The sequence below is a fragment of the Tasmannia lanceolata genome, unplaced genomic scaffold (genome assembly GCF_043159265.1).
Source record: "Tasmannia lanceolata isolate RefF3 unplaced genomic scaffold, GAP_Taslan_0.1 ptg000019l, whole genome shotgun sequence".
NCBI lineage: Eukaryota > Viridiplantae > Streptophyta > Magnoliopsida > Canellales > Winteraceae > Tasmannia > Tasmannia lanceolata.
In genome coordinates, this window is record NW_027518696.1 from 21,971,706 (window position 1) to 22,098,968 (window position 127,263).

The following is a 127,263-nucleotide window of genomic DNA, read 5'->3' on the forward strand; positions in this document are numbered from 1 at the left end:
AACCCTATTCTCTTTTATATTAGCAGATGAAAATAGAAAACACTTATACACCAGATGATAAAAGCAGTTGTGAAATGTGAAACAAATTTCTGAATATTCAGGTGCACCAAATATGCAATATGTAATCCAAGATTATATGAAAGGATATGAATGTAGACAAGATGCTCAAACAAAGTAGCATTCAAAACAATAATATTTTCAGACCATGTTGTAGCAAGGCACAACAATTTTACATAAGGCATGGATGATTATGACAATTTAAATGTGTGACAACATATTATTAGGCAAAGTGTTAGCCTCGGTTTAGACATGGACCACACATGAGTTGGTTAAAAAATTTTTATGTAAGTTGATGATTTATCCTAAAAAAAATAAAAATATGTAAAATATGGATATGGATATGGGGCAGTTGTACCACAGGCAATAAGAAACAGAACAAGCAAATGCAGAGAAGAAAGTAATTATGTGTTCAAACATCATCATTTTTTTTTATAGAAAATAGAAGATGGTCCATTCTCTTTCAAGCCATGGCATTAACTCTATCATGTTTTATTAACTGTACCCTACTAATCACATTCCTCTTTTGCATGACAAAAATGTACAATCACTTCAGCCTAAAAATGATGTAAGTTGTACAAGTTGAGCCTGTTCAACTATTAATCATGGTTATATTGATTTCATTTTCAGCTGCTGTAAGGAGGATAGAGACCTTTTCTAAACCATCCCAACCATATCTCAATGATCACAATACCTTTTAACAAAGACCCATTTAAAAACAAGGTAATCTAATTCAATCATTCAAGTTCTCACATTACCTCCATTAACTACCACTGACCTATTCCAACTTGTACCATTATTGTGATCCAATCATATGCACAAGTAAAATTTAATTAAAATGAAAAAAGACAATAGTAGGGGAATGATCATTCAATTCAACATGAATTAAAGAGGAAGGATAGCAATTACCTGAGAAATAATAAAAAATCAACCGAAAATATGATGGCACTGAATATGAAAAATGCGATCAATTTGAGCTCTAGTGACATCTAAAATGAAATTGAACTCTTATTTGGTTTATTTCTTTGCTCTCTGTGCTCTATCTATACAATCATCTTAACTCATCCCAACTTTTCGCATTCAAATGACACACCAAATGACATAGAATATGACCATAGCTTAAACATGCCGTTCAACAGGAAAACAAAAATGATTAATTTCAAACAATTATCCAGTCATGACTAAATAAAACAATAATGTGTGGGCATCCTGTGACAACAACACTTGAACCAAATGATCAGCATATTATCATGAAACAAATGATAAATGCTTTTAAATTTGAATTGCAAAAGACTGAAGCGATATAATTTCTCGATCAGGCACTGTGACAGTAATGAATGGGCTATAATTATTCCCACAACACATTTGAATGAATGGACACAATCTGTACTTAAAACAAAAATTTCTTAGATACACTGCTACCATAACCAAGAATTATGATATGAAGAAAATCAAGGGTATTCTTCCCATAGCAATGATTCAGGCCCTGGGAAGTTCAATTCAAAGATCAACAGTTTACAGCTAAGTCAACAAACAAATTTTGACACACAAGGGAGGCTTCTTTTTTAATAAAAATAAATTTGAGGACAAAATAATACTAAAGGACTCTAATATGAACACTCAAGTTAAAACAAAGCTCAAAATAAACTACTACATGCAGATTTCAAATTTAAGCCCAAACATTCAAGATAAAATGAAAATTTTATACTTTAAAACAAAAGAAAATTACACTCTTATATTCTAAATACACGTATTCAAACCAGAAAAGAGCTTAAAACGAACACAGCATACATATTTTAGATTCAAACTCGATCATTCAAACAATCAGTAAAAAAAAAATGAATCAAAGATGAAATTGAACTGAAATATTCTGGAATTTCCAAATCTAATCTATTAATTAGGACAAAATAAAGAGTTTAATTAATCAAAAGAATAATTAAATAAAGACTTACCTCGAATTGTATTCTTCTTCGCTCTCTTAACGATGATGAAAATTAGGGATTCACTTTTTCTTCCGAGATTGCTTCAAAATGATTTTTTAGAAGAACAAAAGACCTTGTTGAATTCCAAAAGCCCTTGCTAGTTGAATACAAATGCCCGAATTTAGACTAAACAGTAGATCTGAAACTTAATTGTTCACTCGACAATAGAACTATTAGATCTTGCTTCTTTGGCCTTAGTTTTGAACTAGGGTTAAAGGAAAACAGATCTTGAACTTTTGGATCTTAAAGAAAGCTTGATTGAGTAAAAAACAAACGAAGAACGAAGGTAGCAGCAAAGAAATTAGCAAAAGAAGAAAGAAATAAGGAGAGATGAGTCAATCGGAGTATTGCCGGAGAAAAAAGGTTTGGAAAATTAGGGATCAACGGCTGGATTTAATAAAAAAAAAAAAAAATGTAGATCTAAAATGTACAGAGGAGGTAGATGAGTACAAGATTATCAGAGATTTTCCGGAGAATAAGAGATTTAGGGAGGAGATCAGCCGGAGCTTGAATCCGCCGGTGGATTCACCGGAGAAGAATAATTGCAGAGGATTTAGGATTTTGAAGGAATTAGGTTCAAAAGAACACAGATCTAACAGAGGAGGAAGGAGAAAAGCTTATTGTGAATAAAGTTTGGTCGGAACTTAACCGGAATCCGGCAAGGACTTACCGGAGAAGAGGATCGGAGCCTTGCCGAAGAAGGAGGAGATGAAACCCTAGCTATCTCTCCCTCTCTGCAATTGTTCGGAAAGAATAGAGGAAAGAAATAGATCTGATGAAAGAGCTGATCAAGAGAAGGCTTTTGTTGATGCAGGAGATGAAAAAGACGTTGGAAGATGCCACCGGAATCCGGCAAAGCTTGCCGGAGAAGACAATCAAAGCGTAGAAAAAACCTAACCTTGCTCTCTCTCTCTCTTTTCTCTCTGATTTGTTAATTTTTTTCTTAAAAGAAACCTAGATCTGAAAATCCACCTCTCAAACGAATTTTGATTTTCCTTTTTATAAGGAAATAATGGGTGGTGATATCGACACTACCATCTAATAAGCGCACACATGCGCGACCCCAGCTGGCTAATGCACCCTCCCCACACTTGATAACTGCACTAACTCCACTTGTCTTTTTCTAATTTTTTTGGTGGATTTTTCTGAAATTTTGCCGAGACAATTCTGAGATCCTAAGGCTTCTGAAAATGTATTCATGGGTATTTGGGGTCTTTGGATAACTTGAATTTTTCCTAAAATACAAGGTTTTTAGGGTAAAAATGAAAAACCTAATGGGCCACCCCTATTTACACTACACACACCCTCTCAGCCTGATTGCTGGGCAAACGAGTCCCGATCTCGATGAAATTCTGCAAGGAGTTAGAAGAGACCTTCATCCAGCCTAGGGTGAAGTTTGGGACCCTAATGCTGAGATTCGGATGGATTTGGTATGAGCCGGGAGGGTTTAGGGCTTAGTCAAAATGGGGTGTCTACAGATGCCCCTCTTTGGCAGAGTGTGCTTGTCGCGCGAATGTCAAAGCTGAACAGACAACACATTTTGACTGGCCCTAAATTGATTGGAGAGAAAGAAGAATGAAGGAGGTGATTTTGCGAATATTGGACTTTTGGAAGGATCAGATACCTCAGGGATTGAGATATCGAATGGATTTTTCAGGGGTTTTAGATGGAAAAGATGCCTCACGGGTCTTCAATGGAATGGGTTTTCGGTTGCTTGCTTGATGTTTTTTTTTAAAGAGACTTTGGCTTTTTCTACGCTCGGGGCGAACACTATCAAGGAGAAGTTAGATTTTACGTTCAGGACGAAAACTCTCAAGAGAAACTGGGTTCTACACTTGGAGCGAACTGCTTTTCAAAAAGAATTTTGGTTCTACGCTTCGAGCGAATGGTTTCAAAGAGACAAAATTAATCTTACACTTGGAGCAAATGCTTTTCAAAGAGACAAATTGATTCTATGCTTGGAGCGAATGCTTTCAAGAAAAATTTGGGTTCTACGCTTGGAGCGAACTGCTTTTCAAAGAGATGAATTGATTTTATGCTTGGAGCGAAAACTTTTCAAAGAAACAAATTGATTTTGATTTTACGCTTGGAGCGAATGCTTTTCAAAGAGACAAATTGATTTTACGCTTGGAGCGAAAACTTTTCAAAGAAACAAAATGATTTTTATTTTACGCTTGGAGCGAATGCTTTTCAAAGAGACAAATTGATTTTACGCTTGGAGCGAAAACTTTTCAAAGAAACAAAATGATTTTTACGCTTAGAGCGAAATGCTTTCAGGAAGAGACAAATTGATTTTACGCTTGGAGCGAAAACTTTTCAAAGAAACAAAATGATTTTTACGCTTAGAGCGAAATGCTTTCAGGAAGAATTAGGATTTTACGCTTGGAGCGAATACTTTCAGGAAGAATTTTGGTTCTACGCTTGGAGCGAATGATTTCAGGAAGAATTCGGCTTCTTCACTCGGGGTGAATGCTCTCAGGGAGAAAATTTGGTATTTTCACTCGGGGTGGATGCTCTCAGGGAGAAAATGGTTTCTTCACTCGGGGTGGATGCTCTCAGGGAGAATTTGATTTCTTCGAATGCTTGATTTTTTTATATATTTTTTTTTTACAAACTTCAATTGCGAGTAGAAACTCTGCCGAGGATAATGAGGTAAATTCTCAATGAAATGATGAGAAAGATTCTCAGCTGAATGATGAGACAAACCTTTAAAGGAATTGTCGAGACAGACTCTCAAAGGAATTTGATTGAGGAGCTGTATTCAAAGACCGTGTTCAAACTCCTCTTATCTTCATTTGTTGAGAATAATCATCTCAATCAATACTCATTTGATATCTTTTATGACCTGGTTGCTCAGGGCATAAAAAGATGCCCCTAGTATTATTATACTTCCATGACAAATTCATAAGAGAGCAAAACATAGGGAAAAAGGCTGAAATGCTTTCACTTCTTGAATATTTGAGGTTACAAAGCTTTCAGGTTTACAACAGACTGCATCTGCATAATAACCGCCTTGCATTTCTGATGATCTCTGCCATTCATATGGGCTTGAAAGCCTGCCAGATGGACTTGAGAATCTACCATCTTCTGAACTTAACTCTGCTGCGCATCACTCTTGAGGGGATACAAATTCATCATTTTTTTCATCACCCCAGCCTTGGGAGGAATATTAACCACACAGGACTCTGGAATTTGAACTTGACTCGACATAGAAAAAAGACTTGGACAACCAGCCAATGAGGACTTAAACTCTAAGAGAGACTGGGTCTGCTTCTTAGTCTGATAAGTATTTTTAAAATGGTACAGTCTACCACTCTTAAAATCTTTTGAAAACCGTATTTAAAGGTGTTTCATTCCTTTTTCCGGTATTTCCATCATGGTTATTATTCCCTTAGATTGCTTAGTCTTAACCCCCTTAGCCTTGAGAGTGTCAGAAGGATTTTCGTCGGTGCTTACTCAGACTTTGAAGTAGTGCCGCCGAAGAAATGAAAGTCTTGCTGGCTTTCAGAGGTTCTGTCCTTTATGAAGTCACTGCCATGACCAAATTACCTTTTCAGGTTTTCGATTTGGCGGACCGCATGCCTTAATTTTTGCCTAAGCCGCCCTTTCAGGTTTTCAGCTTAGCGGGCGAATAACCCTAACTTTTGCCTAGACCGCCCTTGCGGGTTTTCAGTCTAGCGGGTCTAAGACTCCATTATTTTTTATTTTCTTTCTGTTTCTCTACAAACCTGGGCCTAAGTACACCAGAAGGACTTTTAGGTAGGCTTGGGTTCAAACAGGTTAACATTTGATAAGTTTTCATGTATTTGACCGAATCTGGCCTTCCAGACTGCCTACGTATCCCCAAAGAAATGGAAATCAGGTCCGCGTAGTTCAGGCTCAATATCTTTTATGACGCAAGTCATAAAAGATGCCCCTGGTTTGAGTTTATCAAAGCAAGAATGTTTTCGTTTATAGGCTCAAAAGTGTTTGCAAAGGATTTTTGACTTTGAGGTAATTGGCTTTTAAGCTCTGATCGATCAAAGACGGCCTCCTGGTGTATTTAAGCATAGTACTTTTTTAGTTGGTCCAGGTTTGTAGGTTCTGTTAATTTTTCTCCATTTTCATTGAGGAGTCTCACGGCTTTTCCAGGCAGGACTTCATCAACAATGTAAGGACCAGACCAATTTGGCCTGAACTTCCCTCTGGGATCAAACACCGGTGCCCTGTAAGACTTCAAGACGAGATCTCCTGGTTTCAGGTCTCGGACCTTGACTTTCTTGTTAAAGGCTCTTTCAATTCTTCTCTGATACCCTTGGATGTGATACAAGGCTCTCAACCTCTTTTCATCAATCATCTGCAATTCCTGATGTCTGGCTTTGGCCCACTCAGACTCTGGCAGATTCGCTTCCATCATAACTCTTAGAGACGGGATTCTCATTTCAACAGGGAGGACTGCTTCCATTCCATACACCAGAGAGTACGGAGTTACACCTGTAGAGGATCTGATCGATGTCCTGTAAGCCCATAAAGCAAAAGGAAGCTTGTTTGACCAGTCCTTATAAGTCTCGGTCATCTTACTGATTATGACCTTGATGTTCTTATTCGCTGCTTCTACAGCCCCGTTCGTCTGCGGTCTGTAAGGAGATGACTTATGATGCTTGATTTTAAACTCTTCGCACAGGTGCACTACTTCTTTCTTGAAATGAGATCCATTGTCAGAAATCAACTCATGAGGTACTCCATATCTGCAAATGATGTTTGCACGGATGAACTTCGCAACTGTATTGGAAGTTATGGAAGCATATGAAGCAGCTTCTATCCACTTTGTGAAATAATCAATGGCCACCAAGATGTACTCGTGTCCACTTGACGATTTGGGATAGACTTTGCCAATGATATCAATTCCCCATACTGAGAATGGCCATGGCGAGGTCATAGAATGCAGCTCTGACGGAGGCACATGAATAAGATTCGCATAGACTTGGCATTTATGACATTTCTTCACGAATGCGAAACAATCTGTCTCCATTGAGGGCCAATAGAAACCAAGTCTAAGGATTTTCCTTGATAGCATCTTACCATTCATGTGAGGACCACAAACACCTTCATGTGTTTGCTCTATGAGCTCTGCAGCCTGATCTTCATCAACACACAGAAGCTGAATACCGTCAAATGACCTTCTGTACAACTCTTCACCACAAATGATGAAGTTGGCAGCGAACTTCTGAAGAGTCTTCCTCTCTTTGCTGGAAGCTTCAGGCGGATGCCCCTTGCCTGAAATGAAATTTCTGATATCTGTATACCATGGTTTACCATCTGGACACCTGGCAGATATTTCTATGGCATTCACATGTGCTGGAGCCCATTGCAATCTTACAGCTAAAGGTTGAACCTCCATTGTAGCAGAAATGTCCAACATTGATGCCAGAGTAGCCAGAGCATCAGCAAAGTGATTTCTTGTCCTTGACAGATGGGTAAAAGTGACATTCCTGAACTTACTAACCAGAGATGCCAGATAAGTATGATACGAGATCAACCTCGCCTCTTTTGTCTTCCAATCCCCATTTATTTGACAAATGATCAGGATTGAATCTCCAAATACATCGATGTCTTGAATTCGCAAAGCTAAAGCTGCCTCAAGTCCTGCGATGCATGCTTCATATTCTGCCATGTTATTGGTGCACTCAAATTGCAACTTGATGGATAATGGAATGTACTCCTTCTTTGGAGATACCAAAACAGCCCCTATTCCTTGACCATGATTATTGACAGCTCCGTCAAAGTACATAAGCCATTTGGAACTCGGAATCTCTTCTTCAATGTCCATAATCTCCTCATCAGGAAAATCAGCCTTCAGAAAAGCATTCTCTTCAACAGGAGCATCAGCCAGCTGCTCAGCGATGACCCGTCCCTTAATTGATTTCTGAGTGACATAAGTGATGTCAAACTCAGACAATAATAACAACCATCTAGCTGTTCTTCCGGTAAGAGCGGGTTTTTCGAATAAATATTTCAACGGATCCATTCGTGAGAGTAGAAATATTTTATTCGACAAAAGGTAATGTCTAAGCCTTTGAGTCGCCCAAACCAATGCTAAACACGTCTTTTCCAAGACAGTGTATTTGATTTCATACTCTAGCATTTTCTTGCTAATGTAGTAAATGGGCTTTTCTTTCTTAGACCTTGTATCCTGCTGAGCAAGCATACAACCCATTGCTGTATCCGTGATGGACAGATACATCAACAACGGTTGACCAGGAATGACTGGGGATAAGACAGGAGGCATAGACAAACACTGCTTGACCTTTTCAAACGCTTCCTGACATTCTTCATTCCATTTCTTGGAAGAATTCTTTTTCAATAATTTGAAGATGGGTTCACACGTCATAGTTAAATGAGATATGAATCTCCTCAAGTATTGCACTTTACCAAGAAATCCACGAATCTGCTTTTCTGTTTTTGGTGGTTGCATTTCTTGGATTGCCTTGATCTTCTAAGGGTCCACTTCGATTCCCCTTTCACTGACCATGAATCCAAGCAACTTTCCTGACGTGACCCCAAATACACATTTATTTGGGTTCAAGCGAAGTTGAAACTTTCGGATTCGCTCAAAGAACTTTCTCAAAGCGACTGTATGCTCTGGCCGAGTCTTGCCTTTGACAATCATGTCATCTACATAGACCTCGACCTCCTTATGAATCATGTCATGAAGAAGAGTAGTCGCAGCCCTCTGATAGGTGGCACCAGCATTCTTGAGACCGAACGGCATCACTCTGTAGCAATATGTCCCCCATTGAGTAATAAATGCCGTCTTCATCATATCCTCAGGCGCCATTTTGATTTGGTTATACCCTGAGAATCCATCCATAAAGGATAAGAGTGCATGTCCAGCGGTATTGTCAACCAAGAGATCAATGTTCGGAAGCGGAAAATCATCTTTCGGACTTGCCTTGTTCAAATCTCTGAAATCGACACACATCCTGACTTTTCCATCTTTCTTGGGCACCGGTACAATATTTGCAAGCCATTCAGGGTATTCAACTACTTCGATGAATTTCACTTCGAGTAGTTTCTTAACCTCGTCATGAACTTTCAACTCCCATTCTGTTTTAAGCTTCCGGAGTTTTTGCTTCTTAGGCTTGATGCCCGGGATTAGAGGTAATTTGTGTTGGACAATGTCCTCGCTCAATCCCGGCATGTCATCGTAAGACCAAGCAAAAACCTCCTTAAACTCTTTTAGCAAGGTGATTAATTCTTCACGCTCCTCAGGAGATAAAATTTTGCCAATCCGTATCTCCCGAATTAAGGTTTCATCACCTATATTTACAGTTTCAATTTCCTCTTCAAGTGGTTTAGCTCGTCGATTCTCTTCTTGTTGAATCATATATTTGATTTCAAGGGGAGTTTCGTCGGCTACCTCATTGGATGGGGAGTCTTGATTCTTATTATTAGTTATTTGATCAGGTTTAGAAGCAGAATCAGTAGAAGAGACAAGTACAGGAATGTAAGCAAAGGAGTCTTTTATTTCATTAGAATCAATGATTACATCAGTAAAATAACCCACAGCAGGCTTTACAGACTCTGAAACAGAATGAAAAAATAAGTCGACATCAGTATCGACACAATGGGAAACATGTACAGACAAAGAATCAACGAGGACGTCCTCAAATTCGGACTCGACGCCACCAAGAATAGACTCGTCACCCACTTCAGAAGTAGACCCGACTTCTATAGTACCTGCATCAAAAGAAAAGTTAGAAATGACAGACTCTGGGACGGACTCAGGAACTGACACAAATTTTGAAACGACTGACTCTTTTGAAAGGACCGGACTATACTGAAAGAATACTTGGGGTATAACCTGTGAGGTCCAGTTATCCAAAGGTCCCTCAGCTGGGGTAATGGAGCTTCTTGGGTTTATGAAGGGTGTGTCCCTTCCAATCATTGCCACAACCGATGCCTCAACCTGAAACAAAGAGTCTAGGGATTCTGATTCAAAATTTTCAACCCAATCCGAGTCTTGCTTTTCTGATTCAGCTGTCTCTGCAATCTGCTCAAAGAAAAAGTTCTTCGGCAATTCATCGGTAAAGAAAATCTCTAGACCTGGCAGCTTCTTCCCAGTCTCATCATACCAAGGCTCAGAAAAACCATAAAACGGACAATCAGCCCCTTCCCTTCTGAATCTACCATTCATGACCATGCTGAACGGTCCCATTGGAAACTCAACACCCCGGCGGCGGCATGTAGCCCATCTCAACATGTAAGCCTTCATTTCTTGGACTTCCTTTCGAGTAGGCTGATACCCTAACCCGAATAATCCATTTATTGCTTTCATTAATGGCCATTCAGTCAGGCCTTGCAGGTTTCTTCCCAGGCCAGCTCCCGGAACATAACCAAATCGTCGCATCATCCTTGCGACACTGACGTTGGTACTTGATAAAAACATGATTCCCTCTTTCATGGCTTCCGCCATAGTTATAGTAGAGACCTCTAGGGAGAATCCTGTCAAGCTAACATCTTTGACATTCTCATCAACTGATTCAGCGGTTATCTGCCCGACTTCAGGTTCTGGATCTCCTCGCACTGTGATTACTCTGTTATTCCAGATGAATCTTAATTTCTGATGTAACGTTGAAGGAATAACTCCGACCTTATGCAGCCAAGGTCGGCCCAGGAGAAGAAAGAAAGAGGTTTTGATGTCAAGCACTTGGAATTCGACTTCAAAAGTCTCTCCCCCAATCTCGACTTCTGTCGCTAGAGTCCCAATCACGCCTCTTCTAGTACCGTCATATGCTAGTATACCCTGCTCAGATGGTATGAAATCTTCTGGTCCAAACCCCAGGGTAGTGGCAGTACTCAACGGGCAAACGTTCAAAGCTGACCCATTGTCAATCAAGACTTCCGGCACTCTCTTTTTATTGCAGATTATGGTTATTCGAAGAGGGCGAACATGGTCTCTTCCTTCTGGAGGCAGGTCCTCATCAGTAAAAGACAAATCCTGTGAAACTCTCGTTACGGCCACTAAACTGACCAGTTCATCAGGAGTAATCTCAACTGATACTTGGGATGAATTCAGCTCATGGAGCACAACCTGTCTGTGCTTCGGCGACGCCATCAGTAAACCCCAAATTGAAACATTAGCTTGGGTTTTCTTAAGCTGATTCAGCAAGTTATTATCTTCCTCTTCAACAAGTTTCTGCTTTTGCTTCTGATGGTCAACCCCTCTTGCAACCTCAGCGGGATTTTCGACTCTGAGCTCAGCTGGTTTGAAGACTCGTCCACCACGTGTGACATGGCGGAGCTCATCACATTGATCATCCAGCAGTGATAAATCTTCATCTTCTAGCCTTAAAACATAGGGGATTCTTTCGTTGTTCTCTTCTTCATGTCTGAGGACATATGAACATTCAGCTGGTTCTGCAAATCCCTCAGCCCGAGCAGACAATACATAAGGCTTCTCATTTTCTGTATCACTGTCTCCCTCTTCCCATCTCAGCACGTACGGCTCCTCGGAGATTACTGAGCAAATACGGGAGTAGTCTAAAACAACTTCCTCTGTAAGGATTGCATAAACATTTGGTGGAGGGGTTGCATGTGTCGGCAAAGGATTGCGAGTGACATTAGGAGTTTCAACAGAAATTTTCTTTGCCTCAATCATATCTTGGATCTTATGCTTTAAGGCCATACATCTATCAGTCAGATGTCCGACACCCTGATGATATTCGCAGTAGTAATCCTTCCTCCAATACCTCGGGAGAGGATTCGGAGCTTCCCTAGGCTCTAACAGCTCAATCTTCTTGTCTCTCAACAGCTTCTTCAATGCTACTGACAAGGAATACGGCAAATGATCAAATCGTCTTGGCTCTTTCCTCTCTGGGCGACCTTCGCCAAAATTTACTCTCCGTGCTGGCGGGGCAGTATTCATATTGTGAACCTCTTTAGGTGCAACTATAGGTCTTTTTCCTTCTCTTGAATCAGAAGGAACTCTCGATCTCAAACCCTTAGACAGTGCATCTTCTATTTGGGTTCCCGTCTTAATGAGATGATTGAAATCAAGAAAGTACTGGATGGCCATGTGGTGATAGTATTGTGGAGACAGATTCTTCACAACAATTTTGATTTGCTCCTCATCTGGCAGACGATGAGTCATCTGCACGGCTTTCCTTCTCCATCTGCGGATGAAGGAAGTGAAGGTTTCATTGTGGCCCTGCTTCAAAGCTTTCAGATCTCTTTTGGTTACGTCAATCCCCTCCTCCATTGAGAACTGCTCGACGAACCTATTGGCGATGTCTTCTAGAGTTCTGATTTCTTCGGTCTTTAGACTCAAAAACCACTTCTTGGCGGTTCCAACAAGTGATCGAGGAAATAAAAGAGCAACCTGCTCCGGAGACAAGCCATGCTGCTGAAGAAGCGGAATGACAGACATTAAATGGCTTCTAGGACAACCTGTCCCATCATACTTATCCATATCTGGCACTTTGAATCTAGGAGGCAGTGTGACTCCTGGATATATCATAAAATCGGCCATGTTCAACTTTTTCGGGCCCTGGAATTTTATGTTTTCCATCTCTTTAGTCAGCTTGTCTATTCTGTCTGCCATCGCTCTGCCCTCATTGTCTCTCTCCAGATGAGGGAGACAATTATGTTCTGTATACTGCTCATCCTCGATATCATCCTCAACATTCAAAACCGCAGGCCTGGCCATTGCAGGAGGTGGAGGAGGTAAAACAGAAGGGTGCTGAGCTACATGCTCTTTAGAAGTAGAACTTCTATCAGTTTTCAAACGAGCAATCTCTTCATTGATGGTGCCCAATTGTGCCAGGATAATTTTCATCATCTCATTGGTGTCAAGGGCATTATTTCCATTTTCCGCCATGGGTTCAGGTGTAAATTGGATGGGTGAAGGAATTTCCTGAAGATTAGAGAAAGGTAATGCAGGGGAAGTAAAAGAAATTGGTGAGGAAGAAAATCGACTCAGCCTGGAATCAGCGGACTGACGGGACCAGGTTGATTTTGAAACGAGGATTTTCTTAGGAGCAATGGTTGCTCAATCAAGAATCCTGTTATGGAAATATAAACACTAGATTAAAATTTTGATAATCAAGATAAACGATTCTGATCAAACAGGGATAAGAGAAACAGAAACACATTTTCATTAATAAAAATCAAATTGCTATTACAATAGATGGAAATACTAATCTCTGATCACAACTGGATAAGCAGACTAACAAAACTGGGAAATGCAGAAATCAGAATAACAAAACATGATATGGATCTTCAAGGTTCCTCAATCCGAGCTCGCCGGCTTGCGGGCTCTTCCGATATTTCTTCACGTCGGAATTTGCGAGATAAACCTAACCTCCTTTCTATATTTTTGTTTCCCCAAGCAGCCACAATGGATCGGACGAGATCAGGAGTAAGATCTTCACAAAGAGGAGGGACTATGATTCCGGGAGGACATGGAATTCCCGTAATCTGATGGAGAATTCGTATGGGTGCATAAAAAGAAGATTTCTCGATACCCATGAGGTAAACAAATGAATGTGGGTAAGTGCTAGTAAAAACATGAAAACATGAATGACTTACCCAGCGAAACTGGCTCTCCTCTACATGTTGTAACCAATTGTGCCATTCATCAATGGACTGAGGTTGGTTGGCTATTGGTTTCCATGTATGGAAATTTTTCAGGGTATACGGATTTTGTTTTTGTCGCTGAAGAATTTGAAATTTTTCACTAAGCCAGACATACAACAACTTCACACACCCACAGAAATTGTCTTTGATATTTTGGGAAGCAATAAGATCTAGTCCCAAAAAGGTCTCTGCTAACATGGTAGGAATGGGATTCCTCCCTTTGTTAATTTGGTCTACCACAGTTAACAAAGTTAACGGAGCAACACGAGGGTTTTTCCGAATGACATATCGCGCAAAGACACTAAAAATCAAAGCATTGCGTCGACAACTCTGAAAACGAGAGCTAGTAGGATCGACGTTTTCAGAAAAAAGGGTGATGAGTTTTTGAACTTGCACACACGTATCTGTTAAGCATGAAAGTGCATCAACGGTTTGATTTTTGAATAGCTTGCAAAAAATGGAATGAGAGGAATCTATGTTCGAAGATTGTATCCAAAGTCCATCTGTTGGGAGCTCTAATAAAGCACACCAATCTTCGAATATAGGACAAAGCTCGAATGATCCAAATCGAAAAACATGAAGATTAGGATCCCAGGATCTAGCGGCTGCTTGGAGAAACTTCCAATTTATATCGGAAACACTCAAATGACTGAAGGCACAGATGAACCGATCAGCCATACTCCTATCCGAGGATTCTAGCGGAAGAGCCCCAATAGTCTCGCTTATCCAGCCTTTCAACAAATTATTCGCCATGATTTAACCTAAACACAAAGAATAGGATGGGATAATTAGGGAATGGAGAATAACTTGGAATAAACAAAGAATAAAGATGGACTTAACCAATAATCACAAGAAGGATACAATTGGCGACATCAAATGTTCCATTGATGATCAAAGATGATCAGAAACTCAGGGAAGAGACCACGGTCATAAAATGACAAAAGTAGATCATAGACCGGATCTAAATCTGAAAGGTGGACGACAAAAATGTACGATCAAGAAGATCAATAATGATAGACTATGGTCATAGAGACAGCAGACAGGCTATCAACCATATCTAAGACAGGACGAACAATAATCTGAGTAATACAACAAAAGAATGGATAAATGAGGCTTGAATTTAAAGGATGAAAACAGGTAATACTTATCATCATTAGGTCAAGGAATAAACCATAGCTATGAGTGTGACAGGTAGAAGCCACTAGCTAGGCTTAGATCTGAGAGATGAATATACACGACTGATTGATTCAAGCTAGGAATCTCTACTAGAAAGTAGGTCCTAATCTTATAATCAAAAGATATATGGACAAAATCTTCATGACCAGAGCAAAAGATAGGCCACGACCATGAGAGGGCAAGTAAAAGCCACTGGTCGGGTCTAGATCCGAAGAACAGACTGATATGACTAATTTGATTAGATAAGGAAGCCTCACTAATGAGTAGGCTCTAATCTGATAATCAAAATATAGATATATACATATATATCCTAACCAGGGGCACCAGCCCTAAAAGATGATCCCATAGAGTCAAGAAGCTTGACTCAAGACAGACATGTGAGTGTATTAGGACTGCGTCTGTAGCCACATAAGGTGAACTGCAATAATGTATGGATAGGACATGGCTCCTAAATCTAAGCTCCAACATGTGTAAGCAACACATGTTCGTCCTTATATGAATGTAATATATATATATGCACATGCATATCCTAATTGGGTTTTACTAAATCAACAAATATATCCATGTACATAATATATGTAAAATGAAAGTAGAGCTCCGGACTCTATCAGGTACTATGCATATGATCCATACTTTAAGTATATAACACAAGTACACCGAGTGTTATATACAGTATGCTTCATTGCTCACTGGCTGCTGTAAACACAAGTACACCGAGTGTTTACGACTGCAGCACTGGCGCATAGCTTGGTAATAGATACAACAGCACCATCTGGATAGTGATATCCCATGAGGTACGCATTATATCTATCCCGTGGAGCCAATAATAAGAAAATCAATAAAAGAAAATAAAGAACAAAATGATGTATGCTGTGCAATGTGTGAATCCCTTGTTTTAAACACCTATCTGGTGCCCCTGGATTCTAAGCGATTAAATTCCCATTTATAATGATTTTAGCTCAAAATTATTCAAAATTAGCAACAAATGGCATTTTAACAGAGTTAGGCAATGTTCCAAGAATTTCCCCAGCAGAGTCGCCAGCCTGTGGACCCCGATCCGAGAGAGAGGCGGCGGTGGAGGACGTGTGCCCCCACGCGAGTCAGTCTCAGGATCATCCACGTGAATGGAGAGCTCTACCAAGGAACTCTCGAAAGAAGTGCCCCTCACAGCATGAGTGGCGATACAAAGGTGAGATACCTCTCGATTCGGGGACTAGCCCAGATTCGAGGCGTACCTTAAACAAAGAAGAGTCGCCATCCAAGGAAAAAGGCAAATGGGCCCTGGATCCCATACTATGCTCTGTTGCCACGGATAACCAGAGATATAAAATAAGGTTCGTGCCTGGTTACGAATTCGGAAGGTCTAAAGAGCACCTCATCCGCCCAAGTGCAAACACCTGGTCTCTTATGCCATTTACTTAATAATTTTGAAGAGCTTTGGGCGAAAATCATATGGAATGGGAATGAATATCTCCGAGAAGACGTCTATCTAATCATGCATGTCTCGGAGATGAAATCAAAGGCACACAAGATAAAATAAAAGAAACATGTGTCACATAAGCATAGCTAGGTTATAAGTGACATGCCTAATGGGTATCTAAGTTCTGATGAACAAACACATGCACGACATACCAAAAAAGTATAAGGTCTGCGCAATAAAGTAAGAAAACATTGCAAGACATAAAAAAATGACTCGATACTATACAACCCTAAGACTCTAATCTATACCTAGGCCCGAGTTTTTAGATGATCTGATGTTCATCCAAAGAAGCCTACGTATCCCCGCCTCCACGAGAATCAAGGCAACGTAGTTCTTCGCATCTATTCTAAGCTATGATGCCTAAGACATCTAGCCCTCTATCCTAGACTCGATCTAAAAGACCGAACTAGTTCTTAAAGCTTCTTGTGTGATTATTTAAATTCCAATGGATTGTAGATTTTAGGACACCCTATATGCCTTAACTAAATGCAGGTTAGCCCTAAGCTAATGCAGGTGGTTCCTATAATCTATGTGTAGCTAAGCTATATATCCTAAGAAAAACAGTAGGATCTATCGCATCTTAGACCTAGTCATCAATTGGCAATGTGGATCGCCAACTGACCGGACGGAGGCGTAAAAACTCCTAGCTAGGACTCACTCCTAACTCTAACACAAACACAAACAAACCACACAACACATCAAAGACAAACTCCTAACTCTAAAACTCTTTAACTAGGACAAACTCCTAACTCTAGAGGAAGATCTTGTTGAAAACAAGGTTTTGAAGATTTTTGGTATTTTAGATGTTTTTGATGTTTTTAAGTGTTTTTGACTCAAGGGAGACAAATCCTATCATCATAAGGGGAAGACAGACTCCTGATATCCCGCAAAGGTTGGACAGCATCCTATGCTTTGCGGAGGGAAAATGAACAGAATAACAACTCTGTAAGGGTTGGACAGCATCCTATACCTTACAAGAGCGGATAGAAAAAACACAAGATTTGATGAGAGGTTGGATAAAATCCTAACCCCTATGATGATAGGACTGACTCCTGAAAGAAAAAAACAGACTCTCTAGCTAAGGACAGACTCCTAGGCTAAGGACTGACTCTGAAAATAGGATTCTTAAAAAGGAGGTGCTAATGAGACAAAGCCTGTCTCCTAAAAGAAAAAGAGATAAAGAAGGGTGCTAGTGAGACTATCAAGCTGAGATAAAACTCACAAGTAATAAGGGAAGACCTTGTGCATATTTAGCAAAGGTAAAACATCCAGCCGGGCCGGACAGCTACCTAGCCCTAGGGTGCAACAAATGTGCAACCAGATACCCATATAGGATAGGGGTATGAAGCCAAGCCGAGTAGGGTGTTCTCCCAAAACCAAATGATACACAAAGAGGAGGTTTAGCAAGAAAATGAGACTAGGTAAGTCTCTTAGACACAGAGGTAGGATAGAGAAAATACTAACAAGGAAAAAGAGACCTTGTGCATATTTGGCAAAGGTAAAACACCCAGCCGGGCCGGACAGCTACCTAGCCCTAGGGTGCAACAAATGTGCAACCAGATACCCATATAGGATAGGGGTATGAAGCCAAGCCGAGTAGGGTGTTCTCCCAAAACCAAACGACGCACAAAGAGGAGGGTTAGTAAGAGAATGAGACTAGGCAAGTCTCCTATATACAAAGGAGAGGTATGCAACTTGGACTGAGCAAGTCCCCTAAGGATGGGCTTGGGCTAGCGCCTTCATCGCCCATGCAACGAGAGGGGATTCTAATATTTAAAGAATTTAACAAAAATCTAAAAGACTGTGTTAGTCTATCAAAGAGAGAAGAAAAAACTACCAGATAATTGCAAATTTCACTCTAAAAATAAATCAAGTGTTAAGCAAAGAAGAATTTTCAAAAAAAAAACAATACACAATCTAAAGCAATCATAAAATGATAAACATCATTAATTAGTCCAGACCAGCCGCTGGATAGCCTAATAAAGTAAAAAACAAGCAATATCAAACACTTCTAAACCAACCACAAACCCCAATACGGGGACTCCAATGAAATCAGATGATGCCAAAGTAATCATCTGATATCATATACACATGATAATATTTCTAATCCCGCCTTGAGATCAGACAGTACCCATGTCGATAATATCGAATAGAGTAGTCATCTGATCTCCTTCTTCCTATTAACAATTTATTTAAATAAAAATGAATGAGTATAATGAACTTTGATATAATCTCACCTGAACAATCCATTTATCTTCAGAATCTAACTCAAAATTAAATAAGAGGAAAGAAGAGGCGAGAGGATATTATCATAATCCAATAAATCTCTCTAAAGGTGGGCTTGGGCTATCGCCTTCATCGCCCTATTATTTATTCTAAAAGTAAGATCAAAATCTTTTAAAGCGAATAGAATAATGCGAGCATATTTCTTTTATCCTATTGATAATTGCACAATCTCTCAACCCTATTCTCTTTTATATTAGCAGATGAAAATAGAAAACACTTATACACCAGATGATAAAAGCAGTTGTGAAATGTGAAACAAATTTCTGAATATTCAGGTGCACCAAATATGCAATATGTAATCCAAGATTATATGAAAGGATATGAATGTAGACAAGATGCTCAAACAAAGTAGCATTCAAAACAATAATATTTTCAGACCATGTTGTAGCAAGGCACAACAATTTTACATAAGGCATGGATGATTATGACAATTTAAATGTGTGACAACATATTATTAGGCAAAGTGTTAGCCTCGGTTTAGACATGGACCACACATGAGTTGGTTAAAAAAATTTTATGTAAGTTGATGATTTATCCTAAAAAAAATAAAAATATGTAAAATATGGATATGGATATGGGGCAGTTGTACCACAGGCAATAAGAAACAGAACAAGCAAATGCAGAGAAGAAAGTAATTATGTGTTCAAACATCATCATTTTTTTTTATAGAAAATAGAAGATGGTCCATTCTCTTTCAAGCCATGGCATTAACTCTATCATGTTTTATTAACTGTACCCTACTAATCACATTCCTCTTTTGCATGACAAAAATGTACAATCACTTCAGCCTAAAAATGATGTAAGTTGTACAAGTTGAGCCTGTTCAACTATTAATCATGGTTATATTGATTTCATTTTCAGCTGCTGTAAGGAGGATAGAGACCTTTTCTAAACCATCCCAACCATATCTCAATGATCACAATACCTTTTAACAAAGACCCATTTAAAAACAAGGTAATCTAATTCAATCATTCAAGTTCTCACATTACCTCCATTAACTACCACTGACCTATTCCAACTTGTACCATTATTGTGATCCAATCATATGCACAAGTAAAATTTAATTAAAATGAAAAAAGACAATAGTAGGGGAATGATCATTCAATTCAACATGAATTAAAGAGGAAGGATAGCAATTACCTGAGAAATAATAAAAAATCAACCGAAAATATGATGGCACTGAATATGAAAAATGCGATCAATTTGAGCTCTAGTGACATCTAAAATGAAATTGAACTCTTATTTGGTTTATTTCTTTGCTCTCTGTGCTCTATCTATACAATCATCTTAACTCATCCCAACTTTTCGCATTCAAATGACACACCAAATGACATAGAATATGACCATAGCTTAAACATGCCGTTCAACAGGAAAACAAAAATGATTAATTTCAAACAATTATCCAGTCATGACTAAATAAAACAATAATGTGTGGGCATCCTGTGACAACAACACTTGAACCAAATGATCAGCATATTATCATGAAACAAATGATAAATGCTTTTAAATTTGAATTGCAAAAGACTGAAGCGATATAATTTCTCGATCAGGCACTGTGACAGTAATGAATGGGCTATAATTATTCCCACAACACATTTGAATGAATGGACACAATCTGTACTTAAAACAAAAATTTCTTAGATACACTGCTACCATAACCAAGAATTATGATATGAAGAAAATCAAGGGTATTCTTCCCATAGCAATGATTCAGGCCCTGGGAAGTTCAATTCAAAGATCAACAGTTTACAGCTAAGTCAACAAACAAATTTTGACACACAAGGGAGGCTTCTTTTTTAATAAAAATAAATTTGAGGACAAAATAATACTAAAGGACTCTAATATGAACACTCAAGTTAAAACAAAGCTCAAAATAAACTACTACATGCAGATTTCAAATTTAAGCCCAAACATTCAAGATAAAATGAAAATTTTATACTTTAAAACAAAAGAAAATTACACTCTTATATTCTAAATACACGTATTCAAACCAGAAAAGAGCTTAAAACGAACACAGCATACATATTTTAGATTCAAACTCGATCATTCAAACAATCAGTAAAAAAAAAATGAATCAAAGATGAAATTGAACTGAAATATTCTGGAATTTCCAAATCTAATCTATTAATTAGGACAAAATAAAGAGTTTAATTAATCAAAAGAATAATTAAATAAAGACTTACCTCGAATTGTATTCTTCTTCGCTCTCTTAACGATGATGAAAATTAGGGATTCACTTTTTCTTCCGAGATTGCTTCAAAATGATTTTTTAGAAGAACAAAAGACCTTGTTGAATTCCAAAAGCCCTTGCTAGTTGAATACAAATGCCCGAATTTAGACTAAACAGTAGATCTGAAACTTAATTGTTCACTCGACAATAGAACTATTAGATCTTGCTTCTTTGGCCTTAGTTTTGAACTAGGGTTAAAGGAAAACAGATCTTGAACTTTTGGATCTTAAAGAAAGCTTGATTGAGTAAAAAACAAACGAAGAACGAAGGTAGCAGCAAAGAAATTAGCAAAAGAAGAAAGAAATAAGGAGAGATGAGTCAATCGGAGTATTGCCGGAGAAAAAAGGTTTGGAAAATTAGGGATCAACGGCTGGATTTAATAAATAAATAAAAAATGTAGATCTAAAATGTACAGAGGAGGTAGATGAGTACAAGATTATCAGAGATTTTCCGGAGAATAAGAGATTTAGGGAGGAGATCAGCCGGAGCTTGAATCCGCCGGTGGATTCACCGGAGAAGAATAATTGCAGAGGATTTAGGATTTTGAAGGAATTAGGTTCAAAAGAACACAGATCTAACAGAGGAGGAAGGAGAAAAGCTTATTGTGAATAAAGTTTGGTCGGAACTTAACCGGAATCCGGCAAGGACTTACCGGAGAAGAGGATCGGAGCCTTGCCGAAGAAGGAGGAGATGAAACCCTAGCTATCTCTCCCTCTCTGCAATTGTTCGGAAAGAATAGAGGAAAGAAATAGATCTGATGAAAGAGCTGATCAAGAGAAGGCTTTTGTTGATGCAGGAGATGAAAAAGACGTTGGAAGATGCCACCGGAATCCGGCAAAGCTTGCCGGAGAAGACAATCAAAGCGTAGAAAAAACCTAACCTTGCTCTCTCTCTCTCTTTTCTCTCTGATTTGTTAATTTTTTTCTTAAAAGAAACCTAGATCTGAAAATCCACCTCTCAAACGAATTTTGATTTTCCTTTTTATAAGGAAATAATGGGTGGTGATATCGACACTACCATCTAATAAGCGCACACATGCGCGACCCCAGCTGGCTAATGCACCCTCCCCACACTTGATAACTGCACTAACTCCACTTGTCTTTTTCTAATTTTTTTGGTGGATTTTTCTGAAATTTTGCCGAGACAATTCTGAGATCCTAAGGCTTCTGAAAATGTATTCATGGGTATTTGGGGTCTTTGGATAACTTGAATTTTTCCTAAAATACAAGGTTTTTAGGGTAAAAATGAAAAACCTAATGGGCCACCCCTATTTACACTACACACACCCTCTCAGCCTGATTGCTGGGCAAACGAGTCCCGATCTCGATGAAATTCTGCAAGGAGTTAGAAGAGACCTTCATCCAGCCTAGGGTGAAGTTTGGGACCCTAATGCTGAGATTCGGATGGATTTGGTATGAGCCGGGAGGGTTTAGGGCTTAGTCAAAATGGGGTGTCTACAATGGCTTCACTATATGATCTTCTTAACTTCAGCGAAGATCAATGCCGATTACAATTCCGACCGCCTTTAACCTTGGTGGCAATCTTCACCACGGAGAGTGGGCTCTGCCTCTCCAAACACTCGCCCAATACAAGTTTCTTGAATAAGAAAGAAGGAAATAAAAATCCCTCACAAGGGTTTACACACTTTGTAGAAGATGTACAAATTGAGCCTATGATCCAAATTATAATCTTAGAAGATGAGAGGCATAAACAAGTTTGATTCACTCTTAAGATGTTCAAGTAGAGTTTTTGAGTGTTAGGATTAATGATTGGGAAGTTTGGAATGCCCATATATATAGAAAAACCAAATATGACTGTTTAAGGGGCATAGTGGTAAATCTGGCAAAGTTACCAACGGATATATTTCTTCTCGTTATAGTGGTCTCGGAGTTCCGAGAAATTTTCTCGGAGTTCTGAGAATTGATCTCGGAGTTCCGGGAATACAAACAGAAGTTGGAAAATTTCTACTGGACCAATTCTCGGAGCTCCGAGGAATCTCTCGGAGCTCCGAGAATTCTCTCGGAGTTCCGAGAAGCCTATCAGCAGCAGATTTTCAATTCTTTTTCTTTGGGCTTCCAACTCTCAACCAAGTTGGGATTGTTATGAGGGTTCCACATTGTTGGAACACCACAAGGACAGTCTCTTAAACATTTTTGGGGGTGTGTGAGATTACTTTATTTATGCCTTTTAAAATCTAAATTAAGATTGGATCTTATACAATCTAAATTGACTTCGATCTTCAATGCGATTCTTCAAGTCTTCATTCGTCTTGGATCTTCGATTTCTTTGGCCTTCATAATGTGGTCCAATGAGATCTTCTTGGCCTCAATCCAAGCAATCTTGTCTTAGCACAATTAAGATCTACAACTTAGACACAAAAACACATTAGTGATATAAAATCACTTGTGTATTGGAATCATCAAAATAAGATGGGAATGCCAAGGTGGGAACCATTGGGCTTACAAAGGAGTTATTAAAGAAGTATGGTATGGATAGCAGTAAGACATCAAGAATTCTCATGAGTACAACTGCTAAGTTAGAAAATGATGAATTTGGCAAATCTGTGGACTAAATGATGTATAGGGGTATGATAGGTAGCCTACTCTATTTGACAGCCAGCAGACCAGACATTATATTTACTGTCTATCTCTGTGCTCGATTTCAATCGGATCCAAAGGAGTCTCACCTATCTGCAGTCAAGAAGATCTTCAAGTACTTAAGAGGAACCCAAAGTCTGGGACTATGGTATGAAAGATCTACTGCCTTCACTCTCATTGGATATTCAGATGCAGACTTTGCTGGATGTAGAGTGGATAGGAAAAGCACTAGTGGAACTTGTCAATTCTTGGGCAAATCACTTGTTTCATGGTTTAGCAAGAAACAAAATTCAGTAGCTCTATCCACAACAGAAGCAGAATATGTGGCAGCTGGAGCTTGCTGTGCACAAGTCCTATGGATGAAAAGCACATTGATGGACTATGGAATTAAAATAGAAAATATTCTCATTTAATGTGACAATATTAGTGCTATAAACTTGACAAAGAACCCCATACAACACTCTAGAACCAAACATATTGAGATTAGGCACCACTTCATTAGAGATCACTCACAAAAAGGGAATATTTGCTTAAAATATATCAACACTGAAGAACAATTAGCTGATATCTTTACAAAACCCCTTAGTGATGATAGAATATGTTATATCCGAAGTGCCTTGAACATTTGGAGTGCGGATCAAGTCAAATAAATTGCCAACTAAATACTTTGTGCCTTTCACCAGCTTATCTATAAAGTATATATATATCATCCATGTTTGGTAGTATCTGCATGAATGAGATGTCAAACATTAATCTTAAAAATCACTCAATTGGTACTCTTAGCCTTCTTAGTTCTCTAAGATGGAGAGGTACCTTCACCTTAATTAAACTACCTAACAATTTGACAATATGTCAACATCTCGATCATGAACAGGTATATGTGCATTTCTTGGCTACATATTTTATACCATAAGCATTGATTTAGGGGGAGCACCTAACTCAATCTTCATTCACTCCTAATTGCTATACATTTTAGTTCGCCCTTTCCGTCGATGACAAAAGAGGGAGAAGTTTGAAATTGATTATCTATTCACTTGCCTATATGCACTATATGCTTTTAATTGTTATCGTTTATCATTGTGCATATATTGAGGGGGAGTTCCTGCATTCACATGCCTATTATGTCACTCCACACACACCTCATAATCAATTTTGTTTGTCATCATAAAAAAGGGGGAGATTGTAAGCCCAAGGGTCTACTCTCCTATCTTGTTTTGATGATTCTAAACATAATTGATTATGTTCTTGAATACTAATCAATTTGCCTTGAAGTGTTGTGTTAAGATAGGTTGATCATTGAAGGAACCAACACCCCCACATGGTCATGCTTGAAGATGTACCACACAAGAGTCAAAGGGGCTAAGTGGAGCTCACATTATCTCTCAAGCAAGCATACAGAAAATGGAAGACCAATTAAAAATCAAGGCTAAAGAGAAGTTGAGGGTTACCTAGATTTCATTGTACATCTTTTTCTCTTTAGATTTCTAAGTCAAGGCAAGGTTTTCAAAATAGTTTCCAAAACCACTTAAGAACTTAAATGGTTAAGTGAATGGTTATGTGGTGGACCAACATGTTGGGACCCTCATAAACATTCCAAATTATCATAGGGATTGAGTTCCAAAAGCCCAAAATCAAATAGCAACAAAAAAACAGAAAAGTCATGCTGATTTTAGGCTTCTCGGAACTCCGAGAAATGGTCCATTAGTATTTTACAACTTCTGGCCATTCTCTCGGAACTCCGAGAAATGGTCCAGTAGAATTTTCCTTCTTCTGGCCGTTCTCTCGGAACTCCGAGAATTTGTCTCAGAACTTCGAGAATTTTTCGGAGCTCCGAGAACATCGTGACAGCTTAGAAAAGAGCCGTTGGTTTTTCAATTAAAAATTGGTTTTTTGATATATACACCCCCAAACGGTCATATCTTCTTAAGTGCTATAAATACTCATTCAAGAGGATTATCTTTCTCTCTTGGATAATTAGAAAAACCATCTTAAGCATTCAAAAATACTTGCAACTCATTGAAGCTTAAGCTTTTGTTTTCTCCACCAAACTTGCCTTGCACTTGCAAATCATTTGAGTTTGGATTTTGGCCTTTCATTTGCAACCTATTGTGAAGAGCACTCAAAGGGACTACATTGTGCATCAAGCTTTCAAGAGAAGCCAAGCAAATCTTCATCTTCTATTCTTGTAAAGGTGGCTAGGGCATCCTACTTTAATACCCTAAGGAGTAGAGCTTAGAACTCGGCGGAGAAGGAGAGTCATTGTAAAGGTGTCAAGGGCATCCTCATTTAATACCCCTTGGGAGTGTAATCGCCTCGGAGCCGGGCATCGTGGAGGTCTCACATAGTGGAAATCCTTAAGGACGATCTTAAAAAGAGTGGAGTAGGGCTTTGCCCGAACCACTATACATCGGTGTGTTCTTTCCTTGTCTTGCACTTTCAGTCTTATTTTGGTTTGGTATTTCTTTTTTATTTGATCTTAGTTGAACTAACCAAAATCTAATCAAGAAAAGAAAAATCAAATTAGATTCAATACCTAAATTTAAAAAGGTATAAATTATTGTTAAAATCAATTCACCCCCCCCCCTCTTGTTTATTTCACATAGGATCATCCTAACCCTTCGAACCGTGGAGGCAAAAATGGACAGATTTGTGAAGGTTTATACACGTCCATTTTACCTCCACAAATCGTAGGGTTGAGATGATCCTATGGAGCTGATTTTTTATGGACACCCTATCTATGTGAGGGCCAATCAAATTAATGGTTTGGATCAACCAAACAATATGTTGTTTGGCTAGTGTGTAGAAAACTTATCTACACATGTGTGTAGAAACCGTTTTCTCATATATATATATATATATATATATATATATATATATAAAGAGAGAGAAAGAGAGAGAGGAAAATGATTATACGCTTGAAGCGCATTTGCTTAGGTAGGCTTGAAGAGATAGAACTCTTCTTATTGGCTGCAATGGTGGGCCCAAAACATTAAAGAAAAAAAAAGTTGCGGCGTTACGGAGGGTGCGTCTTCGACGTACCCTAAAAAAAAAAGAAAATCCAATTAACGTTCTCTCTCTCTCTCTCACTGTGTTTTAGGTGAAAAAAATAACCCAAACCCTCTTTCTACGCACTCTTTCTCTGTCTCTGTCTCTGTCTCTCTCCAATCTCTCTCTCTGTTCTCTCTCTGACCTCTCTCCGATCGGAGCCCATCACGCCGACAAACCCTACAGGTGCGTTTCTTCCTCCTGCTCTCTATCTCTTTTTTTTCTTTTTTCATCTCCGTGAAAAAATAGTGTTTCATCTTCTAGATTTTTCTGAAAAAAGAGGGTATCATCTTATTCCAGATCTCATATAGTTTCTGGGTGAAATGTTATTTGAATCTTCCAGATTTGATATAGTTTATGCATGAAATGTTACGGTTTGCTCTTCTTCCAAATGTTTGGGTTTCCTTTGTCTGTGAAATAGGGGTTCTTCTTCTTCCAGATTTTTGTGACTTCATTATTTTCGAATTTTTAACTCTCTATATGAAATTAAATTTTCTATCTCTTTCTCTTCGGATTTTCCATTGGACATAGTAACGTCACTTACATCTATCTCTTTCATGAAATGTTTTGTGACTTTTCAATAGGGGTTCTTCTTCTTCCAGATTTTTGTGACTTCATTATTTTCGAATTTTTAACTCTCTATGTGAAATTTAATTTTCTATCTCTTTCGCTTAGGATTTTCCATTGCACACAGTAACCTCCTGCTCTCTATCTCTTTTTTTTTCTTTTTTCATCTCTATGAAAAAAGATGGTTTCATCTTCTTGATTTTTCTGCAAAAAAAGGGTTTCATCTTATTCCAGATCACATATAGTTTTGGCATTGATTTTGTAATACAAGTTTAAAGGTGAAACCTTCTTTTTCTGGGTAACATTTTATCGAAGCTAGTAGATTTGTATTTGTATTTTTCTTTGTTTCTTCAGTGTAGATTTAATTAAATCCAGTGGGGAGAGATATTCTTGGAGGTTAGTCTCATGAAATATGTGTGTTTAGAGTAGCTCTGCTGTATCCTTTTTCCTGAAAAATGTAATATGATTCTTTTGTGTCGAGTTTTTATACTTGGGTATTAAATGAGACCCTTGAGCATGTACTGAGTTAGCAGATTCCTACAACAATATTTTTGTGAAATATGAGTGTTTTTAGGTTCTATTCTTCCCAATGTGAAAAAAAAAGTGATTATCTTTATCATCTATTCTTGTCTCTGATTTTCTTAGCTGTACATTTAACCATTTCTAATTATGCTGATGGGCCATGCCTATGTTGTATTTTTTAGGTATAAAAAATGGATCCATCTATTGACGAAGTAGATGCAAATGGTTTAATTGAGTTTGGCGACGGGTTTAATCTCTGTGATGATAATTTAGTGTGGGATGGGACTACAGTTGAGGTTAATGATGGGGTAAATCTCAATGATGCTGAGCTAGTATCGGAGGCTAATGATGGGAAAGACGGAGATGAGGGTTGTAGTCACGAAGTTACTAGTCCCAGCGAGGTTGCCGGTGAGAAAAGTGTTATGAATAAGCTATTTGTGGATCAAGTTTTTGAAACTTGGGAAGCTGCATATGAGTTCTACAATAATTACGCGTACGCTACTGGTTTTGGACTACGAATATCTAGTACAATGAAGTCAAATATAACGAAGGAGGTGATATCGAGACAGTTTGTATGTGACAAAGAGGGACAGAAAAGGGTTAAGGAGAAGAGAGATGATGTTAAGGAGTTGAGGGAGCGTCGCCTTACCAGAATGAATTGTAAAGCGAAGATGATCAACAAGTTGAGAGATAATCAGTGGACAATTACAACTTTCGACGACATCCATTCTCATGAGCTTACTTCCCCACCTAAAAGGCAAATGCATCATTCACATAGTCGATTCCGTAATAATAAAAGTTGTAAGAATTTGATTGAACAACTCGGTGGAAGCAATTTCAAGCCTGCTCCGATAAAAAACACCATTAACTCTACTTCCAATGCTCCCGTGGTCTCAACAAATCAAGTTATTGCCCATTTGAGAGCACTTAGGAAGAACAATATGGGTAAAGAAGCAATGACAGTGGCAAACCATTTCCAAAAGAGAAAGTCTGAAGACCCGAACTTCTATTTCGAGTTGGAGTTAGACGAGAATGGGACTTTGCGTTCGATGTTCTGGGCCGATTCAAGGGTGAGAGAAGCATACCTTACCTTTAGTGACGTGATCATATTTGATGTCACTTATAAAATGAACAGGTTTAAAATGCCGTTTGCACTGTTTACTGGAGTTAACCATCATAGGCAGTCGACTCTATTTGGATGTGCACTTCTTACAGACGAGAGAGAGGAGACTTTCACCTGGTTATTTGAGCACTGGCTCACGTGTATGTTTGGTAAAGCTCCAGGTGCTATAATAACTGATATGGACGGAGCTATGCGAAATGCAATTAGGAAAGTGTTTCCACATACCAGATATCGGTTTTGTTCGTGGCACATAAAGAAGCATTTCCTTGAGCATGTTGCAAACATGAGAGATGCCGACAGTGATTTCTACAAGGATTACAATCATTGGTTTTTTAAGAGGGAAATAGACGATTATGAGACAGAATGGAAAACTTTGATTGATAAATACGATATTGATGAAAGTCATTGGTTAGGAAAAATGTTGGATCTCCGCGAGTATTGGGTCCCTGCCTATTGGAGAGACACATTCACAGTAGGAATGACATCTAGTCAACAGAGTGAAAGCATAAATTCCTTCTTTGATGGTTATGTTAACCAGAACACCTCCTTAGTTGAATTCTTGGGTCAATACGATAAGGCCCTGCTTGAGCAGCATAAAGCTGAATCCAAAGAAGATTTTAAGTCTAAAAATACAATTGCCAAATTGAACACAACCAGCCCATTGGAACGAAAGGCTGGGGAATTCTATACGAAGAAGATGTTCATCATATTCCAAGATGAGATTATGGGTAATTTTGCCTTATGGAAAGACAAGTTGGGAAAGAACGGTAATGTTGTGGAATACAGTGTAGGAATTAGGACAGATGACAAGAAGAAATACTTAAGGGTTCTGTTTGACAGTTCTAACGATGTAACTGCGACATGTCAATGTGCTAAGTTTGAGAGGGAGGGAATATTATGCAGACATATCATTCACCTTATGGAAGCAAGTACCTACTATCCCCAAACGCTATTTATTAAAGAGATGGTCAATTGATGCATGGTATCAAGCTGGGGGCACAACATCTGTAACCCAAGGAGATACTAGTGGCGTGAATGGAATGAAGAGGTGGTGTCTAATGTCAACATTGCATTAACTGATTGAAAAAGTTGGTAATGATGAGATTCTCTTCAAGAAGATGACTGATTTTTGTATAGAGCTTGCCGTAGAAGTTGAAAAGAAGGAGAAGGAGATTGTCTGTCCACAGAGTGACTTGGTAACAGTTGGTAGCCAAGTGCAAGCAAACATTGGTCCTAGTCAAATACCTCAGTCAAACATTGATTCCAGCCAAATACCTGGGTTTACAATTCGCGACCCCAAAGTTGTAAGGACGAAGGGCAGGCCGAAGTGTGCAACGCGTCATGTATCTGGCATAGAGGCCACTCAAGCACAAAAACAGCAACGCCAGTGCAAAAAATGTAGGGAATATGGACATTATAGAACAAGCTGTCAAAAGAGGGCTAAGGTGAAACAAAATATGGTTATTACTCTTATCATTTTATTATGCTCCGCATTTTTTTCTTATTTGTTTAAATATCTACTATTGTACTTTCTAATAGGTGGCTGGAAATGAGAAAAAAAGAATGATAAGGGAGAGGAAGCTTAGGGGGACCAAAATGTTGAAAGCATTGCCATGTTTGTGCTCTCATTTACTTTGATATTAAGTTCATAAATTGTTCTTGACCTTCTTTTGAGCCATCATAAGTATATTATGTGTTGTAAGTTTAAAACAACTGCCTTTATATTTCAGGTGAAAATGAACATTTCAATGGAGAAACTAGAGGTGGAGAAGCATCATATTTGAGGTAAGTGTTAATATTCTTCAAATTACTGTCAATTCTAATCGGGGTAGTTCTCTTTCATAACTGCTATTTTTTTTTTCCCGTAGTGTTCCAGGATTCATGTATCAGGTTGCAGACTAGTGGTTGCAAAGAATTAGTGATCATTTGTCAAGGGAGACCTTTTTTTATAGATGGTTTTGTCAAGGGACCATAGACTATACACATGTTGAGTTCAATCAGATGTATTCATCTTTTTATTTTGTGAAGGGAGCAAAAGAAAAATGATTTGGTTATTACTAATCTTTGTACTGAAATCATGAAATGTTTCTTATAGACAGGTGTTTTTGGTTATTGTTGTGAACTATATAAATGCTCATTTGCATGTTGTGAAGGCAGGTGCTCTTATAAATGCTCATTTTGTTCTTACAGACAGGTGATTATGTTCTTAAATTCCGTGAGTGTGGAAGCCCCAACAATATCTCAAAAAATGGCTGGTATTCCTATTTTGAAATGGCAATTAAGTGATGAATATGGCTTATGTGACGCCCACAAAATGAAATGGCAAGCAGCCGGCCTAATCTTATTGTAGCTGACGTAGTGTAAGGAAAATATTTCTAAAAGCTCTTACATTTTTTTACACATGACAAAGATGCCTTGAGCTAACCTCATTCAATTTTTACTCACTTTATGATAGCATCCCTTTAAATTGACTATAATCATATCATTTTCCTATAAATCATGGAAAGAAAATTTTTCCCAAGAAAAAATATTTTTTTATGTAATCCAAACAGGTCCTATTTAGGGGCGTTTTCCGTTGTATCGTGAAAATGACCAAATCGTGGGGTCATTTTCACTTTTGTCTTTATTTTCAGAATGGAATTCCAATTTGGAAGTGTCTTCCTATATATAATTAATAAAGGCAAAAAGAATATAACAATTTATATTACACATGTGGGATCATGACATATATAAAGTTAAAAATAACACTACCCCAAACACCAACAAACATACTCCACTACACTAGATACATCTCTCTCTCTCTCTCTCTCTCTCTCTCTCTCTCTCTCTCTCTCTCTCCACTTTGACCCATTTTCATGTAGACTATGGTCAAGCAATCCAAAACTGATAATATTAAGAAATTAAACATGAACCATGAGTAATACAATCAGAGTTTGATGTCACTTAATACAATTACTTGATACTACTACTACTTACCTAACGGTAGAACCATACAAAAGGATACTACTACTACTCACCTAAAGATAGAAAGACACACGAAAAACACAAACATAAACCCCATAATTACAAACATAAACCCCATATTTACAAAACCTTTAAACATGTTAAATTCATTCTTTCGCATGGTATTCTCATTCTCGAGTGCTGTTACGCGGTCTTCGATCACTTTATTTTCGCCAATAGCTTCTCGTCGATTGTGAATCCTTGGGTAAGTGGGTGACTCAGTACCGTCGAAATCAAGGTCAGCCCATTCGAAATATTCATACGTGTAGCCTTGCATGTCGTTTCCAACATTAAAATTTATACATGTTAAGAATTATATGGATAAAAACTACCAAATAAAATACTCACTTTGATTCCAGCACATTTGTAATATGGCCGGCCTCTATTGTTGTTTGTGTTACTGCGAGTAATTTTGCGAACTGCTATCTCTTTACAATCACATTCGGCTGGTCGCATGCCCTGTGAATTAGCACTGTAGTTGCTTGAGGATGCCATTTAATACGCTTCTCTAAATAGAATATACAGTCGTAAGTAAACTTTAAACTCTATGGCACAAAAAAACAGTCCGTATACAAATGAACTTTATGCCATAAAAAAACATTAGAAGTTGAAAGACATTCAGAGAACCCATCAATTAGTTTTGGACAATTAGTTTTGGACTCATAATTGGTTCTCGAAATCTGAAGCAAACAGGGCGTAACCAATCTAAGAACATCGCCATAAACAAACCAAAGAATCGATTAAGCCATGAAAAGTAGTTCATGATACTTAGGCCATGTTTGTTTAAGATCATGACAATTGATTGTGAGTCCAAAATCTTTACTACAACTGAATGAAGTACAGGTTTTTGGTTTCGAAAATGAGTCTGTTGATGCCAATGAACTTCACTTCCATTTGGCAATCACTTGAGTTCTTTTGACTTCACTGCATTTTCATTGGACATTATCATCAGATTGCAAACAATATTCGAAAATGAAAAGAGCAACAGAGAAAGAAAAAGACAAACTATTTAATAGAAAAGCAGTGAACAATGGAACTACCTATTTCACATAGGACACTTAGGTTAAAAGCTTTTGTATTATTTTCATAGGCAATATCATTTCCTATCAGGATAAAAAAAATTGTTACTATAAAGCAAGATAATAGAGGCAAAATACAATAGCTTATAATATAAATAACCCTTTAAGACAAACCTGAGGTATAGTCCAATAGCCTGGGGTCAGCTTTGATTGGAACCTATATGGTAGCACTTCATCTAGAATTACCGATGTGTTGTTCGCAATAAGGACCTTTTTCAATTGAAATTGTAGGATCCTTTATGAAAATAAAGGCTAACCATAACCATAGAAATGAAAATTTATGCCAAGTTACTAAGAACCCATTGCAGCCATATAAATAACTACAACTAACAACCAAAAGACTGGAGATGAAAAAATGCAATAAAAATAAAGACTGTTAGCTGTGAAAAAATAGCCAAATTAGAAGGAAAGGAACAAATGTAAGTGGCGTTACTGTGTGCAATGGAAAATCCGAAGAGAAAGAGATAGAAAATTTAATTTCAGATAGAGAGTTAAAAATTCAAAAATAATGAAGTCACAAAAATCTGGAAGAAGAAGAACCCCTATTTCACAGACAAAGGAAACCCAAACATTTCACAAAAATCTGGAAGAAGAGGAAACCCTAACATTTCATCCATAAACTATATCAAATCTGGAAGATTCAAATAACGTTTCACCTAGAAACTATATGAGATCTGGAATAAGATGAAACCCTCTTTTTCAGAAATATCTAGAAGATGAAACCCTCTTTTTTCATGGAGATGAAAAAAGAAAAAAAAAGAGAAAGAGAGCAGGAGGAAGAAACGCACCTGTTGGATTTGTCGGCGTGATGGGCTCCGATCGGAGAGAGAGAGAGAGAGAGAGAGAGAGAGAAAGAGAGAGAGAGAGAGTGCGTAGAAAGAGGGTTTGGGTTATTATTATTTTTGCCTAAAACACAGTGAGAGAGAGAGAACGTTAATTGGGTTTTCTTTATTTTTCGAGGGTACGTCGAAGACGGACCCCCTCCTTAACGCCGCAACTTTTTTTTTCTTTAATGTTTTGGGCCCACATTTGCAACCAATAAGAAGAGTTCTCTCTCTTCAAGCCTACCTAAGCAAATGCGCTTCAAGCGTATAATCATTTTCCTCATATATATATATATGAGGAAAGTGATTGTGATATATATATATATATATATATATATAGGGGAAAGTGATTGTGAGCACCCCCTCATATAAGCTTATATGAGGTGACCATTAAAACATGATGGGCCCACATTTTTGGGGTGATCCGAACCGGTCATTTGATAGGCCTTGACATAGATAGGGGGTGCCCAAAAAATCAGCTCCACAGGATCATCCCAACCCTTCAAACTGTGGAGGTGAAAGAGGGGAAAATGGGCGGGTATAAATTTGCCCACTTACGCGTCCATTTTCCCCTCTTTCACCGTCACAGTACGTGCAACTACAGTTAACTACACCGACACCTTAAAATACAGTGGGCCCCATATTGTTTGGGTGATGCAAACCATTCATTTGATGGGCCCTCACATAGATAGGGTGTGCCCAAAAAATCAGTTTCATAGGATCATCCCAAGCCTACGACTTGTGGAGGCAAAAATGGACGTGTAAAAACCTTAACAAATCTGTCCATTTTTTGCTCCATAGTTTGAAGGGTTGGGATCATCCAACGAGCTAATTGTTTTGGCACACCCTATCTATGTGAGGGCCTATCAAATGAATGGTTTGGATCACCCTATCTATATATATATATATATATATATAGAGAGAGAGAGAGTGAATAGAGTTCCTAAGGTGTCACCTCATATAGCTTATATGAGGTGGCGCTCACAAAACATAGGGGACCCACATTTTTGGGGTGATCAAAACCACTCATTTGAAAGGCCCTTAGATGGATATGGTGCCTACAAAAAATCAGGTCCATAGGATCATCCTAACCCTTCCATTTATGGAGGTTAAAAATGGGCAGATTTATGGAGGTTTATACCCATCCATTTCAACCTCCACAAATGGAAGGGTTAGGATGATCCTATGAAGTTGATTTTTTGGGCACACCCTATCTATGTGAGGGCATATCAAATGAATGCTTTAGATCATACAAACAAAGTGGGCCCCTTATGTTTTTAAGCGCCAACTCACATAAGCTATATGAGGTGACACCTTAGGAACTCTATTCTTATATATATATATATATATATATATATATATATATATATATAATGGTTTCTACACACATGTGTAGATAAGTTATCTACAATCTAGCTTAAAATACAGTGGGGGCCCACATTGTTTGGGTGATCCAAAGCCTTCATTTGATGGGCCCTCACATAGATAGGGTGTGCCCAAAAAATTAGCTCCATAGGATCATCCTAACCTTTCGAACCGTGGAGGCAAAAAGAGGACAGATTTGTGAAGGTTTATACACGTCCATTTTACCTCCACAAATCATAGGGTTGGGATGATCCTATGGAGCTGATTTTTTGTGGACACCCTATCTATGTGAGGGCCAATCAAATGAATGGTTTGGATCACCCAAACAATGTGGGCCTCCACTGTATTTTAAGCTAGTGTGTAGATAACTTATCTACACTTGTGTGTAGAAACCATTTTCTCATATATATATATATATATATATATATATATATATATATATATATATATATATATATATATAGAGAGAGAGAGAGAGAGAGGAAAGTGTTTCTAAGCACGTGCGTAGATAAGCTTATCTAAGCACATGCTCAAAAACACATGTGGCCCACATTTTTTGGGGGATCCAAAGCATTCATTTGGAAGGCCCTTCCATGGATAGGGTGTGTACCAAAAATAGCCCTATGGGATCATCCTAACCCTGCCATTTGTGGAGGAGAAAATGGGCAGAAACATGGACACACAGTGTCTGCCCATTTTCCACTCCAACTTTGATTGGGTTAGGATGATCCTATAGGGTTGATTTTTTGTACACACCCTATCCATGGAAGGGCCTTCCAAATGAATGCTTTGGATCCCCTAAAAAATGTGGGCCACATGTGCTTAGATAAGTTTATCTAAGCAAGTGCTTAGAAACACTTTTCTCATATATATATATATATATATATATATATATATATATATATAGAGAGAGAGAGAGAGAAAACGGTTCCTACACACGTGTAGATAAGTTATCTACACACTAGCTTAAAATACAGTGGGGGCCACATTATTTGGGTGATCCAAACCATTCATTTTTAAGGCCCTCACATAGATAGGGTGTCCACAAAAAATCAGATCCATAGGATCATCCTAACCATTCGAACTGTGGAGGCAAAAAATGGACTAATTTGTGAAGGTTTAAAGACATCCATTTTACCTCCACAAATCGTAGGGTTGGGATGATCCTATGGATCTGATTTTTTGTAGACACCCTATCTATGTGAGGCCCTTTAAGCTAGTGTGTAGAGAACTCTCTACACATATGTGTAGGAACCGTTTTCTCATTTATATATATATATATATATATATATATATATATATAGTGAGGGCCCACATTGTTTGGATGATCCAAGCCATCCATTTTAAAGGGCCTCACATAGATAGGGTGTCTACAAAAAATCAGATCCATAGGATCATCCCAACCCTACGATTTGTGGAGGTAAATTGGATGTCTTTAAACCTTCACAAATTAGTCCATTTTTTGCCTCCACAGTTCGAATGGTTAGGATGATCCTATGGATCTGATTTTTTGTGGACACCCTATCTATGTGAGGGCCTTAAAAATGAATGGTTTGGATCACCCAAATAATGTGGCCCCCACTGTATTTTAAGCTAGTGTGTAGATAACTTATCTACACATATGTGTAAGAACCGTTTGCTCTCTCTCTCTCTCTCTCTCTCTCTCTCTCTCTCTCTCTCTATATATATATATATATATATATATATATATATATATATATATATATATATATATATGAGAAAAGTGTAGTTACTCGATCGAGTAGCTCACTATGCTACTCCGTCAGCTTAAAATACAGTGGGTGATGCAAACCATTCATTTGATGGGCCCTCACATAGATAGGGTGTGCCCAAAAAATCAGCTCCATAGGATCAACCCAATCCTACGATTTGGGGAGGTAAAAATGGACGTGTGTAAACCTTCACAAATCTGTCCATTTTTGCCTCAACAGTTTGAAGCGTAGGGATGATCCAATGGAGTTGATTTTTTGGGCACACCCTATCTATGTGAGGGCCTATTAAATGAAATGTTTGGATCACCTAAACAATGTGGGCCCACTATATTTTAAGCAGGTGGAGTAGCTAAGTTAGCTACTCGATCGAGTAGCTAAACTTTCCTCTATATATAAGCAAAAAGATATCAGCACTACATCGTTTTAATATTTCCACAAAGCATCTTGTCTTTTAGTATTTAATGAGCTGTGTTAACCCAAGGGTTCCCCATGGGTTCATTCAATCACCTTGTTTTGATGATTAACAAACGCAAATTTATTAGTCATTTATGGACTAATTGTTTGCCTTGAGTGTTGTGCTATGGACAGAAAATTCACAGGTTAATCCACGATAGCACCAACACACCATTGATGGCCTATGCTTGAAGATGAATCAACCAATGGACAAAGGAGCTAGAGCAAACTTGGGCAAACCATACCTTGCAGGATCTACCAAGTAGAAGCTCAACATTATCCACATCAACCATTTGGACAATTAGGAAAAATCAATGAAGGCCAAAGCTGGAGTATCAACAAGCAATGCAAAGGACAAAGGAGCTTGAACCAAACGGTAGCATCATCCTTGGAAGGTGTCAAAGAAAGAAGCTCAACTTTGAAGATCCCAAAGCAAGCCAAGCACCACATTGAAGATCAAATGAAGACTGGCTCAAGAGAAGTTCAAGAGAGTACTTAGAATGGTAGTATGTATCACCTTTCTCTCTTGTGTTTTCTCTTGATCAAGGCATATCTTAAAACCCCTAAAACTATGTTTTTCAAAGAGACTAACACACCCTTTAAGGAGTTGAATGGATAAGTGAATGGCCATGGTGGTGTACCAACATGTTGGGACCCATATGGCATTCAACACAACATTGAACAAAACAGAGTTCCGAAGAAACAATCTGGACCGGCAACTAAATCCTATCAAAACTTATTTAAAATATTTAAAGATCGCTCTCATTTTTCTCATATCCGTAGAGTACAAGAACGTCAAAATCCGACAAGGAATTAGGGAGATATGAATTTTACAAGTTTGAAGCAGATTGCTGGAAAACCAGTCTCGGAGCTCCGAGAATTTTTCTCGGAACTCCGAGACATTTCTCGGAGCTCCGAGAAAACAACCAGCTACAAAAAATATAGCCGTTGCGGCTACAACGGCTAGTGGACTTTTTGACCTGAAAATTACCAGTTTGCCCCTGAAACGGTAATATTAAGTTAGGAACCTATATATACATGTTGTATGGTTTCAAAACATTAAGGAGAACATATTCCAATTCTAAAGAACCCTAGAAACGCACTTGCAACTAGTTTTGGGTTATTTTCTCTCTCACCAAACTCATTGTGCCTTGATTTGAGAAAAACATTTGAGATTGGTTTAGGCTTTAAATTGTAAGTATCTTTTAGAGAACGTTGCGAGAGCTTCATTGTGCATTGTAGCCTACTTAGAGGCAAAGCTATCTTCTTCTTCGGAAAGCGCTTAGATCTCGGCGGTGTAGGAGAGACAAGAAAGGTGGAAGGGCATCCGGTGTTAATTCCCTTGGGTGAAGGGCTTAGTTCTCGGCCGTGTAGGAGAGACATTGTAAAGGTGGCAAGGGCATCCTCGTTTTATTTTCTTGGGTTGTAAAAGCCTCGAAGCCGGACGTCGTGGAGGTCTCAATAGTGGAAATCCTCAAGTTCAACCTTGAGAAGAGTGGAGTAGGCCATTTGCCGAACCACTATAAATCATTGTGTCACTTGTGTTAGTATTTCCCTTTTCTCTCTCATCCTCTCACTCTATTATTTGTGCTTGCATTTTTACATAGTTAGAATTGAGTGAGTAGTTAGCATTTTATTTTCGATTGAATAATTGTACCATGCTAACTAGGCTATAAATCACCTAATTAAGTTTGCTAATCAACAAGGGTTTTGAACTCATATTAATTTGTAATATTGTTTAAGTTCAACTATTTCAAACTTAATTAAACAAGGGATAAGTCTTGGGTGAGATTTTAAAAGGCAAAAGTTTTATAAACATCCTATTCACCCCCCTCTAGGTTGCCAAACCGAGTCACTCCTCGGATTTCACTTAGTATAAAAGCTAAAGGTTCTTATATAGATTTTTGAACTTTCAAATTTCTTCAAGTGAAAAGATCTATATTGGCAACCTAATGGCTTCTAGACTTCCTTGTTTTGATGGAACCAACTATGGATCTTAATCGATCCATATGAGGTCTTATCTAAAGAGTCTAGATAAAGACTTGCTTAAATCAATTAAAAATGGCTTTGTTTTAAATTTCAAATCTAAGAGAATTAGTGATTATGATAAAAGATTATTTTCTCTTAACTCAAAAGCCATGATTTTCTTATGTTGCTCATTGCCCTCACATCTATTTGAAAAAGTTTCATCATGCAAAAATGCTAAAGAAATTTGGATTTCCTTAGAAAATAATTTCAAAGAAAATATTTAATTGATGGCTCTTGAAAATCAAAATGAAGAAAATGGTGATTTAAGTGATGATGAGTTAGATAGTTTTGTGTCTCCTACTTATAAAGATCTTGTGAATAACTATGTTAAACTTAATGATCAATTTGAACTACAAACCACAAAGAATCAATCACTTAAAAAATCTCTCAAATCAATTTCAATTGAACTTGAAAATCTTCAAAATGAATATGTAAATTTACAAAATGAAGAAAAGAAATTAATTGAATATAACATTGAACTTGAAAAGAAAAACCTTGATTTAAAGGAAAAACTTAAAGTTTTCAATGACGAAGAAGATAGAAATAGAGTTTTCTCATCTCTTGAATCAATAAACTTAAAAAGGGAAGTAATTGATTTGAAAACCGAGAATGAGAAACTTGAGTTGGAAAACCATTGTCTACAAGAAGAAAAAGCTAAACATAATTGTCACCATATGCATTCTTGTAGTTCATCATGTTCATCTAGTCCTTCTACCTATTCTTCCATGTCTTGTGATTATTGTGGTAGATTAGGACATTACAAATCTAGATTTAGATTTGTAAAAAGCTCTAAGTTTGTGTGGGTTAGAAAAGACTCATTACATCACACAAACTTAGTTGGGCCCAAGATGGTTTGGGTTCCAAAATCTCATACTTGAGGCATTTTACATGCTTAGTAGATTTAGGGGTATGTGCTATAACTTGAATATCATTTAAGAAATTTAGTTGAATAGATACAATGTGCTTATTCTTGTTTTGATTCCATGTATCTATGCATACTTGTGCTTAAATGATAAATCTCTTCTTAGAATTCAAAGTCTGTGTGCTTAAACTTATTTACAATAAGACTTTGACATGCTATATGTAAGTATAATATCTATTGGAAAAGGTTCCCTAGATATTTTATTTTTGATATCTAGTTTATGTTTGGAGCTAAATTGCAAAATCATATGAAAGATACGCTTCTAGATACAATATACTTATTCTTGTTGTATCTAGTTGATATGTGCTTCATGATCACATCATTTGTGAAGAAACAACTTATAGATACAATATACTTATATTGTTTGACTTGTATGTATCTATATGTATTTTTGCTAAGTGCACACACTATGACTTAAATCTTATTACATTTAGCATCCATCCACATGACATGCCACACTTGAACTTAATGTGAAAACCATAGTTGATCCTGCATGAATATCAACCTCTTCATTGCCCATGACTTCAAGTTAAACCCATAAGAGTATATCTTTCATATTTGAACTCTAGTTTGGACAAAATTGGCTTTTGCTAGATTATTTGGTACTTAAAGTGATTTATATATCATTTTTAGCAAAACTAAGAAAGTAAATGCCATGTCTAGAAAATTAATCACTTCTCAGACATACCTTTAATGCCCTAGGTGAGAAAACAAATTTATCTCTGTGCACCTAGTTGTCCTTCACACCCTCTCACAAGATTCTTTTATTATGTCCTTTATAGTTATCATTAAAAGCTATAAGAAATCTTTGATAGGTATTATGTATGTGTATTCCATGAGCCTTAATTGTATATCCTCTCATGACTAAGATGAACTTTGAAACTTAGATGACATCATATGTGTTTAGTCATGGTAGTCCCTCTTTGGAATACATGTCCAAGGTGTTCACTTGATATTTATCCTTAGAGTCCTTGGATCCATCCCTAGATTCTTATAGAATATATTTTGTAGGGAAAATTGAAAATGTCTAGATTCAATGTATTTAAGTAAAATTGAAAACATCTTGTGAATCTAGCATCTTATTTGGGCATATTTCACCTTGGTGGTTTATACCCTATTCTTTATGATGGGAACATGTGTCTCCCACACATTTTGGTTTTCCTATGGCTTATGCACTTTTGTGCCTAATGCCTTGTCATTACATAGGTGGTTGTGGATGTAGGTGTTTGGACCTTGCACATCATTTGTCATGATTATCTTGTCCAAACATTTTGGACTATCCATGTAAGCTTTGATATGCATCATATCTTTCTCATGAGGTTTACTCTCACCTTCATGAGTCATGGATGTATCTCTTAGACATGTTACTTTAATGTCCATTCTTCTATGTCTAAGTTCTATAGAATTAAGTCATATGGGTATTCATATTTATATTCTATAGTTATCACCCCAATTTGTTTGGTACCCACATGTATGAGATGTCAAACCTTAACCTTAAAAGCCACTCAATTGGTACCCTTAGCCTTCTTAGTTCCTAAGATGGAGACGGTACCTTCATCTAATTAAAACAGTTAATCATATGGCATTATGCTAACATCTCAAACATGGATAGGTATATGTTGTTGTGTGATCTTCCTATCTAGTATATATGATATATACTTAAGGGAAGCAAAATTAAAATTATAGAAATGATATCACATTTAGGGGGAGCATGTGCTATACTTGTTTATCATGTGGAGCTAGACTATGGCCATCACACTAATCATGATAAACCGACACTTAGAGAGTAAAGTGTCATTGTAGCCTAAGGGTTGAGTCTAACATATATCCAAAAACCTTTGGAGTCTATGCAAGGACATCCCTTTGGATTCATGCATTGCATGATTCATTTTCAAAGGGGGAGCTTAAAGGTAAATTTATACTTAGTTATTTATCATATGATTCCTAATGTGGTTATCACCTCACATATGATAAGTACACTCATTTGGAGCATGGTTGCTCCATATGGATTGTTCGGGCTTGTCTTGTACTTTTATGTGTATTTTTAAGTTTAAGACAAGAAGCCCATAGCCTAGGTCTTAGTGCCATATTCTTCTAGGCTTCTTTTTTTTACTTATCTTGGATGGTATAATATGATATCATCTATTCCAAGAATAAGTTTTGGTGGCCAACTATTCAATTGTTATATCTTTGGCCTACTATGTCTTATCATACCTTGTTTCATATAGTTTATTTAAGGCCAATGATAAATACCAAGGGGGAGACCTAATCTTTGCTATCTTTATGTTTATATGGGTCATTGTGAGATGCTCACATTGTCCATTCAAACATATCCCCATTAGTGGTGCTAAAAATTGCATATCTTTCTAGATATACATTCATAGGAGTGAACTAAAATTGCTAATCTTATTTTCTATGAATTTGATTGCTTATCATGTGTACCTTCATTTAGATTTCAATTGGATACTTGTATTTTCATGATAAGTTTCACTGTCATTCCATATATCCTAATAGTTAGCCATATTAGGATCAAATGTCCTCTATGCATGACAATTTAAGAAAATATTTTTAAACTTGAAAATTATATAGTCTTGCTTATCATGATAAGTCTATAACTAAACATCACCTCATGATAAGATTCTAATAGGAATTTCAAAAAAAAATGGGGCTTATCATGCTAAACTTTAAACTTGCTTGTTTTTTATTTCATGATAAGAAAAATATAAGCTTTAACTTGCTAATCGTTTATTGTATTACGGGTCATAGGGTAGATTTATATTGGTTCTATTTATATACTAAGATATACCCTAAAATTTGTGCTTAATTAGAACGTCTTTTTTTCCAACATAGGTTTGACTTGTCTTGTGTTTATTCATTTCCTATATTGATTATCTCTTATCATGTCATATATACATTGATTTTAAATTGGTTAATCATGATAAGAAGTTAGGGGGAGCATCAATTTCAATATATATCATTGATGCTTTGTATTGTGCTTTAATGCTTAATCCTTCCTTTTTGCTTATGCCAAAAGGGGGAGAATTTGTATAATTGATTAGATCCATAATCATATACATTCTTGTAATATAACTTGTGAATATAACTCATGAATAAGTTGAGGGGGAGTAGTATCTATTAACTTGTTTATATAATCCTCATAAGTGGTTCCTCCCACCTGTCTAATTAATTTGGTTTGTCATAATAAAAAAGGGGGAGATTGTTAACCCAAGGGTTCCCCATGGGTTCATTCAATCACCTTGTTTTGATGATTAACAAACACAAATTGATTAGTCATTTATGGACTAATTGTTTGCCTTGAGTGTTGTGTTATGGACAGAAAATTCACAGGTTAATCTACGATAGCACCAACACACCATTGATGGCCTATGCGTGAAGATGAACCAACCAGTGGACAAAGGAGCTAGAGCACACTTGGACAAACCATACCTCGGAGGATCTACCAAGGAGAAGCTCAACATTATCCACATCAACCATTTGGACAATTAGGAAAAATCAATGAAGGCCAAAGCTGGAGGATCAACAAGCAATGCAAATGACAAATGAGCTTGAACCAAATGGTAGCATCATCCTTCGAAGGTGTCAAAGAAATAAGCTCAACTTTGAAGATCCCAAAGCAAGCCAAGCACCACATTGAAGATCAAATGAAGATTGGCTCAAGAGAAGTTCAAGAGAGTACTTAGAATGGTAGTATGTATCACATTTCTCTCTTGTGTTTTCTCTTGATCAATGCATATCTTAAAACCCCTAAAAATATGTTTTTCGAAGAGACTAACACACCCTTTAAGTACTTGAATGGATAAGTGAATGGCCATGGTGGTGTACCAACATGTTGGGACCCATATGGCATTCAACACAATATTGAACAAAACAGAGTTCTGACGAAACAACCTGGACCTGCAACTAAATCCTATCAAAACTTATTTAAAATATTTTCAAATATTTTTAAAAATACTTTTAACAGATAGAGAAAACAACCAGAGACAAAAATATATAGCCGTTGCGGCTACAAAGGCTAGTGGACTTTTTGACCCGAAAATTACCAGTTTGCCCCTGAAACGGTAATATTGAGTTGCGAACCTATATATACATGTTGTATGGTTTCAAAACATTAATGAGAACATGTTCCAACTCTAAAGAACCCTTAAAACACACTTGCAACTATTTTTGGGTTATTTTCTCTCTCACCAAACTCATTGTGCCATGATTTGAGAAAAACATTTGAGATTGGTTTAGGCTTTAAATTGTAAGTATTTTTGAGAGAATATTGTGAGAGCTTCATTGTGCATTATAGCCTACTTAGAGGCAAAGTTATCTTCTTCTTCGGAAAGCACTTAGATCTCGGCGGTGTAGGAGAGACAAGAAAGGTGGAAGGGCATCCGGTGTTAATTCCCTTGGGTGAAGGGCTTAGTTCTCGGCCGTGTAGGAGAGACATTGTAAAGGTGGCAAGGGCATCCTCGTTTAATTTCCTTGGGTTGTAAAAGCCTTAAAGCCGGGCGTCGTGGAGGTCTCAATAGTGAAAATCCTCAAGTGCGACCTTGAGAAGAGTGGAGTAGGCCATTTGCCGAACCACTATAAATCCTTGTGTCACTTGTGTTAGTATTTCCCTTTTCTCTCTCATCCTCTAACTCTATTATTTGTGCTTGCATTTTTACATAGTTAGAATTAAGTGAGTAGTTAGCATTTTGTTTTTGATTGAATAATTGTACCATGCTAACTAGATTATAAATCACCTAATTAAGTTTGTTAATCAACAAGGGTTTTGAACTTATATTAATTCGTAATATTGTTTAAATTCAACTATTTCAAACTTAATTAAACAAGGGATAAGTCTTGGGTGAAATCTTTGGAAAAGTTTTTAAAAGGCAAAGGTTTTATTAACATTCTATTCACCCCCCTCTAGGTTGCCAAACCGAGTCACTCCTCGGATTATAGTTTCCTAAAAGTTCTCATAAGCCAATTAAAAAAGAAAAGACAAGCCGCTATAGATATATCATTGTGCTGATATCATTTCCCTATCATAAATAATGATTCTTTAATCCCATGACCAGCTTGGTTGTCGTTTAATCTTATTAATAAATTTGAACCATTTCAAAAAAATATATGAGGAAAGTGTTTCTAGTCGGTCGGCTAGAGAACCTTCTCTAGTCCGCCGACCAAAAACACACTGGGCCCACATTAATTGGATAATCCAAAACATTCATTTGATAGGCCCTGGCATAGATAGGGTGTGCCCAAAAAATCAGTTGCATGGGATCATCCTAACCTTTTGATTTGTGAAGGTTAAAAATGGACAGATTTGTTGAGTTTATACGCGTCAATTTTAACCTCCATAAATTGAAGGGTTAGGATGATCATATGGAGATGATTTTTTAGGCACATCCTATCTATGTCAGGGCCCATCAAATGAATTTTAACCTCCACTATCCATTTTTAACTTCCACAAATCGAAGGGCTAGAGTAATCCTATGGAGCTGATTTTTGGGCACACCCTATCTATGTCAGGGCCCATCAAATGAATTGTTTGGATCATCCAAACAAAATGGACCCACTGTGTTTTTGGTCGGCGGACTAGAGAAGGCTCTCTCGCCGACCGACTAGAGACACTATATATATATATATATATATATATATATATATATATATATATATATATGAGGAAAGTGTTTCTAGTCCGGCCGACTAGAGATCATTCTCTAGTCCGCCACCCAAAAACACATGGGTCCCACATATTTGGGTGATGCAAAGCATTCATTTGATGGGCCTTGACATAGAGACGGTGTCCACAAGAAATTAGCTTCATAGGATCATCCCAACCCTATGATTTGTGGAGCTTAAAATGGACGGCTATAAACCGCCACAAATCTGTCCATTTTTTAACTCCACAAATCGAAGTGTTAAGAAGATCCTATGAAGCTGAATTTTTGTGGACATCCTATATATGATAAGGCCTATCAAATGAATGCTTTAGATCACCCAAATATGTGGGACCCATGTGTTTTTGGGTGGCGGACTAGAGAATGATCTCTAGTCGGCCGGACTAGAAACACTTCTCTCTCTCTCTCTCTCTCTCTCTATATATATATATATATATATATATATATATATATATATATATATATATATATATATATAAAAGTGTTTCTAAGCACGTGCTTCGGGAGCTCCCTAAGCACAAGTGGCTTAAAAAGCCACCGATTGGTTCATATGGCGGGTCTACCTCTGCGGGGTCCACAAAAAGCGACCAATCGGTGGCTTTTAAGCCACTTGTGATTAGGGAGCTCCCTAAGCACGTGCTTAGAAACACTTTTCTTATATATATATATATATATATATATATATATATATATATATATATATATATATAATGATCAAAATACACCCCTCATAAAAACATAACAAAATACCGTTCTTATTATCTTACAAAAAATTAAAAAATACTCCACAATCATAGATAATAATAACAATATCATTGAAAATGATTCAATACCCTCATCTCAAGGAAAATGATAAAAACCCTCACATTTAGAAAATAATAAAATCTCCTTGGATGGAAAATGATAACAAATATGCATATCTAAGGAAAAATAACCAAAATGCCTATCCCATAGAAAATGATAAAATATCACTTTCTCGTGAACAAATTACAAATATTTTCATGTCATATGGAGCATGAAAAAAATACCCTTGTGGCGTCATATTCATTGCGTGGAGATCGGTGTTGATGTAGCCAATGTATTCAGAATAAAAAATTAGTATGCAAGTCACTACTTAGATGAAAGTCAAGGTCTAGACACCCTTTTTCTTACTTTTTAGTAGGGGTGCAACTTGGGTCGGGCTCAACTCGAGCCCGACGGGTTCAACCCGATTTTGGCTCTAGTTGCATTGGCATTTTCTTGGATTGGGTTGGGTTAGGGTTGGGAATAGCCAACCCGATTTAATTTTGGGTTGGGTTAGGGTTGAGGTCATGACAATCCGACCCGAACACAACCTCCGTCTTCTAATTTTATCATGATTTTCTTAGGATTGTGTATTTTTTTCTTGTATTTTTTTGTTGGCCCCATATGAACCCGAATCCAACCTGACCCGACCCGATTTGGAGACGGGTCGTGTTAGGGTTGACCATCCTCAACCCGACGCTCAGGTCAGGTCAGGTTAGGGTTGAGAGAATGCTTTCTTGGGTTGGGTTAGGGTTGGCCTCAACCCGATCCGACCCAACCCAACCCAACCGGAGTTGCTCGACTACTTTTTAGTCAATCAGCGTAAAAATAAAATACTAATTTCCATTTTCCCAAATTTTAAGTAGTTGTATCAAACAAAGAAAATCTCCTCCGGCTCTGAGCACATAAATCCAGCATTGCTAGTTAGTTTGCACAGCGACATTTTAAGAGTAACAGAACACATAAAACAATTTCCGATTCTTGAAGGCTGAGTTAATACAACTCCATTCGCTTTCAATATGGTACCTTGACGTTATCAAAGAACACAAATAAAAATCATTCTACCCAAAAAACAAGAGCCAAGTCTCAACATCTCAAACAAAAGGTAGGGATGTCTTGTATGCATTTTAGAAAAAGAAACTCAAAATTAAAATTATGCAAGCTTTTTAATGTACACTTAAGTTGCAAAGTGAACAATATATGGCATATCCTATCAGATATATTTCAACAATGCGAGAAGTAAATCCTTTTCATCACTATCGACTTGACCAATACTGACTTCAGTCCCCAAAAATACAACAGACCCCATGCCATTTCCCGGAAAAGATTGCTCATTGATCACATTTTCCATGCAAGATTCGCAATACTTTACAGCTCTTTGGCACAGCCACATTTTGTGGCAGATGCTGCTTTTCTCTACTGGAGAAAAACTTCAGATTATCTACGGTATCCCATCATGGGATCTACAAACCTTTATTCCCACAAGGTAAAAAAAATTTCCAAGTAAATGTAATGCCGATGAAAGCCAAAGCTGGGCTGTTGGTTCATCCAGTTTGTCTGATAAGCCCCATATAACAAACTATTTGGGTTCTGATAGTCGACCTTGTGGAGCAGAAAAACGGGGTTGATGGGTTCTGTTCAGTCTTTCAGTATTAAAGTGCCTATTGTCTGATGGGCCCCAGCCAAGAATTCCTGAATAGTTGGGTTCATGTAACCTGTTACCATTGTTTAGAGGTTCCTGATATGGTGGTTGAGGTTGAAGCTGATTGTCAATGTCAGCTCTTCGACGTCTCTTCCACGCCTCTGACTTTCCTGTCCCCTGATCCCTATAAAATGCTTGTGAAGGGTCGGACGAGAACTTTTGGTATCCACTAGGCTTATGATTACTATTGAAGGATGGATACTGATTGGGATCGCTATCTCTATCACTTGGGCCCGGAGCAGAGGCATAGAGGTGGGAAGATCCTACCCCGGCTTCAGCTTGGTGCTCCTGTTTAAGTTTCGAATAGATTTGAGCAAGCCTCTCTCCAGACAAATTTGAAAAGGAGGAGACATAGTTCCACAATCGCACTGTCATTCCTGTAGAAACCTCGATGTCATTTGAGTTGCGAAGAGCAGTTATATAGTTTTCCAAGACAGAAAGTAGAAACACAAAGCCCAGTGAACAAGGTATGTGATCTAAACCAGTCTCCAGGTAGAATAAATCATAAAGTTAACAGCAAGTAAGCGAATAAATCATAATGTTAACAAGAAGTAAGCATATTTCAAAATAGTACCAAATAAATCCAGATAGTAAACTAATTGTATCAGGTGGAAAAAAAATACATATTATCAAATATGACCATCCAACTTTAAATTAGTGTGACACAGAATGAAAGTCAGGGCTTGTGTATATCATAGTTGGTAGTATGAAGTAGGAACACCAAGCTGTCAAGCAGTAGAAAATCTTCCAAAAAATTCATGCACGAAGAGATGATATTTATCAGGGGTTGCTTAAATCTCGGTAAACCTGTCATAATCCTAAAACATACGAAAAAATTGCAAAAACGATTTAAAAAAAGAAAAATTTGCAAATTGGAATTGCTATATATTAATATAGTAACCACCGTTTTTCGTTTGTTACTAAGTTAAGCTGATATTTATCAGGGTTGCTAACTCAAGCATGTTGTGTGCACATGCTTGGGTAAACATGATTATTATGGTTGACTTATGAGACAAACTCAACCTTCACAGGAGCCTTCATTGAAGGAAAGGCAGCATCCATCAACAAACTCATTTAATCTTCAGTTCCTTTAATCTCCCAACTGAGATGATGACTATAATCTTTGACTTGAAGAACATTTCCCAAATCCTCATGAAGGCATCATCATTTGTATTCAACTCTCTTGTGAAATGGGATGCCAAGCAACACTTACGAACAGCATGATCAGTGTTTCAACTTTCAACTACCTTCTGCTTTTAAAAAATGAATGATTGAAGACATGCAGCAATCAATGTTTGTCAAACCAAGGATTGCGACCATCATAAAATTCCTTGATTGATAGAACCTCCAATTGCTAAAGTTGAAGGGGCTGTAAGTATATCGGATTTCAGGGCAATCAGTCTATTAGGGTGATTGTATAAAATCCTTGCTAAGGTGTTTTCGTGATGCTTTAAAAAGGTGATCCAAAAGGTAATCTAGAATAATCAATCAGTGTTTATCTAGGGAAGACAAATTCTTGACTCTGCATAGATGGCCAATGAGATGGTGGATTACTACTTTAAACTGGAAGAGGTGTGATAACCAAGTTAGATATCGAAAAGGCCGACAGGGTGGACTGGAATTGCTTGGACTGTCTCCTTAGTAGAATGGGGTTCGAAGAAAAATGGAAAGCCTATATTATGAGGTGTGTATCTTCTGCTTGGTTCGAAGAAAAATGGAAAGCCTACATTATGAGGTGTGTATCTTCTGCTTGGTTCTACAATTCGGTGAATGGGTCTCCGAAAGCTTTTTTAAATCCTCTTGTGGTCTGAGGCAAAGGGATCCCCACCCCCCTCTCCCCCTTTCTATCCTTGATAGTAGTTGAAACATGGAGTAGAATGATAGTATCATCATCATTTTGCTGATGAAGCTCCCCATGATTGAAGCTGTGGGATTTGGTTGTAGTTGAACAAGAAAGTGAATATAGTCCCCAGGATAGTTTTGTTCTCTTAAAACAAATATTAAGTGATATGAAGTTCCAATGATTAAAAAAATATGGATCACTGAATAATGAATTCATAAAAATAAACTTGATCTCACAGTTCAACAAGAGAGTGACAGTCTTTTTCGACCACTGACCCTTGAAAAAGCATAATAGCCTCAACATCAGGAAAAACATGGGTAAGGTCAAGAAGACTATTCTATTTCTCATTAACAAGACAACATGGTGACTTTCCATTATTTAGCCGAACCTTCAAAGATCAATCTTTGAAAGTATATAGAAAGTATATAGAAGTCTGAACAGTTTCTTGGAAGTCCCAGGAAAAAAAATAGAGAAAGCGTGTTCATATAAAATATTACAGTAATAGTGATACGAAATTGTTTTTGAAGAATTAAGAAACACTTACTAGATTGCTTATTTGATTCTGCTTGTTCCTGTACAATATGGTCTATCTTTCTCCCAAGAATTTGTAAATAATTCCGAATTTTGAAGAGCACCTGAGGAAATATCATATTGAAGAAGAGACATGCTTGTTAATTTGATAGAGCAAAAATATATGATGAAAAAAAGTGGAAAATAAAGTTCGAATTAACCTTTTCCTTCGGTAAATCTTCACTGGTAGTCTGCAACTTCTCTAGACGCTTCAATGTCCGCATCTCATCATCCATGACACTAGAACACCAATCCCTCCATCTTTCTTCCTTGAACCGCTGATACCTATCATGCTCTGATTCAGAAATCTCACCCTCCTCCTTCACCTTGTTTTCAACACGCTGACGCTTGTGAAGTGGTTCTTGGTTTGTTCTAACGTTTCGTTTAGGAAAAGCAGATTTACCCTGCACCACTTTAGAGCGAGTATTTGAGAGTTTCAAATGGTTTTCTGCTTCACTACGAGCCACTTTCACTTTTGAGTTCTTGCCACCAACAGCCGCGAATTCCTGGTAATAAAAGTTACATATCAAGTGATTAGTATTGCCACATTGATCTAAGAGCAGAATTTTGTTACAAGGGAGAAAAAGTCAGCCATTAGCCTTAAATTAAGTATAATCACCTCCTAGATGATAGAAACTAAGCACACATTTAATGTCTACATATAAGCTGATTATCAAAGAGTGGCACATTAGACCACATTACACTGTAAGATACTTATTTCCTGATCTTGGCTAAACATGGGATGATATAGATGTGAGATATAAAGACCGTACAGGAAAGTTCTCTAGATGCCATACATTCTAGTTTCCCGAAGGAATTCATCATTTTGACGTTCTAAGATGTAAAAAAGTCTCGGAAAGAAATAACTAGAATTCCAAAGGAATTCACTTTTCAAAAAAAAAAAAAAAACTTTTAGGGCCGTTTGGATAATTGGATTTTAGAATATTGGATTTCCTCAAAATCCTGGATGGAAAACGAGAAGACTGTCCGTTTCGCTTCTCTTTAAAACATTGGATTTTAAGTAAGAAATCTAGGTTTTAGAAATCACTCCCCCCTTATGAGATTTGTAAGACCTGGAAACATGAGATGATCTCCTACTCTCTTGCTGACGGAAAGAAGAGCGAGAAATCAGATTACAACCGCTGGTCTCCTCTCGTCTCCCATCTACGATTTCAAGGAAATCCAAGATTCTAAAATCCGCATATCCAAACGGGCACCTTAAGGTCTACAACCGTTATAAGAGTAATCCAATAACAGGTAGTAAATTCAGCACCAACACGAAGAGTAAAAGCAGGCAAAATCTAAAAAAACAAAGACCAGAATTAGCAACAAAATTGCAGATACACTCTGTTAACTTACCAACTTCTCCAAAAGCTTAAGCTGTTGGAGAAAGGCGTTATTTATCTTTTATACTTTTAACACTCCCCCGCACGTGTGGTCCACTTGGCAAACACGTGGCACATGTGGTCCCACTTTGGGCTGACCATCGCATGTGGATTTTTGCTATCCGGAAGGTTTGAACTCGAGACCTTTGGCTTTGATACCATGTTAACTTACCAACTTCTCCAAAAGCTTAAGCTGTCGGAGAAAGGCGTTATTTATCTTTTATAATTTTAACACACTCAAAGCTACTAATAAGACACCCATGTGCACCGCAAAAAATAATATCACAAACACAGATGCCATACATGATTTTTTGTTATCTTCTACGTAGGAAGAGGAGAGGAGTGGAGAAGAAAAGAAAAGAGATGAGAGAAATGAGTGTGAGAGAGTTGTCTTTCTCTCACACAAAAATGTTATATATAAAGCAAAGTGTTTCTAGTCGGTCGACTAGAGAACCTTCTCTAGTCTGCCGACCAAAAACACAGTGGGCCCACATTGTTGGGATGATCCAAACATTCATTTAATGGAAGCTGACATAGGGTGTGCCCAAAAAATCATCTCCATAGGATCCTCCTAACCCTTCGATTTGTGGACGTTAAAAATGGACAGTGGAGGTTAAAAACACAGTGGGCCCACGTTGTTTGGATGATCCAAATCATTCATTTGGTGGGCCCTGACATAGATATGGTGTGCCCAAAAAATCATCTCCATAGGATCATCCTAACCCTTCGATTTGTGGAGGTTAAAATGGTGTCCACAAATCGAAGGATTAGGATGATGCAATGGAGCTAATTTTAGGCACACCCTTGTGGGCCCACTGTGTTTTTGGTCGGCGGACTAGAGAAGGTTCTCTAATCGACCGACTAGAGACACTTCTCTCTCTCTCTCTCTCTCTCTCTCTCTCTCTCTCTCTATATATATATATATATATATATATATATATAGAGAGAGAGAGAGAGAGAGAAATATATATATATATATATATATATATATATATATATATATATACAGTTCTCTGTCTGTCTCTCTCTCTCTCTCTCTCTCTCTCTATATATATATATATATATATATATATATATATATAGGAAAAGGTTTCTGAGCTCGAGCTCAGCCTGAGCTAGCCACTATAAATACATCATCCATGTAGTTTGACTCATCCAACCCATTCATTTTATAGGTTATGATTAGGATTATGATTTCTGGTTATGGTTAGGATTATAGGTTATGGTTAGGGTTATGATTTGTGGAGGTTTAAAATGGATGGGTAGAAAATGGGCTTCTATAGATTGAATGGTTTGGATTATGGTATGGAGATAGTCTGTTAGGAACACCCTATCTATGTGAGGTCCTATAGAATGAATGGGTTGGATGAGTCAAACAACATGGAGATGGTGTATTTATAGTGGCTACTCGAGGTCAGAAACCTCGCCCCCTATATATATAAATAAATATATATATATATATATATATATGAGAAAAGGGTTCCTGCGCTCGAGCGAAGATAGTTTATTTGCGCTAGAGTGCTAGAAACAGGGGTAAGGCCACATTGGGGGGGGGGGGGTGATCCTAAGCATTCATTTGACAGGCCCCATCATGGATGAGGGGGTGTACGAAATATTAGCTCCATTGGACCCTCTTAGGGTGTCCATTTGTGGGGGAGAAAATGGACAGATACAGTTTGTCAACAAATCTGCCCATTTTTCACTCCACAAATGGACACCCTATGGTGATCCAATGGAGCTGATTTTTGGCGGACACCCTATCCATGAAAAGGCCCATCAAATGAAAGCTTTGGATCCCCCCCAAATGCGACCCACCCCTGTTTCTGTGCTCGAGAACAGAGCGCAGGAACCCTTTATATATATATATAGGAAAGTGCTTCTGAGCTCCAGCTCATATAAGCTTATCTGAGCTTGAGCTCAAAAAATCTTGCTGGCCCACATTTTTGGGGTGATCCAAAGCATTTATTTGAAAGGCCCTTACATGGATAGGGTGCCTACAAAAAATCAAGTCCATAGGATCATCCTAACCCTTCCATTTGTGGAGGGAAAAAATGGGCAGATCTGTGGAGACACAGTATCTGTCCATTTTTCCCTCTAATTTTGGATGGGTTAGGATGATCTTATGGACCTGATTTTTGGTACAAACCCAATCCATGTTAGGGCCATTCAAATGAATGCTTTGGAATCACCCCAAAAATGTGGGCCCACATAAGTTTTTGATGCTCGAGCTCAGAAACACTCTCTTGGAATCACCCCAAAAATGTGGGCCCACATAAGTTTTTGATGCTCGAGCTCAGAAACACTCTCTCTCTCTCTCTCTCTCTCTCTCTCTATATATATATGAGTAAAGGGTTCCTGCGCTCGAGCATAGGTCCGAAGCGCAACACCAACACAGGTCTGCTCAAAATAGTATAGGCCACCGATCTCACGGCCTAGACCAATCCTCGTCCTAGCCTTCAAATCTTGTAAAACATGGTAAGAAGGAAAGAAAGAAACAGAGCAATTTAGAAATGATGGTACATGGAGAACGGAAGATAAATGAACTCCATTCGAGGTGGAGACGACACCAACCCCAGAGATGGGGGATGTAGTTCCATCCGGTAATGTAACAAAATGAGGGATCATAGAAGAGGATGACTAGAAAGAGGAGAGAAGATTAGAATTACGAATCATGTAATGTGATGCCCCTGAATCTATGAGCCATGATTGTATCAGTAAGAAAACAGCATGGGCTACCTTGTTGGGCAAAAGTTGCAGCGGATGGCTTGCCTTTGTCGCATAGGTGAAGAAGTTCCTCATAGTCAGCTCGACTGACAACCATGGAGTCAGTAGAGGCCACTGTAGCGGGAGCAGGAGCAGGGGAGGGCTATCAGAAGCAACGACGGAAGCAGCAGCAAGGCGGTAGGGGCGAAGCTCTAGATGTAAATCATAGCAGTAATCAACATTGTGGCCTTCCACACGACAGTGGGTTCAGTAGCGAGACCCACGTCCACGACCTCCCCCTAAATCACGACCACCACCATCACGGCCACAGCCAAACCAACCACCACCACACCCGCGGTCACCTCCAACATAAGTAGCAAGGGCGGAGCCATCAACACTAGGGTCAGTGGCTGGAATAACCCTCAAACGCTCGACCCTAGAGAATACCTCAAGTAATAGGGAATAGACCCAGAGCTAACAATATGTTGTCGTATTTGTAGGTAGTCAGGACCCAGAGAATCAAGGAATCGAACAGTCCATAACTCCTCCTGACGTTTGGCAAGAACTACAGGATCGACGGTGAAGGGCATGAGCAAGTCAAGCTGCTGACAAAGAGTGACATAATCACTGTAATGGACTGCCACCGGCTCGTCCCCATGCTGGAGACCAAACCACTCAGACAGGGGCAAGAATATCAGCCCCAGAATATAAAGTCAACGCATGATCCTAGATTTCCTTAGAGGACTGAAGAAACATCATCCAAGCAGCAACCTTGGGTTCCATACAACCCCATAGGAATGATGGATCACAGCGTCTTCTTGAAGCCACCTAGCAAACGATGGATCCGTGGTGACCGGAGGATCACTCTCAAGAAAAATAATTTTACCAAAAAGGAGATGTGTCTGAACTGCCATCCGCCAACGTGGGTAATTTGTCTCATCAAGTTTGATGGAGCACATCTGAAAAGGAGCCTCCAAGGGTGTATAACTAGGAGAGGGAACAGAAGGCAAAGGGGATATCTCAGCAACCTTGCGGGCAGCCATTTGATGAGAAGGCGGCTCCATTGGATCCCTAACGGAAGCCAACAACCAACCACGATGAGGCAAGGAACCACATAGTGAACCATCGGCCATTTGCTGAGAAGAAGGCTCCATTGGATCCCTAACGGAGGCCAACAACCAACCACGATGAGGCAAGGAACCACGTAGCGAACCATCTACCACTCAAACAACACCACCACCAATATCAACTACAAACCAATCACCACCAACAACACAAGTAACGAGTCACCTGATCACTACCAAAGCCAACAAAAAGTTCTCTCCAACAGTTCATCAAACAGTTAGGCGCACACTTATCAGTCCCAACGACAAACCAATGATCCAGAACAAGGAAAACGGACCACCACCAATACCAACTAGCAACACACGAGGAATGCCACCAACAACCAAGAACCAACAACAATATCAACAAGGTTCCACCAACAACCAAGAACCAACAACAACAACCAAAGTGAGAACACAATCAGCACCACCAACAAGGCTCCATAAACACATAAAACGCCCCAACAATATCGACAACAACATCAAGATGTGGTCCCGGGACAAATAAAGGATCAAGAATACCACACAAACATTACATGAAAGGACAATCGGCAACCAACGTCCATGAACCAAGAAGGGGGTGAAAAGACAAGGAAAAAGAGTTTAGACCATAAGGAAGAAGGGGACTACGGACTGATGTGAAAAGATATCAAGTTTAAGGGCAGGGTTTTAAGCCAATCATGAGATAAAAATAGCTAGGGAGGGGGTGGGTAGGGTAAGGATGAGGAAGAATCACATTGAGGGACTTCTAGGGTTAGGATTTTGGAAGGAAAGTGCTAGGGTTAGGGTTTTGGGAGGGAAAAACATGGGATGGGGGGAGGTTTTATTGGGTAAGGTTTGTTGGAGAGTGAGGCTAGGGTTAGAGATGAAAAAGATGTGTGGCCAGGGTTAGGGGTGAAAACCCCAAAAAATGGAGGGTTTTGGGGTGGGGTGGTGGCAGTGCTGGTGTGGGGGTTGGGTTGAGGGCTAGAGTTGATTGTGGAAGAATCCAATTGAAAAATAATGAGGGGTGGTGACGATGGAAAAACCCAAAGAGGGGGGCTTAGCTAGGGATAGAGTGAAGAAAGAAAAAAAAAAGGAAGAAGAAGAGAAACTAGGGTATTGTACCTTTAAGCAGGGAAGAAGATAATCACTTCCACCTTGTGCTCTGATACCATGTTATCTTCTACATGGGAAGAGGAGACGAATGGAGAACAGAAAAAAGAGATGGGAGAAATGAGTGCGAGAGAGTTGTCTTTCTCTCACACGAAAATGTTATATATAAATATATATATATATATATATATAATGAGAGAGAGAGAGATAAGTGTATCTACTCGATCGAGTAAATAACTTATCTACTCCGTCGGCTTAAAATACAGTGGGGGCCCACATTGTTTGCGTGATGTAAACCATTCATTTGATAAGCCCTCGCATAGATGAGTGTGCCCAAAAAATCAGCTCCATAGGATCAGATGATCATCCCAACACTTCGATTTGTGGAGCTTAAAATGGACGGGTATAAACCTTCACAAATCTATCCATTTTTTACCTCCACAGTTCTAAGGGTAAGGATGATCCTAAGGAGCTGATTTTTTGGGCACACCCTATCTATGTGAGGGCCTATCAAATGAAAACTTTGGATCATCCAAACAATGTGGGCCCACTGTGTTTTGCTTTTGGGAGACGAAGTAGATAAGTTACCTGCTCGATCGAGTAGATACACTAATCCCATATATATATATATATATATATATATATATATATATATATATATATATATATATCTTAAGAAAAGGTTTCTGAGCTCGAGCTCAGCCTGAGCTAGCCAATATAAATACACCATCTCCATGTTGTTTGACTCATCCAACCCATTGATCTTATAGGTTATGAATAGGATTATGATTTCTGGTTATGGTTAGGATTATAGGTTATGGTTAGAGTTATGATTTGTGGAGTTTAAAATGGATGGCTAGAAAATGGGCTTCTATATATTGAATGGTTAGGATTATGGAATGGAGATAGTTTGTTAGGAACACCCTATCTATGTGAGGTCCTATAGAATGAATGGGTTGGATGGGTCAAACAACATGGAGATGGTGTACATATAGTGGCTAGCTCAGGCTGAGCTTGAGCTCAGAAACCTCGCCCCTCGCCCCCTATATATATATATATATATATATATATATATATATATATATATATATATATATATATATATATATATATATACGGAAAAGTGACCGTACTCAGTCGAGTAGATAAGCTTATCTACTCGGTCGAGCTAGAAACAGTGGCGGCCCACATTGTTTGGGTGATCCAAACCATTCATTTGAAAGGCCCTTACCAACATAGCAAAAAAAAATTAGATCCATAGGATCATCTAACCCATCCAAATGTGGAGGGAAAAATGGACAGACACAGTTTTCCACTAATCTGCCCATTTTTCCCTCCACTGTTGGATAGGTTAGGATTATCCTATGGAGCTGATTTTTTGTGAACACATATCTAGGTAATGACCTTTCAAATGAATAGTTTGGATCACCCAAAAAATATGGGCCCCCACTGTTTTTAGCCGACCGAGAAGATAAGCTTATCTACTCGACCAAGTACGCCCACTTTCCCTATATATATATATATATATATATATATATATATATAGAGAGAGAGAGAGAGAGAGAGAGAGAAAAATGATTGTGAGGTTGAAGCTCGTATAGCTTATATGAGCTTGAGGGCCCAAACACATGTGGGCCCACATTTTTAGGATGATCCAAAGCATTCATGTGAAAGGCCCTTACATAGATAGGGTGTGTACAAAAAATCAGCTCGATAGGATCATCCTAACCCATCCAACAGTGGAGGGTAAAATGGGCAGATTAGTGGACAAACTGTGTCTGTCCATTTTTCCCCATTTTTTCCTCCACATTTGGATGGGTTAGATGATCCTATGGATCTAATTTTTTTTGTGGACACCCTATGTAGATAAGGGCCTTTCAAATGAATGGTTTGGATCAATGTTTTGAAAATCGGAATCGAATGGTAAATCGTAATCGGGGTCGAATCGTATCGGAATGTAAATCGCATCGTAAATCGTAAGATTCATTCAAAAATATAAAAAATAAGTATAATAAAAAATTATAAATAAATTAAGAATAAAAATAGCCAATTATTCATTTTTCATCCAAATTCATTAATTCAAATAGAAACTACCATGATTAGCATTCAATATCGTAATACGAATTGTTTGCTGACAAACTTGACAAATACTAATCATCTAATTCTCATCCAAACCTATGCATCTTGGTTAATAATCTTTAAACAAAGACACAAGATCAAATCAATTCTCAAAGTCTCAAACATCAAATGCCAAATATCAATCATAAAAGATAGGAATCAATGTTGTCCTTATTATAGTAGTCTCCCACCTCGACTCCCACCTCGATGTGAGTAATGCCCTCAACAAATGCTTTGTGCTCGACTGGTTCGATTCGTTCGAAGTCCTACTCCTCTATCTTCTTCCTTCTAATGAGAGGGATTTCAAAGGCTTCTTGTAATGTAGAAAGGAAATGAGGTCTTTTGAAAGAAAGAAATATTTTCTTTTATACAAAACTTAATTTGGATAAATCACATAAATCGTATGAATCGTACGATTTACTATCGAATCGTAAGATTCAATAAAAAATTGTAAGATTCATACAAATTAAGATTCAATCATGGGATTCAAATCGTTTTGCCTAAGAATCGTAAATCGAATCATAAATCGAACCGTAAATCGTAAGATTTTCAAAACAATGGTTTGGATCACCCAAACAATGTGGGCCCCCACTGTTTTTAGCCTGACCGAGTAGATAAGCTTAGAAATGAATCCTTTAGAAAAAATTCATAAAGAAGGTAAAAGGAATCTACCCGGCTCTAATCCTGGTTCTAGTTGGGTTCTTCTACGTGGATCGTTTTCTTCCATTCTATCCTATCCAAGGTCATGTTCTCTGTTATGTTCCTAGCTATCAAGTCTTTCCTCACTGTTTCTACCCAAGTTGTTTTCAATCTGCCGCTACCTCTTTTTACTCCATCAATTTGGCTCGAGTCGCCTCTTCTCACCGGAGCATCCAAAGGCCTACGTTGGATACGTCCAAACCATCTTAAGCGGTGCTCTCTCATCTTCTCCTCAATTGGTGCCACTCCCACCTTTTTACGAATGTCTTCCCTTTTAACTCTCTCTCTCTCTCTCTCTCTCTCTCTCTCTCTCTCTTTATATATATATATATATATGTGTGTGTGTGTGTGTGTGTGTGTGTGTGTGAGATATGAGTTACATGTACAATGACTAGTATGCCCTTAGAAGTAATGAATACATCTACCAATTTTCTAATCAAACTACACCATTTGATTTTGTTCAGATCTAGAAGAGGGTCATAAAGAATTAGAAAAATTCAAGAGAAACTCCACTGCACAACCTTTTAACCTCTGCAACAGTCAGACATACTCACCCACAGGGTTGAGACTTTCAACAGGAATGTGACAAGCAAATAAGGAAATATCTAAATTATCCTAGACTCTAGGCTTCATATGGCAATGTGAAGAGCAAGTTTCTTCATTTCATATGGCACACAAATTGCACCAATTTGCATAATGAACATCCAAATATTCAACTAGTTGGAAGTGTGTGTGTGTGTGTGTGTGTGTGTGTGTGTGTGTGTGTGTGCATGCGCGAGCGCGTTTGTGCGTGCGTACGTGCATATGGGTGCAGATATGGGTCACTAGCTCTGATTATGCGAATTATAGGGTCATTATCTATGACTATGTTGCTAGAATTTTATTAGCAGATGCAGCCACGCTGTGACAGTTAGGCGATTTGTGCAAAAGTTAGGGCAGCTTGGTATGGAATTTGAAAGATGTTGAAGATGGAAGTATCTAACGTTTGGAGCAAAGTTACTTCTGTGATCAATGTTAAACATCATCTCACTGGTTAAATGGTCACTATCTCTGATTATGATATTAGAATTTTATCAAGACATGCATGCCGACGCGGTGATAGTTAGGTGATTGGTGCAAAAATTAGGGCAGCTTGGTATGGAATTTAAAACAAGTGGAAGCTCGAATTATCTAATGTTTGGATCAAGCAAGACTATAGTATCACTATAACATAGCTCAAGGACATGAACCCCCACCTCATGGAGGTTTGGAAGTCTTTTTAGTGATATCACAAGGTGTTTAGCTTTAGCATGCTTCTCTGAGATTTCCTTCAGTGATATTCATCATGAAGACAATACCAGGGCTGATTTACTAGCTAATCATAGTGTCCTTTTTTTCAGATGTCAAGGAACGGCATGAGATGCCATCTTTACAGTTGTATTTTCCCCTAGCAATGGAGTTTCTATTTGTATTGATTTTTAGTTCTCTTACCGATAGAACTTTTGCGAGAAAACAAGAGAAAGTTGATGTAAGAGAGAGAGAGAGACGAGCATCAGGGGCGGAGGGACATATAGCATGTTTTTTTTTTTTTTGGGTGTGTGTGTGTGTGTGTGTGTGGTGGTGGTGGGTGGGGGGGGGGGGGGGGGGGGGGGGGGGGCGGGCAATGACTTGCAAAATCCCTTTTGTTATGCAGGTTCCCATTGGTTGCCAATATGTTGGTCCCTTGAAAACGTATTACGCAAAAGCACCCGATGATTCTACTCTTTATTTGAGTGAGAAAACCATGTGAGAAACCAGTTCATGCATTTTGGGAAAAAGCTTCGAGAGAGTGGTTTTCAATGCGCAAAAACGCATAAAAAAAGCTCGATTAAAAGGGTTTAAGATCGATTCATTCAAAGGCACTCAAAGAGTGTCATATTCATCCACTCGAAGAACAACTCGTGTGAAGTATGTTTTTTATTGTACCTTTTTTAAATAAAATATTTTTGATATCTTTTCTTCTACAGATTCACCTACACTGATGGTTTAGGGTTTTCTAATTTAGGGCATTTGGTTTAGGGACTTTGCTTCACACGTTTTTGATTTGGGGTTTTTAATTTGGGGATTTTTATTTGGGGCTCTTGATTTCGTGTTTTTTATTTAGAATTTTTTATTTGGGCGTTATTGATTTGGGTTTTTTGATTTAGGGATTTTTAATTTAATTTAGGGTGTTCTGATTTGGGATTTTTGATTTAGAGTTTTACCAGTTTACTTTTTTAGTCCGTGGCTCATTGAAGGGTCTTTTTAATCTTTTTAATAACAAGTAGAAGTCCATTTTGTGATTTGGGAACAAAACAAAGAATTGCAATTGCACACAGCACACAATTACACGAAGAAAAGCGCACAACACAGTTTTCTCCCAAGCCGCGCGGTGAGAGTCTCCTCTCCCTCTCTGTGTACCATTTTAATATAAATATATATATATATATATATATATTGAATGGTACCATTTTAATATATTACTTCCCACTCTTTACAGATTTTGTTTTTTTTTTTGTATAACTCTATACATGATTTTCATATAATCTAATTAGGTTTTAAACTTTTAGGGTTTTTACCACTCTTCTTATTTATTAGATCTGGGGTTTATATTAATTTTAAAAGCTTAGATAGTTATTTGTAAAACATGAACAGTAATTTTTTATTAATACTCAACTCAACTCAACTAAGCCTTCGTCCCAAGCTAGTTGGGGTCGGCTAATGAATCCTTCTGAAAACTTTCATAAAGACGGTGAAAGGATCTCCCAGGCTCAAATTGACTAAGTCTAATCCTGACACTAGTTGAGTTCGTCTGCATGGATCATTTTCTTCCATTCTCTCCTATCCAAGGTCATGTTCTTTGTTATGTTCCTAACCCTCAAGTAATTTTTGATTAATATCCTTTAAAAAATATTATACTAATTGATAGATAAAATTTTCATGCTAATTATTGATCAATATTCACTCCTCAAAATTTTAATTTTAAGTTGAATAATGGGAAACCAAAAACTATCGATGCATTCTTTAAAAAGCATAATGTTAATGATTCAGAAATCACCTTCTCCATTAAATTATGACATGTCAAGTATTAAGCAGTGTTCTTCTAAGTTAATAAGAACCCAACTTGAATAAGTTAATACTAATTCCTTAAAATGTGATTCATGATTACGTCCTCATATATGGGAATATCATGTTAATCAAAGATATGAAATTCGGTGTCCATATCTTAAAGCTGGACCATATCAATTTCTACTTTCAGAGTATCCTCTTTCAAGAACAGAGAATCATCTTCGTTGATTTCAATCTTCTTATTTAAAAAAAAAATTCTTCTGTAGAATATCCCCTTCAAAATACGCAGCATTTTGTCTTCCAAGTTATCGTTTTTGTAAGAAACCAACATGACGCCGGGGATTAAGCGCGTTAACAAGTGAAGGATTTCGAAATTAGAAAAAAGTGAATGGAGTGAATTGTACCTTTCTAGGTCATGTTGGAAAATGCCCTAATTTACCACAGAAAACTGCTGAGAAAGCTTGTCGAGATCTATTGAATCAATCGTAACATATTAATAAGGTCATAGAGAAGCAAACATCACAAGAGATTGAGAATAACCGATTGCGACTCAAGGCCTCCATAGGCACTGTTCGTTAGCTAACATTTCAACCACGTGACAATTCAAAAAAAAAAAAAACAATTCAATCATGTGCTTTTAGAGGTCATGATGAAAGCTTGAGTTTAAGAAATCGAGATAATTATATTCAAATGATATAGATTTTGTCAAATTATAATGAAAAAGTTTATGGGTTGTCTTAGAAAATGCGCAAAAGAATGCCAATATACATATCACCCACAGTACAAAAGGAAATTTTGTATATTTTCTCAAGTGCGTAGCGCAGTTCGCGAAAAAATTGGGGATGCAAAGTTTTGCATTATTGTTGATGAAGCTCGAGACGAGTCTAAGAGAGAGCAAATGGCTCTTATTTTAAAGATTGTTATTAAGGATAGTTTTATTAGAGCGTTTTTTTTATCTCATGCATGTTAGAGATACTTCATTTACTCTTAAATATGATATATGTGCCATTCTCTCTTATTACAATCTCAACATTCAAAACATTCTAAGCCAAGGGTATGATGGTGTTAGTAATATGCGTGGTGAGTAAAATGATTTACATGCCTTATTTCTTAAAGATTGCACGTATGCATATTAAGTGCATAGACTAGCTCACCAATTACAATTAGCATTGGTTGAAGCATCCAGAGAAGTAATTCCTATTTATCAGTTTTTCTCAAAGTTGTCTTCCATTGTTAATATCATTGGTGCCTCCGGCACATTCATGATGAATTACAATCTAACAAGCAGTTGATATTGCACATTTGATCGTTATCAATGAGATTGAGTCTGGTAGAAGAGCTAATTAACTTGGTAGTTTGCAACGAGCTAGGATACTCGATGGGGCTCCCATTATAATTCTATTTGCAGCTTACTAAATATGTTTTCTTCAACTTGCGCAGTGCTTATAAATATCAATAAAGAATGAGTCATTTCCTCTCAACGTGGTGATGCAGATGCCACTCATGATATGATGACATCTTTTGAATTATTTTTATACTACACTCGATAAAAGAAATTATGGGAATCACTGATGTTTTAAATGTTATGCGTTTAATCTCAACTATAAAATTACTCATTCAAAAGTTGAGAGAAAACGGCTAGAATAGTTTGCTTGAAAACGTAAAATCATATTGCGAAAGACATGAGAGATTCATCATCCACATTTTCTATATTAAAACTCTCAGCGATTTCTTTTTCGATGTAGACAACCAAACAATCTGCAAGAAATTCATCATCCATCTTGTTACAAACTCTGATTTTTAACAAGCTTGAAAACTGAAAATGCACGCTTTGTAGTTAAAGTTGAAACTGGAAGTCAACACAAGACGTATCAATCTATCAATCAGATAAAAGATCGTTGACGTTCCCGTTGCACTTAATCTCTGTCAAAGTCTAGAAATTGTGAAAATATTTTGAAAATCTGGATGCTTAAGTATATCAAGCTCATAATGCTGCAGTTGAAATCTCAAATGAATTTTTCCTCCGTGAAATCTTTAAGGATAAAATTTCTCCACAAGATTACAAATATCATCAATTTTAAAAGATTTATAAACACCCTTAGGATCAAGAGCAGAACTAAGAATATGGACTTCCATTGCTTGCTCACTAAATCTACTATTTAGCTCTTGCAATTGAGAGGCTATTGCAGCATTAAATATATCAACCCGATAACGGTGCTCCATCGTAATGGGATACTGTGAAGGACGTGCCGACGACGACCTACTGTGTAATGGGCACACTCATATCAAGAGTATCAATCCCACGTCTTTCGCAAAATGATTTCACATTCTCAAGCAAATTATTCCAGTCATCTTCTCTCAACTTTTGAATGAGCAATTTTGTAATTGATACTACACGCATAGCATTCAAATGTCTTGAGAACGATTTCGCAAAGCTTGGCAGCGAACTTCGGTGATTCTCATGATTTTTTCACCAAGTGTAATATAAAAATAAATTCAAAGGATGTCATTACATCATAAGCAGCAACTGCATCACCACGTTGAGAGTAAGTGGTTCCCTCTTTAATGATATTTATAAGCACTGCGCAAGTTGATTAAGACATCTTTAGTAAGCAACAAATAGAATTATAACGGGAGCCCCATTGAGTAACCCTAGCACGTTGCAAAGTACCAAGTTAACTAGCACCTGTACCATACTCAATCTCATCGATAACCATCAAATGTGCAATATCAACCGTCTGGTTAGATCGTAATTCATCATGACGTTTTTAGTAGACACCGATAATATTAACTATGAAAGACAACTTTGAGAAAAAAATGATGAATAGAAATTACTTATCTGGATGCTCCAACCAATGCTAATTGTAATTTGTGAGCTATGCTATGCATATTGCACATAATATGCATATGGGCAATCTTTAAGAAATAAGACTTGTAAATAATTTCACTCACCATGCATATTTCTAGCACCATCATACCCTTGACCTTGAATGTTTTGACTGTTGAGATTGTGACGAGAGAAAATGACACATATCTCCTTTTTAACCACTAATGTAGTAGTATCTCTAACATCCACGAAATAAAATAAAAAAAACATTCTCTGATAAAATAATCATTATTAACAAACCTCGAAACAAGAGTCATTTGCTCTCTCTTAGACTCCTCTCAAGCTTTATCAACAATAACACAAAACTTTGCATCCTCAATTTTCTTCACGAACTGCGCTACGCACTTTACTTGAGAAAATATGCCAAGTTTCCTTTTGAATTGTGAGGGATGTGTATTTAGCATTCTTTGGAGCATTTTCTAGGAAAACCCAAGAAACTTTTTTCATTATAATTTGCCAAAAATTATATCATTTCAATAAAATTAACTCGATTTTTTGAACTCAAGCTTTAATCATGACCTCTGAAAGCACATGATTGAAATGTTAGCCAGCAAACAGTGTGTACGGAGGTCTTAAGTCACAATATGTTATTCTCAATCTCTTGTGATTTTTGTTTTTCTATCACCTTATTAATATGTTGTGATTGATTCAATAGATCTCGACAAGCTTTCTCAGCAGTTTTATGTGGTGATTAGTCTTTTTCAACATAATCTCAAAAGGCACAATTCAATCCATCATTCAATTTTTTTTCAATTTCAAAATCCTTCACCTTTTAACGTACAAAATCTTTGACATCCCGTTGGTTTCTTAAAAAAAGATAGCATGAAAGACAAAATGCTGCATCTTTTAAATGAGAGTATTCTAACCAGAAATTTTTTTAAACCAAGAAGATCGAAATCGGCGAAGATGATTCTCTGCTCTTGAAAGAGGATACTCTGGCAGTAGATATTGATATGGTCCAACTCTAAACGCCGAATTTCATCTCTTTGATTAACAGGATATTCCCCTATTTGATGACGAAATCCTAGATCACGTTCTAAGAAAAAAGTATCAACTTCGTCAGGGACGTTGCTTAATATTTGACATGTCGGAATTTAATGGAGAATGTGCACTGACTTCTAGATCATTAATATTCTTTTTTTTTTAATAATGCATAGGGGTGCAACTCGAGTCGATATTTTGGAATTTGGGTTGAGTTTTACCTTCAAATAGGGTCGAGTTCAGGCTAATTCCTTCATTTTTTAGCAAAAGCTAAAACCGATCTGACCCAAGTTGCAACCCTAAGAATGCATTGATAGTTTTTGGTTTGCACATGATTCAACTTAAAATTTTGATGCGTGAATATGGATTAATAAATAACCACAAAATTTCATCTATAAATTAGTATAATATTTTTTAAGGATTTTAATCAAAAATTACAGCTTCAGTTCTACAATTACAAATAACTACCTATTCTTTCAAAATTAACATAAATATCAAATCTTATAAATAAGAAGAGTGGTAAAACCCCTAAAAGTCTATAACCTAATTAGATTATATGAAAATCCTATAAGGAATTGTACCCCAGAAAAAAAAACAATGGAAAATAATATACTAAAATAATAAAGAGGGAGAGGGAGATGAGAGACTGACCGCACAGCTTTGGAGAAAACTGTATTATGCGTTTTTCTTCGTGTAATTGTGCGTTGTGTGCAATCTGCAGTTCTTTGTTTTGTTCTCAATCCCCTAATTGACTTGGACTTTATTTTGTTCTCAAATCTCCTAATTGAGTTGGACTTTGGTTTGCTCCTAAATCTCCTAATGGACTTGAATTTGCTATAAAAAAAAGGTTAAAAAGACCCTTCAATGAGCCACTGACTAAAAAAGTAAACTGATCAAACCCCAAATCAAAAAACCTTAAATCAAAAACCCCAAATCAAAAACCCCCAATCAAAATTCCCAAATAAAAAGCCCCAAATCAATAAAAAAACCCAAATAAAAGTGTGAACTATGAAGCAAAGACACTAAAACAAAGACCATAAATCAAAAAATCCTAAACCCTCAGTTAGGGGTGGTTATTCTGTTATAACCGAACCGAATAAACCGAAATTTGATAACCGAAATAATTTCGGTTATCAAATTTCGGTAACCGAAACCGAACCGAAATTCCTAAAAACAGAACCGATTAACAATTCGGTTATTCGGTTTTGTGGGAGAAAAAGAGGGAAAAAGGAAAATCTATGTTTGGATCGGAGGGCTAGGATCATCCGATCGAAATGATTTTTTGAGCACAACCTAATTAAGTTGTGATCAATCAAATGGATGGTTTTGATCATCCTACGGAGTGCACATATAGCACTTTTTTTTGGAAAAAAATGGTTTTCATCCATAATTTCGGTTATTAGGTTAACCGATATTTTTTTTTGAGATAACCAAAAACCGAAACCGAATAACCGAATTTCCAAAAGAAAAAAAACCGAACCGAATTGGTTCGGTTCGGTTCGGTTATTCGGTTATAACCGAATAATGAACATCCCTACGCTCAGTATAGATGAATCTGTAGAAGAAAAGCTATAAAAAATAATTCATTTAAAAAAAAAAAAGAACATACCCCACACGAGTGGCTCTTGGAGTGGATGAATCTGAGGCTCTTCAAGTGCCTTTGAATCGATCTTAAACCCCCTTTTAATTGAGCTTTTCTTATGCATTTTTGGTCACTGGTTTTTGCGCACTTGAGACCACTGTCTCGAAGCTTTTTCCCAAAACACAAGAACTGGTTTTTCGCATGGTTTTCTCGCTCAAATAAAAAATATAATCATCGGGTGTTTTTGCGCAATACGTTTTCCATGGGACCCACATATTGGCAACCACTGAGAATCCGCATAACAAAAGAGATTTCCCAAGTAGAAGATGTATCCCTCCCACTTGAAGCGTACACAACATGGGCAACTCGCAACAGGCTGAAAAATGAAATTCGAGGGTTGATTTTTTTTTTTAGTTTTTTTTTTAACTTATAACCCTCTTAAGAGGTAGTGCATACATCAAGATTTAAGTGGAGGCGGGTCTTATATGACCTATTTGCAATTCTAAAATCATTTATTTGGTGATAAAGTGAGTTTGGAGGTGTTAAACTACCAGTTGCTCCAATAGCTTAAGCTGTTGGAGAAAGGCGTTATTTATCTTTTATACTACACTCCCCTGCACGTGTGACCCACTTGACAAACACGTGGCACATGTGGTCCCACTTTGGGCCGACCATCACATGTGGATTTTTGCTATCCGGGAGGTTTGAACTCGAGACCTTTGGCTCTGATACCATGTTAAACTACCAGTTGCTCCAATAGCTTAAGCTGTTGGAGAAAGGCGTTATTTATCTTTAATACTTTAACAGGAGGATTTAAGGATTTTTTTTCTCAAGTTCTTATTTTCTAGATTTCTGCCCAAGGTTACCTAGAACGCGGTTCGTTCCGGTACGCGGTACGGGAACGGGTACGGGGTACGATGGCAGCCCGGTACCCAGTACCCGGTACGATGAGGGTAGGTTAAATCAGTTGGCTATTTTAGCTCGCGGGTCGATTTGGAGTGCAAATCTAGGTCGCTCTGATACTCTGTATACATAATTTCATATATTTTTACAAGAAAATCATTCTATAGTCCATACTACATACATTTAATGAACAAAACCAAAAACCTCACGTATGCCATTCATATATATATTCAAAATGAAAATTCCAGTTCCAATGAAATCCATAATATATAAAATTTGAAGATCTCCAAATATCACTGAATTAAGTAACAACATATATTGCATTCTCAATCTTAAATGAAAGCAAACATAAAATAATTACTCGGGTCTGAAATAAGAACAAAAAAATATGAACAAACTAATAAACTATTGTGCAACTCTCTTTTCCTAGTCCACCGAAGTGTTCCCTCTATCTATATGCATCTCACTCTTTCACGTGGGTTACCCGGGTCGCCATTTTTGGTGATCCGGGTCGCAAACGACCCACGTTTCGGGTCGGCGACCCCGGATCGCGGGTCAGAGGGTGAGAGAGTGATCCCGGTAACTTTATTTCTGCCCAACCATGCAACGGAATTAGGAGCATGCACTTCTAGTAAATTTTTATCAACAAAACAAAGCTGTTGGTGATGAATTTGTTTGTGATTGTGCACTCCTTTGAATGGTCACCAGAAAGCTTTAATTTAACTTTTTTTCCCTCGTACCTTTTCATTTGTCTTCTGTTTGTGAGTTTTAAGTTGTGTCCTGTATTTGATGTAAGAAATTGAGAATGCAAACTTGTTAATGTCTCTACTTAATTATGTGGTTGAAAAATTTATAATCAAAAAGTTGAATGATGGGGTTGATACTTTATTTTGTTGGTTTATTTATGGTTTGATGATGATTTTTTGTTAGAAATGAAGCATACTTTTTCACTATATCTTTACGTAATTTTTCGTATTTTTCATATAAACACAAAATTCTCGAGTCTTATGTCTCAAGCCTCAAAAGAGATGAATGCATCACCTTATACCTCCAACTCTAAAAGCACTTGTTTCACCCAGCGCAGACAAGCAAAAGTGGTTCTAAAATGGACGGAGAACAACATGCAGAGGAAAATAACTATGCTGATAGAACTAACAAAATCAAGAACCTTCTCTACATAGGGTTTAGAATAGATACTTTTAAGATCAATAAAAATGTACAAGTACAACAAAGGAAAATAAGCAAGATAGAGAACTTGAGGCAAAGCAAAGCCATAGAGCATTAAGAGTTAATACACTTGTGTAATTAAATGCTGATATAATTACCTTACGCAAAAGAGCAGAAGCACGTTGGTCCAAGTTAGGAGCGCGCGGTAGAAAAGTTTCACCATTTCCAAGTGTTGCTGGAGCAATCTTCTTTGTAAGGCCAAGCCTCGAGTCTAGCCTTATTTTTTCCCAGTTTCCAAATCCATGGTAATGTATTCCCAAAAGCAACCTTGCATCATCAACTAGGAAATTTCAACAAGAAAACAAAGTTATGCATCATCACATAAGTAACACGAACACAGTAAAAAACTGTATTTCTAAAATTTTACCTTGATTCCAACCACATCCTTTAGACCATGCAGCACCTCTAATATGTGTTATTAGTCTAAATTGTGTGACTGGATCTTGGCATCGTTTAATGCGCCTTGCTAGAAGTTGAAGTTCTTCTACACGATCGAGTATCTCGTGAGCCTTTACAGGAATGCCAAAAAAATCCAAAAGTGTTCCCTAGAGATGAACACCATTCGAAAGTCAGAAGTTGAAAACACCAATGGTTAATGGACCTCTTTTCAAAATTGTAAACAAGTATCTCCAAACTTAGCATACAAGTAATGGTGTGTATTGCTTGGGAAGTGCAATAAAACAAACCTTGACATCTGGATTTCCTCTAACTGCTTCTCTACAACCATCAATTAAAGACTCGAACAGCTCAATCTGTGCCTGAGAAGGAGCGGCTTCAATTCCACCACCAACCTCTGTGGCGATTAAGCCAATTTGGCTCTGGTTGCCAAACTTCTTAACCTGAATTTTTAAAGCGAAAAAAACCACGTAATTGGGTAAAGCAACAAACTATAATGCACACATATGGTGAAACTATAGACTATAAAAAGAAATAAACACTGCAATATGTTCTATCCCAAATGCACACATTCCTTTCTTGCTAGCTGTCCAAATATTACGTACAACACACCATCATCCATTTTTCCGCTTTGTTTTATGAAAATAATGAAGTCATTTGAAGTTTTCAAGGTAAATGTTCGAGCGTAGTTACTGTCATGGTGTACAAGTTGATGAAGAAAACGAGTGTACACAGAACTCATTATATATATATATATATATGAGAGAGAGAGAGAGAGGAATGCTTAGTTTCTATCATGTACGTGGAGCCCATCTTGATCAATTTGAACCACTCATCTCGTAGACTTACCTTGGGCAGTTGATTCACTAAAATTATTCTAATCAGGAACTCTTAATTCCCAGGTATAGGATGAACAGATAGAGAGTAAATACATATGCAATGTTTGGGAAATCCGAATCTGATCGTAAGTCGTAACACAAGGGTTGAATCGTATTGGAACCTAAATAGCAAGATTCATTCATATTTATATACAAAATTAAGAAAAGTACAAAAAATTATAAACAAATCAGAGATAATAATAAAATGATTAATTATCAATTTCCCATCCAAATCCATTAATTTAAATAGAGAGTATAAAAATTAATAATTCAATATCATAATATGAATTGTATAGATTTTTCTTTCTCTTCTTTCGTTCTCACTTTATTTTATTTTGTGTTTGACCATCCCGGTCTTGGGGTTCTCCCAATTTTTATATACATGCATCACTATTCAAATATGAGATTGTATATGCTGTGTCCACGTGAAGTCCAGTATTTTTTTAAAAAGTATACTCTGGCCCACTTCATAAGATGGTCCAAACCGGTCATTTGTTGGGCCACAACGTAAATAGCTTGTACCCCGTAATCATCTCCATAGGATGATCCTAACGCTGTAATCAATCCCGATGAGGATACAAGAACATCTTCCAATACTACAGATGAAAAAACACACAAATTCCTCATTTTTACCACTCTTAAAACTCCCCGCGTCCATTGTCAACTGACCCGAGTCGACTCCTTTTTACCTACGCCAAATTCTCATCAGAGCCAAGTTTTGCATTACCAAGTCAATCAAAACTCCTTTGACTAGCTCGAATTGATGAAAAACTGACAATTGACCATGTCAATCATTGACTTGGCCAAGTCAACTCCCATTTCACGTGATCGAATTCTCGTGTGGATTCAAGTCTTGAAACGTTGATTTTTACCAATTCCTTCTGAAGACCTCTGATAACATTCTTTGATACTTACCCACCTATGACACAAAAATATGCTATCTAAAGCTTAGGTAACCCACGATTAATTTTCATTTAACAGACTGACCCTTTCTGATTGAACCAAACAAAATGCTATCTAAGCTTATGTGATTTAAGCTATCAGTCATTACAGCAGGCTAATGATTACATTTGTATTCTTTGGATAATGCAAATTGAAGGGTGTTGTGTTTATGGAGAACATGCATATAATATCGCTGCAGGATTCAGAAATCATTGAGAAGCTCCCGTGAGTACTTAATGTCAGAGAAATTTACATGGTCTGCCTGTCTGATGATTTCATACTCTTACTTCCATAAGTTTTCAGTACACAGTATCATAAAATATATAAAAGCGTTAATGGTGGCATGAAGTACAGGTATATTTTCAGTTATACTATGAAATGGGATGGGATATTGAGCAGCGTAGGAATATCAAGGTGAGAATACAGGATGCCTAAATACATCCAGCATAACAATGCAAAAAGAAGAAATAAGAGATTTTACCGCTCGTACAAATAGAGTGGCATCTTTCTTTGACAAGTTGCCACACGACCATCCCCTTACTTGAGCAATCGCCCCTTCAATCAGGGGCAGAGAATGAACCAGAAAATCTGTAGCTTTTCCAGGACGCTTCTGAACTCTTTCTTGAGAATCAAGTGCCCTTTTTTTCCTTTTACCATTTTTCTCAGGTTGGTTAGCCTCAGCATAGCTTTTGGTATTTCTTGCAGCACGTGGTGCTAATGCTTCCTACAGTATAGATAACAGCACAAGAAAAGTAAATTTATGCTTGAAATTTAACAAAAAAAGGTCATAAAAAATGAAATCCAATGGTTAAGAGATGAAACATGCACAATGTGAGACAATAAGGTCATATGTTTCATCCATAGGGATTAGTCCCCCCATAAAATGGGGTGGGGATACCCTCAACTCAACTCAACTCAATTCAACTAAGCCTTTGTCCCAAACTAGTTGGGGTCGGCTAATGATTCCTTCAGAAAATTTTCATGAAGAAGGTGAAAGAATCTACCCGGCTCAAATTGACTAAGTCTAACCCTGAAACTAGTCGGGTTCGTCTTCGTCTACATAGATCATTTTCTTCCATACTCTCCTATCCAAGGTCATGTTCTCTGTTATTTTCCCAGCCATTAAGTCTTTCCTCATTGTTTCTACCCAAGTTGTTTTCGGTCTGCCCCTACCACTTTTTACTCCATCAACTTGGAACGAGTCACTTCTTCTCACTCGAGCATCCAAAGGCCTACGTTGGATATGCCCAAACCATCTTAAGCGGTGCTCTCTTAATAAATAAATAAATAAGTTCATATATTTCAATTATCCCTTGGATAATGATGCCTCTAATAAACCCATACATCTGCTTGAGATACGGCTTCTTGTTGAATCCAGCGACTCCAGAAAGTCGCGTCATCTTCGGCACTGCAGAAATTGGCAACCTACACAGAAGGACAAGCAGTAATGAGGATATGATTAATTTAAGAAAATGTATCTATTTAGCACCAAAGTTAAGTGGACTGTCTTGCCTTAAAAGCACTTAACAATTCGTTGTCTTGCTCTGCATCACCTCCCTTTGATTCAACCTTTTCGGCTCTTTCAAGAATCTCATCAATATCCATGCTTTCGAGTTTCTTCTTGCTCTCCTCATCATTTTTGTCTTCCTTAAAGAGTTCCTCTGCCCCAAACCTTAATATTGCTGAAAGCTCATTCTGCAAATACATAAAGTACATGATTCAGGGAATGATGTCACTCTAGCGGATTCACACGATAAAGAACCAATAACAAATGAAGGACCAAATGATATGAGAAGTCTGACCAATAACATTTGAATCTCAAAACAAATCAAAACAGACCGCCACGGTTTTATATTTCGTTATTCGTTTCGGTTCCCAAGGAAACGGAAACGTTTAAGTTTCGGTTGGAAATTTAGACAGAAATCCTGTAAAATCACAGAAACATATGGAAACAAATGCAAATGATAAAATTTAAAGGCTACAATAAGAGCAGATACACACTTAGAAACCATCAGATAAGCAAGACAACCATCCATAATGTTTAGACAATATCGAATAGCTAATGATATGCACAATCGCACATGCCTAATAATTAGGTACATATCAAATTTGACATGTAATTCGTATAAGTAGTAAGACATAATACACACCAGATTTTGCATGCTATAATTATATAATTCATGCTGATGTAGTGGTATTAGCATACCACTATTACAATTACGATATTGTGCATGATATGGGTTCTGTTTTTTTATGCATTTTGGTCGTTTCAATATCAGCTTCGGTGGCGATGAAAACATAAACATTTCGATCGTTTCACGTCGGTTTTGGTACAAATTTATAACCATGCAGACCACACAAAAAAAACCATGAACACAAGTAAAAATGATCACAATTATGTCCCACACTGCACTTACCTTATCAAACATAGAATTCCCCTTTTTTGTTTCTTTCTTTTCCAGCCTACCCTCTGCATTTAATTTCTGAATGACCAAGTGGTCAAGAACCTATAGAATATCACCAAGAATGCCAGACTGCATAAGTATAATGGTAGCAAAGACTAGTTGATATATTATAAAAGGCAATAACAAAAGGTGAATAAGACAATCCCAAAAAAATGGTGGATTCCAAAAGTAACAAGCAACAAGAAGGAAATCGAGAAAAATGAAACTTAGTACCATCTTCTTTTTAGCACGCTCCAAGATATCTTCCTCAACACTTTTGCTTGTAACAAACCGGTAGATGTTAACAACTTCTTGTTGCCCAATCCTATGAGCTCTACTCATTGCCTAACGATAGAAAATAAGAAATGTTAGAGCTGACCATGGGGTCAACACTAATCACCATTCACAATGTACAACTAAGAAGCATCACACCAGACCCACAAGACAGGAATAGTCAATTCCAGCCATCAAAATACCCATATAAATAGATGTTACAAAGATACAATGACGAGGTAGTCAGCACACTTCAAACCTGCAAATCATTTTGAGGATTCCAATCTGAATCAAAAATTATAACAGTGTCAGCAGTAGCAAGATTGATGCCCAGCCCACCAGCACGAGTAGAAAGAAGGAAGCAGAAATCATCACTTCCAGGTGCATTAAAATGCTCCATAGCTTGGTGACGAAGGTCCGACCTTGTGCTACCATCAAGCCTCTGAAATTGGAACCCTCTAAGTGATAAGTATTCTGCAAGTATATCCAACATCCTGACCATCTGCACAACATGATCAATGAAAATAGAACAATCAGTTACTTCGACACACTACACAATTAGACACTGTTCATTTAAGATTATGACAGCCGATTGTGAGGGCCCAACCGATTATTGGATTCAAAATTAAGGTCCTGTTCGTTTGAGATTATAGGCAAGCTATTGTGATTATAGACAACTGATTGTGATTATATGCCATTATGAAAATAATCAATTATAACAAAAATAATGTTCTGCCAGCATCCTTTCACGAGTGCTTATGGTCATCTTATATTAACATTAAATGACCAAAATACCCTTTGCTCTAAGTATAACTTTACAACTACAAAATCCAAATCACATGCATAGACGGAATGAATCCCTAAATATCCACAACTAAAATCCAAAGAACATTGTGAAACCAAACAATTTGATTGGAATTTTCACCAAATATCATCACAGCGAAAATATATTAGATATATGGTCCAAACCCTAGCTACGAATCAAGATTTTATCAAATTCACATTTCTAAGCAGAACAGAGAACCGAGTGCATCTTTGTAGCCAACTAAATCAGGAACTCGAAAATACTTAACATATTTATAATTTATTCACACGAAAACCTAAAATTAGGTCACTTTTTTGGAGTTTCTTTCAATGAATTCGGTCACTTTTTGGAGTTTCTTTCAATGAATTCGGTAAACTAATTTTCCAAGGGTTTCAGCCGACAAATACCTCACCAACTACTTGATCTCACGCAACCATTGGCCAAAATTTTAGGACGGAAAACATAATTCGATCCTTCCTCGGTTGATCATTTCTTCATTGAATATCTTCGATCTTGCAATGGGATGCAAGATACCTGAAATTTCGAAATTCATTGCAAATCAAGGATGAAATGAAGAAGAAGAAGAAGAAGAAGGATCATTGAAATTTATAGTTTTCAGGAAAAAATTTAAGGAGAGAGAGAGAGAGAAGCTAGGCTTTTCAAAAAAAAAATATGAACAAGAGAGAGAGAGAGAGAGGCAAGGGCTTTCAGAAAAAAATCAAGAAGAAGAAGAGAGAGAGAGAGAGACTAGGGTTTTCAGAAAAAATCAAGAACAAGAGAGAGAGAGAGAGAGGAGATAGGGTTTTCAAAAAAAAATAAGACAAGAGAGAGAGGCTAGGTTTTTAGAAAAAAAATAAAGAAAGAGAGAGAGACTAGGGTTTTCAGAAAAAATTGAGAGAGAGAGAGAGAAACTAGGGTTTTCAGAAAAAAATCAAGAATGAAAGAGCAGCTTGGGTTTTCAGAAAAAATATCACGAATATGAGTGAGATAGAAGCTAGGTTTTTCCGAAAAAATGAGAGAGAGAGAGAGAGAGTCTAGGCCTCTAGGGTTTGAGCAAGAGCACATGTTTTGTAAAAGACACATGGGGGTAATATTTCCAGTATGAAACTCTAATCGGAGAAGGAGGTCGGAATTTTAGAAATTTCCACCGTGAATAGCGCGTAATCGGTTGATAATCACCTATGTTGGTGATTATTCTTGTTAACTTACCAACTTCTCCAAAAGCTTAAGCTGTTGGAGAAAGGCATTATTTATCTTTTATACTTTAACACTCCCCCACACGTGTGGCCCACTTGGCAAACACGTGGCACATGCGGTCTCACTTTGGGCCGACCATCGCATGTGGATTTTTGCTATCCGGGAGGTTTGAACTAGAGACCTCTGATACCATGTTAACTTACCGACTTGGAATTAGAGCCAAAGGTCTCAAGTTCAAACCTCTCGGATAGCAAAAATCCACATGCGATGGTCGGCCCAAAGTGGGACCACATGTGCCACGTGTTTGCCAAGTGGGCCACACGTGCGGGGGAGTGTGATAAAGATAAATAACGCCTTTCTCCAACAGCTTAAGCTTTTGGAAAAGTTGGTAAGTTAACATGGTATCAGAGCCAAAGGTCTCGAGTTCAAACTTCCCGGACAGCAAAAATCCACATGCGATGGTCGGCCCAAAGTGGGGGACCGCATGTGCCACGTGTTTGCCAAGTGGCCCACACGTGCGGGGGAGTGTTAAAAAGTATAAAAGATAAAAAAAAAACGCATTTCTCCAACAGCTTAAGCTTTTGGAGAAGTTGGTAAGTTAACAATTCTCATAGAGCTCTTTCTTTTATTCTGAATAATCAGTTATAATTTATAATCGTTATCAATTTTTACCAACCTAACGCTTTTTTTGGTGTAATCAATTGTGCAATTGCTTATAAGACGTAATCGGTAGAAAATAATGTGAAACGAACAGGGCCAAAACGTAATTTTGAGTCCAATAATCGGTTTGGTCCTCACAATCAGTATTCATAATCTAAAACCAATAGGGCCATAGAAATAAGAAATGATTATTAAACATCCAAACCATCTGCACAATGGGATCAATGATAAAGAAGATTCAGTGATTTCTGTATGATACAAATAATTTGAGTCCAATAATCGGTTTGGTCCTACCAATCAGTATTCATAATCTAAAACAAACAGGGCCTCAGAAATAAGACATGATTATTAAACATCCAAACCATCTGCACAATGTGATCAATGAGAAAGAAGATTCAGTGATTTCTGTATGATACAAATAATCCATCCCTCCCTAAAAGGGGGTGGAGATACCCTATGTCATCAAAATAAAAATAAAAAATAAAATCAAGTGTTGACACAACTGACGTGACCACAAGATCCGCAACACAATTATTATTTTTTCCTTATAATCATTTATTGAATAGGACAATAAATAAGCTATGCACAAAAGCTCAGCACTGAAACATTTTCACAAATATGACCAGCAGATAGGGAAAGACGACGTAAGAAAATGTAATTCAGCATCAAGCCAAATGTCAAGACAAATAGATAATAAGTTAATAACAGTACCTTGTCGGACCCAATATATACTACTCTATGTATATTGCATAGTTACACAGGTATTTATGTATTAAATTATTAATTGATGTTGTTAGGTAATATTTTTGTTTCTTCAATAAAAAGTAGAAAATTAGAAATAACAATTGAATTTTTGGCACGGATTTTTTTGAAGTTCTGCAACATAGTAATTCTTGAGATCTAAAGGTTATTCGTACATAATGCTGATTTTGGATCACAAATGACCTGTGATTGGGATTGATCGATTATAAGGGAGGAATTTTTTTTTGTAACCTTGGGCTGGCCTTGCCATAAGATTCTATCACAACAGAAATGCAGGGTACTAATGACACTGCTGAATTGTTATCAACCACAACTCCACAAGCATATTGAACTATTTTCATTTTCTTGCTTATTATTGGTATTTGCAACTAATAAATTTCCTAAATAACTTAGAAATAATGTACAGATCTATGTAACAGCCTAGAAATATATACATAAGTTTATACACACTATACATACATGTATATACACACATTCTACAATGCAACACAATGTGTTTTCTTGATTGTAAAGGTCCTGCGTCAATTCTCACTATGTCAGTGCCTCGTGGGTATTCAAAATTATCATGCAATATCATAATTAAGAGTGAATTTTTGCAATTTTCGAATAATATGTGATTGTGAACCATTATAAGCTTTACATGGAAAACTGATGATTATTTTCGAATATTAGCCACAACTGGCAACTATGTGTCACAGTTGTTAGCTTTGTAAATACTGGAGATTCAGATGGTTAATAGTTTTCTTTTGTTTGTGTGCATTTACTTGCAACGATACAAATACATGCAAACATCTATCCATGTATAAACGTAATGAGTGATCTCTTAAAATATGGATATTTTCATAAAGATGTAGTGTATACATTATAAACCGATTCCATTTCTAATACATTGATACAATAAAACCTCTCAAAACAGAATCCAGTCAAAACATATTTGCCCTCAGATCCAATAAAAACTCCATTCACTATGTGCCTCCTACATCTGAAAATAGATAGTCTTGCAAATTATAATTGATATTAAATTCAATAAAAAAATTCCCTAAAGAACAGGGTTTTCCCTTTTCTTTTCTTTTTTTTTTGTGGCGTGTGTGTAAAATACCAAGATGAACATGTTTTAGAAATTTTGGAAAGATGGAATATTCTCCTTCAACCAGTTCCCTTCAGCTCAAGTGTGGAAATCATTCTCTCAAAATTAAATGTTAAATGTTTGATAAGTAGTTCTGACCATGGTTTGAAATTTCGGTTTCGGACCCCACCGAAATCGAAATTTCGGCCAAAATCCGGCGAAACAAGCAAAACACTAATTTATTCAATCCAAAATTTCAGCCGAAATTACAACGAGATTTCGGTAATTTCGGTCAGAATTTCGGTAAAATATTAAATTAATTAATAAAAAACAGGTTTTTGGGTTAAATTTCGGAAAAAAATGGAAATAAATTTCGGTGTCGGTCTCCACCAAAATCCGAAATTTCGGTACGATACGAAATTTTGGACTTCGGTCGAAATTTAAAACCATGGTTCTGACAGATGTCCTTGGAGAATAAAATGGATTACCATTCAAAAAAAAAAAAGGACACATGTACTTGGAGAATAGAGGACCTCATCAAGGAGATTCTAGACTTACGGAATGCCTATCAGGGGTGACTAAACAAATGGAAATGATGTGGTGCAGGGGCCCTCAGTTCAACTGGAGGGGAAAAATGTGGAAGTTGTAAATGTGATCTGTCTGCGACAGTGTGTGTAAAGTACCACATGAACATTATCTTTCCTTCTAGCAATGGACCAAATTACCTTTTCAAAAAAAAAAAAAAAAAAGAAATGGACCAAATTACAAAGATCCTTTCAGTAACATACCTGAGAAAATATTAGAACACGATGATTTGTCTGACGCAAACGTGTGAGCAGTTTGTCAAGTATTACTAGCTTCCCACTGCTTAAGACAATCCGTTCAATTTTACTGCTATCATTAATGTTAGTATCCCCACCATAACCGTGATCTGCACTTTCAAATAGAAAAGGATGATTGCAGCATTTCTTCAACTCCACGACAATATTTAAAAGTGAAACCTGCATGTTTGAGAAGAATAGTCAACATCCATTTGGGGTTCATCCTTAGATTTATTTTGTTTCCAAAAAGTGTGTGGCTAGCTACGCTTTGGTGAACAGTGCAAGAATCTTGGTACTGCTTGAAATAGAAGACGCAAACTCACGGTTGAAGGGTACCAAACAGAAGACCCACACACACAGTTGAAGTCTGAAATGTGTACAAACCTGATTTCCTCGGACTCCTTTGTTCAGATTTTGGAAGTTACGTTCTAAAATCCACTTATAATACCTTGAGGAATGTCACCATAAAACAGTCAGCTAACATTACCATCAGTTATAAGCAGATTGTTCAAAGTTACTGATAGAGTTCTTACTGTTTCTGAAGGGGAGACATTTCAACTCTGAGAATGCGTTCGATTTTTGGAGGTAAAGACTTCTCAACATCCTTGATAACTCTTCGGAGAATGTGAGGCCTCAATTCTTTATGAAGATTACCAAGCTAAACAAAAATCCAGCTGAGACTTCAGTGAAGTATAGATTATCTGAAGATATCATGTGGTCCAAAGTTCTTTACCGTACTAGACAAGACATGGAAATGAGATTTTGGGGTAATTGGTCAAGGGCTATACCTCAATTTCATTGAAAGAGCTTAAATTTTTGTATTTCTCAACAAAATCATCTTTGTTCTTGAACTTCTCCGGATCAAGGAAATGCAGTAGAGCCCTACCATGTAAGAACAAAGAGATAAATGGAGACAAAACTTTTTCAGACACACATGTGAAGTTCAAAAGATCTGGAAAAAATCAAATATGCATTGAACATAAAGAATGACAAATAAGTTCTCTTTAAATGCAACTAGTCAAAGTTAATCTCCAAATAATGAAGCACAGCAAGTAGAACGTAAAATGACTGGACGTTTTAGTGATCATGTACGATAAAAAAAAATACAACGGAAAAGGGGTAAGAAGAGTCAATCACTCAACTATATTAAACCAAGACGGTGAAATTAATAATAAATTTAAAATTGCATTTATAAGACGCATACTCAAAGTTTTACTTGCAAATACAATACATGAACAAGCCTAGAAGGCTAGAAGTATCCGTGAACTATCTAGGTAACGTGTCGTGTCAGACAACCTACGTTGGGCCTCTAGAAGTATCCGAGTATCATAGTTTCAATCCCAGCTAGGCAAAAAAAAGACAATATTCACCCGGCAGCTCCGTCCCCGGAGAAAGAAAAAAAACCTATTCATCTTGTCTTGGTGTTCCCACAAATTCAAGGTTGAGAACCTTATTCACATAGAAGTCAACAAGCTTGGCTCCCGCTCTAGGTATGTGACTGATGTTACCACTAACCTAATGTGGAAAGCCTTTCTTGAAGATATGTTGCTATTTAAAATTAATATTGTGCAAAATAGAGAAACAAAGTTTGTCAAATCATATCTTCTGTAGTTTAAGCATTTAAAGTAATGTGCTTAAAAAGGGGCAAACCGAACAAAGCGACCTGAACCACCGTGTCTAATCAGCTCAATCAAAATGTTCTAATCTTTCCAAAGGTAAGATAAAGCACGTGTTCATGGGCGGAATCTTTTAACCCATATGGCCATCACCATCCAGAAACCATCAACGATTTTTCCTTTGTTTTAGACACAAAATCACGCACAAGCACATGCAGCAACACAAAATGTTGGCAGATTTACTTAAACATTCTTCCACTCTCCTTCGTTTCTTTTTTCTTTCTTTTTTCCTATCATCCTTTGATCAAAATTCCAACCTACAAGACAGAATTGTTGGCGAAATTCTATAAAAACTATTCTTTACAAGAAAGAAGAAAAATGACGGAAAATTGTTACCATTTAAAAAAAATGAAGGAAAATTGTGGTGTCAATGAGTTTATCTCCTCCAATTTGATAAGGTCGCACAATTACCACTACTTGCACAGGAGACTTGGTAGGAGGTAGTACAACCCCTTCGTACGGGATAGTTCAATTAACGCTACCAATTGAGAAGAAAAATGCTACTAAGAAATTACAACACTAAATCTTGATAATCTCGTTCTTTTCATCTATTTAATTGTAACTAAGGCTTGATAATAAAAAGGTCTTCCAGCACGTTTATGCCTATTTCATTTGACATTTCATATATCTTCTGTTATTACAAATATGAGATCATGTGGTGTCACAGTTTCAGGTCAGACTGAATGGGCAGTTGAACAGGTTTGGACCACAACTCTCGCTTCACCAATTCAATCACTGGGCTGGCTTTAAAAAATACAGATCAGACGAAATCAACCATAAAATTATACAATAATGACTTTAACCATTTACATTGTAAGATAGGTAGTTTAAAAAAACTCAAGCATTCTTATGCACATATTGCATGATACAAATATGGAAATAGATATTGTATAGTAATATGTCTATTATATAATAATATAAAAATTTCCTGACAAATAATAGTTAGGCACTGTAAAGAGCTCTCGAAAAAATAGAAAGTAAAGTACTGGATGAATGTGCAATTAATTGGCACTTTGGCAGCACTGACTTCTAATTTGAAAGTACGCTTTAAATAATTAAAATGTCGTATAGACAGTTTTGGTACTTAAATGTTGTGAACCGGGCCCATGTTTGCAACAGTCAACACAAGATTACAAAGAGACTTGCATTCTCTTCCAATGTTTTAGATAAAAATACAGCACAAATTTCTGAAGGGAATGATACTTAAAATTTTGAAATTAATACATACCAACGTCGCATGCAAATTAATGGTATTCACCCATTCAAATATTATTGATAATAGCATGGCTGCTTCTTAATGTGGCAATCATATAAATAGTATAACAAACTTGAAAACTCACATGAAGGCAAGTGGAGCGCAAGGTCATCTATATTTAAAAAATAATATGGATTTGTTATTACAGATAATAACATGTTATTAACAGTAATAACATGGATACTTCTTCATGTGGCAATGAAAGCAAGTTGGGCAAGTTCATCTATATTTAAAAAATAAAAAACCATATTAAGAGTAATCACCATAGCTCTTCAACACTGTTTTGTAGTGGAGTTCCCGTAATAAGCAACTTGTTTTTGGTGAAAAATTCCTGCAACAAAAGAAAACTATCATCTATCGCATCTACTCAAGCAACAATAAACTAGTCTGGTTACTAAATGAGCAGAGTCACACAAACCAATATAGTATGGAAGACACATTGGGAAAGGTGTCATACCGAAAGAGTTGTATACAAGGAAGCTTCACTATTCTTTAGCCTGTGTGCTTCATCAACCATAAGATAGTTCCATCTGATCTTAGAGAAAACAGCTTTATCTTTTAATACTACTTCATATGTAGTCAATAAAGCATTGAATTTAATGTGTCGGCCACTTGTTTTGTTTGTGTAGAACTCATATTGCTGACAAACCTGCAACCACAAGAAAAGGATCAAATTGTGTACAAGCATCGCTAAAATGATTATATACTTTCCAAGGGTCAGCATAGACATCTCAAGAAAAATAACAAGAGTTTTGATTTTCAAAGGATGGATAGAATCTCTTATTAGTTAAGAGAATAACTACATTTCATAAGCGCTAACACCTATGACATTCCACAAAGAAAAGAGAAATCCCAGCCCACATATTATTTAGAAAATCTATATACTTCAATTCAACCGGTGTCTGCCATAGCCTCCCCAGCTCATCAATCGGCGTGGTGCAGATATAGTCTGGCGTAGGATGAATCACAAACCTGGCGTAGGACAAATCACACAGATGACATTAGTGATCTCCCATGCGGTTAGCCAATCTCCTAACCTGTTGAAATTGAACCAGACGCCCCGCCACCCTATGTTGAATCTCTTCGGTCATATCCGCAAACCTCCAGGGATGGAAACTGCTCTAATCCATCCACGTAATAACATTTAGGGAGTTTTCCTCCACTGCACGTCTTCTCAATTCACTGATGTCCATGATATCGTGATGCCCTGAGGCAACACCCTCCCTTCCACCACATCGAGGAATCTGGGTATAAAAAATAGGCTAATATGAAAAAAAAAAGGAGGAAAAACAAATTGGTGGTTCAATAAGCAAGGTGGACTATTAGCTATCCAAGTTGACAAGGATTTGTACTTGAGGCAGGCTCAACTTTCCAAAGGCCTTAAAACACCTCCACAATGCTCCTAACCATCAATTCGCCAAAGACACTACTATTGTGTAAATCTTCATCAGAAGAAAATTTATACTCCCAATGAACTCATAACATAATGTATGTTTTCCAAAGACTACAATACCACAGCAGAAGGCTCTATCCATCTCACCTAAGTTTTCAGCAAAGCCTAACGCTGGGCATTAGTTGGTTCTCCAAACTCACATTGGTTATGAATTCTTCTTAAATGTCCCGTCCGGCAACTACTAACCCATTTTCTTTATATTGTGATAACAGAAATGATATTGCAACGTGAATCAATATTGTCTACCATACTAAGATTGTTTTTTTTTTTTTATCTTTTATTTCGGAAATGAAACATCACATAAAAATTGACCACCATTTTGTTAGCGAGATGGTGCTTTTCAACGTGCCACCTGACTCATGCTTCAAACTGGCCAAGCATACCTTCTTCAAACCACTTTCAAGTTGTCGAACCCATCTTATTGTCTAAAGATTTCAATGCTTTGAGTGGCATCTCAGTTGAGGAGTTTTAAAAACTTATCAGTTTTCGCATATCAAATCATAAATTGGTGGATAATCAAGTGTAACTTATTCGCATCTTACAATGTAACTAAAGTGAGCTAATTTTGTCATTCCAGTTCAATTCTTACAGATCATGTTGTTCAATAAATAGCATAACATGAATTTTGAATTTTTTTTCAGCTACATCCCCTAATTAGCCTAGCAAAATTACAATGAGGGAGTCAGGCACAATGATTAACCCATAAAATCAATTACCTAAAAATTGTGAACACCTTAATCCATCCAAAAGTACTTCGATCTCTGCTATCCAATCTCACCCAGCGATTTAACGCGACTAAAGCGAAGCCACTCACATCACAAAACGCACCCTCGCATACTTGTAGTACTATATACTGTTAGTCCTCCAGATTAACTCTGCTGGGCTGATCAAAGTTACAGTTGGTAACCATTCATAGAAGCCATGCCCAGTAAATAAAGACCCACAACAAAACAAAGAATCCTTACAAAGGCTAAGTGATGCAGTACAACTTCCTAGCCCAAATTTTGACCCACAATTGGAGCCAAAGCATGAGCCAAAGAGGATGGAAAAATCATTGTTCGTAACCCAGGATAAGAGACCAATTCCGATGCAGATGGGCCCAAGCTTTTAAATTTCGGCTGAACATTTTGTTTCAGACAAAATATTTTGATTCAGACTGCTTCCAAAACAAAATCCATTTGAATTCGGAAACATACCAGATTTTTCCTGAAATTTCGGGATTCCGTTAGTGTTTCGGTCGAAATATGCGAAACATGTAACTTTTCAGATAAAAGAAAAAAGCAAAGTTTCTATTGAAACTTCGACAGAAATCCTAACAAAAATCAACTCCACTTGCAGAAACGAGGAGAACAATGATATTCCTTTAAGATATATCTAAAAAATTGACAAAAAGAAAAAGAAAAACCAGGGGTGAAAAATATTACCTGGATTTCGGCCATGATTTCGAGCAGAAATGTTTCCGTGGTTTTACAAGATTAAACTGAAATGACATTATGCTCATGACCGGCACCAAAAGTGAAATTTAAAACCCTGGATAGGGCACACTTAAACGCAGGACAGTGGGATGCAGATGAGGCACATCCTTCAAAGGAATCAATAGTCAATTAAGTTATTTAAGTGAATTGGAAAAAAAAAGAGGGCCCACGACACTATTCACATCATTGTTCATCAATACTATTTGTGTTGTCCACAACAGTATTTATTTTGCAATTCACATCCATCACATAGGATTAGAGCTTGGAACTGAAGTTGAATTATTTCTATTTAAAGTCAATAGTTAGAAGAAGATTCACATTGTTGTTCAGGACACTATTCACATCATTACACAGGATTAGAGCTTGGGAGTGAAGTTGAATTATTTATGTTTATAGTCAATAGTTAGAAGGTTTAAGAGTTGGGAATATAAGTGTTTTAAAAAATAGTCCATAGTTTCTACCCATTAGGAGGTGTTGGATGTGGCGCAAGGAAGGAGCCCATTGGGAGGTTCTAAAGATTCTACCCATTCGATCAGATCCTGCAGAGGCCCGCCGGAGATTAGAATACCAATGAAGCAGATCGAAGAGCGATCATTGGCCCTTAGAAGATGCTTGGTGGGATCAATGCCTATACAGCAAACGGAGCCTGGAAGAGATATGGGTAAGAGCCAAAAGTCTTTGGAACATGCCCCAATTACCAAAACCTTTCCATATTGGCCCATTATTAGTCCTCTTCAGCTTTGAATCAGAATCCCTAGCTGAACAGATCCTTCACCAAGGAATCAGTGCCTTTGGTGACTTCCTATCTTCATTGAAACCCTGGAACCCAATGATAACCTCTTCCGTGAAAGCTAGATGGATCAGATTCTACGATATCCCGCTACATGCATGGACCTCATCAACAATCGAGGCTTTGGGGAAGCACTTTGGGCAAGTAATTGAAGTTGACGGACAACCATGATCATTGCATGAATTATGCCTCTGCCAAAGTTTTATCCACGGAATGGAAATATCAGATTGCTTTTATTCGTATCAAGGTAGGTTCAAGTAGCTTCTTGATACACATTAAGGAGGCAAAAGAAGGGACGATAACTAGTGAAATCATATGCCCAGCTAACAAAGAAGGAATCCCTAGTGCTCTTCAAGAGGCAGAAGATAAGCACGGTAGCATGTCACTGCCAAAGAGAAACCCAACCTGTGTGAGCAAAGGAAAAGTTTTTCCAAGGAACAAGGGAGAAAAAAGAGCCGTTGTCCGAATTTTTTGAATTTGAACCAAGTTTGATGTCTAGGATCGTATTGCAGGAATCAGGGTTGCGTACGTCAAATCAAAAAAGAAAACTAGGAAGAGTAGGAAAATCCAACCAAACGGATTTTCATAGTGCAGTAATGGCCAGTATAAATGGCTGTCAATTGAAGGTTGTCAGACACGCTTCATGAAAAGGGAAGGATATATTCACAAGGAAGTATAATGAGAGCCCCGATAAGTTAATTGGTAATTTTAATTGGGCCAAGAAGGGCAGGCGTCACTTCCAGAGGAAACATGTCCCTTCGGTACAGAATTCGATGAGTTGTCATAAAGGATAAGGCTCCTTCTCTAGAAGCGGCATTCAACCCAAGAAAAATAATCATTACCACAAGCCACTGACGCTTCAGGTCATTAAAGGCGGTCTATCATTATTTAAAAGGAAGCTCCAGGGTCGTCTAAAAATAGAGAAGAAAAAGAAGAAGAAATTTCATTCATCTATTCAAGGCCTAATGGAAAACCCCAACTCTTCAGGAAAAGGTGATGGGGAAGACAGAAAAGGGAAAACGAAGGTCTAAAGGGAGGAACCAGCAGATGAAAGCAAAAAACCACCAAAAGTCAAGGAGAAAAGGCCTTATGAAGGGCCTCCAACACCAAAAGAAATAGCAATGGAAATCCTGAAGAAGGACTGGAAGCAATTCAAGGCAGATGCTAGAAAAAATGTAGAGGAATTTTTCAGTCTAACTGGATCGACAGATTTTAAAAAGACCTGTGTTCCAAAATACAAGCTCCCGTTCTTTAAAAAGGCCTTAGAAGAAGAAAGATAGGAAAGGAGGCAGAGGTGGGTGTTCGAGCAAGGAGCGAAAGAAAGTGTAAAGGTAGTTTTTCCGGAGTAACGGGCGACCTGTCGGGTTGAGAAGGATGCTAGCATAGTGGATGAGATGGTCGGTTCCGGGCAATAGGGGATGTCTTCGGGTCAACAGAGGATAAAGGGGAGGAAAAGGAAGAAAGCAAGAGTCAGAGGCAGAAAAATGATGGGTCCTCTGACCCCCGTAACTAGAAAGCTTTCCATCCTCTTGTTGCTGTAAATATCTTTTTGGGTTGGTCTTTTGTGTCCTCTTTTCTTTTTTCTGGTTTTATCAGTCTTTTAGTGAAAAGTCCTTGGTGGAATTTCAAGAGTGTCTAAACATTTTTTGGATGTTGAAGTTTCTGGTTAAAAGTTTTGTGCGTTAAAGGAGTACAGTGAGAATTTTCAGAAGGTTTGATATCTCACATTGAGGACTCTTTGAGTACTAAGGGGGCTGGAGTTAGTCTCTTTTTCGGAGTCCAAGGGTTGATGTTATCGATAAGCTTTCCCCGTCATTTGATTAGCAAAATTTGTTAAGGGCAGGGTCATAGCAGTTTTTCTTGAACAGCAGTTCTAAATGGAAGATAGTAAAGGAACATCAAAGTGGGCTTGAGGATCCTTGATCTCCGCTGCTTGGGATGTATATTCTTCCATGTTCTGAGTTAATAGATGAGCAAGAGTTGTGCATGGAACGATGCAGTCGCTCGACTAATTTCGAGCCTCTTATTAACTTGCCACTGCAGAAGGGAGCCCTTTGGTATAGTAAAGGTGGAGTAAAGTGGACTGTTTGGATTGGTACTAGGATGGAGAGGTATTCAAGATCCCTACTGTAGATCGCAAAGGAGTTATATGTTGGCTTTGTTAAGGAATGACCAGGAATTTAGACAGATAGCATCTTTTGACCTTGCGTAAAGGTTTTCTTTTCTAGACATTGGAGTTTGTTCTGATGTTTTGATGCTTGTAATCATGACGGACTTCTAGTCCCTTTTTCATGCAATTATAAGTATGATTTATAAATATTAATGTCAATTTTCAAAACAAAACAAAAAGGTCCATAGTTTAGTAAGCATTTTATGTTTCTTTTATCTTAATTTTACGCAGACAGATAAGAACTCTAATTGGACGATCACTATAGGGGAAGTATATTTGCAAATGGGAGGATTCTTTGAAAAAGTTTTGGGGGTGCAACTTGGGTCAGGCTCAAACCGAACCCAACGGGTTCAACCCGATTTTGGCTCGGGTTGAGTTGGCATTTCCTTGGGCTGGGTTGTGTTACGGCGGGGAAAAGCCAACGCGATTTAATTTCGGGTTGGGTTAGTGTTGAGGCCTTGGCAACCCGAACCCAACCTTCGTCCTCGAATTTTATCTTGATTTTCTTTTGGTTATGTTTTTTTCGTTTATTTTTCTGTTTGGCCCTAGGTGAACCCGAACCCAACCCGACCCGATTTCATATTACATGGGTTGGGTTAGGGTTGAGAGATTCAGAGGCGGGTTGGGTTAGGGTTGAGCATCCGCGACCCAAGGCTCGGGATGGGTCAAATTAGGGTTGAGGGAATGCTATCTCGTATTGGGCTAGAGTTGGCGTCAGCCCGATCCAACCCTTGAAAGATTTCTGCAGAAAATTTTTTGTAGATTTCGTACAGGTCTTTGAGCTATGGTGGTGATCAACCTAAATCAGATTTATTTCGCTGCATTTTTTATTTTATTTTTAAATTGACTTTTATTAACTCTTAAAGGTTACAGATAAGGGGACAAGTGGTCCCCCATTAGTAACAGGCAAAAGCCCTGGTTGGTCCACATTGGATATAGACCATCATACAATGTAATTCAGTGGATACAATAAGAAAACTAACTATTCCGATGCGCATCTACCACATCCAAAGTGAAAATATACATTTCTTCACGTTCAATGCCCTCTTTCGCTAACTTATCTGCTGATTCGTTCGCCGATATCCTTCAGTGTTCAATTTTGGGCTTAAAGATGCCTTACTAAATCTCGAATTTCCGCTATCTAAGATTGAAGCCTCCAAGGTCCCTTTGAATTTTCTGATGCCCATGCAATGGCATTCGCCCTCAATAATAAGGGGGCCCATGAGGTTTTGAGGGTAATATCTTATGCCAAAGAGGAGAGCCCTTATCTCGGCCTCATTTGCATCACAAGACCCCACCAATCCTGAATAAGACATGATAATAGTTCCATTCCCATCTCGAATGACACCACCGATCCCCGCTTTTCCTGGATTTCCTAAAGAACTTCCGTCAAAATTTAATTTCATCTATCCCATCGGCGGAGAAATCCACTTTGGTGTTTTCTTAATCTTTACCTTCTTTTCCCAGATAATAGCTTTCCAGTTCCTCATGGTTTCACCCAACCAATAAGGCATCCCTTTTTTTTCTTTCACCCATGTAATAAGCTCAATCTTTATGGCGCTACTGACCCGGTCCACCGATGATATCTTATCTTCGAAAATTCTACTGTTTCTTTCCTTCCATACATTCCAAATTATAGCATATCGTAGTAGTTTCCACATGGTCTGGCCGGTTTCCCCGAACATGCCATCACTCCAATATAATAATACCCTCCTGATGGTCCTCGGAAAAACCCAATTAACGCCAAACGCTCGCAATGCACTGGTCCATAGTTGATAGGAGAAGGGGCAACGAAGTAATAGATGGTTCAACATTTCTTCCGATTGTCTACATAGAATGCACCAGCTAGCCATTTGGATCTTTCTTCTTTTGAGTCTGTCACATGTATTGATACATTTAAGCACAACTGTCCACGCAGAAGCTCCCACCCTTGGAGGAGCGATGGTCTTCCATATGTGAGACTGTCGCGATGCACTCCTCAAACCATTATTTAAAGATGAAACGGACTTCACTGAGAAGCTTCCTTGCCAATCCGGAATCCAAACTCTCTCATCCTGTTCCAATGGAGAACAATGTTGTGAATTTAAGAGCTGGAGAAGAGATGCAAAACTGACTATCTCATCATCCTTGAGATATCTCCGCATTCTAATATCCCAAAAGGGTTGTCGCTGTCCATCGCCTCTAATCAAGTATTCAGCCACTGTTGAATCAGGATTGACTGCGATCCGGAATAAATTGGGGAGGCAAGTCTCAATACTTTCTCCCCTATCCATAGATCTTTCCAGGATCGAATGTCATTTCCCCTTCCAGCCCTATATCTTACCGTGGAATCAAAATCTTCCCGTGAGGAACATATTGATTTCCAGGCTCCCGACCCTTTTCCTACAGCAGGTTTTCTTGCACTCCATTCCCCCCATTCTCTTCCATATTTATCGCCAATTATCTTGTGCCAAAAAGTTCCCTTTTCCTCCCCATAGTGCCATAGCCACGTGCCAAGTAACGATTTATTGCGATCTTTTATTTTCCCAATCCCAATCCCAATCCTCCATGTTTTTTCAACTTTGAAATTCTCTTCCAATTCAGTAAGTGTTTCAATTTCTTGCTTTTGCCATCACCCTCTGAGAGAAAAGTCCCGCTGTAGCTTTTCAATTCTTTGAGCTATTTTTGCTGGAATCTTAAATAAGGACAGGAAGTATACCGGCAAATTTGAGATGAAATTTCGCTGGAGAAGAGATGAAATTTCACTGCAAGTTTCATCTTCGGGATCTTTATTCTACTAAATAGTGACAATCATATATTTGTTCTAGATTATTTAGTATCAAACCATCAATTCTAGACTTTTTCTACATTATTCGGCATCGGAGTGTCAATGGTACATTTGTTCTACATTTCTAGGCTATCTCGTCGTAATGTAGAAAATAAGTCCTACGAAAAGAAGAGGACAAAGACTACTTTGCTAAACCCACTTTAAATACAGAAAACTACAGCACGTCAAAGAAAGTATCTTCAAAGATCTAGGGTTCCACTAGCATCAATGCCACATAAGATAAGAAAAAAAAGATATGATACAAGTGATTTGAAACCCAGTAATTTCACAAAATCATCCTTTCACCAAAACTCATCTTCTCTATGAGCTAAACATCCTCAACCCAGCTCAAAGGAATGAGTACCATGCCAATTATTTATCGGATATGTCGGACTTCCCTTCTCAAGCTCTTTGAGGTTGTTAGACCTCACGAGACCACAACATCATACCCTCAGCCTGCTAATCAGGATTCAGGACAATCCTTAACAATATCCCCCTCTCCGCACAACAGGTAAAAGGTTGTCTCAATGCCAAAATTCCAATCAAAACAAAGTAACTCTTTCAACATACCCCAATTCAATCCCCTAAGCAAAAGGATTTAAGACCCTCCAACCACCCAATTAAAAGGAATGATCAACTTTCGAAGTTTTGTTATTAATATATATGTCAACAAGAAGATTTGACCACTACTTCCTAATAAATCCTTGTTAAAAAAACTTTGATTTCTTGAAGGAGACCATTTCATTCTTTCCCTAACATGCCTCATTCCATGCACAAGATGAACTCCCATCCAGTCTTAATCCACATACTAAATTCTTATGTATTCTCACCACCCTATCAGCCACTATACCAATACTGTACAGATCAATAAATAATAGATTGTAAGATCAAAGAAGATAAACTTTGCTAGCAATATTCTTCCAAATAAGATTCTTCCCAATAAGGACAAGAATGAAATCTTTTGCAATTTCAAACTGTTATGCATAGCAATCTATTCCATCACTGTAATGCACTTGCTAATCAACTAAACGGAGGAAAGGCCTGAGTTTGCTAAGGATCAAATGAGAAACAATTATCAATGGACAGGAGTAGCATTTAGGATAGACCATATAAACAACTTGAACTGCAAAATATACCTAAAAGCAGCACTGCTTTTATATTAAGTGAGGACAAAGAGGATTTCATCATGGAAACTTCGAAAACACTCTTATCATTCTACGTAAATACTCAGCATACAGACTTTGAAATACATGCAAAATAAAGCACATCAAACCTCTCGGCTTGCACGGTTTCCAATATATACAACTACATTCATTTCAGGGAGCCACTTCCTGAATTCCTTTGCCCAGTTTGATAAAGTTGACAATGGTACCACAACAAGAAATGGCCCATGGACTTGTTGTGCATTCTGCGAGAACAACAAAATGGAGAAGCTTTGTTATTGGGACAAAAAAAAATGTAAGAGAATGGCCTATGAGCAAGATGAAAGCACAAGGATAAACACGCAGCATACCTGTAGAAAACCTAGCATTGAAACTGATTGAACGGTTTTACCAAGACCCATCTCATCAGCTAGAATTACATTTGTATCATTTCTCCAACTGTGTTAGAAACAAGGCACCACTAAGAAAAATACCAAGAAACGTTGTGTCCGCACTATACCTTTTACATACCAACAACATAACAACAATTTATAATCTCCAACAGAGAGGCTGGACCATACCTGTTTACGAGAAAATTCAAGCCCTCAAGTTGATAATCACGAAGTTTACCCCCTTTCAACCACTCTGGCTGTTCATCAAGCTTTCGCAAACTAGCTATACAGCAAAATTTGCCAAATTACATGATGAATAATGATTGCATGGATATAATATTTAGTTACAGTAACAAACTAAACTAGAAGTAAACAAACACGCATGACATCAGAAAAGAACAAGCATAGACAATGGTTTAAGAAAAACCTCAGAGCAAAATGAGGTAGAAAGGGTATACTGAGACCAATATACCTATATAGATAGATACAGGACACATTTACAAAATGGCAAATAATCAGCAAAAAACAGCATATGGAGAATGGAATATTAACCCCAAATGCTCGATGATGTGTTGGAAAGAGTACAGGAAATGGTTAGGGAAGACAACTTCGCTCCAACTAATTTGCAATTCCATCATAGTGAACCATTTCAATAATTACGCCAGTCCAAAGTCATACAAATATAAAAAAATGTTATTTGTGTAGTGACCCGAAGCTCCCTAGCTAGATCAGAAGTTCGCTTCTCACTTCCCAAATTCAGTGGAAGCATGCTTCCAATGCATATTCTTTTAATTAAAAGTTTCCTTTTCTTTTCATTTGTTTGAATGGTGGCAAATTTCATTAAATAGGGAAGACTGAGAAAGTCCATACAGCAAATACAAAGAAAACAGAAAAGTAAAGAAGTACAAAAGCGCACAGAAACATAGCCCTATCACGGGGGTAAGAAATCAAACATCTAAATATCTTGCTTATGTACTCCCTCCCTAGCAAGCTTGTCGGCAATCCCATTAGCAGATCTTCTCACATGCAAGGAGGAGAGACAGGAGCCTTCAGATTTATCTTTAATCTCATCAAAGGAACGAGCAAATCTCCAAGGGGGAGCCATAGAACCCTTAAGCCACCTTATGACATTAAGTGAGTCTCCCTCAACTATTGTTTGGGCCCAGTCTATCTCTTTGCAAATAATTAATACCTTGATGAACTGCCCTCACCTCTGTTTCAATGGCATCTGTTGTCCCAATAGGCCCTGAGAAAGCCCATATAACTTCCTCAATTTGCTGTCCCAAAAGTATGTTTCTTATTTAACTGATTATTTTCCTAAAAGAATGTTTTTCACTTTTGATAATACCAAAGTGTATTTAAAACTTTAAAACTCATCTTAAGTTTCATATAAAAGATACGTGAATCTTTTTCTAGAAACTTAACGCTAAATTTAAATTAAGAAAACATGAAAAACTATGAATCCCTAAAACTTGCAATTACAATCAGCAATGAAGACCACTTTCTTGTAAACCAAACCTATATTAATTCTTACTACCTGAAAAACAAAAAACAATATTAACTCTTACTACATAACCTACTATAATCCTATCTCTTTCTATAGCTTCTTATTCACTTCAATGAGACTTATTACATTCTTCACATTGACTTCGATGACATTTCCAACATATTTCCTCTATACTTATACCTTTTTCTCTTCCTGCATTTTCTCTGATTTAGACACCTAACTTCTTCATTATATACTCACATTGCTTCCTGCCCTTGTAACTATGGTTAATTGTAAAATATAAGAATAGGGGACTGATATGGCCACCCCTTCTTCCATTCCAACTTATTTCTTTGTTTTCTTTTCCCTGTCCAATAGCTGTTTCTACCTTAAATGACCAAAATATCCATAATTTGGTTGAATGAACTGAGGCCAAAAGTAGGAAGAGGACGAAGGAAAAAAAAAGTGTGCGAGAGAGAGAGAGAATCCTTTGATTTCTCCCTCGATGATTTTCACCTGCCAAAACCATGGCTCATCCTAAGACCCGAACCACAACCACACCACAATCACACCATCAGTCTTGCTCCTATTGCCCTTAATAAACAACCACATGCATACATTAACCTCAATCCCAACATCTTCTACCAATTGCCCTAAACACATCGAAATTTCATCAATGTTTATGTAATATATTGCCCCAGCTCCAGCATATAACGATTGAAATGGCACTTGTTCAAGTACACAAAATCATTGCATGTCTCCCTTAAGGAGGTCCAATCGAATAGCTCCCAGCAAAGCACAAGAGTGTGCCCTAGGCACTATATGTGGACGATTTTTTATATTCTATTTTTCTTATTTGATTCTTCCCATACGACTATAACAACAGCTGTTTAGTTGAATAAAGTAAGGTGAAGGATTATGCTTGCAGCTGCACAAGCAGCAAAAAAAAGGAAAGAAATGTTCAAGCGGCAAAAAGGTATGATACCTAAATGCGGGTACGAATATGAATCAAGCACAAGGAGAAGTGATATGACTTGGAATTTTCCTAAATCTGGGATATGAAAATACATACGAGTATCGCATAACATGTGATACGACACAAGATATAATTAAAAATTAAAAAACAAATAATCTTAACTTTCAAAGAAACTATTAATCTATTGATAGCATCTGCAAAACTCGGACACTTGAAGTTTAAATTGCAAGTATGAAACACTGACAAAAATAGGGATGATTTTTGCACCTCAATAGTAACATAGATTTTAGCCATGGTAGTTAATGCAAGAAAAGGAAGTGTCCATGCCATAACTAGTACTGGTATTGAACCCATATCTTGTTGAACAGGGTATATCGTATCTAGTACTGGTATTGAAGCCATATCTTGTTGAACAGGGTATATCGTATAGAAGTAGTTGGGTATGATAGAGAACTAAGAGAAGAAGCCAAGGATGTTGAAGAGGGATGAACAAGTCGAGGATGTTGAAGAAGCCCAACACTTTGAATCAAAACTCAAAAGATCCTTATGCTTCGAACCAGTGGATTCTCTTTCCCTCTAAGTACCATATCAAAGAAGTGAAATGGAGCATACAATTTAAAGCAATCATATAATATAATAGTAAAACGGAATCCTGGACGACGTGGTTGCGCCACGTGGCACCCTCCTCCATAAACGTAAAACTCTCTCCAACGAGAATTTTCGTTTTTTGCACCCTCCTTCAAATTCTACACTTTCCTCTTTATTTCTCCCTAAAATCTCTCCCTTAACTAAAATCTCTCATTTATCTCTTTCAATAGTTTATCTTTCTAAAATCTCTCCCAACCTAAAATATCTCACAAATCGTTTCTAATTTTAATTCTTAGTTCATAATAATAAGAATTTCAAAGAGATGGTATTTTGAGAGAAAGATAGAGACAAAAATCTCTCTCCCTATTTCCAAAACGTTCAGAAATTCTAATTTTAATTCTCAGTCCCTAATAATAAGGATTTTAAAGAGATGTGATTTTGGGTGCGCCACGTGGCATATCTTCTATACCAAGTTTCCTTTCTCCACAAATTCACGATTAAGAAAAGTAGCTAGCAATTTTTTTGGGAGAGGATTTTATGAGATTTAAATGCTAAATTAAAGGAATATAGAGAGTTTTTTGGGATTTAACTACGGTTTTCTGCCATCGCAAGATTTCACAAGTCTATCATTTATTATTCCAAGAGCAAAAAAATTGTGATTATTTAAGAGCCATTGTTTTCTGTTCAATTTTTTATATACAGTCAAATGCGATCATATTCTGTTCAGTTCTTTCTATTTGATTTATTTTATGTCTCTCTCTCTAATCTTATATTTGTTCTTCTCCTTCCTAGGTACGTTTTTCACTTTTCTTTTTCCGGCCAATTCTATGATACCGGAGGTCTGACCAAAGAGAGTTTTACGGCCAATTCCACATTTCTTAAAAATCTGAGGAAACCAAGATTTTATTTATTTGTTACTAACAAAGAAATCCATACCTCTTGATGCTCAACTAATGGACCTAATAAGAAAAAGAAGAACAATAAGTTATGTTTGAGATGCCTTTATTCGTGAAGAATCAGGTGATTTCAGTTTCTCTTTCTCAATTTATCTTTCTTCTCTTCGTATTATCTTTATTACAATCTTATGCCTTCTTCTCTTGAAATTTTCTCTATATCTTTATGAATGATTCTTCTTTTTTCTTTTCTTTTTTTAAAAAAAAGGAAGTTATAAAGCTTTTTCTTTTCTTTTTTTTGCCGCCCCGTGCATCACACGGGACTGCAACTAGTATGGTATGATGGGCCAACCTCTCTAACCCTCCAGCTTCATGCGACCAAACGCTAAAAGGGTATTTTGGTCATTTAACAAAAGCTTTTTGGAGAGAAAAAAGATTAACAAAACCGGGGGGTTGATGTAAACCGCTTTCAAACGTAAAACAGGTGAGTAAATTTACTCTCAACGAACTAGAAAGAAAAGATGTTTTTTATTCCAGATTTCTATCCAACCAACGAGTGCTCAATGTGATCATTCTGAACTCCTACAAACATTTCTCCAACCAAGAGTCCCAAAAATTCTTTCCTTACCACCACACACTTGATATTGGATAGACAATATCATACAACAATAATGTGGATAGACAATATCATACAACAATAATGCAATTGTTTACATGTACAATTCGTTTGTTTCTTTCATTCCATATACATTGCATATTACGGAAAATGGATTTACTTGCCAAAATATCTTGTCAACATACCGTCCCACAAAATGTTTCACAATCGAGTCCTAGAAAGTCTAAGAGATGTTGAAACGCTGAAGTATGCTTTCCCAAATCTTGTGGACGTATTTGCAATGGAAAAATATGCTTTGTGTTCTCCATGTGCAATACACACCTACTAGAAGTAGAAATTCTTTTTCCTTAAGCATTTTGCACGTGTTGAGCCAACCTACTTTCACCATCCACCAAACAGGAACCCCAAACACAACTAGATGGAAACGACAGACAGTCAATAAGAAAGAGGGGAAAATAAAGGTTTTAATTTTTAGCAAGAACCATCCTTGAAGATGCAAGGTCAAATCCTTCCATTGGGCTCACATGTTCGCTAACCTTTATCCTAGAATCAACTGTCTCGTGACACAAGATGCAAGGTTCTGAAAATCGGAATCGAATCGTAAATCGTAACAGGATTTGAATCGTAAATCGTAATCTTTTTCAGATTTATATATAAAAATGAGAAAAAATATAAAAAGGTAAAAAATAAGACTAAACAGGGATCTGTGGAGGCTTCAAGGAAGAAAATCAGGGAACTTCAGAAATTGAGGATGGATATTAATTATGGAGGGGAAATGGTAGAGGAAGGTGACTCTCTTGTTAAGAAGGGAAGGAAACCTAGTGGTAGGAAGGGAAGGTCGTCTACAAAAACAGGGGTTTGTAATGAAGATTGTTTCTTGGAATGTATGGCCTGAATCATCAGGATAAAAGAACTCAAGTCAAAGAGTTGGTTAAAAAATTGAAACCTGATCTTATTTGCTTGCAAGAAACAAAAATGGAGTTTGTTAATAGAATTGATATTAGAAGTTTGGGGGTGCATGCGGATTGGGATTTTTCTTTTATGGGGTCCTCTGGAGCTTCTGGGGGGATTCTAGTAATTTGGAATGAGAATGTGTTGAGAAAGCAGAATGAATGGAGAGGTAGGTTCTCTTTGTCGGTGGCTTTGAAAAAGGAGGAGGACAATTCGATGTGGCTGTTTTCTGGGGTTTATGGGCCGGTCCTTAGGGTTAAGAAATGGTTGTTTTGGGAGGAATTGGAGCAGGTAAGGGTTGCTTGCTCTTTTCCCTGGTGTATTAGGGGTGATTTCAATGAGGTTAAAGAAGTGGGGGAGAGACTGGGTTGTGTGAGAACTAATTCTAATATCAAGGCTTTTTCTGATTTCATTGCCAAGTTTGAGTTAATTGACCTTCTTTTAGCGGGTGCATCTTTTACTTAGTGTAGAGGTCCAAGTCGGAGTCGGCTTGATAGGTTTCTTGTTTGTTCTGGGTGGTTGGATTTGGTTCCTGAAAGTATCCAGAAAGCTTTGGTGCACTCGGTTTCTAATCATTGTCCTCTTCTTCTTGACCCGCGTCTAGAGTCTTGGGGCCCTCCCCCCTTTAGATTCGAAATTGCATGGCTTAGCTATCCCCATATGGAGGACAGATTAGGCAATTGGTGGTCTGCGTGTAGTGTGGAGGGTCCTGCGGATGTGGTGATTGGGAAAAAGCTCAGATTTGTTAAGAATAAATTAAGAGAATGGTCCAAGGAACAAAAACAGCAATCTCATGGCAAGAAGTTTTGTTTGGAATATCGGTTAAAGGAATTGTTAGCTTTGGAGGGGTGCGGATTAAGCTCTGAGGAAGATTGGGAGGAGTTGGGTAAAGTAAAACAAGAACATAAAGGGTTGTTGTTGCAGGAAGAAATATCTTCGCGACAAAAATCAAGGGTGAAATGGCTGGAGGAAGGAGATAAGAATCCAGGTTATTTTCATGCGATGGCTAGTGCTAGAAGAAGGAAGAATAGAATTGAATCGATCTCAGTGAATGGCATCTTGCTGAATTCCAAGGAAGATGTTTCCTCGGCTATTGTTGATTTCTTTGCTTCGTTGTATGCTTCAGAAGGTATTTTGCATCCTATCCCTGAAGGTGTGGAGTTTAATAGTTTGAATGTGGAGGAAAGTTCGAACTTGGAACTTCCTTTTGAGGAAGAGGAAATTGAGAAAGGTTTGTTCTCGATGCCTAAAGACAAAGCGCCTGGTCCTGATGGTTTTTGCTTAGCTTTTTTCCAAGCTTGTTGGCCGGCGGTGAAAAGTAATATTCTAAGATTCTTTAAGGAGTTCTATGATGGTATGTCTCCTGATAGGGGCACAGAGGCTACATTCATAACTCTAATTCCCAAGATTAAAGGTGCATTTAAGGTTTCTGATTTCCGTCCGATCAGTTTGGTGGGGTGCCTATACAAGTTATTTGCCAAGGTGCTAGCTAATCGAATTAAAGTGGTGCTCCCTTTGATTATTTCTGATAGTCAGAGTGCTTTCGTTAGAAAGAGGCAAATATTGGATTGTTCTCTTATAGCGAATGAAGCTATTGAAGCTTATTCGAGAAGTGGAGTTGGAGGTGTGTTGTGTAAGTTAGATATGGAGAAAGCCTATGATAGAGTGGATTGGGATAGTCTAGATTTTCTACTTGGGAGGATGGGTTTTGGAAATCGATGGAGAGGATGGATGAGAAAATACATTTCCTTGGCTTGGTTATCCATTTTGGTTAATGGGTCTCCAAAAGGCTTTTTCAAGTCTTCCAGGGGCTTAAGGCAAGGGGATCCTCTTTCTCCATTTCTCTTTGTTATTATTGCAGAAACTTTCAGTAGATTGATATTAAAGGAAAGTAGTAAGGGGCTTTTTGAAGGCTTTATCATTAGTAGAGATAGAGTGGAAGTTTCGCTATTGCAATTTGCGGACGACACCATCCTTTTCTATGCTTTTGATAGGAATAAGATTTTAAATTTGAAGGCTACCCTAAGATGCTATGAATTGATCACTGGTCAACGATCAAACTTTCTGAAATCCAGTTTGTTTGCTATCAATTTACCCCTTTCAGAAGCTTCTGATTTTGCAAAAGCGATGGGTTGCAGATTGGACTCTCTTCCTTCCTCGTATCTAGGGCTTCCTCTGGGGGTGGGAAGACCGAGAAAAGATTTATGGACTCCTATTGTAAAAAGAATAGAAAGAAGATTGGAAACTTGGAAAAGAAACCTTGTGTCTAAGGAAGGGAGACTGATTTGGTCAAGGCGGTGTTGGCTAACATCCCTGTGTATTATCTGTCATTGTTTAATTGCCCGGTTAGTGTGGTGTTGAGAATTGAACAGATTCAAAGAAGATTTTTGTGGGGAGGATCAAATAATAAAAGTGATATCCCCTTAGTGAAGTGGGATAAGGTTTGTATTCCGATAAAGAATGGTGGTTTAGGGATTCGAAGATTGAAAGAGTTTAATCGCACTCTTTTGGGAAAGTGGCTTTGGCGTTTTGGTGTGGAACAATCATCTTTGTGGGTAAAAGCGATTGCGAGCAAGTACGGGTTTTTGCATGGGAATTGGTGTTCGGATGATATTTACAGTAAGAAAGGAGGGACTATATGGCGCAATATTTTGAGGTTTAGACAAAGCTTTGAGGCAGGAGTTCGGTATAAAGTTTACAAAGGGGATCGAATAAAATTTTGGTGGGATGCTTGGTGTTCGGCTGATCCTCTGGCGGTGCTTTTCCCAGATTTGTTCTTGGTAGCGTTGAACAAAGAGGTGCTGGTGAGAGATTGTTTCGAGAGGGTTGATAACAAGGTGATATGGAATCCTAGTTTCAGAAGGAATTTCTTTGACAGAGAGTTACTTTCTATTCCTAATTTGTTTCAATTGATTAAGGGCTGCTTTGTAAAAAGGAATGGGGTTGACAAAAGAATTTGGTTATGGGATCCGTCCGGATTTTTATCAGTGAAATCTTTCTATTTTCGGTTGGTGCCTGCTTCCGGCTCCCCTCTCTCAGCTGATGTTTGGAAGTTTCATGGTCCTCCATCGGTTTCTTTTTTCAGTTGGGCAGTGTACAGTGGGAGGATTCAGACCATTGAGTTTCTAAGAAGAAGGGGTATGTGGCTAATGGATCATTGTTCGTTGTGTTTGGAAGATGGGGAATCTATTGACCATCTTTTTATCCATTGTAAGGAAGCAAGGGAGATATGGGGTCTCATCCTGAAAAGGTTTGATATTTGCTGGGTTTTCCCAAATTCTATTGCTGAGCTATTGAAGAGTTGGGATTTTGTGCCTTGAAAAAGAAAGGGAAGGTGTTGTGGAGATTGTGTTTGTTAGCTTTGTCGTGGGTTATATGGAGAGAAAGAAACTCGAGTGTTTTTGAAGGAGTAGCAAAGTCCTCATACTGGTTATTCATGAAAATTATCACTTTGGTTATTTTTTGGGCGATCCCTCAATTCAAATTAGTCTCAGAACTTTTATCTTTGGGAGGGGTGGCACATTGTGTGCTTTGTAGGTGTGAGGAGAGAAAAAATATTTCAGAAATGGGAAGCACCTCCTAAAGGTTTTCTTAAGATTAATTTTGATGGCTCCAGTTTGGGTAACCCGGGTCTAACTGGGGTTGGAGGTCTTTGTAGGGACTCTCTAGGGACTCTCTAGGGCTGGTGGCTTGGACTTTTGCAAGTCCAATGGAAGGAGTGATTCATCTGAAGCGGAAGTTAGAGCTCTTATCATGGGATAAAGCATCTGATTAGCGATTTTTTTGATAGGGTGATTGTGGAAGGCGATTCTTCCAATGTAATTAGTTGGCTATCAGGGAGAGTGGTTCCACCTTGGAGATCCTAAGTTACTTCGAGGAAATCTCTGATCTCATTTCAGATTCGTCTATGGTGTTTAAGCATGTTAAAAGATCAGCTAATGGGGAAGCTGATTCCCTTGCTAGATCTAGAGTTCATAAAGTTGAGTTGGAGTGGTTCGACTTTCTTCCCCTGTGAGAAGTATTATTATATTGTTTTTTACTTTTTTATTGTAATTTTCTATTTTTCCTCTCTGTATTTTTCGTGGACCATCTCGGTTCTCTTATTCAATATACTGCCATTTCAAAAAAAAAAATTACTAAACAAAGCACAGACTATATTCATCATATAATAAATCATTATATAATTTATCACAACAATAAACAAAGCACATACTAAAATCGATAATAATCATCATATAAAGAGATTTCAGCAATAAACAAAGCATTTTGAAATCACAATCAGGTCTCAAAATCCAAAATAGACAGAATCGTAAAAAGAATAGTAAAAACCACACAATTCAAAGTCAAATCGTACTTTAATCGTAAGATTTTTACGAAAAAAGATTGTCCGATTTGAATCGTTCAACCTACGAACCGATTTGAATCTTAAGATTCAAATCATAAATCGTAAGATTTTAACAGTAGAGACAAGATGCAATGCATGTCTATTAAATAAGATAAATATACACGAAGAAGAAATCAAATGGGCCCATGATCACTAACACAAAAAGGTAAAATGCGTCATAGACTTAAATTCGCCGAATTAATGTCATTCCTAGATATAAAACAGTCGGAGCTTAAAAGAAATAGAAATGATTAACACTACTACCAACAGAATAAATAAAATATTAGCAACCTTTCAACATTTTATTATGAATTTAATGTTGGTACATAAAAATACCCTTATTTCTATCCTAAAACATACAAACCAATAATAATATAGAAAGTCTGTAGGCAACTATCCATATTCTGCACACTCAATATAAAGCAAGTTACATTTCAAGTTTCCAAGTTGAAATGTAGCACGCATGAAGTAATACAGACCTTTACTTTTCTTCCGCTGGAAGTCCACCATCTTTCCTTGAACAGTCATTGCAGCCTCACGTGCCTGATTATTGAAGTAAAAGGATACATCAGGCAATCTTTATGAAACCAAACGAAATCTCCCAAGAACAAAAGTTTGAGCCTACCATTCCCAAAAAAAAAAAGTTTGAGCCTGTTACTGTTGTTATTACTGTTACTGTTACACTTAGTCTGACAGTTACGATTACTTTTTTTTTATTTTTGGAATGGTCAAGGATTGCATTAATAATAGACCGAGGTGGTCCAAAAGAAATAAAAATAAGAGAATAACAAAAAGACAACAATCAACACAAAAATAAGAACAAAGAACGGGAGACACTCAAAGAGGAAGGACATCATAATGCTCCAAAGCCTCCGACTTAACTCCTCTTCTGGCTAGATTATCGCCAACCCCATTACAATTATTATTATCATCATTAAGAGTATTGGTTAGCATTATTATTGTTCAATATAACTTGTGCATATATTGTAAATGTCAATTGTTATTGACACAAACATAGCTAACCTGTGTATACGATCAAAATACTATGATGCAATCCAAAAATTAGTAATAAATTTTGAGGATGGCTATTTTAGGAAGATTCATAAGTGGAAGTTTCACAAGTGGAAAATGCGGAAAGTTTTCGTGAATAAGAAGGTGTTTTGGCGGAATGGAAACTTGCTAAGCTTACATGATTTATTACAAGCTTTGAGATTTAGCAAGTTTCAAGATTTGGAAAATATGATTTCCTATTCCCTTAAGTAACAATTTTGTTTCCTAAAAGGTCATGATTTTCCAATTTAGCTATTTAATAGATTTGTTAGGCTGAAGTTGCTTTTCTTATTTGTAGCTAGTTTTTAGGTAAGGAAACTTTAATATTTTAGATAGATATGCCAATATCATTTTTAGCTACTTTTTTTTTATTTTGGAAATCTTTTAGAAATGTAATAAAAGAGAAGTACGATTGGAGTTTGGGGGGGGGGGAGGAGAGATTGAATAATATTTTATCTTCACGGCATACGTGAGATTTCGTATGGGTTCTTCTTGTTACTTGTTCTTTCTTAGTTTTGTTTGATCTTGGTATTTGGGCTGCACCATACTACTAGAAGGTACACACTAAGAATGCAATTCATGCAAAAGATGCACACTACAGAGTACAATTATTTAACTTTAGGCCACAAGCATGATTAGCAAGCAGAATGAATAGAAATAGATATACACTATTTGCCTAATTTATAGGGGTACCAACCACACAGTCCAATTACCCATAGAATACCTTGGAACCAGTCTTGAGCGTATTAAAACTATGGTTACAAGTTACAACGCAAGACCAAATAATGTAGATATGTACATGGGAAACATAAACAAGTACAAAAGTCAAATACTCATATTTAAACATGCATCAACAACATGGAAAAAGAGGAGCGGCATTTTTTTTTTTAAATTGCCTGAACCAATCCTCGAAACCTCTACCTACGAGGTTTAAGGAACGTTCCAAGCCATCCGGCAGAGGAGCAACATTTTTTATACAAGAAATCAAGAATTGCTGACAAGTCCTAGATAGACTGTTACCTTGTATTCATCAATAGCATCTTGAGCAAATGCAATATCTATGTCCTTCTCCCTGCAAAAAGCACACTATAAATCATCACAAGCATCAAGGCAATCCTATAGCAAATTATGTCCAGAAACGAGTAGTCACCACATAAAAACTCATATTCATACTAAGGTATATCAGACCTTAGTATTTCGTGGAGTGTCTGTTGCATGAGAGAGCAGCCACATAGGCTCAGATTTTGTCTTATTCATTTAATTCATCTGATGTGGCAGCTCGCTCATGCAACAGGCGCTACGTGAAATGCCTTCTGCAATGGACGCTAGCAAATCCCACATGATAATTCTCATCTTATGTTGCTAGCATAAGATGACACCATATGACCAATCCCGATCCCTAAACTTATAAAGCAATCTGAAACCCTGCACTTTATATAATCTAGGAAGAATAACTTGCAATGTATCTAGAAGCACAAACAAGCATAATCATAAAATCAAGCTTTTAAAATTGTTTACCAGGTTGCTTCGGCATAGGAGAGTCCTTGCCACTTCACTAAATATTCCGGTGTCACATCATCAGAGCCCCCTTTACTGATTCTATCAGAAAATATTCTTTCAACCTGGTAAAACAAACTGGTTAACCAGGACAAGACAAGGAAGATGGAAAGAGACAGGTCACCAAGGAACAAAATTAAGCAAATAAAACCTGACTATATTGCTTGAGGAGGTCTAACTCCATTTCCTTGCTCACGTCATGAACCTCAGCCTGATAGAAGGAAGCCAAAACTAAGTTCATAAAGTACGCAGAGAATTTAAAGATCAACTAAGTAGCAAAAAAGGGAACTAAGTTAGACCAAGGAAAAATCGAAGAATGCTATATAGTCTATATATCTATATCTTTAGATATACTAAGCGTGTAAGTTTCCAAAATATCATTCGCCTTTTCCGGGAGACACTTTTCATAGAAAATTTTTTCTCCTAAAAGAACTTCATGTGCGACAATGCCGGCTTTGGAAACATTTACGGTTTTGGGAACATTTATACGTCACACTATAATTAATTCATAGCGTAATGCCCGATGCCACTTTTACACTCTCTCGCTCTCTTTCTTCTTCGTGTACCTTAATACCGGTGGTTAAAACAGGTTTCTTTTTCACTAAATTAAGAAGATGCCCTCTCAGAGCTCTCGGACAAACACGCGCGTAGTGAGAATGTTTGCTAGTGGTCTCTCGTTCTCGATGCATATTTCATATTTGAGATGCATATTTCATATTTGAGATAAGCACGTAGTGTGACAAACACGCGCTTTGAAAGTGTTGAAATAGGTTGGAATTTTATTTTTATTTGTTTTGTTTGAAATGGACTTGGAACGGGCGGGTCAGTAGAAATCAGACTCGGACCCGACCCTGTAAAGGAGATTGATGGATTTTGGAGAATTAGTTGGCATATCCAATATTCCAATATAAAGTTAGAGAAGCTCATATGCACGGTAGAACACTGAGTGACCAATACGATAAGCAAGGTACTAATCCTGATAATCATTTCATAACCACTGAAAAACAACAATAAGTTTAATTTATAATATGCACAAACATTTTAAAAGGCTAATTTTAACATAAAATGACAGCAAGAATTTGCAATATATGCATTCTACTTGCTGAAAAAAACAGAAAATAGCCAATTTTCAAGTTGATAATTACCTCCTCACGTGATAGTGTCTTTCTGAACTTCCTTTCCTCCATCACTCTTTTCATATAATTTAAAACCTTCTTGAAACCACTAAGCTGCACAGTCGCCAAATAAAACTGAATATTTAAACTTCATAAGGGAACAGGCTAAGAAGAGGCACAAGGGGAAAAAGGAAAACTAACTACAAACTTCTCCCCTGAAAACACTTCTAAAGAATGGCTTTACTACAATTCTGAGATAGACCATAAGAACAGCTAAGTGAGTCCCCTATAAAGCATCAGAAGGCTTACATTCTGAAGATCTGAGAATGATTTCCATTGGCAGTGTAAATATGACTGGCCTTTCCATTTAATGAAGAATTCCACTTCATTCCAGTCTGGTTCAGAGTCTAACAAAGGGCTTGACACAAAGGGCTGTGTTGATTTATTGTTCTTTAATGCTTCTTCAGACATGCCCCTTGGTTGGTGCCACAGAACCTTTTCGATTGAATCACTGTCATCCTCGTCAGCACCCTCCTGAGAAACAGTTTTCAGAAAGGTATCAAAAGGCACGGTTAGGAACTTGGTAATGGAAATGACATGCATGAAAATGTTGCAGGAATTAAAAAAAATTATCAACAGAACCAACAAGACTGAAAATAACTCAGGCTCCATACTAATTTTATACAAACGCAGGAGTTAAATGAAGCAAGATCAATAGTGTTTTTTTTTTTTTTTTTGAGAAAGAGGATGAATAGAATTTTTATACAAAAGTAGGATTTATTTTTATTTTTTTGAATGGTACAAAATTAAGAATTTGCAAAGGATTCAAGAAATTTATATGTAAAATCTATCAACATCCAATAGATGTTATGTTAAATTTGATATAATAGCTCCAAATTTGAGGATTAGTCATATCAGTCATTTACATCTCCCAAAATAAAATATATTCCATTAGGCTTGAGAGGGATTGTGTCAGTGTGCATGCATTTTTTCGTGTGTGTGTGTGTGTGGTGCATTCTCTACTAGAATTTACTTGGTTTTCCTTTTCCTTTGTGTACTTTTTCTATATAGGTTTCTGCCTTTCTCTCAGTAAATAAGACATTACAAGATGCCTGGCACACATTAGAACCACTGGCCCATCATCTACAAGAACCAGTGAACATTGCCAGGCCCAGAAACTGTCAATTGCTAACTTAGCAAGGAGTGGCACCCCTTCAAGTATCAGCCAGGCTAGAAATCAAGTGGAAATCAAGACATTTCTACTAGAAGAAGACATTCTTCTAGAGATATGTGTCAAGTCCACTTAAAAGTTCTATTTCTTTAGTTTACACAGAACATTCTTTGATAAAGCTGATGCCAGGATCTGTGCATCATATTATCTAACAATATGTGAAGCTAGTAAAAGTAAAAGACGAGCATGGGTACTGCATGAAGAGCCTTGTAGACAATAGGTAAGGCTCACTGATGGAGACCAAAAGCAAGAAGAAAAAGAGGTGAGGGAAGTTGTTCTCGAACATGTTCTCAAGTGGGGCCTATATGAGGACCTCCTACACCTTATTGAAGACAAGGAAAGATGGCGCACGTGTGAGTGTTTGTGTGTGGGTGTGGGCAGTTTGACTGAATACGGTCAAACAGTCATGGGCATCAAAATACTCTCCTTTTGGGTTATCGTACAGCATAGGGCCCACATGAGGTGGATATAATTGATTATGTTAGCAGTGGTTAAGAGTCTCTAGAGTCTATTTAGGAAAGTTACTTGTTTTAGAGTTAGATTCTTTCAACTTTAAAATTATTTCTTTTTTAGTTGCTTCAAGTTAATTAGAATAGTTTCGAATTTAGGAGTGTTTGCTTTTAAGGATGCTAACTTAGGACTGTTAGAAGAGTTAATTGAAAAGTATTAGTTGGAACATGCTTCGGGTTTCTAGAGTCATTTACAAGGCTTGCTATCCAAATCATGGGATTTCTCTACAACTACTGTAAGTCTTTTGGCTATCGACATTATGAATTGATGAATAAATCTTTTGCTCAAACTTGCAACTTGGGGATGTGATGTCCCTAGTCTTGATGTGATGCCTTGATGTCCTATTATTCTCTATCTAATCTGTTGATGTACTTTTTTTTTTAATGGTAATCTATCAGTGTACTTAAAATCTGTTTTAATTTCAGTTTTTGATTTCTTATTTAAATTCTTAGCTTCCAATCGAATACCAGTTTCCTTCTTCCAAGCCATATTGGGCTGCTTTTAAAGGTCTTCCAACCCCACGAACTGTTGGATCGATTTTGTCCATACAAACAATTCAAATTATGAAATTCTTGCTTCTGGGTACTCTTTTCGAAATCTCAAACCGGATCAGGACTTTCAGATTCATTTGAAAATCCGGGTGTTTATTCAACCCGATTCTGAACCCTAGCAAAACTGAACCTAGCTTTTGGCCTAAACCTTGCCCACAGCTAGTTTTTCTTTTTAAGTTAAATTTCGGCAATTTCAGTCAAATTCTTCCTATAGATCATCCTACATCACTCGCCCACAAATTTAGAAATTGTTCTTAATTTTTTATACACGAACGCTATATCACAAATATCTCCGATATTTCAAAATACAGTGTTTTTATCGCGACATTTTGATAAAACGACAAAATCCCGAACCAATCCCGAGATTTTAAAAATATAGCGATATTTTCGTTTGTATCGTAAAATATCCTGATAATATCGCGATACTATCCCAATATTTTTGCTATATTTTTATTTTATATTTTTTTCTTAAATTTAATATTTTTATTATTTTTTTAAATAATTTATTTTTACCGTTTTTTTCCCGATATAATCCTGAAAAATAAAAATTTTTGATATTTCCCGAGATTTTCCTTTGCCGGGAAATTCCCGAGAACGACATTTGTGACATAACACGCACACCAATGTTTATGAATAAGAATAATCGCAGTATAGATATATATATATATAGCAAAGTTTATGAATAAGAATAATCTTAGTATAATTTTCATAAAAAAAAAAAAGAATAATCTCAGTACACAGAACACAATAGCCATCCATTATTTAGGGAAAAAAAGAAAACCATATACAACCATATGACAAGTGCAAGACTTAGTATCTCATCACTACTGTGTACAGACAAGGATAAAAGGTGGCCCAGTGCACAAGGCTCCCGCCATTGCGGCGTCTGGGGAGGGCTCGATGTAAACAGCCGTACCCCTGCTTTGGAAAGAGGCTGTTTCCGTGACTCGAACCCGTGACCACCAGGTCACAATGGAGCAACCTTACCGTTGCTCCAAGGCTCGCCCTCTGTTTACAGACAAGGATAGACTTCAAAAATCTAATGAGACCCGAAAAGAAAAATAAACCAAAAAAAAATTTGCAACTTTGAATATGGGGTCAAAAGTCATTTATTGAGTGAAACGAGTAAAAAAAAATGAATAGAAATAGAATTGGGATCGCAACTTTGAATATGGAATTCAAAGGGATCAAATAGGAAATGATACTCTGAATCGTCTAACTATAATCAAATATACGATCAACCAACATTTATCGAATTTGAAAAAGAGGAATCTCTATTTCATCTTTGGTGCCATTGCTGGAGTGATGGGCACATGCTTCTCAGTACTGATTCGTATGGAATTAGCACGACCAACTTAACTACGAACTAAGGGCTGATCAGATCACCAATCTGAATCATCCATCATTAATGGATCATACTGTGGACAGACCACTACATCATTATATATGATGATCCTGACCATTCAATTGGTGGCCTGCAAACAGAAACTCTAAAAGAAAAAATTGTTTGCTTAACCGTGCATTTCCAGGCCACTGGTCAACAGTTAGGATCATCCAATCAGAACAGTTTTAGGGCCATGGTAGCCCAAGGTGTAGCCAGCTGGATGGGTTGTCCAGATAAAAGATCTAACCAATCCACAAGCCAATCCACGAGCTCAATACACCTCATCCGCACCATACAATCGTATGAATGTTGTCCACCGGATCATCCACTTTAACTAATTCATAAATTAAAGAAAAGATAAAATACATTGTTTCAAACAAAGGATTAAGGTTGAAAGAAACCTTACCAAAAATCACACTATCTGGTTTTATACCAAATTATGTCTATAAATTCCCAATGGCCTTCCAACCACACAGAAACTTTGAAATGGAAGATGTAAAAAAGTAACATGAAAATGAAGCCAAGAAAAGATATCAGATAACTACAAGGAAGCTATATCGATGTAAATGGTACAATACCTTTTGGGACTTCTTTGTTTTTCCCTCATCAATCTCATCACTCTCTTCACTTTCAACATACGATATCTTTCGAATTGACCTACTTGAAGTTCGGACATCACTATTACGTGTGGTGATATTTGCAGGCATGGTGGATCGACCACCATTCTTCTTGTGAGTGTGGGTACCGATCTTTATTCTATCATCAAAGTCCTCGTCGCTATCTTCTTCTGAATACTTTGCTGGTGAATCATCATCTTCAGTAAATGTTTTACCTCTTCTCCGTTGTTTATAGGTAGAGAGGGATTTAATTTCTTTTTTCGACTTAAAACTGCGTCCGCCTCTACGTCCTCTTCTATGGCGAGGATTATCAACAAAATCAAGATCATCTGAGATATCAAGATCATCATCATCTTCTTCTTCTTCATCATCTTCTTCGTAATCATCACTCCCCCACTCTTTAGCCTGTTAATAATAATTATTTTGATCAAAAACCAAAACAAAACAAAAAAGTCTAAATCCAAGTTAAATTGTCAAGATTCAAACTGCTTGCATGTTTCAAATCTAAGGCATCAGTAATGGTAAAAACTGCCACATCTGTTACATAAGTACCCAAATGATTTTAAGAGGGACATACACAAGGTTTTTTCCCGGCAACAGAAAAAAGAAGAAATGCCCTACCACTACAAGAAACAGCATGTAACAAATAATCAATTAGCAAACCTAATTATGCAAGTCATATGTTCTCATATGCTTTCAACCTAAGTATGTAAATATCATCTAACAAATACTGAAGCATAAACGAATAGTGAAACAAAAAAACATAAGTGTATTAGTAGTTCAATATACCAGTATGTGTTACATAATTATATTAATATGAATTGCATGTGAAATATGGTGGATGTATTGTGCACAACTATTTGTATGAATTATATATAAATTGTGGTATGTATTGAATTACCAGACGTGCTGACAACGCATGTCACCGGGTGTTCGATGTTGTTAAACCATGATGGTTAGTTTTTTTTGCATATGTGATAGTTTTTTAGTGTATATTTGTGTATATATTAGGATTTCCTAAATTTTCATCTTAAATGTCCACCAGTTGCATATGTTTCCATATGTTTCCATAATTTTACAAGATTTCCACAAAGTTTCATCCGAAACCGACATTTTTCCATTTCCATCGCGATCGAATCACATACTAAAAACTAAAACTTGAAACCTTGTGTAGACTTACTTGTGAACAACAAAATTATGTGAATCAACTGAAAGTTACGTAATGATACGTAATAATACATGAGGAAAAAATTCCCTTTCACAGGTTGGTTTAGAAACTCGAAAGCAAATTTAAAAGACTTCTATAAAAACTAAAGTTAACAATTCTTTAAATGATATGTTAAAAAATTTTAATTGATATTCATTAAAAAAGGGCGGCCCAGTGCACGAGGCTTAAATATCTGAGGGGGTATACCCAACTTTGCACCTACCAATTTCAGTGTGCTTAGTACTCGGTAACCACTAGATCAAGGCAACCTCAAAAGATGCACATCTGTTAGACAACGTGGTGGTTAAGAAGAACAAAAGCACCTCCAAAATTGCACTGCAGAAGTGGGTAGTACATCCATATCTACAAACCCTAAACCCTCACCCCCTCCATATAGTGTCTTTAAGACATGTACCAATACAACAAAAGCAGGTGCCTTGGTCTTAGTACGACCGCAGCATACACATAATAGAATATTTTTTACATTTTGAAAGTAGTCTTCAGTTAACTTTCTGATCTCTTTTCTTAATCGGATCACATTGGGTACGACTCAAAACAGTCCAACCTAACCAGTGATTTTGCCAGTTCAGTGACTGATCTGATTTTTAAAACATTGCCACGTAGGACCAAGCTCTCTACCCCTACCTAGAGGCTTATAATGAGCCACTATGAAGAACCTAACACTAGAATCCATGGAGTATTCTCCAAAGCGAGACTTCCAAGAAGTGTACCATTCTTCTCCGAAATCTCTATGATTCTTACATTTGCAAACTCTCCACTTTCTATGAAAAGTGATACACCTGTCTATCTTCCTCATCATTCGATAGCAAGTGCTTTCAAAGATGCTCCAAATGAACAATCACATTCACTGGTAATTGAAACAATGGAATGAAGTGTCAAGAATAAAAGTGTCACCTCGAAAAGGGTGATACCACAATACAAAAAAAAAAACATTTTGCCTTTTCATGATGAAAGCCTCCTGTTAAGCCTCTCTAAACATTGGCTTTCAAAAGGATCATGTTGGCTTCCAAAAGCTGTAGACATATGACAAATTGAGTAAGAATAGATCTCCTGTTATAAAAGAAACATAACTAAGAAAACCATAGTACACAAGAGAAGATGAACTCTTGAATCTCTACTACAAACAAAATTTAAGCATAATACAACCAGGGAAGAACAGATTATATGCATTGCATCAATCAAAAGCTGAATATATAAACCAAGAGACATGTGAGTAGATGAATAGATGCATATCGCATGTGCACATTCAAACAATGAACACCATAAAAGCAATTCCTAAGGATAGCATCAAATGCATTATCTAGCACATGGCATAATCTAACTCTAGGATTTTAATTGCCAAACGAGTGGAAAGCGTTATAGCTCATAAAACAAGTTATGATACAAATCCATTTAGTTTTGTCACTAGGTGATATAATTGATTAATTTTGTGAGAAAAGAAATAAAATTTAGTCCCCACTTGCATCCAAAAACAAGATATAACACAGATGCACAGTCAAGGTTAAGCACCTCCGTGACGAAACCAATATTAAAATGATTTATGTATTATGATGCAGCAAAATAAGCTCACAAACAACCTTGTTGCTTGTGCGATTGCTCGTGCCTCCATATTCAGGCTCAAAATCTGCATCGTCAGGGTCATCTTCTGCAACAAAAAAGTAAAAGATTTAACTCCACGGCTGAAACTTGGGCTAGTTAAATACAATTGCAAACAAGATAAGTCATTATGGTACAGACTATGAATGGCTCAATTTAGAAGTCAAAGTATCAAACCACTGAAACTTCCAGCCAAAAATCTAATAAATTATGACAATAGCAAACACAAGTACCATCTATATCATCTTCATCATCATCGTCATCCTCATCTTCAACATATTTGGTGAAGTTTGAAGCCTTTGAACTCCTCGCTGTGTTCTTTTTTACAGCTATGGGCCTTGCTAGCAGTCTGGAACTGGGAGCACTAGTCCGATTCAATTGTTTATTGTGTATAGAATCACTTTGCTCTTCCCCATCCTGCTCGTAATAATCATCGGATGACATTTCATCAGTGGGAACATCAGCCTGGCCCTTCTGAACATCTTTGACGACCTTCTGCCCATCATATGTATCTGATTCTAATCTATCAGAGGAATGACCATCAGATCCTTCCTCACTTTTATCATTGGAATGTGCATCTTTCGAATCCCGTTCAGATGCTGATCCGTCTCGAGTGGACATGGGTTGACAGTCCTTCCAAAAAGATGAACCCCACTTTCCAACCAAAGCTGTTCTCCTTCCAGATGGCTGAAAATTCAGTGTTTGTCTTCCAACGGCATTGCTGCTTGCTGCCCCATTTTGAATCCTACTATCATTAACCGGTTCCTCCTCACTCTGGTAGCAGTCATCTGTCTTGACTTCAATATCCCTCTCACTCGAACACTCATCTACATCAGCGTTCTCAAGTGAACTATGAACTCTCTCAATGCCATCATCCTTTCCTTTGTCGTCCAAATGATGCCCAGAATCTTTTCCATTTCCATAGTTTCTGAAGAATGCCATCACATGGAAATTCCGTCCACTCTACTTCAGGCTAGTACTCTAGTGGTTCTCCACTGAAAAGAAAATCCAAATAAAAGGTCGGAAGTGAGTCAATTGATCCAACATCGAAGGCCAATGTAGAAGAGATGTGCAGAAAGCACATGAATGCCAAAACAGCAAAAACACTAAAATAACAATAGCAACAATACAACGCTCCTTAATCATTTCCTTAATCAAACTAATGACATAAATAAGCTATAGGCAAACACAATGAGGCAAGAGGCCATAGTTAGCCCCAAAAACATCTGTTTATTTGGACACATGAATGCCCAATCATTTGAATAATCAAAGTATCAAACTAATGACATAAGGAAGCTATATATTGCATCCTGTCATTCAAATCTAACCCATAAAATTCAATACAAAAACACTTCTTAATAGTTATGAATCAAAGCTGGAGAATTTTCGGCACATTCAAATACAATAATTCAGTGAAAGACACATGAAATCTACACAAAACAGGGTCAGGGATTCATAATTGAGTCAGAAATTCATACATGACAATAGAAAAACAAAGAAATCAGCATCTAAAAATGTTTGAATACTCGTACGCAAACAAGCAAGAAATTTCATAATCCTACTGTCCATGTAACCATACCTACAAAATCAAATCACAATCAAAGGCGAATCCGATCTGAAAAACCAAATCAGAATTCTTTAATAACTCAATCACATAAGAAACTACCAAATCGAGTAAGAAAAAACAATGGATCAGTCCAATAAGAAATACAATACAGCATAACTGATTTCCAAAACCCTATTTTCCTTCATTTCCAAACCCTAACCCTAGAAAAAACCCTAAATTAATCAAAACGGCGCTCCAATCCACGAAAAATTACAGCAAATGGGAACTCACTCTGAAGAAATGCGAATCCATGAAGATTCGGAGAGACGTACCTAATAAAGACGATTGCGCAATTGAGTAGCGCGGAGAAAAGGGGGGAATGAGACAATTGATAATCGCGCGCTTAGATGACGGCGCCGATTCGAAAACCAAAAAAAAATATGTTTTGTCTCTTCTTTTTTTCCTTGGCTTCCTATTTTTGGGTTTTGGGGAGATTTTGGTTAAAAAAAGGTAGAGTACGGATGATCGGTGACGTTTTCCGGCTAGAAAACGGCCGATTTGTGGCCGGAAGTCGGGCTAAGTGGGTCAGATTTCCGGCCGACTATGTCCATGGAAAGACAGAAGGTTTTCTTTGGAGAGAGAGAGCGAGAGGGTTATCAAATACAGAGTTTCTTGGTTTTTCCTTGGAGATACGTGTTTATAGAGGGACATTCTCTCTCTTATTTCTCTCTCTAGATTTAGTTCGTCGCTCGCCCTTTTTAGGTCGAAAGGGTCCCACTGAAAGCCAATGGTGTTACGCCACGTGGAATTGAGATGCCACTTGAAAATTGAGGGTTTCCCTATTAACTTCTTCTAAATTACGAATCTACTCCTTACATGGTTTATATTTACGGCAGCTGTTGTAATGAATCCTCGTTAATTTGAAAAGACTAAAGGGGATTTTACGGGTAGGTCCTGTACAAGGCTGCGTATATAATATGGCGCACAGAGTATATATTCAGTGTATGTACATTTTGATACCACCAGCCCAAAAATATGCCCCTCATTGACTTATGAAATGTGGGGCCGAGATTTCTCGCACCCGTTAATCGTACGAGTGGGGCCTATCATTGGGTGATCTGGATCTTTGTTTGCACGGTGGGCCCTGGATGGTTCATGTCTAAGTAACCTTAAATGGAGATCTTAGGAAGACATGCCATTTCACGGAGTTCCCTAACTGCCGTCTATATCACACCATGTGTTCAAGACGACACTAAGAACAATTTCTTTAATGACAATAGCAAAAAAATTGACAAGCTTGGAACAATCCCAAAACATAAAATATGGGTGTTTTCTGTAAGAGAATGCCTGAAGTTTGGGATATATGTAGAAGAAGACATCTATTTTAGGGTTCTTATATGATCCATGCCCAAAAATATGATCTAACAATGGTACACGTGGAGGCGACATGCTAAATGATGCAAACCATTTGTTGTGTATGCCTTGCTATGGATTGGCCATTGAGCAAAACCCACTCTCATTGACACCTCTAATTTTTAAAAGTTTTATTGAAGAATACAATTTGTTGCTTTTTATTTGGGAAATGATATATCCGCCCCTTTTGATCACCAGGAACACCCCCTGTCACTGTTTGTGGCAATCAGGGGCATTGAATTCTTCTGACCTAAAATATTGGGAGTTACACCCAAAATTATGTGCGCCTAATAAAGTTTGGAACCGATTCAAAATATTATACGCCTAAAATATGGGGAGTTATGCTCAAAATTTGGTGCGCCTAAAAAAATGGGATTTGAATCAGGCAAAGCCGATCCCAATTTGATGGCATCACCCCACCAAAACACAAAATTTTGGGGAAAGTATTACTCATGGCTTAAATGCCTAAAACAATGGGTTTTTTTTATTGTGCAAAGCCAATTTGGCACCACGCCACAAAATGCCAAAATTTTAGGTGATGGCGTCTGAATCCGGGTCTGCGATCATGCGGTCGGTAGAGGGCCTCCGCGGGGTCTGCAATCACAAACAAAGGGGGTTAGGGAGTCCGGGGTGGGTCCCGGACGACCACTTCGACACCCAAGTCAGATCCTTCGACCAATCAATATAAAGGACAACAAGAAGAGGAAGAGGTTTGATCAGGGTTACCAGGACCAAAACGCGGGTTCTTTTCTACGTGGATCTCCTCTCTTCTTCCTTTCCCTCCCTTTTAAAGGGAGGTGCGCGAGCCTTTTCATCATTATGGAGAGAAAACCTTCCTTTGCAGGATTGGGTCGTTCCCCTGCTCCGCCGGCGCGCGTGGCTTTGCCGGATATTTCCCTCCATAACTTGTGATGGTGAGGCCTGGACGGTGAGAGGGCGACACGTGTCATGATTGTGCGGTCTTTGTCGTTTTCCAACGCCTTTCTTCATGATGGTTAGGCTCTACTTGTGCATGGACGACACGTGGCGATATCTGAGAGCGACGCCGTATTTGTGTCCCATCATAACTCCCCCTTACTCCTTTGGTCCATTTGGATGGGCCAAGGGAGTAAGGTTTCGTTCGAGTGATGTCATGATGAGGGCATTTATGGGGGCCCCGGAGTACGAGAAGACGTGCCGTTTTATCCGGCGGCCGTCCCCGGGAAGTGGTGGCATCGTTAGCTGGGTTGCCTTGTTTCGAGGCACCAGGATTCCTTTCTTAAGTTTAAAAAGGGAAATTACCCTGGCGCTTTGTTGTGGCTCTCCGTCCCCCTTTTTTTTGTCGTAGGCATTCTTTCGTGCCTTCTCCAACAACATGTCTGGTTCTCCTTCGCGAGTCAGGGGCAAGGCCTGTCTTCCCCAGGAATCGTCGAGTGACCCCGACTTGTCTTCCGATCCGGAGGAGGACCCCGCGGCTAGTCGGAAGAAGGCTAGGAGGAACTCGGGCCATTCTTCGGGCTTCCCCTCCCCCCTTCACCTTTCCTCCTTGCCAAGGGAAGACAGGTCGTCTCGGTCCCGTATCGCCAGGGAGTGGTCCTTTTTCTCCCGAGCCTATCACCAGGGAACAGAACTGCATGGCTGTGTTTCGAAGATGGGTAAGGAAATCGAGGACTTGAAGCGGGAGAACGAGGCTTTGCAGAAAAATGTTTGCTTCCTCAACGAGCAGCTGTTTGAATATGAGGTGGATCCCCTGCTGAGAGCACCTAGGAAGAGGAGGGGGACCCTTCGGGAGAGGAGTCTTCTTCCGATTAGTCTTTGGCCTTTCCTGTTTTTCTGCGTGCCTTTTTTTTCTTCCCTTTTCCTATCGGGGATTTTGGGGCCTGTGTGCCCTGTGCTCTGTTCCTTATTTCCCTTTCTTTGTTGTAGGCCTGTGGGCCGGGAGGATGTGAATGGGCAATCTTTATGAATTTGTGCCGTGTCTCTTTGTGTTGCCTTTTCCATCTGTTTGATATAAATTATCTTTGTTGTGAGGATTTGTGACGTTCTGTCCGAACCTGCGAGGGATTCTGAGCCTTTTCCTAGTGCGTTTAAGTTCCTTCGCCTGTTATGTTCGCGCGCCGTGGCCTCGCGCCGGGGCCCCAGGCCTGGGTGCGTGTTTCTCCTCTGGCGCGATCGAGGTCGGACCCCTCTGCTTGGTTTCCTGCCTCGGGCCCCTCCCTCTTATTCGGTGGGGAGGGGTCGGAAGTGACTTGTGATGATGAGGTTCGGGCCTGCCGTTTCCCATTGCCTTTAATAGAGATTAGGCTGTATGGGTGCATGGGCGACGCGTGGCGAGATCCGAGAGCAGCGCCGTTTTTATGTCTCATCACAATAATACCTTTGGTCCATTGAATGGTCCAAGGGAGCAGGCTTGTTTATCTGGTTAAGGAATATCGTGACGAAGGCATTTATGGGCGTTTTGGGATACGAGAGGACGTGCTGTTTTGTCCGGTGGTTCCTTCCCGAGGAATTGCAGCGCCATCACGTGGTGCTGGCCGGTCATCCAATAGGAAACGAACACGTGTGGGGCAAGTTGCTTCGTTTTCCTACCCAAGGGTCTCCCATAGGGTTTATAAGAAGCGAGTTCTTCTGCTTTGCATGCAGATTAGCTTTCCGTTTCTTTCCCCTTCTTTGCTTTATTTCGGCCTTTCTTCGGGTTTGTCAGGGATGTCGTCGTCTTTCCAGGGTCTCTCTCTAAGTGGCGAGGGGAGGGTTGCTACCGAAGGGAGTCCTCCCAGTAGTCCCGAGACAAACCCTGATGGGTTGGGGCCTCAGTGAAGAATTTCTGAGAGGAACCCGCCTCCAAGGCTTCCTCAGCGTTCTCCTCGTTCTCCCCTTTACGAGAGGGAGTCCCATGAAGCTTTTGTTCATCGCCACCGCTCGTTCTTCTCTCATGTCCATCGTAGGGAAATGGAGGTTTGTAGCCGGATGATCGACATGGATCGAGAGATTGCGGCCTTGCGTGCGGAGAATGATTTGTTGAGGAATCGGGTGCGGTGGTTAAATGACCAGACCCGGTTTGCTGAGAATCGGCGTTGGGGGAGCTCTTCGGAGGAGGAGCATAGTGATAAGGAGCTTTCTGATGCGGAAAACTCCTTCAGCGGCCAGTCACTCTGAGCTGGGGGTGGTGGGGTGAGCGGGATTTTGGAGGAGGCTTTTTCCCCTCCCCTTCTCTTTTTTGTTGTTGGGAGCCTTGGGGCCCCGGCCTGCATGCCTTTTGTTTTCACTCTCTCTTTTTTTGTAGGCCCGCGGGCCAGAAGGAAATAGTTATGGATGGCTCTTTTCGGCTTTTTACGACTTGTATCTTATGTTTGCTTTCCCTTCGCATGTTTGCTTTTTCTCACGACCCTAGCCCTTTTCGCTGTGCTTGGTATTTTTTCGTTTGGTGGTATTGTACATTGGACCCTTGCGACGTGCCCCGAGCCTTTCCTGACCGTACGCGGTATTTTCCATCTTGTGGATTCGTATGCTGGCCCTTATGATGGGGTCCGAACCTTTTGCAGTCATACGTGGTATTTTCCATCTTGTGGATTTGTATGCCGGGCCCTTGTGATGGGTCCCGAGCCTTTTGCCATTGTACGTGGCATTTTCCATCTTGTGGATTGTATGTCGGGCCCTTGTGATGGGTCCCGAGCCTTTTGCCATCGTACGTGGCTTTTTTCATCTTGTGGATTTGTATGTCGGACTCTTGTGATGGGTCCCGAGCCTTTTGCAATTGTACGTGGCATTTTCCATCTTGTGGATTCGTATGCCGGGCCCTTGTGATGGGTCCCGAGTCTTTTGCCATCGTACGTGGGGAGGGTTTAGGGATGGCTTGCTGGGGAAGTTACTTAGCGGTAGGGGTAGTGTAGACACCTCCATTTTGCTAGACTTTAAAAAAGCAAAAGATTTGGTAGTTTGTCAAGTTTCGAGTCCGTATTCCACCTAGGATTAGGCATCCATGCATTTTATGGTAGATTTCATTTCATTATGGGAGTTTTGAAGTTGATTCGCGATCCTGAAGGTCTCTAGGGGGTTACTTTGGCATCTGAAAGATGAAAGTTCAAGTTTCCAAGTAAATGAAAAAACCTGCTATTTTTAGAATTTTCAGGGTTTCCCTCATTTTTGCCTATTTTGCACTGCAGGGGTATCTTGGTCATTCCCGATGTGTCTCGTTTGACCCCCAAGTTATATTTGAGAAATCTTGAGTGATTTTACAAATTTTGAAAAAGCTGCTATTTTTAGAAACTCATAGGGCTTCCAGATTTTCATCATCTTATGGATATTTCAATCATTTCTCATATGTCCAAAACCATCTCGAGGGTACGGGTGATGGATTATGAGTAATTTCGTAAGATTTGGGAAACCTGCTAAATTTAGATCTCTCAAGATTTTCTCTTAGTCTTGCACTTCGGGGGTATTTTAGACATTTCCAATATATCATATTTGGTCCCTAAGTTGTTTCTAAGAAATCTTGAGTCCGTTCATAAATTTTTGAAAATCTGCTATTTTTGGAATTTCTCAGGGTTTTCCCTAGTCTCGCCAAATTCTAGCACCTCGGGGTAATTTTGTCTTTTCCTGTGTAATTCTTTTGATCCCCGAAATATGTCTGAGAGATTATGAATGATTTCCTGAATTTTAGAAAACCTGCTAAATTTAGAATTTCTCAGGGGTTTCGCTTGACTTGGAAATTTTATGTGTCAAGGGCATTTTGGGTATTTTTAGGGGGTACCAAATGATCATGTTTGATATTGCTCATCAAAAGGACCCAACTTTAAAAGTTTCTATTTTTGAAGTTTGATCACAAAGACTTTCCATTTCTAACTTTTTCCTTTAGGGGTGAACCAATTTAAGGTTATTTTGGTCACATTTGGATGTGTAATACTCAAATAGGGGCATTTTGGTCCAGAAAATTATTTTTCCAAAAAAGATGGTTAGATCATGTGTGAGGGATGCACCATAAATGTCAAATGGGTTGGGTCCATATATAGAATGTTGAATTTAGAAAGATTTTATTGAATTTTTACGGAAAAACCCAAAACCCGTGTGAAATGGCCCATTGGGCTAAAGCCCGCAAAGATGGAGGTCATGTGGGTTCACCCATATGGGCCGACCACCATGGTGGGCGCCCCACATGGCTGACCCACATGAGTTGAGCACCCAACCTTGATGATGTCACAATGGTGACATCATATTTGTTAAAAGGAAAATAAAAAGAATAAAAAAAGAAAAAAAGGAAAGAAGGAAAAGAGGAATGATTGCTTAAAAAAGGTTTTCTTCCAAAGAAGCAATGTGGAATAAAGAATAGCATGTCTTGATTGACAAGAAATTAAGATTGTAATCAAATCCAATTTGAAAACAAGAAAGCAAGAGGGGAAAATTGGAAACAAGCCAAAAAGAGAACTCTCACATTGGAAACTACTATTTCTCTCTTAACCCTAGCTTTTTTATATAAAAATCAAAGCAAACAATCCTAGAAAAGATTGAAAAAAAATTCAAATTCATACTTTTTCTCTCTCCTCCCCAAAAAAAAACTTTTTCTCTCTTGAAGTGTGTTCATATCTCTCAAGGGTTCTTCACAAAAGGGATTCTTGAAATCCCTGAAATCCCTTTTCTTCTTCAACAAATCACACATCAAGGATCTTTGGGGTGTTCTTTGGGTCTTCTTCATCATATAAAATGGTGCGATAAAGCGTATACCTCGGATCTACGCACCCTAGAGACAAGGAGCGCGATCAACGGTAAGATCTTTATCTTTGTAATATCAAAAGTAGAAAAGCATGCTAGGGTTTTACTTTTGATAGATCAAATCAATGAATTTTTTCTTGAAATTCCAGTATGTTATAATATAGATTATAAGTTTTCAAAATTCAAAATTTCACCAAAAAATTAAATTTCCTCAATTTAATAATGATTTTCTTTCGTTTTTTATTCAATATGGATTTAAATCGGATTATCAAAGCAAGTGTTAGAAAACGTGGGTTTCTTTAAAAAATGATATTTTTTGGGATTTCCATAAAATAAAATACTACTGGAAACTTAATTTCCAATCACGGTTTGGCCGTTTTAATTTTCATTCTATTTTTCAAACAATAACCCCAAAAAGGGGTTATTTCTTGATGAACAAATCCAAAAGTATATCAAACCATGTCCAAAATTTGTGAAATCTTATTTCCAAACTATTTTTTTGTTTTCCAGAAAATTTTTTGAATTTTTTTAGTCCGGTTTTAAATTATTTTAAATTTCGGTCATTTTTAATAAATATCAAAATATTTTACAAATTGATGAAACTCTCCAGAATTAATTTTCAATAATAAATTGAATTTTTCATAAAATTTGTTTTTTGAAAAAAGGTTTTTTTATTTGTTTTCTAATCGCTTTTTTGTTTTACGTGCCGTAATTCTTTTTCGTATTAAATTAGTAAATTTTTAAAATTTTTCTTTACAAACCAGTAACTTAGGTTACTGGAATGATAGATAAAAATTTTCAATTGGTTTTGCAAAGTTTTAATATGGTTTGGTAATTTATTTTAATAAATGGGTTTCAATTTCTAGGAAACAAATTCCCTTTTCTATTTAAAAATCGATTTTATGGAGGAGATTTAATTTTTAAGTTTTGAAATTTTGATAGAAAATTTTATAATCTGTTATATATCTGCTGTAATGTTTATTTGATTTTAGGATACTATTAGGTTTGCTTTTTAAGTAATTCTTTGGTTTCATCCGATTTTTGTGTGAATTTCAATTGGTATCAAATCGTAATAAAAGTTCATGAAAGTCATACAGTAGTCTCATCTCATGATTATCTTGATTCTGTGAAAGTTTGGATTAATTTGAAATTGATATGCTACAAGTTGCTGTGTTAATCTATAATCTGATTTAAATTTTGGAAAATCAGAAATTGATATCAAATCCTAATGATAATTCATGAAATTTTCCCAGTAAGCCACAATCTTTCATATCTTGTTACTGGAAAAGTTTCAGCTGATTTAGGATTTGATTGCTTAGGGTTTCTGTGTAATCCTAACAATCTGGTCTTAATGTTAATAAATCATAATTTAATAGCAAATCAACACAAAAGTTAGTAAAAACTTCCAACAAATCTTAAATTTACATCATGAATTTAATCCCTAACTTTTGAAACAGAAACCTTAGGGTTCATAGATCTTCATTGTAAATTCGCTATGCCGCAATAGTCCAACTGCAGAGATCACAACCGTAATTGTATACTAATTGCGATTAATCCTGCATAATTGAAGTGCGTAAGTTATAGTATGTTATTGGCTCCGAGGTCCACTGTCCACGGAAATCCTGAGAAATATGCCAGGCAATAAGATACTATAACTTACGTGCTAAATTATACAAGGGTTGAGAGCACGATTCCCTTCCATGGTTGCGAGTAGAGGCCGAAACTTGTGAACCATAGAGCCTTTGGTATTCCTTAGATGTTTAGGAATCGAAAATCCTCAAAAATCGAAAATCATTAAGTTTAACAAATCGAATTAACTCGATCCGCGTCTTAGGAGCCGTTGGATTACGGTCTCCTATCGTAGGAACCTTTAGGACCCCTTAGGAACACTTACGTCTCGTTGTGTCCTAGGTTTTAGGGAGTCCTAGAGTTAGGAGTCCAGGCTCATCACGGTCGTTTGCTATGGATAGCAACTGTGCCAATAGATCTAGTTACACTAGTCACCTTTTTTTTCCATAGGACAAGCCTAGTTACCTAGGATGTAGGTTCACCTGCATTAGTCAAAGGGATGTCTTGCACTTAGATAGGACCATATAGCATATTTGATGGAGTCCTAGGATAATAAAAGCTACTCAACTTGAACTAAATAATCTCTCTTAAACTGTTGAAACAGTCAATCCAGTCTAGATCGGTGTCCTAGATGAGTTAGGCATAAGTAGCTTAGTTTAGGTGCACCGAACTACGTCGACTCTGATCCTAGTGAGGCTTGGGTACGTAGGCAGCTTGGATGCTTGATGGCATACTAATCACGAGTCGGCCCCACACATAAGTGGTGGGGTTTTGTATATTAGTTTTCTTATAAATTCTTAATTAAAATATGTAGGATTTCTCTCAAATTAGCATTTTAGAAGAACTTTCACTTAGATTGAATTCAAACAAATTAAGAAAATCAAGATACACATTTAGGAATTACATTGAAATTATATCTTAGGATGCATGTCACGTAGTTCGCATATTAATATAGAGTTAAATGAGCAATTTAAAAGAAATTCAAAAGAGTTAACTTTTGGAATTGAAGACCGATTATCGGGCAGGAATTGTGCATGTGGTGGTAACTCCCCATACCTTTCATTCTCGTAACCAGGTAACGAGTCTAGATTTCTGGTCAATTATGGGTCCTAGATCCATCATCTAGGTGGCAACTCTGTCACTCTCTTTTGCGTGGAATTCGGATTGCCTTAGTGATCCCAAGTTCACGGAAAAGATGAATTAAATCACACCTCGCTAGGCTCGGCGGCTTACCCCTTCCCTTATGGGTACTGGGTTGCACGTTTGTTTGCACCCTATGGCTTGGTTGCTGCCTGCTTGGTTGGGTAATTAAAATCAATAATAAAAAGCATACGCCATTCGTGTGGGTACGAGAGACCAAGAGAGAGCGTGACGCCTCGCGCGCTCGCGACCCTCTCGCAGAATCGGGTCCCACAGGTAGCGACGTCTTTTCAGTATGGCGCTTCGATTTTTGGCGGTTCCCTTGAATTTCCCAATCGGCGCCACGTGTGCGCATCCCATCGGATTAGAAAGAAAGGGAGATCAATTGACGCGTGTCGAAACCCGAGCCCTTTTTAAAGCCTTTTTGGGGATTTCATTCTTTGTCTTATTTCTTCGTCTTCCTCGGGTGAAACGGGCTTTCTTCCGCAGCGATTTTTCTACGTAGTGCTCTTCACCAATCTTCTTCTGGTTTTTCTTCGTTTGTTTGTCTTGGTGAGTTCTGTGCTTTTTATTCCATCCGACATTTGATTGTTTTACGATGTCTGTCGCAACCGTTTCTCAGAGTCCCTCTTCTGGGTCGGTGGAAGTAGTGGAGAGGGCTTCGCCAAGAAAAAGGAGGCGGTTGTTCGTAGAGGGAGGGGGCAGCGACTCTCGAGATGTACAACAGCCTATGGAGTTGAAAGATAGCTCCGGGGCTTCTGGATCATCAGTGGGGGCCGCTCTTTCGGAATCTCCTGCTCGAGTTTCTTCTGCTCGTGAGGCGGAGATTAGGGACATTCGGTCTGGTGCCGTTATTCATCCCGGTCGGGTGACGTGTTTTAGGAACACTTTGGGAGAAGGGGCGGCGGAGAAGATTAGGAGGGAGTTTCATATTCCCGATGATTATGGGATTAGGGTTCCATCCTTTGCAGAGGAGGTGTGTGAGGGTATCACGGAGGAAGAGGTAGCTTTCTAGGTGGAGGCTTTCCGGGCGGGGATTAGGTTTCCGCTCTTGGGTATTATAGTGGAGGCCCTCGAGTTTTACTAGGTGGCCCCCTCCCAACTGTCGCCTAATAGTTGGCGCACTCTTTTGGCCTTTGTGGCCAAGGTGGGTCTTCTCCAGATTCAGCCTAACCTCGCTCTGCTCCGGGGTTGTGTTGCCCTTAGCCCGTTGGTGAAGGGGGAGGACAGCTGGTTATATCTGACCCAGCGTCCTCAGGTGAAAATTGCGACGAACTTGCCTTCTTCCATTAAGAAGTGGAAGGAGGAGTATGTGTTCATCACTCCTCCATCGGACATTGGCTGGGGCTTTCCTCGCTCTTGGA

At 37.8% G+C, this 127,263-nt stretch overlaps 3 protein-coding genes across 4 annotated transcripts; 1 reads left to right on the top strand and 2 right to left on the bottom strand.

Annotated features, from left to right (window-relative positions):
* Nucleotides 1-9,749: 9,749 nt before the first annotated feature.
* On the bottom strand, nucleotides 9,750-12,897 carry LOC143852410 (uncharacterized). The gene is made up of 5 exons (XM_077361791.1): nucleotides 12,677-12,897; nucleotides 12,262-12,505; nucleotides 10,729-12,171; nucleotides 9,883-10,641; nucleotides 9,750-9,758 (listed from the first exon to the last, which is right to left on the bottom strand). The coding sequence occupies exons 1-5, from the start codon at nucleotides 12,895-12,897 to the stop codon at nucleotides 9,750-9,752; spliced, it is 2,676 nt and encodes an 891-aa protein (XP_077217906.1).
* A 14,852-nt stretch (nucleotides 12,898-27,749) lies between these two features.
* LOC143852411 (protein FAR1-RELATED SEQUENCE 5-like) lies at nucleotides 27,750-29,657 on the top strand. The gene has a single exon (XM_077361792.1). The coding sequence runs from the start codon at nucleotides 27,750-27,752 to the stop codon at nucleotides 29,655-29,657; it is 1,908 nt and encodes a 635-aa protein (XP_077217907.1).
* Nucleotides 29,658-47,671: 18,014 nt separating this feature from the next.
* Nucleotides 47,672-116,777, bottom strand: LOC143853009 (protein CHROMATIN REMODELING 5-like). Of its 2 annotated transcripts, none has more exons than XM_077362703.1 (31): nucleotides 116,425-116,777; nucleotides 114,780-115,541; nucleotides 114,528-114,592; nucleotides 111,684-112,127; nucleotides 107,739-107,963; nucleotides 107,460-107,543; nucleotides 106,466-106,525; nucleotides 106,276-106,379; nucleotides 105,778-105,829; nucleotides 104,187-104,250; nucleotides 94,003-94,096; nucleotides 93,793-93,880; nucleotides 93,553-93,687; nucleotides 84,043-84,234; nucleotides 83,849-83,916; nucleotides 81,443-81,536; nucleotides 81,188-81,312; nucleotides 81,039-81,102; nucleotides 80,622-80,834; nucleotides 75,603-75,845; nucleotides 75,305-75,415; nucleotides 75,044-75,133; nucleotides 74,139-74,321; nucleotides 73,971-74,051; nucleotides 73,108-73,350; nucleotides 71,097-71,249; nucleotides 70,778-70,955; nucleotides 70,509-70,690; nucleotides 50,823-51,167; nucleotides 50,636-50,726; nucleotides 47,672-48,625 (listed from the first exon to the last, which is right to left on the bottom strand). In XM_077362703.1, exons 2-31 carry the CDS (start codon nucleotides 115,486-115,488, stop codon nucleotides 48,126-48,128), a joined length of 5,280 nt encoding a protein of 1,759 aa, XP_077218818.1. In that variant the 5' UTR covers nucleotides 115,489-115,541; nucleotides 116,425-116,777; the 3' UTR covers nucleotides 47,672-48,125. The 2 variants fall into 2 exon arrangements, with proteins under 2 accessions (XP_077218818.1, XP_077218817.1); XM_077362702.1 differs by having other exon boundaries at nucleotides 114,528-114,595; nucleotides 116,425-116,776.
* Between the last annotated feature and the right edge of the window lie 10,486 nt (nucleotides 116,778-127,263).

Excerpts from the sequence above, each read along its gene's own strand:
- LOC143852410 (XM_077361791.1), bottom strand. The coding sequence starts at position 12,897 with ATGGCGGAAAATGGAAATAATGCCCTTGACACCAATGAGATGATGAAA. Across the intron at positions 12,172-12,261 it reads CAATGGAGGAGGGGATTGAC|ATGACTCATCGTCTGCCAGA; the intron begins GTAACCAAAAGA and ends AAAGCCGTGCAG. Across the intron at positions 10,642-10,728 it reads CTTTTGAAGTCGAATTCCAA|AAATTAAGATTCATCTGGAA; the intron begins GTGCTTGACATC and ends ACGTTACATCAG.
- LOC143852411 (XM_077361792.1), top strand. The coding sequence starts at position 27,750 with ATGGATCCATCTATTGACGAAGTAGATGCAAATGGTTTAATTGAGTTT.
- LOC143853009 (XM_077362702.1), bottom strand. The coding sequence starts at position 115,488 with ATGGCATTCTTCAGAAACTATGGAAATGGAAAAGATTCTGGGCATCAT. Across the intron at positions 75,134-75,304 it reads AGCGTGCTAAAAAGAAGATG|GTTCTTGACCACTTGGTCAT; the intron begins GTACTAAGTTTC and ends GATATTCTATAG. Across the intron at positions 70,956-71,096 it reads GAGGAAATCCAGATGTCAAG|GGAACACTTTTGGATTTTTT; the intron begins GTTTGTTTTATT and ends GTTCATCTCTAG.